The sequence below is a fragment of the Natrix helvetica genome (genome assembly GCF_964273705.1).
Source record: "Natrix helvetica genome assembly, chromosome: 1".
Lineage (NCBI taxonomy): Eukaryota > Metazoa > Chordata > Lepidosauria > Squamata > Natricidae > Natrix > Natrix helvetica.
The window spans coordinates 160160604-160304782 of record NC_138548.1 but is presented as its reverse complement, the minus strand read 5'-3'; the positions used below and the strand labels follow the sequence as shown (position 1 = coordinate 160304782).

The 144179-nt window shown below is 40.9% G+C and overlaps 1 protein-coding gene across 5 annotated transcripts; it reads right to left on the bottom strand.

The window, feature by feature from the left end:
* Positions 1–46842: 46842 nt before the first annotated feature.
* On the bottom strand, positions 46843–138356 carry LOC309383948 (sodium channel protein type 2 subunit alpha). 5 transcript variants are annotated; one of them, XM_081937035.1, is made up of 27 exons: positions 138244–138356; positions 107668–107989; positions 101104–101221; positions 97260–97350; positions 96016–96144; positions 95496–95587; positions 94080–94352; positions 91761–91824; positions 90909–91050; positions 88378–88584; positions 87020–87310; positions 85835–86182; positions 82904–83036; positions 81370–81608; positions 78651–78824; positions 77848–78204; positions 75939–76418; positions 63331–63451; positions 62398–62552; positions 61034–61207; positions 57537–57659; positions 56037–56318; positions 54286–54339; positions 52326–52463; positions 50698–50802; positions 48813–49083; positions 46843–48618 (listed from the first exon to the last, which is right to left on the bottom strand). In XM_081937035.1, exons 2-27 carry the CDS (start codon positions 107935–107937, stop codon positions 47429–47431), a joined length of 6021 nt encoding a protein of 2006 aa, XP_081793161.1. In that variant the 5' UTR covers positions 107938–107989; positions 138244–138356; the 3' UTR covers positions 46843–47428. The 5 variants fall into 5 exon arrangements, with proteins under 5 accessions (XP_081793161.1, XP_081793162.1, XP_081793164.1 ...); XM_081937036.1 differs by lacking the exon at positions 95496–95587 and adding an exon at positions 95309–95400; XM_081937038.1 differs by lacking the exons at positions 90909–91050; positions 94080–94352; positions 95496–95587; ... (3 more) ...; positions 107668–107989; positions 138244–138356 and having other exon boundaries at positions 91761–91964.
* Between the last annotated feature and the right edge of the window lie 5823 nt (positions 138357–144179).

The following is a 144179-nucleotide window of genomic DNA, read 5'->3' as shown; positions in this document are numbered from 1 at the left end:
TGATTTAACTTTGTTAGAGACCTCAAAGGTTCCTCGCAGAAGTGGAAAGGAATGGGCAAAGCCCATTAAATGTACCCAGAAATACTTAATGACCAAAGATTGCAATGTTAGGGGTACAGGTTTATTTTCAAGTAAGTAAATATACTTGTTTGGAAATTAATTATGTGTGTGTGTAAATTCATTAATGCACAGATTGTGCGTCTGTGTGAATATGATGTATGGATTTGTCATGTAGTAACAAATAGAATGTATATTTGATATGGTATCTTTAGTTATCTATTTGTATACAAATATATATTTGTATGCAACATAAAGCCTTATTGATTCGTTTAGCAAGTTATCTGTGCTCTAAGCACATCATCCGTGTATGAATATTGATTTATTACAAACAGACTGGAATTGTATTTTGTGCATTTTCAATAATATGTACATCCTTGCGTGTCAAATATAGGAAGTGTCTTGCTGAGGCTTAGCTATTATTATTTTTTATCCAAAGCCATTTCATAGAAGCTCCTTGCCCATTTGTAATTTCCATTGTCCTCTTGCAGGGCCTACTCCAAGTTCCTCACCTGACCCCCAGCTGAATTTGGAATCGTATTTGGTTGCAAATGTTATACATTGAATGTATATAGTTGTGTTAAGCCCTGCTAAAGTGAAACTAACCTTTAGATGACTCTAACAATTCACTCCAACTGTTTTGGAGGGAAACTTAGAACATTCATATTTGGGCGGGCTTTTTCAAGGATTATGATTGGTTAAGGCCCTGTGTATAAATTATGGGCAAAATTGCCTGCTGTTCCTCAGTTCCAGTTTTAAGTCAATAAATGCTGTTCTATCTATGCTGGTCTGTTTCTTGCCTCCTGAAGCTCACTATACAATAGCAGACATTACGGAAATATAAGTGGTAGTCGCTCCTGATACTGGATAGGAGAATCCCAAAGAAAACTTCATGAATACAAGTTCCCCTAAATTTGTTCCTTGAATATGGTACAAGAAAACCCCTGGTAGTAAATACTTCTTCCAGTCCTCTGATATTGAGACCAATATCCGTTTCTCAGCTGCCCCTAAATCTTTCTCAAGCTGTCCTAGTCCTTAAATTTACAGCAAGGTCTCTTTTGTGCTATAATTTCATTACTACTTGCAGTAGTGGCTAGGCACAGCAGGAGTTGAATGCTGGCTAATGATGTTGCTATTGTACGCCGGCTTCCCCTATTTTCAAGTTTTTCTGTGGAGCCTAGAAAATGAGAAGACATTGCTTGTTGTCTGCCACCAATAGGAATTCATATTTATCCTTGCGTTCTTGCAATTATGGTACTGATTAATGGTAAGTGCCCTGCTGTCTGCAATCTATTCCTTTGAGGGAACTACACTTTAGGTTCCAAAAATGTTTTCTACCTCTTAGTGATGCATTATTCTTCTTTTGCAGATCAAAGATCATGGTTGTCATGGAAACAGCAAAAAGTGGAAAGCCAGTCATGACATAGCAGTGGCATAATGGGGAAGATCTGCTGGGAAATCACTCACTAGCTGGGGGTTTTGTGTCAAAATTGCTTGGGTAAATTTGAGTGGAAAGCCAAGTCACTCTGAGATCTAAAAGCACTATAATACTAAAGGCATAATATCAATCACTACTATAAGGAACATGCTTAACAATATGAAGTCCTGATTTCCATCCCCCTCTCTCCAATAATAATAATAACAACAATAAAGAATTATAGGCTCTTTTTGATATTCTGCAAATAAAATAATAATTGTATAGACTTCAAAATCCTCCTGTCCCAAATAGGGGAACAAGAGTATCATCATCAGTCATGCAACCATCTGGTCCATATCAACAGAAAATATTGATCATGATGGCCGATAGCAATTCAGCAGGTTAACTTTGCACTACCTCTGTAGGGAAAAAAAGTGAGTTTTAATTGGCATAAGAATCTCGACAAGTCTTCAGTTTGGAAGAACTGAGTGACATAATATTTGGAGAGGCTGAGCCTAAACTCTGCTAACCGGAGTGATTATTTTCTCTGTTTTGATATTACGGGTTTCTTCACTGAGAAATAATAGGTGTTTGTTTTATATTAATAAAACTGTGCCCATTAGTAAACCGCATGGCTTGATTTAACTTAAAAAAACCCTTATTAGATGCCATTAAAACTTGCACATATTGACCTGGGTTGAGACTGTTTATATTAACTGCCTAATTAATTAAGTAGCTAAAAGCAAGACAAATAGATAATCATTCCCAACATGACATATTGACAAACTAAAACAAGGCTGATCTTTTATCATTGACATATCAACAAAATAGATGATTCAGAATCTGAATAGGGCTGGAAGGGACTCAGGGGTGAAATTCAGCAGGTTCTGACAGGTTCTGGAGAACCGGTAGCAGAAATTTTGAGTAGTTTGGAGAACTGGCAAATGCCACCTCTGGCTGGCCCCAGAGTGGGGTGGGAATGGAGATTTTGCAGTATCCTTCCCCTGCCACGCCCACCAAGCTACGCCCACAGAACCGGTAGTAAAAAAATTGAATTTCACCACTGAAGAGACCCTATACCATTTCAGATAAGTGGCTGTCCAGTCTCTTGCTAAAGACCTCCAGTGATGAAGCACCTACAATTTCTGAAGGTAAGCTCTTCCACTAGTTAATTGTTCTCACTGTTAGGAACTTTCTCCTTAATTCCAGGTTGCTTCTCTCCTTGATTAGTTCCCATCCATTGTTTCTCGTCTTCAGTCACAGCAGAATGGTCCCTAAAAGCCTTCTGAAGCTTTGGAAAATAAATCGGCCGCCTTCTTTGTGGCAGCCCCTCAAATATTGAAATATTGCTATCATGTCAACTCTAGTCCTTCTTTTCCCTAGTCTAGGTTGCCTTTGGAGGTTGTGAGAGCTTCATCACTTGAGACTTTCAACAAGAGATTGGACTGCTATTTGTCAGAAATGGTATAGGGTCTCCTGCTTGAGCAGGGGGGGAGGGGTTGGACTAGATGACCTATAAGGTCCCTTCCAACTCTGTTAATCTGTTAAATCCTGCAACTGTTCTTCGTGTTTTAGCCTTCTAGGCCTTTAATCATCTTAGTTGCTCTTCTCTGCATTTTTCCAAAGTCTCAACATCTTTTTTGGGGGGGTAATGTGATAACCAAAACTGAATGCAGTTGGATCTGCATGCAATCTGGATGCAAAACTGTCTGAAAGGAAAACAATATTCACGTGTGCAGGGTATGTTTGGACCCCTCTTTTTGGGGTTGTTGCAATTATGGGAAATTCATTATTATTATTATTATTATTATTATTATTATTATTATTATTATTATTATTATTATTATTATTGAAGGCTAAAGGTTGTTTATCCTACCCTGAGTTTTCAAACGCTATAACCAAAATGAAAACATTACACAGTACCAGTAATATCCCTTTGCTAAGGATATACAGTAAGTCCATCGTTCCTCTCACCTGCGGCTGTGCTTCTTATGAATCAAATGTTTGGAAGTGGGCAGATTAATATTCTCACCCTCAGCAGCACTTGTGCCACTAGATGCTTCATCATCTGATTCCCACACAGAGGAGAGGGATGGAGATGCCGAGACTCCCTCATTAACATTCTTCTCGCGGCTTCAGTATCATCACATGTACCTGTCAGAAGGACGGGAGAAATGAAGCTAAAACATTCGTCTGTCAAAGTTGCTGAAGTCACTGCTGCAGGGCTAAAGAGCTTTCACGTTTTGCTTTCTATAAATGCAACTTGCTGGTTTTTTTGTTTTTTTTCATCTAGTTAATGGTATTTTTCCAGATCAGCAATGGAGCCAGAATTAAAAATCAAGCTTGGCTTTTTAAAAAAATGCATGTCTTTAATATCTTGAATGAATGAATGTGTTATATGTATGTAGCAACACATATTTACACTTTCATTCGAGTGAATGAACGAATACACACACACAAACACAAACACATACACACATTACATAGTTGTTCTTCATGGGTGGGTTATAGCCATATATATATATATATATATATATATATATATATATATATATATATATATATATATATGTGTGTGTGTGTGTGTGTGTGTGTGTGTGTGTGTGTGTGTGTGTGTGTGTGTGTGTGTGTGTGTGTGTGTGTGTGTGTGTGTGTGTATCTATATCTATATATCTACATCTATATAGAGAGAGAGATATGTAAAGGTTCCCCTCTCACAAACGTGCTAGTTGTTCCCAACTCTAGGGGACGGTGCTCATCTCTGTTTCTAAGCCAAAGAGCCAGCGCTGTATGAAGATGTCTCCATTGTCATGTGGACGGTATGACTGAACGCCGAAGGCGCATGGAACTCTGTTACCTTCCCACCAAAGTGGTCCCTATTTTTCTACTTGCATTGTTTACGTGTTTTCGGATTGCTAGGTTGGCAGAATCTGGGACAAGTAATGGGAGCTCACTCCATTACGGGGGACTACGGATTCGAACTGTTTTGAGCCCAAAACCCAGCCTGAAGATGGCGAGTGAGACCTCGCTGAAACGTTGCCAAGACAATCTCAATCTTACTCGGAAAAGACCCAAATACAACAAAACCAGCATACCTACACCCGTGAAAATCTACATATCTATATATATGTTTACATATGTGTATATATACATACACACACACACATACAGCACATAATTTACACATTCATTCAAGTGAATGAATGAATATATTCACATATAGATATAGATATAGATAAAACCCATCCATGAAGAACAACTGTGTAATAGACAACTATTAGGAATAAATGACAGTAACAGTCAAGCATCCCCCATCCAACATCCAACGTTTACTGGGCAATTCTGGAAACAATCACGGTCTACATCCAGCAGGCTTATTGAAGTTTGGAATGCGTATTGAGGGGGAAACCTCAACCCAGTATGACATCCTGAGGTCACTAGGAAAGGAGGAGTATCAATGTAAAACAAAATAGCAGCATTTACAGCTCGCCGGTCGTGATGCTGATGAGGCACAGGATGCATGATTTTTTAACCAGTTATAAGAAGAATGTGGTGCTCCAAACAGCATGTCGGTAGATATCTTAAAGGACACAAAAAGTACCAGATAGACTTTTGACTAGTCAATAAATAAATACGGTACAGGTAGTCCTTGACTTACAACCACAATTGAGTCCAAAATATATATTACTAAGTGAGACATTTGTTAAGTGAGTTTTGCTCCATTTTACGATCTTTCTTGCCTCAATTCTTAAGAGTGAAACATCGTGGTTTTAGTAACACAGATGGCAAGCCCCATAGGAGAACCACTTCAGGTGGTTCAAGATGGCAGCACCATAGGAGAACCACTTCAAGATGGCAGCACCATAAGAGAACCACTTCAGGGGCCTGGCAGGCCTGGGTCGCTGCCGGTTCCAGTGACCCAGGCTGCCAAGTTACTACCGGTTTGGCCGAACCGGTCCGAAGCGGTAGGAACCCACCTCTACTACGTAGGATGACGTCACTCTTTGCACTGGCCAATCTTATGATCCTTGTCGGAGAGTGGATACAAGCAGAACTTCCAAAACTGATCTCCAAGATGCTTACCAACATATGTCCTCAACAGATACCACATGCAAATTCATAAATGCACAGAATTATGTATCATCTTATTTAGTTTGCCTCATGCTCTATTTTTAATTCCTGCTATAACACAGAAACCAGTCTTATGTTTTAAAGCTGATTCCCTCCCCTCTGAGATTTTGAAAGCTCGGCTCCCATAATATTTATTTTAACTAAGTCTGTTGCTCCACTTCCCACCAGCTTCCCACTTCTATTCCTGTGAATTTCTTATTGTGAATAGCGTTCACATCTGTCAGGAGGAAACGGGGTATAGGTGCATGAATAGTACATAACAAATGCGTTATGGATTTTAAACAATGGTACTGACCTCAAGGGTGGTGGCCATCTAGATCAGTGGTTACCAACTGGTGGTCCATGAGAAAATTTTGGTGGTCCGCAGAAAAAATATTTGCATTTTTTATATTGCACTAAATCAGGGGTCCTCAAACTACAGCCCCTGGGCCAGATATGTGCAATGAATACCCCCCCAGTCACATGACCACCTTGCCACCCCCCACCTAGCCGGTCATTAGGCAGATCATATTAGTGGTCCATGAGATTTAAAATTTAGTGGTCTCTGAGGTCTGAAAGGTTTTGACACCCCTCAGGGGTGTCAATCACATGGCATCATGGCGTCATCACGTGCCGTATTGCAACTCCCCCCCCTTTCGCTAAACCAGGTGTGGACGTGGCCAATGTGTGACACATCCGGCCCATGGGCCACGAGTTTGACACCCCTGATCTAGATGCTCACTGTTAGCCATGGGGTTCTGCAGCACATTTCTGAAACGTAGAAGATACTTAACCAAGCCACATTTTCCTGCTCCCTCATCCACAGCAGAGAATCTCAAGTATCACTGTTCTGATTCCTTCTTCGGGAACCCTCTACTCTAGTCTGCATCTCCTTCCCTGGCTATTCAAGCCTCAATTCATTGCTAGCCAAAGCCACAGAGCAATTTTCTGATTGGCTTCCAGCTTTTCATTGGCGGCCACTTGTGTCAAGCTGCCCACGGATGTGCTAGAAATGTTTCCATCTTGTGCAGCCTGCCCTCTCTCTTTGTGAGCAATCTGTCAGCAGATACACCTCTCCTGTACTAGTTCCAAATACCCACCATTCTTTTGCTTAGCTAGACCCAAAATTGTTTCTCCCACTTCCCCCATTAGCATCTTTTTCCTGCATTATTTAGAGAGTAGAACTGGTTAAAGTAGAACCCGGAACCAGCAGGTATTTATCTAACACTTAATTTTTTTTCCCCTAGGGCAGGGGTCCCCAGTCCTTGGCTCGCAGCCTATTACTGGGTCGTGGCCCATTCAGAACTGGGCCACATGAGAGGTGAACTGGTGTGTTCGTGCATTTCCACTTGCACGAACGGTACCCCAAAGGCTTCTCTTCTCTCTTGCATGAGTGGAGCTGCTCACACACATATGTGTGCTGGCCCGCCACTCATGTGGCCTGGTTCCTCTCTCCTCTCCCCAAGCCGGGCTGCCAAGCCACCTGCTCCGGAAGCTCCAAAAGCAGAGTGGTGAGAGCAGAGACTGAGTAGGATGAAAGCGCCCTGTTCAGCTTCGCTGACTCACCGAGGCTACCTACGCAGGACACCCGATCCGATTTTGGAGTGTCAGGCAGCCTCGGTGAGTCAGAAGGAGCACGAATCCATGCCCGTAAAGGCTACTCTTCTCAGCGCCAAAGCTTTTGCAAACAGACAGAGGGAGCGATCTCACACTGCTTCAGGCCTCCCATCCCTTTGCAAAGCTTTTGGCGCAGTAAAGCCTGAAGGAACACAAAAGCTTCTCTTCTCTCTTGAATGAAAGGAGGTGTGCGCGCATGTGCACCAGGCCCACTGCTTGCATCGCTGGTTCCCCTCTCCTCTCCCCCCAGTTGGGCCACCAAACTGCAGAGGTTGGGGACCGATGACTTAGGGCAGGGGTGTCAAACTCAAGGCCTGGGGGCCGGATCTGGTTAGAGGGTGCTTAGATCTGGCCCCCAGGGCTGGCCTGAAAACAGCCCACTGTGCTTCTTCCAGCAAAAATGGAGCTCAGGTGGCCTCCTAAGATCCGTTTTCATTGGCCGAGGGTTGCAGGAAGCTGTTGCAGCCGAAAACAGAGTTTGGGAGCCCGTTTTCGCTGGCAGAGTACTCGGGTCACCACAGGTACTCCCATCACGAGTGACATGGAGCTGGCCATGCCCACCCTGGCCCCCTGAGGTCAAACACAACCCTGATACGGCCATCAATGAAACTGACACCCCTGACTTGGGACCTATAATTAGCTGTCTAATTTTACAACTTCAACGTTTCCTGCCTTTCACCAACTTTATAGCAACCACTGAGCTGCCAATTTCTAAAGCAAGCCTTAGGCAGCTTTGGCACCTGCGTTCTCTTTGACTGCTTTCAGCCTGGCCCTTGGCAACAGCAAAAGCACAGAAGGCCAGTCAGGGAATTCATGCACCATCAGTTCCTGCAGCAGACTATAATGTAGGTGGGTGAAAGTACATGCACGCACGGATGTGTGTCTCTCTTTTTGGGGGGGGAAAGCAGAATTTTGTGAATGCTTGTCAGGGACTGATATTCCTCTACATATCAACAGGACAGATTCCTGTATGGGCTGACTTAGAGCCAATAGAATCAAACAATCAATCAACCACTGAAATTCTAGCACTCTAAATTAGGTAATTGCTTTAATTACTGATCTGACAGCTTCACAGAGGTCCGGCAATATGCAATGCCTCTAACTGTTACCTGTAAGTACGTATATATTTGAATATGGATCATTTGCAAACAATTGCCTCTTGAGACTATTTTGCTCTTAATGCCTCCTTTTAAGGTTCTCAGTAGGGGTAAAAGAGAGAGAAGACAGATTTTGCATCGCTCTACGATTAAAGCAAAGAATCTCATCACGGCAATTGTACAGCGGGGTGTAGTTGCTCCTGCTCCTTTTACAGGATATGTTTACTCAAAAACAACCCAACATATTTTCCTGGGAGTACATGCCTCACTATATTCAGAGGCATGTACTCCCAGGAAAATATGTATGTGGCCTCACACGGCCAACCACAGTCCAATAAAGCTGCCATCTTTCCACTTCAACACTGATTTAAGCATCGCCTAGTAATAGACTACCCAAGTGCTTATCAGGATTGTATTAATAAGACCAGCCACAGTTATTGAATCCTCTGAGATGGTTTGCCTTTTATATAAAAGCCTCAACGGAACGTATAAATTAAAAAAAAAAAAGGACATCACCCATGGAACAGTCATGGCTAACCTTTTTCTCTTCGCGTGCCGAAAGCATGCACGCACAAGCGAGAGCGCGTGTCCGCACCCATAATACAATGTGCACATGACACCCCACCCATGCATCCCCCTGCACATGTGCGCACGGTGGCCCCTGCACCCCTGAAGGCTCCTGGGTCCAAAAACGGGGCGCGGGTATGGGTGCGTGCTGTGCATGGCGGAGACCTGAAAATCAGCTGGCTGGTGGGAGGCGCGCATGTTTGCGTGGTGGAGCTGAGCTGGGTAGACGGCTCGTGTGCCCCCTCTGGCACACGTGACATAAGTTCGCCATCATAGCCATAGAAGCACACAAGTAACCTTACACATAAAGGAATAATTGCTTTCCTTTTGAAAAAGACTAAGCAATGCTTCTTAATGCAAATGATTGATTTCTAGCTGTGGCCAGTTGTTTTATGAAGTGGAGTCAAGATTGCTAATATTACCATAATGGGCTATTTCTCCAAACTCCACCCCTGCCCTTTATTCATATAAAGTCAGGGGATCAACCAGAATCCTTGCATGAGCCATTCACAGCACAGTCAATGCACAAGTAGCTATTCCTTCACTGCTTTCCAGCGTACAGGAAGAAATTATTTGACACCTTCCCTGAGTGCCACTTGTCAGTACTGTAGTTTTTGAGCCCTGCCGGCACAAAGCTAATTATAACCAAGCTGGTGTCTCTCGGCACCACATTCCCCAGATAAAATAATTGTACAGCACAGATGCAAGGGGAAAATGCTAATGGAGATGGCAAGCAAAAAAAAAAAAGTCTCTGCCTGCTTATACTGGTGGTAGCAAGGAGAGAAACGGCGTGATGATTTTGGTCTGAATGACTGAAGCAACCACGAAGCATCAGCCTGGCCTTGTATCAGCTATAGGAGTTGCCATGGTCACAGCAGAGAGCCAAAAACAGTGGAAGAAGAGAAAGAGGCTTGAGAGGAGGACAGACAATGAATGTCTGGTAGGGAATCCCCAAGGTTCAGAGAGATAGCCTATTTGGGGTATTCTTCTATATGCCATCATTAAACATATCCCACAGAAACAGGGCTTCTACTCTGAACGGTCAGTGGATGTAATGTGCATTTGCAAAAATCCCTGTTATTTCCATGGCAACCACTTGCGATCTCACCAAACCAAAGATTTGCTGTTTGATCCTAGGAACAAAACAACCCCGCTACAAGAGTCTAAAAAATAATAAAGCAATGCCAAACCAGAGAAATGGGGAAGCCCATGATCAAATAGGAACGCCTATGATCAAACGAGAATAGGTTTTGTCTCTGTACCCATTGGAAGGTGCCTTTGTTAAAAAGGACCAGGAAATGTGTTTTCAGGGAGTACAGGTGAGACCAGTAGAACCAGTACAAGACCTGCATCCACACTTGTCTGACCTCAGGAGGAGGAGATAATTACCAGGGGTGGGATTGAAAAATGTTAGCAACCAGTTCTTTGCCCGGTTGCTGGTTGGTGGGCATGACAATGGGGCATGGCCTACTCAGCATCCTGCACCACGGCCGTGTGTGTGTGTTTTCACCCTCCCCAGGCTCCAAAGGCTTTCCTCAAGCCTCTAGGTGGGCGAAAACGGTCTCCCCCGGACTCCGGAGGCTGCAAAACAGGCCCGTTTCCAGACTTCCAGAACTTCCAGGAGGCCTGTTTTTCACCCTCCCAGAGCCTCCGCACGGGCCCTGCACTTACTTCGCGTGATGAATGGGCTGCATGGAGACTCCTGGAAGGGGCGGGGAGGGTTGGGTGTGGCCAGCCAGTCCTACCAGTTCGGAGAACCAGATGCAAAATTAGCATCCAGTTTGCCCAATGTTTTGTGTACTGAGCGGCTGAGGCAAAGAAGCAGACCCAGGATTAATGCAACAACTTTATTTAACAACAACTAAGCGAATGAACCTTTGCCGCCTGACAGCTCTTTTATACCCGAGCTGTCAGGACGGTAGCCAATGAGAAACCTCCAATGTTCCCACCTGCTGGCTAACACATCGGGGCCAATAGCCTCGCGCCTCACTTGATTGGCAGTCTTGGCCGGAGGCGCGGGGACGTAGCACAAACCAGTCCGAGCCAGCTGAATCCCACCCCTGATAATAATGGTAAAAGTAAAAAGAGGAAAATACATGATAATTGCCCTTTCTATGTCAGTCTTCCAATGTAGACCAGACTAGAAAACCAAAGTTACACATGTTAGTACTGGTGTAATTAAAAGGTTATAGTAACAGAGTTTTGTAAGTCTGAAGGCACTTCGTACCTTCCCTAATCTCCTGGAAAGTAGATGATGCAGTTTCAGACCCGCAGGATTCTGTTATTATAACCTTACAATAAAGGTAGTGTTAGTAAAGGTAGTTCTCCACTGACGACCATAATTGTGCCCCAAATTTATGTTGTTAAGTGAGAAATTTGTTAAGTGAGTTTTGCCCCATTTTACAACTTTCCTTGCCACATTTGTTAAGTGAATCGCTTAAGTTGTTAGATTAGTAACATGGTTGTTAAGTGAATTTGGCTTTCCCATTGTCTTCCCTTGTCAGAAGTTTGCAGAAGGTGGTCACATGACCCCAGGACACTGCAGCCATCAAAAATGCGACTCCGTTGTCAAGCATCTGAATGTAAATCACGTGACCTTGAGGATGCAATAACAGTCAGAAGTATGAAAAATGGTCAACAATCACTTTTTTCAACGCCGTTGTAACTGTAAACAGTCTACTAAACGAATTGTTGTAAGTCAAAGACTCCCTTGTATTGATTTCTTGCTTGGACTCTCCCGAAGGGCTGACAAAAGCAGAGAGATGATTTCTCTGGAGTTTAGGAACTGGGATAAAATCAAATAAAATGATTTGCATATCCCTGCTTAGGCAGGAAACCCTACACCACTTCAGACAAATGGTTATCCAACCTATTCTTAAAAACTTCCAGTGTTGGAGAATTCACAACTTCTGGAGGCAAGGTGTTCCACTGATTAATTGTTCTAACTGTCAGGAAATTTCTCCTCAGTTCTAACTTGCTTCTCTCCTCGATCATGTTTGAATGCTGCTTTTTCTGAAGCAAACAATACCCAAGCAACATACTGACTTATTCCAGTAACATATAACTTAACAGAAACATGGTCAAGGAGAGGAGCAACTGAGAACTGAGGATAAATTTCCTGACAGAACAATTAATCAGCGGAACAGCTTGCCCCCAAAAGTTGTGAATGATCCAACACTGGAAGTCTTTAAGAAGATGTTGGATAGCCATTTGTCTGAAATGGTATAGGGTTTCCTGCATAAGCAGGGGGTTGGATTAGAAGACCCGCCAAGGTCCCTTCCAACTCTGTTATTTTATTATTCTATTCTTATGGCCACAAAAAAATCTTCATTCCACAAAATGATTCTAGAAATCTCCTTTCTTTTCTCTTGTCATTCATCATTCAATTATTCATAGACTATTTTTTTTACCTTTATTGCTCAGGAAAGGTGAAGAAACATGAAACCATGCCTAGCTATAGAGATAACCACCAATATACAGCCATACAACATTTACTACTGAAGCACAACATCTAGCATTCGTATGCTTCCCACCCCACCCCACCCCCACCCTCATTTCCCCAGGACAAATTAGGATGAGTTTGAATGTCATTTCTCCGCATCCCTCTATCCCTTGTGGATCTGATTTTCTCAGTGGTGCTGGGGAAGGTAATTTCCAATTCATCTCTTACGTCTCCCGGGGCACCTTTAAAATCTGCTGTGGAAGGCTAGAGGGCTTTCTAGGGCAGATGGGAACAGCTGATTGTGGTGGGCTGAAAACTCTGTCTCTCGATTTCTGTAACGTGGAGTGAATCACAGTGTGAGGTTTCAGCACGTCCTCAGATGCACCTACAGAGTGTATGCCATCCAAATAAATCTTTACAAACAGAAAGAATATCTTTGTTATGGAACATCATAGAGTCATGGGGCTGGAAAAGACCTCGGAGGTCTTCCATCCCAACCTAGGAGCACTATCCCAGCCAAATGGTTGTCCAGTCTATTTTTGAAAACTTCCAGTGATGGAGAATTCACAACCCCAAGAAGCATTGATAAATTCCTCTCACTGTCAGAAAAGTATGTACATTTATCATTGTACATAAATGGCGAGGAGGTGGAGAGGGTTGGTAGTTTTAAATTTCTGGCCATTTATATCTCGGCAGACTTCTCATAGTCTATGAATGCTAACATGCTTGCGAGGAAGGCACAGAAGAGTCTTTACCTCCTGAGAATGCTCAGGAAGATAAATCTATCTCAGCATCTACTTCTGTCCTACCATCGGAGCACCACTGAGAGTGTCCTGACATACGTCATTCTTGCATGGTATGGGAGCAGCTCTGCAGCAAACAAAAACGCTCTACAGAGAATCATTATAACTGCCCAGAATATCATCGGGCTCCAGCTACCGGCCTTGGACGATATCTTTGCATCTCGCTGTTTGAGGAAGTTGCACAACATTCTCAGAGACTCTTCCCATTCTGCTTACAATCTTTTTGGACTGTTGACTTTTGGCAGAACAATTAAAACTTGGACCACACGCCTCCTGAATAGTTTTTATCCCAGAGCTATAATTGCACTCAACGATGAACTAAAGGTCCACCATCAGTGAGCTGTTAGACAGCATTACTTGGTCTCTATGTGGATGCTTGGGTGGTTTAGAGGTGGGGAATTTTTGGTGGGCGGGGTGTTGGGGATTGTCATGTGTGTTGGGCCTGTCTCTGGGTGTTATGTGAATTTCATTGTATGGGTATAATTTGTACAATGACAATAAAGTATTATTATTATTATTATTATTATTATTATTATTATTATTATTATTATTATTATTATTATTATTATTATTAAAATGTCTCTGCTTTCAAAATTCAAGATTTCAATGAGCTATCTTCTAAACATTTCAGTTTTTAAAATCAAAATTTCTATGAGCTCTCTTAATAAATACTTCATACATAATGCTATAATATCTTAATAAATATGTATAAAAAGTCAAAATTTCAACGGGCAATAGTCCAAAACCTAACCTTAATGTTGGAAGAATGAGCAAGGTGTTTCTATCAAGCACCATCTTAGCTTCTGAATCTCACCACGATAAGAATCATTTTTTTATTAAATGGACTGTTAAGACATGGGATGAAGTAGCTTTCTATTGCTTTGAATCTTTGAAGACATTTATTATGTTTTTAGCCTTAAGAAACAGGACTTCAGGGTTTTTCCCCGCCAAACCATGTATGGTTATTTTTCCAATGAACATTAACTACTGCTATTGGCATCAGAGGTTGTATTCAGCTGGTTTGGACCGGTTCGCCTGAACCGGTAGTGGAAATCGCAGGAGCTCTATGCCGTCCTATTTAGGCATGTTTTCAAGCCGCGCGCATGTGTGCAAGCCGAAGGCACGATCAAAGCACTTGCATGGTAGGCTGAGCACATGCATGGATAGGGCACGCACTCACATTTGCGAACCGGTGGGGAAAGTGAGTGAATACCACCCCTGATTGGCATCCACTGCTTTTATTCATGCGTGGGTTCACTTCACTCTCAATAGTTGAAGTCTCTAAATCACACACAATCAGCAAAACAATCAACGAAAAGCACACCAAATAACATGGTGTGACTGTAAATGTAAGCATTCATGTAAAGCAAGGATTACAACAAAGAGATCTCCAAGTAGCATTTCCCCCAGAAACCGTGACTGTGTTCGGGATAAATGGATGTCGGTTTCTTGCTCTTTTTGATATTTATGAATATGTCACATTTGCTTTGTTAAACTTGAGAAGTGTTTTGCCAGACTAAAATTCGTATTATGTTGTACATTGGCCACGCAAGTACCTTCTGAAAAACCCTTGACTAATGAATACAGTGTCACAAATATTTTTTCCCCTAACATAATACACTTTCTTCCTTATTTTCATGAGTGTACATATGGAGATTTCCATAATATGCACGGTTATGGCCAAGGCCAAATCAGTTGGTTGTTCTGTATAAGGTAAGTAAAGGTAAAGTTTTCCCTCGCACATATGTGCTAGTCGTTCCCAACATATCCATTTCAAAGTCAAAGAGCCAGCACTGTCCGAAGACATCTCCGTGGTCATGTGGCTGACAGGACTAAATGGCGAAGGCGCATGGAACGCTGTTACCTTCCTATAGTAACAGTGGTTCCTATTTTTCTACTTGCATTTTTATGTGCTTTCAAACTGCTAGGTTGGCAGAAGCTGGGAGAAGGAACGGGAACTCACTCTGTTATGTGGCACTAGGGATTCAAACTGCCGAACTGCTGACCTTGCTGATTGACAAACTCAGTGTCTTAGCCACTGAGCCACTGCGTCCCTGAAAAAGGTAGGTGGACCTATTGTATTTTTTAAAAATCTCCAAATTGTATTGCAAAATTTTGGAAAACAATATGTTTTAATGAGTTGGATTTAAGTATTGTTTCCAAATATGATACTAATTGAATTTGTATTGAAATGCAAATTACACTAATCCCCACCACCACCCCACCCCATCTACAGACCAGGCTTGGGTTTTTTAAAAATCCCATATAATGTAGTTGGCATACTGCCAAATGATTCCATGTATTGTAATTAATGGTGCAGCGAGATAATCTTAGATTCTGGATTCAACAATTTTATGCTGGAGGAAAAAAGCTTTTGGGCAGCCACAGATATTACTTGAAAATAAAAGCACCATTTTGTGGCAGGAAAATCTATTTTTTTTTCTAAAGTAAAAAGCACGTAATGAGTTTCAGTGGTGAGAGGAATACTAAGCTAGCTACTGGATATGATTTCAAAAATAAGAACCCAAGGATGCAGTGGTAAACACTAACAGTGCTGCTATGCTTACAAGCCTGTTCTGACCCCCCCACACTTCTTCCCTCGCCCACACAGAACACGCTCCGGAACAATACTACTTTAACAGGGTTTATTGCACAGACAGACAGACAGATCCTTGGCAGTAAACCACCACAACAAGGCTCACAGACACGAGACACAAAAGCAGCTATCCAGCAGGCTATGTTTCCAAGACCAAACTTCTTGAAGAATTCCTTTGTTGACTACTGCAAAGGGCGTATGCTCAGTCAATCCTTTTATAGCCTGAGGGGGAGTCTACTTAGCAGCAGCTGAGAACAATTACCGCCGGTAACTGCGCCCTTGCTCCTTGCGCCTGTGGGCGTGGCGATAACGGGCATCTAGGAACTCCCTGCTTATTTCTGAGTCACTGTCCCGTGACTCCTCCCCACTGCTCCAAGGCATGGCATCCGGAGCCCCCCTCCTTTGGCTCTCACCGCTGCTCCATGCCTCAGGCGCCTCCTGGTGGCCGACCAGACTCTCCAATCCCTGCTCAGAGTCAGAACCCTGCCCTGGGTCCTCCAGAGCCGACTCATAGGGACCCTCGCTCTCGGAGTCTGGTGGCAGCTCCAACGGCTCCTGCTGGGCCACAACACAAGCCTATGTCAACTCAAATATTGCCAGCCCAACTGAGGGTTCCATCCAGAGGTGATATTCAGCAGGTTCTGACCAGTTCTGGAGAACTGGTAATGGAAATTTTGAGTAGTTCAGAGAACCAGTAAATAGCACTTCTTCTTTTTTTTATTAATAACATTTTTATTTTCAAACAAACAAACACACAAAACATATAACATAAAAAACCTCTTCAACTACATACAGTGTGTCGATTGGTTATAAAATCTTTCTCCGTCCTTTCCATAGTCATCACTTGAGCTTTATCAAAAATCACTTATTGTCAATCAAATATCTTTGTATACATTATTATTGTACTTCATTTGTTTAATTATCACTATTGTTTCGCCATTTTAAACAAGGTATTCTAAATATGTATCCATTTATATTATGATAATTCATTATATCATCCTCAATATATCCAATAATAAAGATTTTTTTGGTATCCTATTCTAAATCATTCTATTATTTTAGCATTAATAACATTCTCTAATAATTTTCAATTCCATGTTTTTTCCATTATTAGTATCATCAATCTAATATACATTTATACAAATTATTATAATTGTTAAGCTTCCATTGAGCATAGCTATTATTACATCATTTTTATATGAGGCATATTAAATTTGAAGTAAATTTATATTATGGCATTTCATTACATCATCCTGAAATCATCCAATGGTATTACATCTTTATATTCTATTCTATATAAAATTATTTATCTTTTATAAAAAGGCTTTTTAACATCATCTCCATCATCCTCACTTACAGTTTATATAAAATTTCATATTATCAATCTAATATACCATATATAAATGCTTTATTATAATTATTGATCATTTATTTGACTATAGCTATTATTACTTTATTTTATACATAATCGATCAAAGTTTAACTACTTTTAACTAAATTTTATTGTGACATTTCTTTTCATCATCCTGTATCCTTCCAGAAATAGTGCAGTCCAATATATCTTGCCATTTGTAGAATCTGTATTCTAAGTGTTTTCTTGATAAGTCTTATGTGGACTTCTCTTGACAACTTGTTGTTCATTGGATATCTTAAAAGAATTCGAAACCCTCCATCTGTTCTTTTCATCTGATTGACTTTTGTTATCACTGGTGCTTCTGCCGACATTACTCTCATTTTTTCTGCCACATTTTCTCCCCTATCTTCATCTATGTTTTGACATCTGAGATAGTTCCAGTTCATCTAGCTCTCCTTTCCATATTCTGCATTTATCATTTCCCTCCACACTCGATTTGCTGTCAATGTCAACAATTTTCTTATCACTTTCATATGTCTCTGTAATGATTTGAACTTTGTCCTTAAATTTCATCATTGTTTTAAAAGTATTCTCAACTCTTCCCTCCGTACTTTCTGTATTTTGATATTTTGTATTTTTATTTATAAATTCAAGACTCTTTTCAATTTTCTCTGTAGTTATTAAGAATTTTTGAATTTCTAACATACTTTTTTGCAATGTTAGTTCATTTTCTTCTTCATATAGTGCCTTTTTTCCAAGTTATAGACACTGCCACTAAAACATCCAAGGCTTTTGCTAGGTTTCAAACAAATTCAGTAAAGTTTTTCAGGTCAAAGCTTCCTCTTTCCTTCAAAGAAACACCTGTATAAACAAGATGTTTTCCACTGACCCTTTCCGTAAACAAAGCAAATAGCTTTGTGTTATCAGATGTTGCCAAGCCTCTAGCCCCTAGATGGCAGTGTTACATTTTTCCCTCTGTTTTTGGCTCTCTTTTCTAAACTCTGAACTCTGGAAAGGGTTTTTCTCCGGAAAGAGAAAAAAAAGTGTTTAAAGATTACGATCTGGCTGAGCCTTGCGAGGAAAGAGGCTTTTAATCCCCAAACACAAAAAATGGGAAAAGTATAGAGGAAGAAGGGGGGGGGGATCAGTCCAGTTTAAAAGAGGCATTTGTAAAAAGTCCGTCCATAAAAAACAAAAACAAAATTAAAGTGAAAAAGATAACACAATAGTTTTAAACCAGGGAAAATTCGCTGCTTGTTTCCTTCTGTCTTCAATTTTATTTTAACTCTGAGTCTTTTGGGTTTTCTCTTCTCTAATAATAAAGATTTTTCTCACCATTTTGACACACTGTCTCTCCTGTGCTGCTTCCATTTCAGGGGCTTGTCCCAACCTTCTGCAGCCATATTGGCTGCTTCTCTTGTAGCCGGCAAAAAGAGCTTTTTTCTGGATCAATCAGGGGCTTTGCGATGCCCATGAGATCAGCAGGATATGTCCGTCACTATCACCGTTCCTTCAGAACAGTTTAGATCCAAAAGGATTGTCCAGCAACAGAGATATCGCCAGCAATCCTGGAGCCCCAAGATTGCATGTCATGTCGTTGCGACATCAAGCACCGCCTTTCGGTAAATAGCACTTCTGACTGGCTCCGCCCCCATCTATTCTCTGCCTCCTGAGTCCCAGCTGATTGGAGGGAATGGGGATTTTGCAGTAATCTTCCCCTGGAATGGGGAGGGAATGGAGATTTTACAGTATCCTTCCCCTGCCACGCCCATCAAGCCATGCCCATAGAACCGGTAGTAAACATTTTTGAATCCCACCACTGGTTCCATCACACCATGTTCACCTGTGGCTATAGGTCTTCAAATGTGTCCTTGACATCCAATCCTAGCAACACTGCGGATTTCAACAATAAATGCAAATCTGGAACACATACATATCACAAACCTTATAGTGCTGCACAAAACTATATGTATTCTGGATAAGGAGTGGAGATATGTGCCACATCCTGACATTTGGATAAACTTTTACGATAAGGGAGAGAGAGAGAGAAATCGCAAGGATTTTCCACATCAAAGAACCAGGAAACTCCAAGCTGTACTGTGACTCACAAATGAAGGCGAATGTACCTGTCCCAGGTTAATGTTATAGGGATCCAATCTGGGTTGGCCACCGGTACGAGAAGTTTAGTCTTTTGAGCTTTAGGACTCGTGCTGAAGACCATCCTCAGGGAACTTCTCACACTGCTAGAGAGAAGTTCCCTGAAGATGGAATCCAGCATGAATCCGAAAGCTCAGAAGATAAAACCTCAGCGGATCAAAATTGGATCCTATACATGACTGTTTTGGTTTTTTAAGTTTGCTGAAATATGCTGCACCAAATAATCTGCTGGATTTTCTGCTCTGTAACGTACCGCTTTATTTATGGATTGAATTCCTAGACAAATGTACCAGAGTACAATAAAATCAGTTATATATGCCAAAATATTTACTCACCTGATAATATAAACGTAATGAAGTTCCTCAAACTGCTAGATGAGGGAGCATCCAAAATCGATAGTAATTGCAATGCATTTGGCAATTCTTCTGGAAATATCTAGAGACCTGTCAGCTAAAAGTGTAAGAGTTTTCTCTTCTTTGGAGATGCTCAGAGAATGGGGTGGGAAAAGTATCCTTCGATCAATTCACCCCATTGGGTGACAGCTGTTTCTATTTCTTCCAATAAGAAGAGGCAGAGTCATTTCTGTGCAGGGCAGTGATATTTTAAAAAATCAGTCCTGTAACTATGAGGGCAGCACAATGTGAAAACAAGGTGAGGAAAAACACTCTTCCATGAAATAGGTAGAAGACGTGTGTTAAATATTTAGCATGGCAGAAAAGTCTTCTAAGTAGGTTTGTTAATCCATGAATGGTACTCTATTGAGATCCTTCTGGATATCAATATTGAGGATCCTTCCTTTCAACGCAGAGCAGGTACAAGGGCAAAATGAAGCTCAATGGTGGGCTGGTAGCAGAGGTGGGTTGCTCCCAGTTCGGCCCAGATTGGGTGACCCGGTAATAGTGGTGGTGGGAGGCTCCACCCACCTGCCCAGACGCTTCTGTGCCTGTGCAGAAGTGTCCCGCGGGAGCACGCCCGAACTGGTAGTAAAAAAATTGGCAACCCACCACTGGCTGGTAGCTTATAATTCTGTACATCAGGGGGGGGGGCAACCCCTGAGCCATGGACCGGTACTGATCTGTGGCTTGTTAGAAACTGGCCACAGAATTGGAGGTGAGCGGTGGGCAAGCGAACAAAACCAAAACCATCCCACCTATACGGTTCATGGAAAAATTGTGTCAAAAAGGTTGGGGACCATTGCTGTTGATCTATGAAGGTATAAAATTATCCTGCAAGATCGGGGAAGCTATACATCATCAGAAATGTCCATTTAAGTTAATATTTGAGGTAGCAAATCAGATGATGGGTTATCAGAGAAATTAAGTCAGATTAGGGTCTCCACAAGGAATTGGATACTTGGTGAGCCTTCACAGCAGAGCTCTCTGCAACTCGATTGGGGTGAAGTCTCCATAGTAGCAAATCTGTGTGTAATAAACCAAGTGGCTGATTATCTTGGCTCTGAAAATATTTGTAGCAGCAGGGAAGTAGTTGTTGCCATTACAATTGGCAGGACACAAAATTGCTTTTGTGAGTTTCAGGGCCCTCGCCATGACTTCCCTTTGCTGATGGCTTCAGGTTGCCAAATCGTTGAAATGAATGCCCTAGTATCTCATGACCTTAATTCGATCAGTACTAGAACCATTAATTCTCCAGGAGTTGAGAAGAAAAATACATTGCTTTTATTATAGCCAATAACTAGATGCTCCTCATTGCAAAATTGGGCAAAAGCAGGAAGACCCTGTATCAGGCCACTTGAGAACTGCTGAGTCAGCAACATATAGAGTAGGGGTGTCAAACTCAATTTCATTGAGGGCCACATCAGGGCTGTGGTTGACTTTGGGGTGCCAGGCAGACATAGCTGACTGTGTGGGTGTAGCCAACTTGACGCCACTCCCCAAACTGCTGGCATGTTTCATCTTCGCATTGGGAAGACCAGCCAAAGCTACACTGGCCCGATGTTGCCTCTTTGCATTGGGTAGACCAGGCCAAAGCCATGCTGGCCCGATGCGTCTCTTCGCATTGAGTAAACCGGGCCAAAGCAACGCCGGTAGACTGGCTGAAGCGACATGGGCTGGCGCCTTACATTTTCCAGGATGGCCCCGCGGGCCAGATCTGACCACATTGCGGGCTGGATTCGCCCCACAGGCCTTGTGTTTGACACCCCTGATATAGAAGGATGAAGACAGATCTGCTCTTTAATATAGATGAGATGGAATGTGAGATTTGTCAGAGCAGGGGTATCAAATTCACATAATCACAGCGGCATCATGTAACATATCAGGACTTTTCCCCCTTTGCTAAACTAGGCCTGGCCAGCACATGACGCATCCAGCCCATGGGCTGGGCATTTGACAGCCCTGATCTAGAGTATTTGTAGCTAAGACAGATTGTCCCTCACATTCCTGGATCCTCTGCTGCTTTGTCTTTGACATGACTGATGGTACACTATTGCTCGGTGGGCATTCAGGTGTTCTCCATGGGTTCTCAATGTTTTTTAAGTCTCACCTGGAGTTGCTTCTCATTGAACCTGAGATCTTTTGCAGACAACTAAGCTACAGGTCTTCCCTTAAGATTAGTGGGCAAATAAATAAGCTGTCTAAAACCTGGCAGAAAAGACCCCAAGAAAAACCCTGCTGGATCAAGCCATCTTACTTCAGTGTTTGTTTCTGAATTGTGGCTAATTGATTGCATCTCAGATGCTCTCTAGCAAAAGTTGGGGATATAATCCTCTCCCATTATTGTTCCATTGCAGCTAACATTGTACATTTGCTGCTGCGACTGAAGACAAGAAACAATGGATGGAAACTAATCAAGGAGAGCATCAACCTGGAATTAAGGAGAAACTTCCCAACAGTGAGAATAATTAACCAATGGAACTTCTTGCCTTCAGAAGTTGTGGGTGCTTCATCACTGGAGGTTTTTAAGAAATGACTGGACAACTATCTATCTGAAATGATATAGGGTCAGCCTTATAGGGTGCTTGACAGAGGATTGGACTAGCTAGAAGACCAATAAAGTCGCTTCCAGCTCTATTCTGATTGATAGAATTTCCTCCCTATATTTATCAAATTCCCTTTTAAGTTTATCCCAGTTAGGGGCCATTGCTACCCCTTGTGGCAATTAAACAGTGTTGCCAGTTCTGAATATCAACAATTGTTTTAGTATCTACAAAAAAAAAAATCATCACAAATTACAGAGGAAGCACACAATTAAGTCTAGTCCATAAAAATAGATCTCCTATGCCCTCTATATTACTGAAGCACTCAAAACAGGGCACATTGCAGAGGTGGTAATCAGCAGGTTCTGACCAGTTCTGGAGAACCAGTTGTGGAAATTTTGAGTAGTTCAGAGAACTAGTAAATCCCACCTCTGACTGGCCCCGCCTGCATCTATTCTCTGCTGGGCCCCGCCCCATCTATTCTCTGCTCCCAAGTCCCAGCTGATCGGGAGGGAATAGAGATTTTATAGTATCCTTCCCCTGCCATGCCCACCAAGCCACGCCCACCAAGCCACGCCATGCCCACCATGCCACGCCTACAGAACCGGTAGTAAAGAAAATTGAATCCCACCACTAGCACATTGCTAAGATGCCACCAATGGCCCACCAAGATAGAGCAAATGGGTTGTCATGCAAACTATGAGCCAGTTTGGTCTAGTGGTGAAGGCAGCTGGCTAATAATGAGGAGAATGTGAGTTCTAGTCCCACCTTAGGCATGAAAGCACAACCGGGTGACTTTAAGCCAGTCACTCTCTTTCAGTTCAACCCATCTCATGGGTTTTTTGTTGTGGGGAAAATAAGAGAAAGGAATATTGTATGCATTTGCTGTCTTGTCTCAAATAATAATGGCAGTATATAAATAAAGATAGTCCTCGACTTACAACAGTTCATTTAGTGACCGTTCAAAGTTAAAATGGCACTGAAAAAAGTGATTTATGACCGTTTTTCACACTTACAACTGTTCCAGCATCCCCATGGTCACATGATCCAAATTCAGATGCTTGGCAACTGACTCATATTTATGACAGCTCCTAGGATCATGTGAGCAGCTTTTGCTACCTTCTGACAAGCAAACTCAAGTGGAAATCCAGATTCACTTAACAACCATGTTACTCACTTAACAAATGCAACAATTCACTTAAAAACCGTGGTAAGAAAAGTCGTAAAATGGGGCAAACTCACTTAATAAATGTGTCACTTAGCAACATAAATTTTGGGCTCAGTTGTGATCAAGAACTACCTGTGTATAAATGGCCCCATGTATACTGACATGTGCCATTGTGATGCAATCACAAAAAGGGCAGAGCTTGCATTGTGATGTGATAATGCACATCCCTTCATTTTGGCTTCATCATAATTACGAACAGGCACCTGTCAATTTCATGCAAATCCTTTGGACTTTAAACAGTTACTATTTAAATGTAGGCTCTGTATATTTATTGGTTTGTGAATTGGATTGGGGAAAAAAAGACTTATTTTTAATTGCCTTCATATTATTTCTGTTGCTATGCAATTTTTATTTTGAAGGAAGGTCTACTCTATTTGCTTATAAAGCTTTTTTTTAAAAAATAAACTAGCATATTGATTTTTACAATGCACCAATTTACTGCAAAGGATGATAGCTATAAGATAATCCATTTAAATAAAAAAAGAGGTAGGGGCATCAAATAATAAAACTGATTTACCTGTCCCTGTTCTCACTAAATCCAAAGTGAGTTCCCTATTTTAAGAATAAATTAGTTGGGAATAATCAATTTTCTTTTCAAATATATAAAGTATTGTTCTTCTTTGATACAAAGTGTTATGGCTGTTTAAAAAGGATACACTGATTACTTCAATTAGTCAAAACTATACTATGAAACCTTCCCTGAAAATATAGAAGAAATCAAAATGTTGCTGTCATTAAATAAAGTAGCTATTAATAAAGGATCCCTTGAAAATAATCTGTGACCAATAATTAATTGCAGAGGCAGAGCTGAAAATCTCATTGAAATTTTGTACACAAGTTGAAAACTCTGAATCTCCCCCTCTCCCCATTTTTCTATAGAAAAATACACTGACAGCAGTGAGATTTTTATTTATATGCTAAATTCTATGCTGTCCTCTTCTTTTTAATCAATAAAAAAATCAGTGTCTTTCACTTATAGGAAAGGAATAGGAAGCAGCAGTATCTTTCCAGAAAGTTCATCAAAGGGGGGTGGGGAGGCGGGGAAACCCAAGTAACCGTAATTAATCTCTAGACTTGCTAATATAAAGACTGTCATTTTTCTCTTCATTTTCTTCATTTTCTACTCCCTATCCAGAAATGCAGTATGAATGCTTTGCTCAAAAGGCAGACCTCAAATACAGCCATTTTTATGTTATCGGAATGATGGGCTTCAGCCATTACTTCTTTCTCCAAAAAGATAGCTCTAATCTCCCTCTCTCTCCCTCTCTCTCTCTCTCCCTCCCTCCCTCTCCCCCTCCCTCTCTCCCCCTCCCTCCCTCTTTCCCTCTGTCTATCCATCTGTCTATCTATCATCTAATCTTTCTTTCTCTATTCCTTTCTCTTTCCTTCTTTCTATCTCTTCTTCTTCTCCTTCTTCTTCATCACCATCATCAAATTTTAGTTCCTGATCAACACCTTTTCCATTCAAGACTATTGCACCAATAATTTAATCTACAGGTATAATCCAATATACACAGAACCGACCACCAGTTCAACCTATTGCCAAGCCAGGTTTAAGTTACTTATGTCACAGTTGCAACATGAGACTGACTTTTGAGGTTTTAACCTTCTTCCTCCATTCCAAATTATAACTGCTAATGAAGGCTTCTGGAGAAGACAACAGTTTGCAATGCAATTATGGATTTTGGATAATTATTTGAAGTTGCTAATCAAAAACATCTCCATAAAACCAAACTATTGTCTTTGTTGGAGATACCGTCCCTGTCTTCCAAACTGTTTCCTCCATGATGCTGATTAGAATAGGGCTGTCAAGCTCCTGGCCCATAGGTCGGATGTGTCACGCGCTGACCACACCCACGCCCAGTTTAGTGAAGGGGTAAAAGTCCATATACGTCACGTGATGCCGCTATGACGAAATGAGTTTGACACCCCTGAATTAGAAGAAGGATCACTTGGTGTCCTCTGTTCTGCTAATTGCGTACATAAGGATTAAAACTGGAATAACCCAAAGTTACTCCTCTTGGGACTGTCCTTGCTAATTGTATTGTTTATGGTAGAGTATTGTACCATAACAATACTGTACCATAAACAATAGTATTGTTTATGGGAAAATATTATGTGCATTTGATTTATATTATTTATAGATAATATAAATTCTTACTATTCATTTGTCTCTTTCTCTCTACTATATATAATGTTGATAACTGACCTGAGTGGCATGCATATTCATAGGGATTAACTGAGAGTGCGCTTGCGGCAAATTAAATTGGAAATCATCCACAATAGTTTCCAAACATGTTCATTAAATCCTTCATTTTAAAAAAATTCAATTGAGCGATCTACAGATATCTAAATATCTGCCCAATAGCAAATCAAACTGATGTAAAAATTAGAAAATTTATGCATATGAATCACTAACACACAGTCCATCATGCCAAAGAAATTAATTCCCTCTATGCAATTTAGGTAACTATGTTAAATAAGGCAATACCTCAAAATAAATGGAAATAGACTTAAAGAAGTTTTATTGCAATATTTTCATGAAAATCCTTTTTTAAACTGAAATGAGCTCACCTACACACTCTAAACTCGATTCCTCTTCCTTGTGAGGCTCCTCTTGGTGCATTTACGCTTGTGAATAGCATCTGGAATGTATCTCTGAAGCATCCAACAGTAGTCTGCCATCATTGTAATGCTCCATTTTCCCTGGTATCTCCTTTCCATCTCTTTAATGTCTTGGTGGAATCGCTCACCTTGTTCCTCACCCACAGCTCCCAAATTTTCAGGAAAGTAGTCAAGGCGGGACTGGAGGAAATGCACTTTCAAACTCATCAGGCAACCTAAAGCTTGAAATGCTTTCAGCATTCTTCCGACGATCTTTTTGTAGTGAGGATCTTTGTTATTGCCTAAAAATTTATGTATGACTTCTTTAACCTACAATTTTTTTAAAAAATGATCTTCCACCTAGTATACATTTGAAAGTTGTATCAGTCATTCTGAAATTAGCAGCAATTGTTATCTCATCTGAATCAGTATTGTGTTTTCAGCCTTCAATTTTTTGGGGGGGGGGGTTCAAGATTGAATAGATTTTTCACAAGGGAAGACCATTGCTAGATCTTCTTTAATGGTGGAAGACTCAATCAAACCAAGGGGGCTTCCACAGTGTCTACTATTCTTTCTACTCATTGATCCTTCACATGTAGATTGAAGCAATAATCCTCTCCGCCCGACCTGAAAACATGCAATGCTCCTTCCAGCAAAGAAGATGTGACCTTATCCAGCCACTAACATCTTGCTTCTACTTGTGTGCATTTGTTGGGTGGTCTGCAAAAGAACCAGAATAGTTGCTCAGAGGGAGAACTGCACAGCTGTAAAGGCCTGTTTGTCTGCATCATTTAAAAGACCTACAAGATGATCTTATGAAAACTGGATTTCTACAAAAAGGAAGAAAGGCTGCTTTTTAAACTGAGTAAGCCAGGAGTTCCTGCCAAAGCGCAAATATCTTTCTCAAAAGCTCAATAGATCTTCAGTGTTTCAAACAGGAAGATCCTCTTGGTGTGATTTCAAGCACACGGCTGCCAAACAAAATGAGTTGAGTGCCAAACACAGCTGACAACACAAAATCACACAGGTCTAGAGGTAATCCCAAACCAGAACAAAGACTCCACTCAAGTATAAACTTCCTAAGACAGCAAACCAAAACCACTAATAGATAAGATGAAATACTTGCTAAGAAAGCTTTCCAACTGAGAATAAGCAGAGCCCTATTTAGTAAATGGCAGCCAAAGATGACTTCCAACCTCTGCATTGGACTAGCTGAATTCTGAATGGAAAGGGAAAGGGATGCTGAAGTTAAGATAAATATTTTCTTGATCGCTCCCTTGCTTTCTATTGCTGTACAGTTGTAAAGCTGCAGTACTCCAATTCAAAATGAGATTCAGGATTGGAGCATTAGGGCCAGGGCAATCCAGATCCAGACTGAATATGAACTGTACTGCTCTTCCATCATCAAAGTTCCCCGAAGATCTGTCCAAATACCCTTCTTCATTCCCTGATCCCAGAATCAGAGGTGATATTCAACCAGTTCTTGCCAGTTCTGGAGAACTGGTAGTGGAATTTTTGAGTAGTTCAGAGAACCAGCACATAGGCTGCCCTCCAGCCTCCCAGCTGATTTTCTTTTGTTGCCCTGAACAGGAGAATGGGAGCTGGTTAGTGGGGCGGGGAGGGAATGGGGATTTTGCAGTATCCTTCCCCTGCCACACCCATCAAGCCATGATTACAAAGCCACGCCCACAGAACCAGTAGTAAAAAAGTTGAATCCCACCACTGAAATTATCCATACATAATGCTCCCCCCCCCCACCAAGGACTGACCTGTTCATTTTTCTTTTTCCTTCTTCCTAGCCGTATTAGAACAATCCAGGTGGCAGCTGGCAACCTGAAACCATTAAAACACAGACAAGGTTCCTTCCTCCTGTACTGCTTCTTGAGATTTTGGTCATGAAAACTTGATGATTTAAACATCATTAGTGTATCGTTTTTCCTCCTCCCTCCCCTCACCTCCAGCAAGCTTTCTGTAGCTGCTATTTTGTACCTTTTGAGCTATTAGAGCCAGACTGGAAAACCTGGATGCCCCATTTAGGTGACATCAAGGGTTGGGTTTCTGGCATCTCTTCAAGTAGTGCAGTAATGGAAAGTTTTGATCTTCTTGTGGATGAAGCAAGGTGAGATCCTTTTCATTTCCCTTAATTTTCAAGGACATTCAACAGGCTTCTGTGAGAAGTGAGTCCTAGACTTCTTACAGTACTTCTAAACGGAGAATACATTGTTTTTATAGCTCTTGTAGAGTCGGACAGCTTTGAAAGGTGCTTATGTGAGAGATTTTGGGTTCCCTGCACTGCTGTGAACCTCCCCCTAAGCCCATGTTTTTGGGCCTCCATCTGTATCTCTCGGCCCTCAGAATATAGATTGTATTAGCCGTGGTGGCTCAGTGGTTAGATTGCCATACTGCAGGCTACTTCTGCCGGCTGGCAGCAATTTGGCAGTTCGATTCTCACCAGGGTTGACTCAGCCTTCCATCCTTCCAAGGTCGATAAAATGAGGACCCAGATTGTTGGGGGCAAGAGGCTGACTCTAAACTGCTTAGAGAGAGCTGTAATGTGGTATATAAGTCAGGGGTGAAATTCAACAGGTTCTGACAGGTTCTGAAGTACCTATAGCGGAAATGTTGAGTAGTTCAGAGAACTGGCAAATACTACCTCTGGCTGGCCGAGGAGTTGGGAGGGAATGGAGATTTTGCAGTATCCTTCCCCTGCCACGCCCACCAAGCCACGCCCACAGAACCGGTGGTAAAAAAAAATGAATTTCACCTAAGTGCTATTGCTATCGCTATTGTGACCCTCTACACTAGAAGTATGCATTAACCTGCTTCAAGACTCTGTATGTGTCCAATATAGGTACAGCAACCAAGCATCCTTTACTATAAAGAACAGTCTTTTATTCAGACAGCGGCCCTTTAGATTTATTTAATTTATTATTATTATTATTTTGCTTTTGCTCTTGAGGGAGTTGTACAAAATGGTGCTTCTCCTGTCAGGTTCAATTGGCTCAGCCAATTTCCTGTGGGATCGCCTCTTTCCAAAAGGTTCTTCTCCTTAGTCCTCAAAGGCAACCAGATTCCCCCATTGGTCCTCAGCCGCTTTTCTTTCCCCTTTAATGAATGAGTGAGGAAACCACATAATTGATCCCCCCCAGAGGCAGAGACTCTTTGCTGAAGTGAATGCTCAACTATTTACCTACTTGATATAGTCAAAGGGCCTATGGAGAAAAGAAACCTGATCTACAGCTTGGTGATTGGCTGCCTTGCATGCGCTGGCTTTTGTCAGCCGCCAATCACAGACCTTGGGCTCAGGCAGATCAATTCAGGCTGTACCATTAGAACACATTTTTGAGGGGGGGGGAGGTCACTTGATTTCAGGCCACATGGTTTCCTGCAGGCACTAGTCTGGGATGAAATGTATAGCTATAGCGTGTTCAGATATCTGTACTGAAGATGCAAGAGCTGCTTTCAGAACACACACCTAAAGCTAGAATTTTGCTCATTGCTGCAAGGAAGAGCCCACTTTATTTGAGGGGGGAAGGGAAGAGGGGAAACCATTGCATTCTACAAAATGCTGCAATGTATTTTTTTCCCCTCCGGTCATCATCCGCTCTTTTAATCTCTTGTCTTCTCAAATAAATAGTTAATACATATATATTGATGAAAGCTCTCCAAAAGCACTGAAAGTTAATTGTGGATAAGAAACTCCAGGTCTGCTGTTCACACAGGCGACTTTGTTCCTATAGTAGTAGGGGAGGGAGGGAGGGAGGGAGGGAGGGAGGGAGGGAGGGAGGGAGAGAGAGAGAGAGAGAGAGAGAGAGAGAGAGAGAGAGAGAGAGAGAGAGAGAGAGAGAGAGAGAGAGAGAGAGATTCTCCCAACTGCTTTCTCCATTTCTCCATTCTTTGTTATTCTAAGAGGGGCCAGTTAGATATTTTTAGCCACAGAGAGGCAAATCCATCTGCAGCACAGGGTTTCCAAGGAAACAGAATAATTGAAATATGTGTTGAACTAAGATCTGTTCCTACCAATTTCTCTTGATTAGTGGAGCTGCCAGGCACCGTCTACCTTGGACTGCGCCCACACTGCGCTTATTAATTGTGACGGGGCTTGCCGGGGAACTGCGTTTGATAGTTGATTGGAGACGAGAAGAGAGGCAGGCGAAATGTTCATACCGCAGTAGCTAGATGCCAGGCTGGGTATCTCTAAAGCCATTCTCGCTTTAAGGAACCATTCTCGGCACGCTTGGTAAAGGAGAAAACAATATGAAAACCCTCTCCTGAATCACGAGAGCCTGCTGGGTGAGCTAAGATCGATACCAAGCAGTGACAGTGTTGTTGCTGTACATACACAGTCATCTGTAGGGTGGGGTCAAAATCCGCCAGGTGAGGACTCTGCCATACAATAGAAGCCCTGCCCTTTGGGTAAAGGTAAAGGTAAAGGTTCCCTCGCACATATTGTGCTAGTCATTCCCGGCTCTAGGGGGCGGTGCTCATCTCTGTTTCAAAGCTGAAGAGCCAGCGCTGTCCGGAGACGTCTCCGTGGCCATGTGGCCGGCATGACTCAATGCAGAAGGCGCACGGAACGCTGTTACCTTCCCACCAAAGGTGGTTCCTATTTTTCTACTTGCATTTTTACATGCTTTCGAATTGCTAGGTTGGCGGAACCTAGCAGAACCCTTTGGGTATGTGAGTCAGAAGTGGGTTGCTACCGGTTCAGACCAGTTCGGATGAGTAGGTATTAACTCGACCACCCACGCACCCGAACCGATTCTATTGTCAGCGGCGCCATCTTGATTTTTGGTTCTGCACATGCGCAGAACAATCTCCATTGCAGAAATGTAATTTCCCCCCTTTTCTAACATTCTGCGCATGCACGGACTTTTTGGGTGTAAATGTGCACATGGGTGGAACGCACGTTTGGCGTGTGTGCGAGCGTAGCGAGTAAGGCTGGTAGCAACCCGTCCCTGACATGGGTGCAATTTCAATGCACCTATTGAGTGAGATTGACAGGATAAAGGAAAATAATGGCAAAGCCGGAGATAACAAGGAGATGGGACTTCCCCGTGATTTTATTTCAAAGTTGTTTTTCTAAAGTTATTAATAACACTGATGTGCATGCTTTCTCCTGAAAAGGTTTTCCAATGTGATTTCTATAAAGGAGAATATAATATTTGTAGCCCAGGGTTGAAATGAGGGGTGCTTGGTGCTCTCTGAGCTTGGTTGTTTTCTTGCAGATGTTTCATGACCCAAACTAATGAGTCATTACCTAGTTTGGGTAATGAAATGAAATGTCTTCAGCAAAATGACCAAGTTCAGAGGTCATCAAGGACCCGTCTCCCAATGTCTTATCTGCTGCCTGCCTTTCTGTCTAGCTATGTAAGAATGACTTGAGTTTGGAAAAAAATCCAGTTTTGGCACAGATGTATCCTATTGATAACTTATTTATTCAGGCTTGGAAATCTGTGCCAATTCCAAAAGCTTAGAAAAAGGTACTTGCCTGAATGAAAATTTGGATTACTGAGTTTGAGACCTGTTATCATTCAGAATGCATTCACTAATCCATATATACTGAGATATTTACAGCCTAAAGAGTACAGTACTATAAAGCAATATATTTAATTTATTTATATTATAAGCTACATCAGATGCACAGCAATTTAAAATACACTAGTGACATCCTAAGAAATAGGAAGAGCTGGTGCCACTCAATGGAAACTTTACAAAATTCCTGCCCTGTGCCACCTACCCAGATGTCTTGGGACTACAATGACCTGAATCTCCAGCCAGAATGGGACTTTTATGTTCAATATATCAGGCGGTTGGAAAGAAGTTGGCTTTATCTTTTGTTAAATGAAAGCATGGAAAAGCAACTTCAGAACCTACAGATGTGGTTACTAGGCAAAAGACGCAAAGCAGACTGTTGAATGTTATCCATCTTTTGCAGCCCAGAACTGGTCACTCTGATTCTGTTCTCCATATAATAAATATTCATGAAAAACAATCAAAAATGGTAAAAGGAAGACCATATCATTTTGTATTGGCCTTTCTCAAAAGCTGGGCTTTTTTTTTTTTGCTGTAAATTTTATTTGGAGTTCCTTAGACTTACTTAAGAGCCACAAAATTTAGAATGCTCTTCAATTGTTGGGGCACATGGGGGGGATGTCATCTTATCCAAAATGATCCTTCATATCCTGTGAAGCCATGTGTAATATTTTACACAATGAGAGGTGGGAAGACTGTGAACTAGAAAGCAAAACTTTTCTATGACTGCTCCAACATTTAAGATAGATGATAGATGATAGATAGATAGATAGATAGATAGATAGATAGATAGATAGATAGACAGACAGACAGACAGACAGACAGACAGACAGACAGACAGACAGACAGACAGACAGACAGACAGACAGATAGATATAGGCAGGCAGGCAGGCAGGCAGATGATATAGATAGATGATACATTTGAGAGGGAGATGATAGATATAGATAGATACAGTAGATAGATGATAGATAGATGATAGATAGATAGATAGATAGATAGATAGATAGATAGATAGATAGACAGACAGACAGACAGACAGACAGACAGACAGACAGACAGACAGATGGTAGAGATAGATATATGATAGATTTGAGAAAGAGATGATAGATGGATAGATAGATAGATAGATAGATAGATAGATAGATAGATAGATAGATAGATAGATAGATAGATAGATGATAGATAGATAAATAGATAGATAGATAGATAGATAGATAGATAGATAGATAGATAGATAGATAGATAGATGATATATTTGAGAGAGAGAGATGATAGATATAGATGGATGGATGGATGGATGGATGGATGATAGAATTTTTGGAAGGCACTGAAGATGCATCTTTTTAAGAGGGCTTTTGATCCTTGATTCCGATAATGACTAGTGGTCATTTTTGGTTCTGTTCCCATGTTCTTTTTATGTTATATGTGATGATAGGTTGGCTTTGTAAGAAGGGCTTTTGATCTTTAAGTGATAGATGTTTTATAGCTTCATGTTGATTAGACTGTATACACCCAGACTTGTTCGGAGAAGATAATATGAAATGTTTGTAAAATAAATACTTAAAATTGGCTGACACAAAATGCTAAGATATGATTGCTCTTAGGCTGAGCCTAGGTGGATAAACCTAGCATGTTCCATAAGAGGGATTTGCTCATCTCCCTAAGCCAACCTTCCCTTCCCCACAGCCACGTTATACTTTGGTGTTATTGTGGGAACCAGCCATCAGTCTTATCTGTAGTAGAGAAAAAGCATACTGACCATTATCAGAACTATTTAAACTTAATCCAAGATGACATTTCAGATCTTGTTGCTGAATGTGACATCGCATAAACAACCAATAGGATTTAATCATTTTGAAAAATAGTGCTGTCTTCTGAACACAGAAAATAATACTGTGTATGTGTTTGTGTATGGTTAGTTTTCATTGAGAAAACAGACAAAGGAATTGTAATGGTATATGGGAATAACCTTGAGAGGCAAGAGGTAGACCCACAGACTGGGCAACTGTCAGGTAAAAGGTATCACAGTCCACAGGAGAAGGGGTGTGAGAAGTGTTTCAAAAGGGACTCTTATTTTTATATCATTATTTGCATTCCCTGAGTGAAATGTCTCGATTCAATCTCATCCTACTATTTTTACCCATTTGTGTACCCGAACAATGTCAATTTGCATTTTATTTCTGTTTTCTAGAGTATGACTAGGGGTGAAATCAGGGGTGGGTTCCTGCCAGTTCTAACCTCTTCTATAGAAGACGTTCCACAAATCTACAGTGCCGTTTAGAACTGGTTCCAGCTCCCTCCCCCCACCCATCCTCACATCATCAAGATGAAGAGTGAGAGGAGGAATTCTGGGAGTTGAAGTCCACAAGTCTTAAAGCTGTCAAGTTGGAACACCCCTGGGTTTTTTTTCTCTAAAGCTGATGGCTCTATCAGGATCTGCGCTGACTATAAGTCGACCATCAACCTTGCCCTCCAGGCAAATCCATATCCAGTTCCGGTTGTGCAGCACCAGCTCCACTCTTTGGGGCAGGGCTGCATATTCGCGAAACTGGATATGGCCCAGGCCTACCAGCAGCTCCCAGTGAATGATGAGGCCACCGCTGCCCGGATCATCATCACCCACCAGGGCACTTTCCACTGGCGCTGTTTACAATTTGGCGTCTCCATCTCCAGAGATCTTCCAGAGGCCCATAGAGCATTTGCTCCATGGGCTCCCTGGAGTGGTTCCTTACTTCGATTATGTTCTGATCGCTGCACGCAGTCGATCAGGGCTCATCAAAGTTTTTAGGAAGGTTCTCGACCGTTTTAGGGGGGCGGGCTTAAAATTGAAGCGCAGCAAATGCTCCTTTGCTGTGCCACAGGTGGAATTCCTGGGCTTCCTTGTGGATGCCCAGGGCATCCATCCCACTTCCTCCAAACTTGAAGCCATCAGGAACGCCCCCACTCCTACCTCCAAGGTAGAGCTGCAGGCATTTCTCGGCTTCTTGAATTTCTACGCGCCATTTTTGCCTCACAAAGCATCACTTGCCGAGTACAATATAATGCCAAGCTACCGCTGACGTTAGCATGTGATGCCTCTCCTTTCGGTGTGGTGGCTGTTCTGAGCCATGTTCTCCCAAATGGCTCAGAAGCCCCCATAGCTTTTTATTCCCAGACACTTTCCTCTGCCAAGAGGAATTACAGCCAGATCGGCAACGAGGCTCTGGCTGCTGTGTCAGGGATTTAAAAGTTCCATGTCTACCTTTATGGATGGTATTTTACTTTATTCACCGACCACAAGCCTCTCCTTGGGCTTCTGGCCAGTGACCGTCCTACCCCGCCCATTCTCTCTCCCCGCATGTCTCGCTGGAGGGAGTTCCTTGCGGCATATACTTATTCGCTGCAGTACCGTCTGGGAAAGCATATGGGGCATGCTGATGCCCTTAGCTGCTGCCCGCTTCCTGTCACTGACCCTACCTCTGTACCATCTTCCTCTGTCCTATCCATTGCTGAATTGAACCTGCCCCAGTCTTCCTCTGACATAGCTGCCCATTACCTTGCTGACCCCATGCTGTCCCAGGTGTTTACTTGGATACAGAGGGGGTGGCCTTTGGGAAGGGTTGGGGAGCCTTTCTGCCCTTTCAAGACCCACCAGCTGGAACTCTCCCTTCACAGCGGGTGCTTGCTTTGGCCACACCCATCCAGTCACATGACTGCCAAGCCACTCCCACCCGGTCACATGGCTGGCAAGCCACTCCCACAAAGCAGGCCACATCTACAGAAGAGTAGATTCAAATTTTTGAAACCCACCACTGATACATACATACATAGTATTTCCAGTGTTGGCCAAATTATATGGATGAACAATATCATTTGTAAATTGCTCCATATGTCTAGAAGATCAACATGAAAAATAATTAAACTGCTTAAAATATTTCCTGCGTAGAAACATCAAGTTTAAACTATTGCCTTTTATCTTGTTTACAATTGTTCTGTTAGGCTATTTGTCAGAGTCCTTCGTGAACACTCTTTGATTGAAGCGATAAACATACTTTGTAAAATAAATAAATGAGTAAGTACGATAGATGAATAAAAGATCCAGGTATATAAAATATTTTTTTAATGTTCAAATTGCAGGTTTATACATATATGTAGCATCTGGCAAGGTGGCAGAAGGACATCTAGTGGTCAGTTTAAGTAGGATTGAGTAGAATAGTAGTAATAGTTGTAAAGCCAATAGTTGGAAAACAATACAGGTAACCCTCAATTTACAATCACAATTGAGCCCAAATTTATTGAAACATTTATTAAGTGAACGTTGCCCCATTTTACGACCTTTCTTGCCACAGTTGTTAAGTGAATCACTGCAGTTGTTAAATTAGTAACATTGTTGAATCTGGCTTCCCCATTGACTTCGCTAGTAAGAAAGTCACAAAAGTGATCACATGACCCCCGGACATTGCAACAGTCATAAATATGAGTCAGTTGCCAAGCATCCAAATTTTGATCGTGTGACTGTGGGGATACTGCAATGGTCATAAGTGTGAAAAATGGTTATAAGGTACTTTCTCAGTGCTGTTGTAACTTTGAATGGTCACTAAATGAACTGTTGTAAGTTGAGGACTACCTACAGTTTGAAAAACAGTAGAAGACTGAAGTCAGGAATCTGCTAAATGTCTAGAAATTAAAACAAGCTGTCGTATGACTTTGGAATTGTCCTGAGTTCAAAAGGTCCCGTTTTAATCTGAGAACTTCTGGGATGGAAGCAGAACATCAGGATACTGTTCAAATGGAAATAGCCTACTTCACATTCAAGGCAGTCACTAATAAAGAAAAATATTTGTAGCTCAGGGTTAAAATGAGGGGGTCCTTGGTGTTTTCTGAGCTTGGCTTTTTTCTTGCAGACGTTTCATTACCCAAACTAGGTAACAACATCAGTGCTAGTCTGAGGCACTGATTATGTTACCCAGTTTGGGTAATGAAACATCTGCAAAAAAACCAACAACCAAGCTCAGAGAGTACCAAAGACCCCTCAAGGCATACCTCCAGAGAAACTATCTAGCTTCAGAGCTTCAGCCAGTTCAGACCGGTTAGAGCAAACCGGTAGCGGAGTTCCTGGCTCTATGCTGTCCTATTTAGCCACGGTTTTGAGGCCGGGCGCATGTGCGGAATGCCAGGTGCATGCGCAGAAGGTGCGCATGTACGAAACGAGCATGCGTGCGGGGGGCGAAGCAGTGGTAAAAATAAGTGAAACCCACTTGTTTTTTTTGTTTCCTCCATAAATTAAAATATATCAAAAACAAAACAAATCAATGAGAAGTTTTTGCGGGATTCAATCTGAGTCGGTTACAGAGACCAAAGGTTTTGTCTTCTGAGCGTTCAGACTTTTGCTGGAGCCCATCTTCAGAGAACTTCTCTCTAGATCAGTGGCTCTCAACCTGTGGGTCAGACCCTTTTGGGGGTCGAACGATCCTTTCACAGGGGTCGCCTCAGACCATCGGAAAACACATATTTTCGATGGTCTTAGGAACCGAGACACCAATTTTATGGTTGGGGGTCACCACAACATGAGGAACTGAATTAAAGGGTCGCGGCTTTGGGATGGTTGAGAACCACTGCTCTAGATAGCTAGAAGAGAGAAGAGTAGAGAGAAGTTTCCTGAAGATGGGCTCCAGCAAGTTTGAAAACTCAGAAGACAAAACCTCTAGTCCTGGTGACTGACACAGATTGGACCCTGCAACATATGTTCACCTTCATTCAAAAAAGTGTTTGATTCCTAAAGAGGGGACCTTTTTATCATCTATGGGGGGCATGTGATAAAGCAAAAGCTTTTGGGAGTATGATCCATATTTTAGTACAAAAAAATCTTGGAAATGGAGATAAAAATGAAACCAGAACATTTTCCTTTTGGGTTTAAAAGAACTAGAGAAAAAAAATGGAACTTTGTTATTATATATGTTGACAGCAGCAAGACTATTGTAGGCACAAAAAATGGAAGGACACTTCGATTCCTACTATGGATGAACAGTTGCAGAGTTGATGGAGTTGGCTGAAATGGCAAAATTGACCACTTCAATTAAAGAAAATCCCATAAGTACCTTTGTTTTCACATGGACCGCTTCTGAACTTCATGCTTTCTGTGGAGAAGAATGAAACTCTTTTCGTTTTACCGATTAGATAGATCTTTATAGAAATGGCTTGTTCGTTTTATTATGAAAAAGCAAAAAGCTGTGATTTGATGTCAATGCCTTATTTTACTGGAAGAGAGAGAGAGAGAGGGTCAGAAATCAATGCTTCTTTTTCTTGCCTTACCTTTCCTCACCTCTCCCACCCCTTTTCCTCCTCACTGCTTTCCTATTTACTTTGTCTTTTGTCTTTTACATTACTTTATAGTTCAATAAAAATGTTAGTGGAAAAGGTTTTTGATTCCATCTTTGGTATGAAGATCAAAACTCATCCCTGTGTGCAGTGTGTGTGTGTGTGTGTGTGTGTGTGTGTGTGTGTGGAGGGGAGTAGGCTTTACCTTTGCAAAAAAGGACAGTTTTGTTGTGTTGCCAATTTGCTTGCAGGGTAAAGCGATAGATAGGGGGTCACTAACCTGGTAGTGTTTTTAAAAAGGGAATGATAACGTGGCACCTCCTGGGATTGCTTTTGGTTTGAATGTCATGGCCCAAAGTTGCTCTGTGAGTGAGATGGGCGGTTTCTAAATTTGATATATAAATAAACTGGGCCGCTGGGTGGAAACCAAAGCTTCAATTTACAGAAGCAAAGGGTTTTTTTTTCTCTCTCTCTCTCCAATTTGAGAAGAGTGGGGATGGGGAGAGGGAACATTTTGTGCACGCATATTAAAAGCGATGTCTTTCCCCTCTCATTCCATGCATGAAAAGAGTTTGCGGTTTATATTCCTCCCGAGAGTGTATGATTTGCACACGTTGCAAGAGGAAGAATAATGCCACAAAACATCTGGCTGTAGATGTAGGTCAGTCCAACGGATTTTTTCAGAATTAAACTGAAAAAGAATTGCTTTTCAAAACAATGTAATGTTCTGTTTCCCGCCTACTTGCTTACCTGCATATAGTTTTGAAATTTGAATCAGTGGTGGGTTGCTCCCAGCTCGTCCCGGTCGAACCAGTAGTAGCGGCAGTGGGAGGCCCCGCCCACCCCGGACGCTTCTGCGCGTACGCAGAAGCTTCTGCACATGAGCAGAAGGATTGCATGTGCAGGAGTGCACCCGAACCGGTAGTAAAAATATTTGCAACCCACCACTGTTTTGAATGTATTCTATGTGTGTGTTTACCTCCTAACCCTTTGTTGGACTCATGATAGGCTGGCCATATGAAGAGGGCTAGATCCAAACTGTCCTAAGACGGTACATGCAGATGAGGTAAATTTCTGTCATTAGTATTGTTACCTGTCCTGCATCACCTCCAAACATGGCAAGATCTTCTTTGATGCTCGCCCAGGTTCCCTGCCTCATCAAAACATCCTGCAAGGCCAAGCGCCAGTTTATTGTTCTATCTTAACAGGTAGTCCTCAGCTTACAATAGTTTACATTTAGTTCACCATTACAATGGCTCTGGAAATAAGTGACTTATGACCATTTCCCCACTTAACGACCATTGCAGCATTCTCATGATCAAAATTCAGACGCTTGGCCACTTGCAGTATCCTGGGGTCACATGCTCCCATTTTGCGACCTTCTAACAAGCAAAATCAACGAGGAAGCCAGATTCACGTAACAATTGTGTTACTAAGTGAACAATTGCAGTGATTCACTTAACAACTGTGGCAAAAAAACCTTGTAAAATGGGGCAAAATGCCCTTAACTACTGTCTCACTTATCAATGGAAATTTTGGTCTCAATTGTGGTGTCAGTTGAGGACTACCTGTATCTACGATGACTCTCCTGCGTAAATTCAGAGATGGTTATACAAAATAAAACCAGTAGGAGATGCAATCTCCGTTCTCAAAAGTTGTGGTAGCCACCAGCATTGACGGCTTTAAAGGTTGTTAAAGGCTGCTAGCCATGGTAGTTGCATCTTACGTATCTGATAAGCTTTTCCACAATAAATGCCAGGCATTATTTTAATTTTGCAGTAGATGGTGAGTTACCTTGAAACATTTGAAATGCTTGTATGAGAAGATAAGTCATGATGGAATGGAGTCTTGGCTTAATCCAATAAAGCTCTTCCAGTATTCTTCTGTCTTGGAAATTTTCTGGAAATCATTGTGATTGAAATTAAGATCCTTAAAATAAGTTAGGCCAAGATGGATTTCATAGTCAGGCTCTTGTCCAATTGTATTTTAGACTTGTCTGTAAATGTTTATTTATACCAGTGTATTATTGTAATGCGAGTGCTAACATAATTATTAATGGCTCTAGTGGATATAAAGTAATTGCTGTGTGCCAACGTTTATTAGAGTGGCTGACAATAGGCAATCCTATTAGCAAAATACTTTTATTTAAATTTTAAAAAAGAGGAGAAAGCAAATTGACACAGTTTTAAGTAATATCAAAGGACGCAGTGGCTCAGTGGCTAAGAAGTTGAGCTTGTCGATCAGAAAGGTCGGCAGTTCGGCGGTTCGAATCCCTACCGCCGCGTAACGGAGTGAGCTCCCATTACTTGTCCCAGCTTCTGCCAACCTAGCAGTTTAAAAGCATGTAAACATGCACGTAGAAAAATAGGTACCAACTTTGGTGGGAAGGTAACAGCTTTCCGTGTGCCTTCAGTGTTTAGTCATGCCGGCCACATGACCACGGAGACCTCTCCGGACAGGACTGCCTCTTTGGCTTTGAAATGGAGATGAGCACCGCCCTCTAGAGTCAGGAATGACTAACACACATGTGCGAGGGGAACCTTCACCTTTACCTGTAAGTAACATCAATGCAGCAGTACAAATAAAACAGATAATACTTATGATTCCTAAAGACTAATCTCCATCTAAAATTGAAGCTCTCTGCCAAAACATGAAATGTTGTCTTGAAGCAAAGAAGCCACAATTTAGATTTGATCACCAAGAAGGCCCTTTCTCTTATTTTCTTGGGGCATCACAACTGGGTCATAGGGAAGAGCTCTTCAATAGATTATAGAATTTGTGCAAGATTTTGAGGGAGAATGAACATTCCTCAGATCTGCTATCATCATCATCCCAGGAAACAAACTGAAAGGGAGGGAGCAGCATAAGTGCCAGTTATGGCTTGTATAAGCATGATTGGATGGAGATGGAGTAGTCCAAACTTTGATGTCATTGGACATTGAACAACCAAAGAATTAATCTGAACCATTAACCATAGCAGAGCAATAAAAGCCAACAAGCAGAGCTGATTGGAGAAGATCTGAAAGTAATTGATCAATGAACACTTGAAAAGTAACACAGGCATGATAATGTAATAAGACAGTCATATCTGATGCATCACTTGCTAGTCCTTCAAATGATGACTTGAGCCAAAACTGATATTATAGATGATTTCATCAGATCTTCACTCATCTTCATAGTGCCACACTACTCTAATTTCATTTTAGCTTCGATGCAAATGAGTACACGGACCCTTTTAGTAATATTTGACCTGAATTTTTGAATTGCACTAAAAATACAGAGGAAAAATTTGGGAATAATTAAGCTTCAGCTGCATTGAAGTTGAATTTGGATATATCATCGTCACATTATTTCTGAATTGTTTGAAGATTTGTGTAACTAACTGAAAACCTTCTTTGAAATGTTCTGTGGTAATCGTGTACCTGTTTGGAAAAAGAAACATAGCTCAATATTTAAATTGCTGTAATTAATAATAAAAGAAAATTGCAGGCTCCTTAGTAATTTTCCTATCAACCAACATTTTTTTTTGCTTGTTGCAAAGAAAAGAATATTACATGTGACTTTATTTGTGGTTGATCAAAAATTATGGTTACCATAGGAACTGCAAAAAGTCAGTGATCATATCCCAATATTACAGTGCAATGGGTTTGCTATTAATGTTGCCTATATTTCTCAAAACAGAAATGCTTGGCTAATTTTTGCAAAGGGATTTCTCAGGGAGGAAACTCAATAGTCAATGCATTTAGATTAATTTCTACATGAGAAATGCAACATTTCTCTCATGGTTTTATTAGTGGTAGGGAAAAAAACAACATGTAGCCTCTAATGAATTGGCTGAAAAACCAAATTCTATCACTGATAAGTCTTTATTGCTCATTGCTGCAACACGTACAGGTAGGAAGCAGTTAATGCATTCCAGCTAAATATGGAATAAACCATATACATTTTTAAGAGTCAGAGGAGGTGGCCTGTCAAAAAAACCCTATCATTTGGAATCTAACTTGGAATCTAAGAAAAATGATAGACTAACATTTGAGTATGTTATTTTTACACCCCTGGTAAGATATTTTAGTCCTCAAATTGTGGGGGTAATGGTAGCCAGATAATGGTTTACCTCAAACAGTAGCACCTGACCAACCATGTTTGGGAAGTTAAGCAAGGTCACACACCTGATTAGTACTTGGCTGGGATTTTAAGATAGATTAGAACTATGAATTTGAGGGGGAAATTCCAGAATGTATTGTAGCAGAGAAAACAATATGGACATATCCATGAAGTCATGGGAAGTTTACCTAAAGGGAGCTGTTAATGTTTTTATATGGATATTCTCAGTCATTTAGTTGATAGTTGTCCCAAAGGTGTTTTGTCAAAAGGAACTTTCAGATTCGGGTTTTCCCCACCCAAATGAAAATTCAAGTCCCTGTCGAGCACCCACATGTCCATCATATGGTCCAATCAGGCACCATCCCAACTGGAGATGCCTCCCAGTGACACCACTCCAGGTGCAGGGCAAGTTGTCCTGGACTCTCTGAGAAAGGAATGTTATTTTGACTATATCTCTCTCACTCCATATAATCCCCCCTCCCAATTTCCCACAGCATTAAATGTGGCAGGTCTGAAGGCCCAATGCAAAAGATGGCTTCAAGGCCTGACAACTGGACTTCTTTTGTTTTTCCTTTAAGATGTTTTGTTTCTCATCCAAGAAGCTTCCTCAGTTTTCTTCTTCTGAGAAGCAAAACATCTTGAAGGTGGAAAAAAGAAAGTCCAGTTGCCTTTTGAAAAAGCACCTTTGGGTTTTTATGGGTGTTTAGATAATATAGGAAACCTTGCTACCTGACAGGATGGCTAAGGGAATGTACAATGTCAGGTGTTTTTACTTAAATTATGGTATTTGAAGCCCATACATATTAAATATAAGTTGCAAACTTGATGTCACATTGCATTAATAGTTATTCTATAATGCACATTTAATTTAGGTTCCTAAATAAAAACCCTTTGGAATAGTCTCCATTACATTTCATTACTATTTTTCTAACCTTTCAAGATATTTTCTTTATCCCATCCGCTTTTGTACCAACTGCAGCCTTGCTAAACCAGGGGTGTCAAACTCAAGGCCCGGGGCCCAAATCTGGTATGCGGGGTGCTCAAATCTGGCCCGCGTGGCCAGCCTGGAAATAGCAACGGTCTGGCCCACGGTGCCTCTGGAAGCCAAAACGGGGTGATGGAGATTGTGTGTGGCCACCATGTGCCCTTTTTCAGATTGGACTGCGTCCTGCAGCACTCTGCCAGCCAAAATGGGGAACAGGGGGGCACACACAGCTCCCCGTGCCCCATTTTCAGCCTAGGCAGTGTCCTGCAGAACTATGCTGGCCAAAACGGAGTGTGGAGGCCCCTGTGCCACATTTTGGCCAGCAGGGTACTGCAGGAGATGTCCATTGTATCTCCTCCCTGGCTGGCCCACGGAAGAAAGCTACAATGCTGATCCGGTCCTCGAAGAAATCCAGATTGACACTCCTGTGCTAAACATTCCCTCCATTTATTTATCCAAATAATTAATGATGCCCACAGCTAGGAGTTCGATCCTGACCAGCTCAAAGTTGACTCAACATTCTATCCTTCCAAGGTTGGTAAAAAGAGGACCCAGATTGTTGGGGGGGGGGGAATATGCTGACATTTCCAAATGGCTCTGTGAGTGCTGTAAAGCACTATGGAGTGGTATCTAAGTGCTATTGCTATTAATGATGGGTAGAGGACCCAGGACTGATATTTGTTGGACCATGTCTTGGGATCCTTTTAATTTGCTGATGAGCATTCAAGTATGACTTTCAAGGATTAGCCTCTTAATTGTCATGTCATCCCACCTATATTAACCAGCTTGCTAATCAGTATGCTCTGGGGTAGCTGTGAAAGAATAGTCAGAATAGATCATGTCTATGGCAATTTCAGAATCTATTAAGGAAGATACCCAATCAAAAATGTCTTGAAAGACTTGTTTTAACTAATTATTAAATTAATCAAGATACTAGCTGGAATAAGAAAATATGAATGTGGTCTCTATACATATAAAAATAATTAGTCATGTGAAAGATTTTTTTGCCCACTGTTATTTCATGTAGAATAATAATAAAAGTACTTAAGAGTATAAAAACTTGTGTCCACATACAAAAACATATGTTGTTCTTCCTTCCTCACCATTTTTTCCCACTTTAGTCAGCTGCTGGCAGGAATTTTGTTCTTCTTTATTCAGCTTATGGTTTGGGTAGCTTTTCAGCTAAAGTGATCAATAATGTTATAACATACAGATAAATTAACAAATTATGCGGCTAGGACTTTTGTACTACTGCAAAGCCAGTCCATCCCAATGAAATCAATTCATGAATCCCTTCCAAAGTCATCAAAGACCTCCCCCCCCCCCGATATTAGAACTACTAATGACCTCCGCTCCTTCCGACAGAAGCTTAAGACCCACCTGTTCCAATTAGCTGGCTTAGCCGATTTATAGCTCCATCTTTCACCTCCTGGCAAACATCTTATTGTGCAATTTTTAAGGGAATTTTAATTTTATTTGTATTTTTTAACTAAATATGGTACAGTATATTTTCTACTTCCTCCGTCTATGTCTATGTTTATGTATATTTATGCACATCTATTTTGATATGTGTATGGTTTTTAATAATGACTGTACACCGCCCCGAGTCCTGTTTAGGAAAGGGCGCGGTTTATAAATAAAAGTTTGATTGATTGATTGATTGATTGAAAGTCAAGTGATGAAACATTAGAATGTGGTCTATGTGTATGGTCCAACCTGGAGAGAAACATGAGGGTGTAATTTCTCAAAAGTGAAACTAACCTGTTCTCAAAGGTACTACTACTTTGGAGTTGATGGCAATATGATAAGTTATTCTATTCTTTATGACTGAGAAATGGATTCATGTTCAGGATCAATCCAGTGACAAATATGCTACAAGCCCCCGGAAATGTACTTACAATTGAAACATCAATTTGTTTTTATTTTTATTAAGTTTATGAGCACATATTTAAGGCCAGAAAGCACATAAAAATGACAGAATCGTGAAATAAAATAAAATAAAAAAGAAGTCTTTATTCTTTTGGCTCAACTGTAGTGTGGCTTACCGTTCTTTATGGTAATAGCATTTTCCCTGCATGCAGTTCACCAAGACACAAAGTCAACAGTTTCAGTAAAAGAAGGAATTAACATTTAATTTTTCTTTGTGGATGGAATACAAAAAAAATGTCCTGATGGGATCAAATATACAAGTTAGCTACTTAATTTTTTTTTTGAGGGGGGGGAATAATAATTGTGGAATCGCGTATAATATTTAAAAGACTTCTAGTGCAGCATGAATCAATAAGAAGAATAATAGTCTATGTAAACAAACACTGGAAAAGATTAAGGATGTTGAATAATAAGACTAACTGCTGATGCAGGCAGTGCTAGAATTTCAAACAAATCTTTTCCACCACATTTCGATTACAAGTTATAGCTATTTGGAAGCAAGTGCATTTTGGACTCAGTCTGGAAAAAATCACATTAAGATGTGTGCAAAAATATAGTACTAATAAAAAAAAAAGCAACCCAGAAACTTAACATTCTCCCCATACCTTTCTTTTGGTATTTTCCCACTTTGTGAAATTCTTCAATTAAAAAGTGCTGTAAATAAAAGAACCTTCTGCGACATTGACCTGAAAATCAGTTTTGTCGTTTATATACAAAATGCTGAAAAATAAAACTGAATGGAAATTTGTACACTATTTATAGTTTTCCCAAGAAAATGTTTAACCAGTTATTCTGAACAGATAATGCTGTTTGCAATATGAAGTGTACAGCTGGCTATGCACTGTAGAATACTCACATAAAATTCCAGAGAAGAATAAAAGAAATCAGGGCAGAGCAAAAAGCTTCCCTCCCTCCCTCCCTCCCAACCCCCCAACCCCACTAGCTGCAAACTATTGCTTGATGAAATGAGGAATGATGTCTGGTTGAACAATTTTGTTTCACTTTTACCACCAACATATGGCTTCCCATATTAGATTTCTGAACAAATCCAAGAAAAATACAGTAGCGAAGGCAAGATAAACAACATGCATCAGTGATAGCCTCCAAACTACTTATAATGGTACAGAATACATCATATTTTCCTGTTCAAGGTTTGCGAACTACACTTATTGTGGTACATATTTGATGCAATCAATATTGTGCACAGGTCATTTATTCCTTTGCTCAAACATGCACCACAGGGTTAAAGTAACTATTTACATAGACAGCTTTATCTCATTGACACATACAATGTCAACCTTGCTGAGAGCAGAAGATGGCTAAACAATACCGCAGGAGAAAGTAAAAACTAACTTACGGATGTCCGACTTCCCCCATCCCCTTATTGGACAGTACAGTGCTCCAGATTAATGTAAGGGATGCTCCAGGATTCTTAAGAAGATTCTTCCCATATCTCCACCCAATTTTACAATTAAGAGTACAATTTATATATGCTCTTCCTCTAAAGTATGGCCCCTGAATTCAGTGGGAATGATGGATCCAGTATCTACGCATGGATGTGCCCTATAGTCAATGTTCATGTCACCTTCATAATGGAATCGTTTGGAGGAGGAGGAGGAGGAGGACGAGGAGGAGGAGGAGGAGGAGGAGGAGGAGGAGGAGGAGGAGGGGAGGAGGAGAAGGAGTGGGGAGGAAAAACATCTGAGTTGAACAACTGTTGATTTTATGAGACTTACAGGCACATAAGAATTGTCAGGATGAGACATAAAGATCTATATTATTTTTAAGCACCTTGGAATTTGGAGCCATCCTGAAACACAGAAGTCTTCGAAACTCTTGTGCAAAGAAGTCCTACTTGTTTCCATGCATGGTCTACAAGTGCAGCATGCCTTCATGCAAATCACTTCTGCCTCTACATTACAAGAGAATCAAGACAGGACAGTTGGTCTTCCTATCCCCCACCCACCTTGATCCTGGAATCCCCCTCCCCACCCCCCACCCCCACAACATAAAACCCATTTACAAAAATAGTCACATATAATAGTAAACAACCTGTGGATTAAAAAAATGACAACTTCACCAACATGGGGTTTTGTTTTGTTTTTGTAAAAGTTATGGCAAACGTGTGGCAGTTGGAATGCAAACAGCAGATACAATTATTGTTTCTGAGTGTTTTATGATCAACACAGGTCAATTCTAGCTTTGCATCTCTTTTTTACTGATCCCTACAGTCTGGATAGCCATTTTTCTTTTCCTCTTCAGCAGTGTCAGCTGGGAATGCCAACAGGAGACGCCTGTCAAAAGTGCCATCCCTGTTTTACAGAGCAGCATTTGAATTGACAAGGGGTCACTATCTTGTTAATAGGCACTGACCTTAAGTATATAGCTAACATTTGTATGTGTGTGTATGTATACATATGTATATATGTATATACACATACATACATATATATTTATAGATATTTTTATGTGTGTATGTCTGTTTAAGTGTGCAAAAACAGTCAGTTTGGCATAAACCTCCTACAGGAGTCCTTTTGAAACAATACTTTACTTTCTCAAGCTGTAAACAATTTGTCATACAGGTATAATTCATTCATTTTTTATAGTCCCTGACATCTTTACCTCTATCTTCTTTTTCTGATTTGTCTTTCTCATATTTATCTTTGTCGGGCTTTGTAACGCTATCGTAGGAAGGTGGAGAGGTGGTGGAGGGGGTCATATCGTTTTTTTCAGGGGTAGAATTCTCATTTAGCTTATCAATGATCATATCTTCTTTGATAACTGTGCCTTCTTTAATTCTATCTTTGTTAAACATGCAGGAAACTTTTTTAACTTTTAGCCTTAAGAGGTAGCGCCTAAAGGCTCGCTGAATAATAACAGCGGATACTTCCTCTTGTTTTCGTTTCAATGTGGTGGTAATTGGTTCATAAGAGGCTTTGGAAGGGTTGGCAGCCATAAACCGGTCTTCCATTTGCACTCGGAGGGCGTCCATTTCATCGCTTTCGCCCAAGACACGTTTGGTGAAAGCAAATAAGATGTCAAGGCAGTGGATTCTATCACCACTCACCATGGGCAGGTCCATCGCAATAAGCTGAACTTTGTTTGGTTTTGGTATTAGAAGAGGAGGATCCAAAGAGGCTGCAAATTCAGAGAGTTTGGCAAATTCTATGAACTGGGTTGCATCTGGATCGAACTTTTCCCAGACCTCATAAAACATCTCAAAATCATCCTCGCTCAGAGGTTCAGCACTTTCTTCGGTAGCCACACTGAAGTTCTCCAAAATGACAGCAATGTACATGTTGACTACAACTAAAAATGAGATGATAATGTAGCTGACAAAGAAGAAAATCCCAACCGAAGGATTGCCACAGTCTCCCTTGACTGAGCTACCCGGATGGTCTATCTCAGGGTCACAATCTGGAGGCCCGCTGTTTAGGATGGGCGCTAGCAGGCCATCCCAGCCAGCAGAGGTGGTAATTTGGAAAAGGCAGATCATGCTGTTGCCAAAAGTTTCAAAGTTGAACATGTCATCAATGCCAACTTCTCTCTTCACATAGGCAAAGTTGGACATTCCAAATATGGCGTAGATGAACATGACCAGGAAAAGGAGGAGACCAATGTTGAACAAGGCAGGGAGAGACATCATCAAGGCAAAAAGCAGAGTGCGGATCCCCTTTGCCCCTTTGATTAGGCGCAGGATTCGACCTATCCTGGCAAGTCGAATTACTCGGAACAAGGTGGGGGACACAAAATATTTCTCAATGATCTCTGCGAGGAACATACCTATAAACAAACATTAGATGCCTATTAATCTGAAATGAAGATTTAAAACTTTAATTAGAATGTAATTGCAATCTTGTATGAAAACGTAAAGAATGAAACCTACTGGTATTTTACATATTAAAATCATCTGTTAATTTCTCACAGTTTTCATTTATAATAGGTTATATCTTTTACTACAATGCAATTTTTCTTACCTACAATAGATAAGATGACAACCACAAAATCAAAAATATTCCAGCCTATTGTAAAATAATAATAGCGGAGTGAAATCAGTTTCAAGACACATTCTCCAGTGAAAAGGACAATGAAGATAAAATTAATTCGATACAAAATAGTTTCCATTGCATCGGTTTGGTCATCAGTTTCTACCATCATGGTAACCATGTTAAGGCAGATAAGAATCATGATGCTGATGTCGAAGGCTTGTTTTGTTACAAAATCAAAGACCATGCCTTGAAATTTGTTCTGCAGTTAAAAAAAAAGAATTATTCATGTATCTCACCATCAGTTATAGACAATTATAATCTATATATTTATGATCTGAAACTTCTATAAACTCATTCTACGGTATACTAGTCAAACCGTACCGATAGAAGGTGCAACAAGAAAAGAATACCACTATATCCCCGGAAAGTCAGTTAACACTCCCTAAGTGTGAAGTTATGAAATATGAAGCATTATGAAGCATATCCATTAATAGCCTTCCTGTGGGACTTCACAGTCTCATTAAATAGCTGAATCAGATACCAAAAAATTTTCTCCGAAAATAAGACCTCCCCTGATAATAAGACCAATCAGGCTTTTGAGTGCATGTGCTAAAATATGCCGTCCCCTGAAAATAAGCTCTCCCCAAAAATATTGGAACACAGCAGCAGCCATGAGGTGACCACGCTCACCATCTCCTGCACCTCAAAAATAATAAGACCTCCCCAAAAATAAGTTCAAGTGCTTATTTCAGGGGTCAAAAGAAAATAAGACCCCGTCTTATTTTGGGGGAAACATGGTAGGAAGACCGTAACAATTACTGCTGTAACCCTGTTTAGATTTGTTAATGCTAGATTGGTTTGCTCAGCCCCAAACTCATTTAAATATAAAGGACATAGCCTTCAGAGCTCTTCCAATTATATTGCATAATTTTGGCGGCATAATTATTGAAAATCTGTAAGATGTTTTTTCCAATGTGTCTAATCTAGAAACCATTGAAAACTGTAGAGTAATCCAGAGGTCTCCAACCCCCAAACCGCAGCCTGCTATTGGGTCATGGCCTGTTGGGAAGCTTCATTTGCGCATGTATGGGATTAGGTTGAGCGCGCAAACCTGTGCCCTCCCCTCTGCTGCTGCCGCCGCCGTGCACCACCATTGCCAGTCCATGCAGCCAAAAAGGTTGGGGACTGCTGGCATAATCCCTAAATAGGTTTAACATAGTTTAAGAAAATAGGAAGCAACTCTCCAAAATGGAAAATAACCATATGATGTCATCTGCTGTCCATCTCAGTTACTTAAGAAAAGGCTTTGCTCATAAAAACATTACCGTATTTTTCGAAGTATAAGGCACACCCTTTTCTCTCAAAAAAGAGGGTGAAAATCTGGGTGCGTCTTATACACTGAACACAGCATTTTTAGCCTATCGAAACCCTGCCTCCTTTGCAAAAATAGGGGTGCAGTTTGGGAGGCTTGCAAAGTGCTCCTGAGGGCTGGGGAGGGCAAAAAAGAGCAAATACAGGCTGTTTTTGCCCTCCCCAGCCCCCAGGAGCACTCTACAAGCCCCCCAAAGCTTCTGAATGCCCCCCCCCTTTTTTTGCAAAGAACGAGGCATGCAGAGGAAGGGAGGCCTGCAGAGTGGGAAAAAATTTACATCTTCAAAATCATAGTGTCTCTTATACTCTGGTGCGTCTTATAGTCCTAAAAATATGGTAATTCTTTAAAGGTATATTATTTTTTCTGCACCCACCCCTTCCTCAGTTACTAGTTTAAAAAGATTTTGGGGGATTATAAGGTGTAAATTGCTTTCCAACTTTAGCACACATTTTCAAAAACAGTGAGTACAATGGGAAAAAAAACCCCACACATAACACTTACTGCTGGCCTGGGTATAGGTTTCTGTGGTTTCTTGGAGCCCAGTTTTTTCATTGCATTATAGTATTTTTTCTGTTCTTCTGTCATAAAGATGTCTTGACCTCCAAAGTAAAAAGGAGAAACAAATACTAGTTACAACCAGATATTTCCATTCTCTTTTTCTTTCTGTTTTTCTATGCATTGACTTTTATTTGATGGGCAATCTCTTTCCTTGGGCTGCCTATTAAAAAAGCAAAAGCCAAGCAAGTGGGGGAGGAGCAAATGATGGAAGCAGCCCCAAACGCAAGCCGGGCTCCTTTGTACCAGGGTTGATCTTGTATGCATAGATGTACAAGTGTGAAGAGTTTCAATCTGGAAGCACCCACCCACTCTTTTGCCCTTCCCTTCATTAAGGGTGGCTCCCTAATGGGTAGAGGACAGTGCATCCTTCTCCCATAGTTCAGGCAGGGTCAGGAATTTAATCTCAGCAAAGTTACAGCAGATTGAAAAAAAGTGTAGTGACTACAGTAGTCTCAGCACTGCCACCATCACTTCTGTCGCCGTCATTACCATCCTGTATTAAACGTTTGTCTAAATTTCCTGCACCTTACATCAAAATAAAATACCACAAAAAACATCCATCGTTGGATAAAACCTCAAAGATAGTAAAACATCCAGGCTAATAAATAAATAAATGAACAATTGAAAAAAAAAAAATACTCTTCAGCTCTCGTGATACAAGTACCTTCAACAGCTAAAAACCAAAACAGACCAAAACTCAAAGCCCATATTTAAAAACGAAAAGCATGATAAAAAAGATAAGTATGGAAAAGGATCATATCCCAAATGACTTCCAGAAGTGTTCATCTTTTTGTTAATTTCCAGAAAGTCATTACCAAGAGTAACTATTTATTATTTATCTAGAAAGAGTGCAAAGTAGAACAACAAAGATGATTAGGGGACTGGAGGCTAAAACATATGAGGAACGGTTGCAGGAACTGGGTATGTCTAGTTTAATGAAAAGAAAGACTAGGGGAGACATGATAGCAGTGTTCCAATATCTCAGGGGTTGCCACAAAGAAGAGGGAGTCAAACTATTCTCCAAGGCACCTGAGGGTAGAACAAGAAGCAATGGGTGGAAACTAATCAAGGAGAGAACCAACCTACACATAATGCCCCAACACTGGAAATCTTTAAGAACATGTTGGATAGCCATTTGTCTGAAACGGTATAGGGTTTCCTGCCTAGGCAGGGGGTTGGACTAGAAGACCTCCAAGGTCCCTTCCAACTCTGCTATTGTATTGTATTGTGTTGTGTTGTGTTGTATTGTATTTAGATTTACGAGATCTTTATGCATATTTATATAAAGTAGTGCATTATCTTACAATGTAATTGTATATGTCTCTGGCATTTAAAACTAACTCATGGTAGAAATCTTTCATTTCATGTATTGGTTTCAACACACTGTATGCTTCTTTTTTCCAGTGGCAATTTTAGAATTCATGTTTACACCTTATTTTTAGGTTGTACACATTGGAATAATAATTGATACTTGAAAGAAAGAAAAGTCAGAAGAATTACACAAAGCACAATGTTTTTGTTAAAACAAAACCTGTGATAATCTGCTGAAATTACAGTGATAGAATACTTATCTTCTTTTTTTGCTGATTGAAGTTATCTATGATGACACCAATAAATAAATTCAAAGTGAAGAAGGATCCAAAGATAATAAAGATGACAAAATAAAGATACATATAAAGGTTATCCTCATAATGTGGCTGCTGTTCCACCTGCAAGGGAAATAAATTTAGAAATAGAAAACTGTGTGGAAAAATATATTCAATTCTATAAAATGTATGGGTATTATTTTTATGAAGTATGAACCCTGGGTCAAGCCTTACCGTATTTAGTCTTTATATGATGCCATTATTAAGAATAGCCATAGAGAAGGGTTTGATCAATTTTTATTTTAACTTTATATAGAGTATTTATGTACAATTATTTTCTCAGTTATTACTCACTTTTCTCTATTGGCTCTCCTCGCTGAAATCCACTGATGTAGATTTCATGCTAGAGTACATGGCTTTTGCTAATAGACTATTGAGGTGTTTATATTCAAAGAAATAGCTAAAAAGAAGGACACATTCTGAGCTTAGGAGAAAGTGAGAAGAAACTGAATGGAAACGAATGAAACAGACTTTCTTGATGAGACAGAAGGCTGCCTATACAGTCTGCTAATTATGATGCTCACAATGTGCTGATGCATTTGAAAATGTTAGCTTTAAGCAGGTAGCCACAGTTTTTCATTGGGACCACCAATCATTAGGAAAGAGTTTTACTCTTTTCTTGGAAAAGAGTCATTTCAACAAAAGGAGATCTCCTATTAGGTTGTGTAATTTGTAACTATGGAACTGTAACTCACCTGGTTTCTTGAAACTGCTTACCTGCACTTACACATATATACAAAAATATAATTAAACAAAAAGTATATGTTGATGTATGTGTCTGTATGTTTTTGACATCTGATCCTTTTTTCTTCTCGGAAATAGGATAGTAAATTATTATAGAAAACCTTATCAGAAGGCATCTGAAATAGATTCTTTTTACTGATCTTAATAAGGCGCAAAGCAAATGTTTTAGATTTTATGTCTTAATTTCTATATTATCTATATCAGATTATATTGTAAATATTCTTGACCTATATTATTGTTACAGATGAATGCCGTAAATGTGCATTTATCTAGTTCCTATTCTGGGAATGCTTTGCATCAGTTACTCATTTACTGCAATGAAAAAATTAGAGTCTTCATTCTAATGAAAAAAATTGAGAATTATGTACGGCTAAGATAATCTGATTTTTTTAAACAGCAAAGTATGACAAGATTGAGTTATTTCTTTTCTTTTTTTTTACTTGCACTGGTTGACCATCAAACTGGGCCAAAAGATACATTGCTATTTTTACAGCTAGCATAGGGCAATATGTTCTCATTACTTCCAGTCATTATCCTTTGATAGGAAAGGACTCCTGTACTTCCTCTCGGGCTTTAGGCACACTGGAGTATTTGAGACCCATTTTTAAAAATCTTTGTTTACATTGAAGGAGTAGGACAAGTGTTGGAAGATTTAATAGCAAAATTCCCACTCCTGTTTTTCCTGTTTCTGGGGAGAGGTTATGACTCCATTCTTACCTCTTAAATTATCCCCTAAGGTAAAATACACTGGGAAACAAACAATCAAAAAAGCACACAGAAGTATCTTCCAGCCATAACCTGCTCGCTCCTATCTCTCATCCCAGCATCTTACCTGTCTTGCCTCCTTGAAAAAGGAAAGAAAGCAAACAAACACTATGATCAGTGGCAAGTTTGCTTTAATCCTACTTTAATTTGAAAAAGAATTGGAAATGCTTCTAAGGAAACACTTGCTGATCTGATGAGTAGCTATGGAGGATACGAATGCAAGTATCCATGTAGCAAACCCACCGCATTTGGGCTACCAGGCAATTGCAAGATGGTACCAAAAAAAGCAAATGTTATGTATCTCTTCTCTGCCGTCTTGTAGCCAATCATATTTTTGCAGTCCAATACTGGTTTCCCTACCCAATAGGATACTTACATTTCGTGAATCTACAGCTGCGTACATTATGTCCATCCAGCCTTTGAAGGTGGCCTGCAAGCAGAAGTCAGGCAATTACATTTTAAGCAAGGGACCAAAAGCATACAGTACATAATTCCTCAATGTTCATGTTGTGTAAATTGTAAATGTCTTTTAGAAGACTCCATGACCCCCCCTGCCAGCTACATTTCGTGAATCTACAGCTGCATACATGATGTCCATTCAGCCTTTCAACCCACATATATTCTATTCGGAAGAATTCTTGAGGAGTTGGTACCAGATTGTGTTACAAGAAATAAAAAAGACAAGTAATTTCCCATTGTGTTGAATTTCACTCAAAGTTGTGTTGTTTAGCCTCCATTGCTAGGCTAGTACAGCACTGAAAAATGGCCATCCTCTATATCCAAATGTCTCTTCTCTGGTTATGGATAATTTCCTTTATTAAATAGGGGTAAGTAAGATTGCTTGATGTGTAGTGAAATAAATAAACGACCTATAACAGGTGCATCTGCATTTTACTAATGATCATTTTGGTTCATGTATTAGATTTATATGGCACGCAAAAAGTTTACTAACAGGTGTACTTTAGAGAAGAGCTTAGAAGGAAAAGATTAAGGGATGCCACCTATGATGCAAATCAATCCACTTCAAATCCTGGCAGCTGAATCATTTGTAAAGTGACTGACAGTTCACATTGATGGAATTTTCTAATACCGTGTTTCCCCAAAAATACAACCTGTCCTGAAACTAAAGCCTTGCCACATTTTTTCACGTGGGCAAAAATATAAGCCCAGCCCCCAAAATAAGCCCCCTGGACAATCCCCCCCCTCCGGCCAGGCAGAGCACCGCTCGCCAACCTAGCAGTATCCCAAAGGCGCCAAGCCGTGGGAATGAGGTGGGGGCAAAGGCGCTCGCATTGCTTGGTGCTTTCGGGATACCGCTAGGTCGGTCAGCGGCGCTGTGCCCAGCTGAAGAGGGGAGGGGGTTGCCGGGCAGCTGCTCTCTAGCGTACAACCATAGAGCGTACTCCCAGAGCAGTATCCTACCTCCGTGCTTTGGAAGCCGCAACGGAGGATGGATGCCGCCCTGGGAGTATGCTCTATGGTTGTACGATCTGCAGCCCACAACTATAGAGCATACTTCCAGAGCAGTATCCATCCTCCGTGCTTTGAAAAAAAAAACCAAGCAGCAGGCGACGTCAGCAGCGGAGATGCCCTGGCTCTGCAGGTACTGTAGAGTTAGCCAAGGGTATCATGAGCCTGCGACTCGCGCGAGCGGGGAGCGGAAAAGCCGCTCATGCAACCCTCCTCTCCAGCCATGCAGAGCCCCATTCACTCACCTAGGGGCATTCCGAAGTCGCTGAGCCACGGGAGGCGGAGGGCGGCAAACAAGCGCTTGCGTTGCTTGGTGCCTTCCGGGTACCGCTAGTTTGGTCAGCTGTGCCCGGCTGGAAAGGGGGTTTGCCGGGCAGCTGCTCGTGAGCGTGGTCACCTCATGGCTGCTGTGTTGCTGCTGCGACAGCGCAACACAGCCATTCGACCCTGAGGCTGTGCCATGCTCTTGGGGAGCCCGTCAACCCAAAAATAATGAACCCTCCCCTTTAATAAGCCCAAGGTCATATTTTGTGGGTCAAAAAAATATAAGACCCTGTTGTATTTTGGGGGAAACACGGTAAAAGAAAAACCTGCTAAAGAGAGGAAATAAAACGGTTGTGTTGTTCAAATTTTAACATAGAAAGAATAACTACTTACTACTTGAAGCAGAGAGAGGTAGCCAAGCCCCACATTATCGAAATTGACTTTTACATTTTTCCATCTGGCTGTTTCATTTCTTTCGATGAGATTCTCACATTCAGTCTGATTGTCAACTTCATCAATGCTGAACATTTCCCCAGTTGTGGTGTTAACACAGTGGTAGAACTTGCCAGCAAACAGATTCACTCCCATAATGCTAAAGATTAGCCAGAATATAAGACATACAAGGAGCACATTCATGATAGATGGAATTGCTCCCAAGAGAGCATTCACCACTACCTGTAATACAAAAAAAATAAACACATGAAGCCAAAGAAGTGAAAACATATTTGCTAAAGTGAGACATGAAAAGGGGAATTTCTAATTCATAGTTTTGCTTCTTGGCCATTTTGTGCTACAATGTAATTTCAGCTGAAGGCAGTAATGATAATAGATTATGAGGTAAAAAAAGATCAGGATTCAGGTATAAACATTGGTTTGAACAAAGACAATTACAAATTTAGGGAAAGATTTGAGGAAGAAAGATTTCCCAAAATTTAGCTTCACAAAATTGAAGAGGAAGGACCATAACATATGGAAGAACATGTATTGAAGGTTTTATAACTCAAGTGTAGTACCATATCAATACTCTAACTCTAAAAATACTATTTTCTTACACATTTGGAGAACCAAATTGCAAGTCAGAGGAAAATGAATTCTAAGGAAATATTAGCATTTACATTTTAAATAACCCTCAATATGGTCATCATTACATTGCTCAATCATCTCCTCCTTATAGTCTCTGTAGCCAAGTGGCAAGGACAATCCAGGTGCCATAATGAAGCAACAAAAGCTTATGAAAAGTAATTTTCCAGTCAGTTAATATGTTACCTTGACAACACATCAAGAAAACAAGCAGAGAAGTTCCGAGCTAGCGTAGAAACATACTGCATATATATATCGGCTCTCCAAATGTTTCAGTTATTTTCTTTACTAGTAGCAAAAGCTCTAGATAGATCTGTGAAACTAGTCTGGAGCTAATTAGTTCATGGTTATTTCTCACATATATATCCTGGCTGGGATATGAACTCAAAGGATTTGGTTTGTCCATCAGCCATGGAGCAGGTCTCCACGCAATCTTTTGATTTTTCAAATCAAGGAGCTTCTTTAAATGATTTTTAAAAATCTGGGGCAAGGGTACAACAGACAAGATTAAATATGGCACAATTTTAGCTAGCCTTTTTTTGCTTGCCTTTTTTAGTTGGATAGCCACCATTTCAGAGCTGTGATTTAAATGAAAATAAATAATCTGACAATGGGGTAAATAACTTCAGACACTGCCTAGATATACTGGAATTATTTCTCTCATGTTGCCTAGAGGCTAAGGGAATAGAAGTAGCATGTTGCCCAGGGCCACTCTAAATAAAATTTAAACTAGTGGCTTTGAGATACACATTTGTAGTATACCTTTAAGAAAATAATTTGCTTCAAGCATATGTTATTTCATATTTTTCTTACCCTCATTCCTTCGAACCGTGACAAGGCTCTTAGAGGTCTTAAAGCTCTTAAAGTCCTAAGAGATTTAATTGCACCAAGTTCAGAGTAGCCCAAGGCATTTGCTGTTAAGCTAACGATAGAGACCTACACATGAATAAAAAGATAAAAGAAAGTAATTACTGTGTGAATAATAGTCAGCATGTCAAGAAATCTCTGGTAACACCACTTCTCCCCAGTCTGTCATCACAGCTGAAGATTATCTTACAAAATCAAACTAGTTCAGAGGAGTATAATGAGTGATATCAAAGAAAGACATGGCAAGAGAACGAACTAAAGAATCTTTGCTCCTACTCTGAAGTTTATAATTTTTTATATTTATTTATTTATTTATTTGTAGCCTGCCTTTATTATTTACAAATAATTCAAGGCAGCAAATATATTCAACACACTTTCTTCCTATTTTCCCCACAACAATGCTGCAGGTGAGTAAGGCTGAGACAAAATCACTGGCCCAAAGTGACCCAGCTGGTTTTCATGGCTAAACCAAAAACTAAAACTCACAGTCTCTGGCTTTCTAGCCTGGTAGACTTAGACAGGGGTGTCAAACTGGTGGCCCGCGGGCCGGATGCCTCACACACAGGCCATGCCCACCCCAGCTCTGTGAAGGGAAAAAACATCGTGATATGTCATGTGATGGCAACATGATGCTGGAGTTTGACACCCATGGACTAGACCAAACTGGTTCTCTATTTACTCCAAAGTTTAGTCCAAATTTTGCTCCAAAGTTACACTTCTCATAAAGTCAGTTGGAAGATCTGAATCAATTATAGGAAGATACAGCAATAATTTTTTTAAAACCAGATTTAATAATTTTCTGCTTTTCAGCCTTGTGCTCGTTTATGTCTTGTTGTCCTAAATGAGCAATTTGACCAATATCTCAATATTTTTAAAAAATCATCCTGGCCAAATTACCACAACTGAAGTTCAAAATGGATTTGTGCAGGAAACAGTTACAATGGACGGGTAGAAATTATTATTTTTGTTCATCTCGCACTGTTCTCTTATGGAATTAGACCATTTTATGTTGTTTATTTGTTTATAAAATTTACTGGCCACCCACCTTACCATAGGGTAACTCTGGGCGGCTTATGGTTATATAAAAGCTAAAACACAAAAAATAAAAAAAACAAACATTCAAACCAAAGATACACGGGGAGGGGGGGAGGGGAGGTTTCTGTTATTACTCAATAATCCATTTCTTATGGAAAGATGGAGGAGTCACCAACCCCTAAGTATTTCTGGCTCACTCCTTTCAGTTTTTGATACATTCCTGACTCCTGCTTGCAGGAACCAGAACTAAAATGTCATCACCAGGACATGTGAAGTGGAAAGTCCTCAATCCCTGAGGAGGTTACTTCTCTCTTCCAAATCCTTTGTTTTTTATACCACTTTTTCTGCCTATCTGCTTTAGCACAGCAGCTTTATCCCTTTGCTTCACCCAAGTGCATTGGATAGATAGGAATCCCATACTCCGTACTGGTATGGTTTGGTTTATTTGGATTTATATGCCGCCCTTCTCCAAAAGGACTCAGGTGGTAAATCTGTGGTAAATCACAGAAATGAGAGAATGATAAAGGCGAGCTAAAATCTGTAGTGCAGTCTTCTGTAACTAATATGAGCTTGAGACATGTGCTAGAGAAAAAGCCACCTGGGAGTCGAATCAATAAATCAAGTGTTAATTATAAGTTAAACTTAGTAGCAATCATAATCATTTATACTGGTAACCGTTTATCCCTCTCAACATTTTGTAAATCTCTGAAGGCTTGGCTATGTTATTAGGCCTGGAGATCCCAAGGGCTGAAGGAGTTTTTGCAATGGCTCTTGCGATAGCTCCCTTACTGCAGTTAGTATTACTCCTCCCCTGTTTTATGTGCTTAGTTTTTATGTGATTGTTTTAATTAATTAAGTGCTACCAGTGGCCCAGAGTCACTTTCATGTGAGATGGGCGGCTATATAAATATGGTAAACATTATTAGAAATATAAAACCTTTTCCTTTCACATTAATCAGCGTCCTGTGAAACGAGAGGCTGCTGGGGAAAATATTCCTAAAACAGGGCTGAAGTTACAGACAGGATGTTAAAAACATTCTACCTAAAAATAGTACAAAAGAAAAAATAAGATTGTATGGTCTGCTCTTGCTTGGAAGTATCTTGGGTAATAATGTTCCAAGATGCATTAAAAAAAAGGAGAATTATATACCGTATTTTTCAGAGTATAAGACACACCTCTCCCCCAAAAAAGAGGGCGAAAATCTGGGTGCGTCTTATACACTGAATACAGCATTTTGGGCCTCCTGAAACCCTGCCCCCTTCACAAAAATGGATGTGCAGAGGGTTTGGGAGGCCTGCAAAGTGCTCCTGGGGGTTGGAGAGGGCAAAAACGAGTGAAAAACGGGCCATTTTTGTGCATGTCCTGTTTTTTGCAAAAACGGGGCCATTTAAAAAAAAAACGGGCCATTTTTTGCTCCTTTTTGCCTCCTCCCAGCCCCCGGGAGCATTTTGCAGGCCTCTCAAACTCTCCTCATGCCCAGTTTTTCACAAAAAACAAGGTGTGCAGAGGGTTTGGGAGGCCTGCAGAGTGCAATTTTTTTTAAAAAAAAAAACCTCTTCAAAATCTTGGTGTGTCTTATAGTCCAAAAATACAGTAAATCAGAATCTGCACATTTGAAACTAGAAACAAAGTTACTTTGACTTTCCTTTAACTCAGGGATGTCAAACTCATGGCCCACGGGCCGGATGTGTCACGTGTTGGCCCTGTCAGGTTTAGCAAAGGGGGAAACAAGTCCCGATACATCACAGGATGCTGCCGTGACGCCACCGAATTTGACACCCCTGCTTTAACTGTTCTAGAGTGTGCTGTATTACTTTTTGCAGTTCATTGTTAAGGTCCACGTCTTTTACACTTCCCTCCAACACCATCTTGTTCTTATCATGCCTCTCTCCCTCTTTCTTTCTTTCTCTTCCCAAAGAGGATGAAGTAAAGTATCCCTGGGTCCTTGCACAACAGTGGACTTTTCTCCCTTGCCTGCCCACCTGTTCCTATCCACTGCTCATGTGCTTAGATGAAAAGTAATCAGATATCACTCTTGAGATAGCTGAAATGAGCAAATGTAGTGAAACAGGGAGCAATGTTTGGCTACTCTTTACATCCTTCCACAAGTATTATAAAGGAAATAGTAAAGTTTTAAATTTTGTGGATCTACATATGTCCTGCCACATCTCATTTCAAGCTTCCTGTTGATAGGGGCACCACACTTCTACCTCTCTGTAGATTTCTGGTTCCAGAGGTTGTGCTTCACCACGGGTACCCCGCTCAGTGGCAATTCTACTGAACGTCATTCACCCAGCTGAAAGCAGTTTCCCTTTTCTGAAAGTAGTGAGTTTATTGTATATGCAATGATTCTTATAAACATTCGTGTTACAATGCATTAATTGGTTAAAGAAAAAAAAATACCTACATCAACAATGAGGAAATCTAGCCAGCACCAGGCATTGGTGAAATATATTTGAAAGCCATAAGCCACCCACTTCAGAAGCATTTCTAAAATGAAGATGTAGGTGAAGACCTTGTCTGCGTATTCCAGGACGGTCTTGATAGTCTTGCGCTGCTCAATGTATATGTCTTCGAAAGCCTGGGGACAGAAGTTCCCCCCCAACCCCTGGTTTTAGTATGGCTTATTATTTATTGTTTGCTTTCCAATTCTAAAACTAAAAAACAGTCCTCCCCTCTTTCTATTAAAAGGCTCAAATGCTTCACTTTAATCAATATATTTATTAGAATATGATAAAAAATATCAATATATTTATTAGAATATGATAAAAAATATTAAACATTTTTTGATATTTATAGAGTCTACTTTATAGAGTTTACTGGTAGAAGCTATACCTTGGTAGCTGATGACATGTTTTATATGTAGTGCACTGCAGATTCAATCATTGGCATCTTTAATTAAATTAAGGTATCTCCTTGAGATTTCTATTCCCAAATTTCCCAAACTAAGCTAAATAAAGCTGTTTGATTATATGTAGCCCTTTATGTTTCTTCTGTTCCATTCCATAGAAAAATAAAGTTACAAAAAAAAAATTTTTTTTAAACGTGGGCAAAGCCAAATGTCATGCTTATCTTGATTTTAGACCCAAAGTCCTAAACCTAAAAAAGTCAGACTGATTATTTCCCTCTCTAATCCCTCACAGAGAAATAACAGTGGAGTTTAAAACATTGTTCCAGTATGAATCCAATATATAATTATGGATTGCTATCCCATTTGGAACAATTTAGAAATCTAATATTATTGTGACCATATTGCTTAACTGGCATATCATTTTAGAAGAAAAATCTTTAAATAAACGCATTCATCTGCCCTGTAAAGCTATTTGGGATTAAAAGAGCATCAAAAATCAACCCTCTTCTGTAGGAATATTATATGGAACAATTTAAAGGGAAAATGTGTATTGAAAACCACTTTGGTGCAGGAAGCCAGGTATTTAACTGGCACTGGGAAAACCCAGCTTCAAGTCTACCCTGTACTACATAAATTCATTGTGACTGTGACTAATTGCTCTGTCAGTCAAATATACTTGTGGAGGTATAATTGTGAGGAAACAATGGTAGGACAGAATGCTATGGGTAGTTCCTGACTGAAAGGTGGGATATAACTCTAACAATTAAGTAATAAAATCATGCTACTTTAGGGTTAGCTCTGACTCATAGAAAAGATAATCCCTACTAAAAATTCAGAGGTTTTCAGATAATTATGTGTCTGGGTTATTTCCTACGCTAAATCTCTATGATAATGAACGGTTTTCAAGTTCTAAAAATTACCAGAGCACCACTGCTAAGGAGAATCATGAAGACAATAAAAGTCTCAAACCAATTATGTTCTACGATTTTGTAACAAGTCTTCCGAAGATTCCACCACAGTTTTCCTTTCCCATCTTCTACACTGACTGTGCAGCACTTGAATTTCCGGATGCAGCCTGGCAAAATATGCAAAATGATATGGCCAATGAAAACAGAATAAAAATTATAGTACTACATGTCTTGAGCAGAATACACTCTTAAACCAGCAGGTGTTTTTGGAGCTCTTTCTCATTCTAAAATTAATTGGTCTACCTTTGAAATGACACTTTGGCAATCTACTATATTGTCAAAATCAGTTTTCATGGGACAGTTTCAATGAACCCCAAAGGAAATTATTTATCACAACTGAGACTTTGTATACAGGTATTTCAGTTGATTCAAGATTCTGTCCCAGTCCCTGGAGGTTTGGATGGGGAGGAACTATCTCTGACTCAATCCAGTGAATATGATATGGCTATGGATATTTGAACTGTTCAGATCTGGAAATATTCCATCTTGAATGGGGTTCCACCCAGAGGTGGCACTTTGCCAGTTCGCCCCGGTTCGAGTGAACCAGTAGCAGCAATGGCAGGAAGCTCCACCCACCCAGACCTCATCACGGATGCTCTGCGCATGCGCAGAAAGTTCTGCACATGTGCAGAAGCGCCATGCATGAGCACTCCCGGTTCCGAACCTGTAGCAAAGATAAGAGGAAACAATTACTGGTTCCACCTCTCTTTTCAAGGTTGGTACACAATATGGGTGTCTTCCTAGACTCACAGCTCTTGCTTGAAGAGTCAGCTGTGACTAGGAAGGCCTTTGCACAACTCCTTTTGTATGCCAGTTGTGTTCTTTGCTAGATCCGAGGCCCTCAAGAGAGTCACTGAAAGATTTGAAATGTTTTATATTATTCACCTTCTGTAAAACAGGCTTCTGGTTCAAGAGATTCTTCAGGTTCAGCTTCAGGTTGTTCTCCAACAAGAGGAACTCCAACATCAACTGTACTACCTTCAGATGAACTAGATGCATTTAGTTTCTGCAAATGAATAAAAAATTGTTAATGACAGTTTTGTTTGTTATGGCTTTGGATGTGCTTAGTACATTCCAGAATGCTCTCTTTTTTATTTAATAACTTTGAAATAAAAATTAAATTAGCCTACGCATATATTAACACCAATTTATTTTCTGAACATGAAGGCATAAGAAATTATATTCACATTGATTTCTCCATGACACATTGTTATATTCATACTAGGATTCACAATTTGGAACCAAATTTGTTAACACTGTAAGCCAAATTCAGAATTAAAAATTTAGAAATACTTTATTAGCATGAACCATAGCTAGCTGATTATTCAAATGAGGTAAAATAGAGAGCAGTATGAATTGTAGCATTTCCCCAAAATTATGACCAAACCAACCCAAAACTGAAAGCAGCATTTTCACGTCTGATGCAGATAGAATATGCATAAGCAGCAAACCATATTTAACCGGTTACTTCCCACTGACATGAAAACACAAATTATCAGTGTGTAAGTACTTCTAAGTTTCTGGAATTCAGAAAGGAAAGCAGCATATTAATTTCAGAGCAAGAGCCATTATTTTGCATTCTCTTTTGGCAATGCACTTGCACAAATGACTGTGCATTCTAAAACTACTTTTTATTCTTGCATGGTACACATATATGTCCTTTTGAGTACATAGTGAAACGTACATGTGTATTATTTGGTGTAGTATTTAAAATGCAAAGTTGACCTGTTTTGGAAGAAAGGCTTTACCCTCATGATGAGAAATGCTTTTGACCAAACTGTCAACTGGTTTCCTGATCCTATTCAGAGAAATGAATGTTGTGCCCCATGAAGATAATATGAGTACCATTGTGAATAAAAGTAGTGATCATGTCATTTTTAGCCTTGTACAATGTTATTAACTTGTATAACATTAACAAAATGACTGCACCGGTAAGTAACTAACTTTATGTGGGAATGATGTAAGCAGATGGTGAATTGTCACATACTTGTATTGGTCTTTTTTTAAAATCAGGTAAAGCTATAAGCATTTATTCATAGGCATCAAGCTGGTTTTGTGAACTCTAACTAGCTTAAATGTTAGTTTGATGAAGAAAGTACTTTACCATTTTTGTTTTGCTCCAGCTTGGGATGTTAATTGTATAAACAGCAGAAAGGTTTAGTTACCTTTTAAAACTTACTGAAAGCACTTTGGCTGATCCAAGCAGTTTTTGCCAATAAAAGCAGGTGTTTGTAGAGTCTCTTTCCATTTGTACCTAACCACAGCACAAATATCAGGCAACATCTTTTTTCACACAGTGTCCCCAGGATGATGCTTGCATCTTAACCCCAGCCCACTGAAAGAGACAGCTTAAGCCTTCCTTTGCTGTACCAGTGGTAAAGCAATATCCCCACCCTGTCCTTTATTGTCACACCATCCAAGGGTGTAAAATCTATTCCTCTGTGGCTCATGTCTTTTTAAGGTGATTTTAAAGTAAGGCAATAGGAGAGAATCATGATGAGGATGGAACATGTGTCAGTCTAGGTTTTTTTGCCACCTCAAGGATAATGGCTAGCATGTCAATTCTGTTATGGAAGAAAATGCCTGGCTTATTTCAGCCAGTTTGTGATTAAACATTTGTTTCTGAAAAATATTTAGAATTTCAGGTTGGTTATTGCAATCTATTTCTAGAAGGCTTCAAACAATTACACCCCGCAATAAACAACAGTTTATTTTTTACTTGAATTTTGAAATGCTACAGTAGGTAACAAACCAGAACTAGTCTGAATGCACTTTTCAAGCTCAATTCTCCTAGTTGTTATGTAAACCAATATTAGGAGATTAATTTTGTATTACAAAGAAAATCAACTTTGAAAATATTGCACTATCAGTAAATAATGTAGACATTATTGATTAGAGAACATGCTACTGTATTCATAACATGTATGAATTATAACTTTAAAAATAACTATATTAATGTCAAGTAGTAGAGATATAATGGAAATACAAACAATGCATATTCATTCATGATTATATATTTTTGAGAGTACAAATAATTATTCTATACTGACTGTATTAAAAATAATCATAATAAATTTTACAATGTTTTATACTTTCCACTGAGTTTTTAGTTATGAAAATCTAGAATTATACTTTAATTACCAGTAATAGTTTAACTAAAATTAACTAGAATATAACTTCTTGATCACATGGTCCAAGTAGGCTTCTGTAATCAACTGGCATATTATCAAAACAGGTCAAAATAATAACATTTCAAAAAATCATGTTACCCTGAGAGTCTGTTTCATTGTACATTTGTATTCAGGATTTTTTTCATATTTTATCGTACATCACCATTTGTGACGTACATGGTTAAAACAATTCTGTTTCTTTTTCTTCCAATTACATCCAAGAATAGGTTTTGCATAGGAATCATTTCCACATATTATACTCATGATGGCACATAAATAATAAATGCTAATCATAAATGACATATTCTCTACCATGCTTAGAAATTGGTCCTGAGTGAAATTTCTATAATATAAAGTTATACTGTATCATATTGAAATCAGTGTCTGGATTCTATGTAACGCTATACAATTATGCGTATGCATATCTCAAGCAACTCAAAAGCATTCAAGTGGACAGTGCACAACTTATGGAATAAGTATATACAGGAATTATAGCATTCATTACTTCATTCATTCTACTAGAAAAGTCCAATCTACTTCCATAGTAAATGCCAGATGCAATCTCTTATATAAAAACTGCAATAAATGGAGATTCTTCAGATGCACTAAATTTCTCTATTTAAATGAAAACTCTTATGCCCATGACCATTGTTGGACTGAAGCATAAATTCCAATCTGGTTTTATAATATTAGCTATGTATATTTTATGTTTAAACATCAAATCATCCTCTATTTAAAGATTTAGAACTGTGTAGCAGTTTGCTTGCATCATTTCATCCCTGTTTTATAGCACTATTGTTACAGCAATAGGAGCACAAAAGCCAAAATCAAAGTAAACAACAGGCATCTTTTTGCTTTCCAGAAAAAAAAGATAGTATAATTCACATATTCATTTCAATAAAGAGGTAAAATACTTTCTGTGTATTGTTTCATAAGCAACGAAGTAAAAGAAACCACAGATACAAATTTGACCATTTCTTTTCTTTTTTTTAATATCCTTCATCTGCAAGTCATTCATTATATTAGTATGTTGGGTATTTCATGTGCAAGCAAAAAGGTCAGGGAAAAATTAGAGAAACTGATATCATGCAAGTAAGTAATCTTACATCTAGCCTAGGAATTTACAATTAATTAATTGCAAATTTAGGCTTGTAAAAATTATTCTCAGTGGAAAAGATGGTGTTTTATAATTAGCACAACATCTGGATTAGATGCTGCATAGAACCCAAACCATTACGAAAATGAAAGACCCCAAACATTTGAGCTCTGCTCATGCTACTGACCGACAGAGATGGTTAAATTGGAGGGGTACCTCCATAGCCCTGCTGTAATCTCAGAAAGAGTACAAAGGAGAAGGGTGATCAACTACCCATCTTCAAACACTTCAGCTGGAGCTATGGACCAGGACAGCTATTAAGAAAATAAGATAACCAAGTCATAGCACAGGTGAACACAGTGCCATATATGTATACATACGTCTCACATTTTTCCTTGCAGAACGCAGAAAGGGTTAAGAAAGAGTAAGCCAAATGAATTAAAAACATGAAGTAAGAAAAAAGAAATATACACTATTCATTCTACCTTTCCGTACTTTCAATATTTGCAAGTGATCTTTGTATGATTTAAACATAGACTTTTGCTTGTTAAACTTGTCTCTCTTTCTTTTTGAAAATCGATCTAACCACAACTTTCTGTTTTCACTTGTCTTGACTCATTCATTCTTCCTTCATATATTGTAGTAATTAGAGCCGCCTTTGTTCTGTTTATATGACCAAGGCACCTCATCATGCTTCTTTCAGACTAATATTCAACTTCCTATTCATTCTACATTCATTCACCACTGGTTCAATCTTGACCCTTTCTTTTCTGTTCTTTTTACAACACATACTTTTTTTGTACTGCATTCAGCTTACTGTGATATTTCTCCTACTCTCATTTAATCCAACAAGTAGACAAGAACATACTTCACACACCGACTCTTGCTTCTTCTGACCAATATTTATTGTTCGCAACAAGCCATAAACAACCCACTACTTGCTGCCAGTATTTGCACATCTTAAAACATCTCCACTCATTTTTCTAACTTTATATAACTTGCAACCATTCTCTTAAGTTTTTCCCTCTTCAATATGACTGCCTTGGTATTTGAATAATTGACTGGCAGATTTATATTTCTTGATGCATTGTACAATCTCTTTCACTGCAAATCATTGGGCTTCTCTGCTAACAACATGTTATCTATCATCTGCATACAAAGGTACATTTGCATTTATGTTGCTAGGCAATACACCCTTGTTTTCACTACAAGCTTTCCTTATACATGTATTAAAGAACCAAAAAGACATTAGACTTCCTTGTTTTTTCCCCTTGTTCAAGTTTTGAACAATTCACCAAGCATTTCATTATTTTCTCATGCATGTTTACTTTCCTTATTGTCAAACTTCTCTCTAGATTGGAAACAATCCAAGTAAAAGCAAGTCTTTTAGAGTGCTGATTGGCAATACTTATTAGAAGGAAAATTAAAGTTACAGCATAAGATTTTTAATAAATGTTCTACTTTCAAATGAGAACCCTATATAAGCAGTCTTAAGAGGCAAAACTCTGGCTTGTTTTCTTGCTTGTTTTCAGTGCAAAGTGAAGGAGGTTTCCCTCTTTTGTGATATGGTGGATCAATCTTTTGATTGCATTGATTCTTAGTCATGTGAGAAATTGCTCTCACAACTGCATGCATTCAGCCTCCAATTTTCAATTTCACATTCACACAATCATTCTATGATTCAAGTCTATTCATTTTATTATATACTTTCTCCAATGCAACACACATTTTCTCACATTTGTACATTTCAGTAATCTAATGAACAGCAAAAATATGTTCTATATACTCCCTTGCACAGCAAAAAGAAACAATAAACCTCAAATTTTATCCATTGTCATCTCTTTACCTTCCCAATCAAAATTCTACCTACACCTTTGTAGGCAAACAGAGCAAACTAATCCCCCCTGTAGCTTTTATATTCATCAGTACTTTTTGCTAATATCTCCTTTAAAGAATAAGAATAATGACACTCTTTCAATTATCAAGCATCGACATATGTCTATGTCTTACATTACATATGTTGCAAGTCACCCCTTAAGCAAATTAAATAATACTTTAACATTTGTCTATGAATGCCATCTACATTTTAATCTTTTTTCAACATTTTTACACGCATTACGACTTCCTTGTCAACATTTTTTTTCTTGAACATTAATATTTGTACTAGTAAGAAAATAAATAGGAGATCCCAGTATAAGCTACCTTTAGTTTATTTCTTTATTAAATTTATATGCCATCCATCTTGAAATAACTGGAAAAAAATTGTTAAAAACAAAACAAAGAAATAATCATCTTCATTCTATTCCTAGCAGCCTCCACTTGCTCTTATCATATGTTCAGATTTTATTTATTTTGTTGAGAACAAACATTCCTGCCATAATTCTTTTTTATCTGACAGTTGTTTTAGTAGTAGCTCTTCGTCTTGTCCTTCAAGACCATTTCTTCTGCTCTATACTGCTAAGACTGCTTACTTATTCAGTATTCACATTCATCAGCAATTTAATTACCCCCAATAGTTAGAATTGCAAAAAGAATATCCGATAGCTGTAAATAATTTAAGATTATATTTAGGTTTCAGTCAAAGAACATGTGTTGCTTCTGACTTGGACTATGAATGGGGAGACCCAAATGTAGTCCCTTTTCATGGAAACTCATGCTCTCTCAGCCCAACCTACCTGACAGAATTGATGGGAGCAAAATAAATCTTTATTGAACTTAAATGTTAAGCATACACTAAAAAAGTATACTAATTATTTGTCTTTTGTGAGGAACACTCTCATTTATATAAAGACCCCAAAATACCAAGATGAAGTAAATTCAGCTTCATTAAACATACTTCAGTTCAATGGGACTTCATTAAGAATAAAAACATAGGATTGCATTGTTAACATTCCAAAGGCTGTCCTCCCCACCTTCTAATTTTAAAATAATTGTTAAAATAAGAATGTCAACCTCCACCATTCTTTATGAAACATGCCATGACTGGCATCTTACCCAAACAATTTACTATGGGAATTAGATCACACTAAAAATGTTTTTAAAGTTCAGAGTCTATGTAAATATTAAAATATTATTTCTTTTTACATAATAAATGCATCAGATTATACATTGCTAATTGTGTAATGGGTATATTCAGATATATTTTAATCGTTGCTTTAATTTTCAGAAATCTGTCATATACCAATAAAAGATACACAGATACCATTAGGAAATATTCTTGTTCAAATACACATCTAATTTGTTATCATGCTTTCATTCATTCAGCAAAATGACATTGCAAAAGGAAACCGCTTTTCAGTTTAGAGAAGCGAAGCTAATATCAGACTTAAGCATGATTGCCAGGGAATACTTTTTAAAAAGCAGCGAACCAGCCTAATTAAAGCGTTCTGAAAGTGCCCTTTTTATATAACAAAATAAAATCAACTACTGCTATGATTCCCATAGTTGTATTCATATTCATCACTTTGAAAGATTTTTTAAAAATAAGATTTTATGAAAAATGTTAAAAAGAACTCTTCATGTTATATTCTTTAATAAAATCAGACATTAGAGAAAGGGATTATTGGGAGAAAAGGCTAAATGGGGACTATAGCAGAATGATGGGAGTTAGAAGATGGCATGTAGAAACTGTTCAATTATTTATTGTTATCATGTATCTGGGGAGAAGAATCTAAACTTAAAGGAAATCATTCTTTCTTAAACCAGCTTGGGGGCAACACTTAGCCAATTTAGAAATCTGAGCAGGATCAACTCTGGATTGGAGTTGATATAGGAATCGTCTAGAAACACCCAGATTAGACTAGGAAATTGACAAAACATGAAGGCAATGTCCAGCTACTTGTATATCACACCAAGAAAGGTCAGGATTGCCATGTTATGATTAGTTTTTGTTGCAATCTAGAAAAATAAACATTATGTAAACTAGTGTTGATTTTCTTCCTCAGCATGAAAGGCGGCTAATGATTATAACACTACCAGGGAAGGAAAAATCTTCATTTGATTTGGAGCAATGGATTTTTTATACAGTATATCACACAGGGGCAAGCAATATAGTCAATAGATTTGAAGTTGTTCTATTTATAAAATAATTTAATAGTCCCCCTTTTTTCTTTTTAAATTATAGTGATTATAAACTATGACATCACATTATTTCATTACCTCTGGTGTATATAGGAAGACTTTTCTTTCAGTATAATAAAAATTATTTTAGCCAACATATCAAATTCTTAAAAACAAGCATAAAGAAGCAACTTTGTGCATCCCTTTTAGTTGCAGTATCTGCTTGTTATATTTCCACACATGAGAAAGAGGAATGCATTCCAGTATAAGGATAATGTCTCTGGAAGATTATGCGTTACTTCATATGGGACTGTGTGGAACCAGATTTGCAACGAATGCCTCTAAATGTGTTCACAGTTGCCCATTAATTTTGCCTAGAACTGACAGTTTTTGGATTGGTATACAAATCTCAGGGCCAAATTGTATCTTGTTAAATGTGACCTTTTTGCAGATATGTGCAGAGGAAAAAAAGTGAACTGTGGGACACAGAGATGAGTACATGTCCAAATCACCATTCCTATGAACAAGGAACGGAATGTTTACATTGGTGAATAAGTTTAAAACTTTAAAAATCTAACAGACGGAACCTGATGAAGGCCATCATGAGGCAATATCATTTGCGCTAGTTAATTAAAATTTCTCTGGCCCCCAAACCTGCCGTTTTATCACTTCCAAAGTCAGTGAGAGGAACTGTCACAATTGTGGGCCCGGTTGGCAATGTTACCACCTTGTCAACATGCTTTCATTGAAAAAAATTAGCATTGCTGAGGTGATTTCTCTTTTTTATAATGTAACTAAATGTCAGAAAATTGGTAATATGTGGCATTCAAATTTATTAAAATGATGATTCTCATTAAAAATAAAAAGCATGAAGATAATCCAACAATGGATAATTGTAAGTAGGATAAAGTTCACTCCAGTTTGATTTAAATAATGAATACTTTAGTTTGTCCAGAATTAAGCTAAACCAATGCTTTCAAAGTTGAATACATTGCATGCAGCTTGTTCGCATTGCTAAAATTGTATGGTAAAGAAACACAGGTGAATTAGAGTCTGAAATCCTACAAATGTTCTAGTTGCCAGTACTGCCTGACCATGCTGTGGTGTGAGTCATGTGACTCGGCGGGGGAGTAGCGGTGAGGTTTCTATAATACTGCAATGAATGGGGAAGGGAGATGGCAGAGTAGCATGCAGGCCAGTCAGTACCCATTTAAAAAAATATATCATACAGAGGTAGAACTTGCTTAAGTAACCTGTGCAATATTGGTGCTGTTCGTTGCTGTCTGACAAAAAAGCACCAGAGTTGCATTCTTGAATGATCCAGCTTGATTTTAATCCTGCGAGAAGTAAGAATGGTAGGAAATAAATTTGCATACAGTATATTGGCGTTTAACTCCGGGTAGGTAAGTATGATTTGACTTAACAATATGACTATTTTTTGTAAAATTATATTATATAAAAACAAGAAAATAACTGCTTATTTTTATGTGAAGAATGGCCAGATTGGCCTTAAAGCATGCACTGCTCAGTCTCCTTAGAATTCATCGTAAGGAGCCAAGACAAAATGGAAGTGAAATTTTAAGACAGAAACTATATTGACTTGTTGAATTGGAAAGTGTACTTGAAGACTTGCAATTTGTTTGAAAACCATGCACAAAGCAGGAATATTCATATATACTTTAAAGATCTAGCCTTACTGTTAGTATTCAACATAAAACATGAACTAGAGTTTCACAATAAAACTCAATAAACAAATGTCTTCCAGCCATCTTATATCACCCAAAATCTGAGTTGGATCTAGATTTAGATGTGTGCATTGGAGTTAATACAAATGGACCTCACTCTCTTCTTGCTCGTCAAAATAACTTACCCTGTGAGATGGGGGGAGGAGACTTTATAAATCATTTAAATAAACATTTTAAAAAATTAAGATCAAGAAATCAAGACAAGGGTTGACTTACGTAATGACAAATTAATTATGGAAAATTTTGCATAACTGAGCTTTCTAACAGCAGGCCACATATTTTATTGCCAGGGCTACTTGCCAAGGCAGTTCCAATTATTTGTTATTATTAACATGGGCTACGCAAATTAGCCATAGATGAATAGCTTACAGAATCACAAAGAGTCAGGCATGAGCCCGAAAAGTCAATTTTGATCCCTTTCTTTTTACTTGCATGAAAAAAAAGCTTCAGAACTAAATCTAATCAATATATGTATGAAGGGAAAGTTACATGTTTTCTCACTGATACCACTGTAAAATTTAAGCACGAGCTTAAGGGTTCATTGGATCTTCTGTGGATGAGGAACATATAAGGTCTTATTGTGGTTTCTCAAAGGATATTAAAATCCCACTAGGCTTTTCTTTTGATAAGAAGCCTGTTCACCACACAGCGTGCAACCCCAATCAGGAGTAAAAGGAAACACAATCCTTGATGAACCTCTACATCTCAAGAAGAGGAGTAATATTATGAGTTGAGTGGTAGCTCCATCTTTCCCAAATCTTTCATTGTTCACATAGAGAATTCCTGTAAAGAAACTGTAGCCTAAATCTCTCCTTTGGAAATCAAGGACAGATTTACAATCAACAATCTTCAGAATCAGAGGTGGGTTGCTACCGGTTCACACCGGTTGGGGCGAAATGGTAGTGGCATTTTGCCCTGGGTCCCAGAACCGGCAGTGACCCAGGCTGGCCACGCCCCTGAACTGGTTCCACATGTTTTTAGTAATTTTTTTCATGTTCTGCGCATGCGCAGAACACTTTATAATCAATTGTGTGCGCAAAGTGCACACAAAGCGAACTGGCAGCAACGCCGGCACTAACCCATCCCTGTTCAGAATGGATAACTAATGTTATTACATTTTGTTTTTGAGAGACTCTGAATGGAGAGACCCAGTGGTAGTAAGTAGTAGTAGTAATAATTAGAAGAGAATGCACATATTCTCATTTTCTCATTTTTAGAGGTTCTCTTAAAAACAATAATGGGAGAAATAGTGAGGAAAGATGGGAGAATTAAAATGGTGAATGGAAACTTCCTAATTTCTCATAAAGTATTGATTGAAAGTATTTGTGTGGAAACATTGTTTTCTTTTTTTCCTGTCTCATTCAGCCGCCCAAGTACAAAGAAGAAGAAAAAACTGCTCCAGAAATTAAGTGAAAAGAGAGGCTGGGAACTCAGGATAAAAAAATCCTGAGTTATGAGGCGTTGGGTGGTATAAAATTACTGTATTGGAATGGATGAATGAACAAATAAATATTGCCCTTTTTTCTCACCTCTGGAGATGGCAGCAATTTCAAAAGTTTATCTAACAGATGTCCAGTATTTAGATGTTTAATATTTAGCAGAATTAAAATTTAATCCTTGAATAATTGCATTTATGAAATGATGGACAATTTATTTCCAAAGTAACTTAAAGCAACATCAAAATCTTAAATGCTATTATATCATATAACTTATATGTTAATAAACATTAATAGAAGATGGTTGATGGTGATAAAGAGCTCAAGAAGTTCAAACTTAAGGAATAGTAAATGGCTTTTTAAATATCATAATATAGTTAGTAAAATATTTATGGATTCTGATGAACCACGCATAAAAATCTCTGAATAAACCAAATAAGCCATGTTTAGAATCAATTAAAGTTTTTTGTTGCACAAATGTATGAAAACAAATCTGATCAAATCTTTATTATGGTCAGACTAGCATAAGGAAACTGGATATGGTCCTTAAAAAAGTATAAAGTGTAAAAAAGTATAAACATAATGACTAAAAATAAAAATTTAAATCTAAAGGAGAGATTTAAGCAACTATTCAATTCTTCGATGGAAATAGATGAGATTGGAAATTTAAATTTCTCTGGATTACAAACTAAAATATTAAAAGCTGAAAATATTATAACTTGTTTGATAAGAAAAATATCTCAATTTTATATTGCCTGAAATATAGTACTAGATTAAAGGAAAGGCATATAAGTCTTTTTGGCTTCAAGGACTTAGCTTTTCATCTGTAAATGACTAAAGTTTCTAAAACTATTTAAACTATTATTTTGTTGATTTTTTTCCATCTTGATTATTTTATTTTAATTACAATGTTCCATGGTTTTATACATTGCTATGGAAAATCTTTGCCAAGAAAGGTAAAATACAAGTTATATGAAATAGCTAATTAATTATCAAATTAGGTGTCATTTGGTATTTCTAAAAACTAGTGTAGCTAATCTAGCCCTTTACAAACCAATCATTAAATTATAAATGGCTTCTGTGAATACAAAATGGCTCAGTTTTTCCTAGCCCAAGGAGTATTTTATTTCATCCCTCAGGAATGAAAAAGATATCTATCCATTACCTAAAGAATTAAAAAAGATTTCATAAATAACCAGGTTCTAATAATAACCAGGTTCTAAATTTGGCTTTAATGAAACAAACTGAAATTTCTCTTCAAAGTAATACCATAAATGCAATTGAAACTACAATGGCAATGGCAGACATACTTCACCAAGAAAAATTGGGAAAAAGAAAAATGGCTTTATAGCTGAGTTAAGACTGTGCAATACTTTGATCCTTCATTAAAAAAACTTCAACCTCAAATGATTTACAAAATAATACATAGAAAACAAACCAAGTTAAATTAGTGCACCCACTTTTTGCGTGCATGCTAGTTAGTATGAGTGTGCAGAATTCTGCAATTTTCATCAAATATAAGTCCTCATTAGCTCATTTATAAAGTATAAAATTAATACTGAGAACAAGATTGATTTACATTTAATGCTGCAAGTGTATTTCCATCCCATTTGAGCCAATTTCTAAATGCCGAAGAACAGAATGGCTCTTGAGTAATATAAGTTAAAGATCTGTACAGCATCTTCTAGTATTTCCTAAAATTGTGCTATGAATAACAAACAGTTAATTGCAATCCTGTATAAATTAGAAAAATAAAAATGTTAATGACATTGATGTTAATTTTCTGAGAAAGGCCAACATATCTAGAATGATCTTAATGGATGATTGTAATACGTTGGCATTCATTTCGTACAATATTAAATAAGATACGTGGATTTATTTGAAAAGGTATGAAAACAGTACCTGTGAGTTTAACTTTTTAATAAGTGCAAATCATGTTTTGAAAAGAACACCACAATATTTGTGTGGCGTATTATATAGGACTTACCTCTTTGCTTTCTTCCAGATCTGACTCACTGCTAAACTCCTCTGTGTTTAAATTTTCAAAATCTGATTCTCCAACAGCAATGGGTACTGTCACAGTTACACTTGGGTTATTTATGAATGACATGTAATCACTTTCATCAATGATGTATTTTTCCACGCTGCTCCCTATGCCGCTGGTAGTCCCATTGCCATCTTTCAGATAGTTAAAATCTTTGGCAATATCTACTATCACATGATTAGAAATGCAACTGTCTTTCTTATTGTTTAGATCTTCAAGGGGCTTGATTTCATCCAAAGCCTTTTGTTTTCTCACGAACGCCTTTTGTACACATTCATGAGCTTTTCTTTTTATAAAATCTACTCCTTTCTGAATCCTAGCCACTGCAATTTGGAGGTTGTTCATTTCATTATCATCATCTGTAGCAGCAAGGTTGTCTGAACTGAAGGAGCTCAGGAGCAAGGCCAGAAAAAGATTCAAAACCTATTAGAAGAAAAACAGGGTCACTCAGTTTATCATGTTATTGGCCACAATGTTTGAATATTTTGATGTAAAATATTCAAACATCAAGTGTTGCTTCTTCTTGAATACTCCTATATCAGACTATTTTAATGTCTATGTTCTGCTTCCTAATCTGATATCTTTTTTGAACATAAGGAACCAACACTGAAATAAATCAGCAGTCTTATCAACCCACTTCTGTGTTAGGTTATATTCTCTACCAGAAGATGTATTAATGTGATTGTTTAAGATACTCTAACACTGTTACTGACTAAACATAATAATTCAGATTAACTAATCATGATTTGCACTTGTATCAATATATTAGCATCCTTCAGAGCCAAAAAATGTTCTCTACATGTAGCATAGACATCATAGACTTAATTAGATCAGTGATCTGATTTCATATAAAGTAAGGTCCCTGAGTTTCCCTGAAAAAAAGGATAGGTCTATCACAATTATAACAGAAGTACCCTTAAAAAGTACTCTCCTGCCCACTTAACAGTTTAAAAGCATGCAAAGGTGAGTAGATTAATAGGTACCACTTCGGTGGGAAGGTAACAGTGTTTCATTGGCATATAGTAATGCTGACCACATGACCTCAGAAAATGTCTTTGGACAATGTTGGCATCCTTGGCCAAGAAACAGAGATAAGTATCACAACCTTAAGTAGGACACAACCTTTTACTCTTCGAAAAAACAGCACCACCCTACTATTTTTGAATGTTGAAATGGAAATGTTTTTCTACATATACAGAAAGGCAGGGATATCACATATATATATATATATATATATATATATATATATATATATATATATATATATATATATATATATATATATGTGTGTATGTATGTATGTATGTATGTATGTAGGTAGGTAGGTAGGTAGGTAGGTAGGTAGGTAGGTAGGTAGATCAATCGATGATAGATATAGATAGTGTGTGTGTGTGTGTATTTATTTCACGGGTGTAGGTATGCTGGTCTTGTTGTATTTGGGTCTTTTCCCATGTAAGATTGAGAGTGTCTTGGCAATGTTTCGGCGAGGTCCCACTCGCCATCTTCAGGCCAGTATTTTCAGCTTCATGCTCGCACAAAGACGAAAACACCGGCCTGAAGATGGCGAGTAGGACCTCGCCAAAATGTTGCCAAGGCAATCTCAATCTTACACAGGGAAAGACTCGAATACAATAAGACCAGCATTTATGTATGTATGTATGTATGTATGCATGCATGTAGGTAGGTAGGTAGGTAGTATCTGCACAACCTTCTGACTAGAATAGAAAAAAAATTTTTTTTTAATCAAAACTGGTTTAAATTTTAAATTTATGCCATTTTTTCAATGTCAATATTTAAAGAATCCAGTTGTAATGCTCTACTTGCCTTAAGTGGACATTTGTTTAATACATACCACTAAATTGCCAATCACCATGACCATCATGAAGACAGTAAGGCACATGGGCTGTCCAGCAACCTCCATACAATCCCACATAGTCTCTATCCATTCTCCACAAAGAACTCGAAAGACAATCAAGAAAGAATGAAAAAAATCATTCATGTGCCAGCGTGGGAGTTCACAGTCATTGGAAATCTTGCAGACACATTCCTTGTAGTTTTTGCCAAACAACTGCATTCCAACCACAGCAAAAATGAAGACAATGATAGCCAAAACCAAAGTCAAATTTCCCAAGGCACCGACTGAATTGCCAATAATCTTTATCAACATGTTTAATGTTGGCCAAGATTTTGCCAGTTTGAAAACTCGAAGCTAAAAAAATAAAAGCACAAAGGCATCAGTATCAGTGTTAATTACATTTGATTTTAATTACTTTTAATTCATAATAAAAAAGAGTTAACTTGTGCAGAAATTCTGCTCCTGAAAATGGACACTGGATTTAGAAATCCACGTGAGGGTTCTCCAGAGTATGTAAAGTAAATACATATTAGTAGCTTTAAGTAATTGTGTTTGAGACTCAAGATGTGTACAAACCTATTTTGAAAAAGATCTTACTAGTCTGGGTGAATTTAATACCTAAGAAAATATTGATCAATATTTAAATTCTGCTGTTATATTCTTCATGCTGTTAGTTTCTGACTTATTTTATTTTTGCATAACATTCAGGTATCAGAATACAGTATGTATATTCACAATTTGATTACTCTGAATACATAATACAATCAAAATGTTTCTTGAAACCTCCTACGGATATTTACCAATCTGAAGGATCTTAGAACAGACAACCCTTCCACATTTGCAAGACCCAACTCCATCAAACTCAGGCTGACTATGATGCCATCAAAAATATTCCAGCCTTCTTGGAAATAATAATAAGGATCCATGGCAATTATTTTGAGAAACATTTCTGCTGTGAAGATGCCAGTAAACACCTACATACAAACAAAAATCATTTGTTGTCAGTCCTAAATAACCGTGAACAGTCTATTCATAAAAATGTTGTTGAGAAAGATAAAGGAAAATGTAAAAAAGTATCTCCAATTGAACAGTTTGCTATTTTGAGAAATGGAAACATGTATTTTGATATGTGCATTTTTGTATATCTTTACCACTAGGCATAAGATTCAGTCTCACACACTCCCCATTCATAAGGGAGCTATCTCACAAGTTTTCCCCCCAGTATTCTTTATCTAGTAGAAGAGAGATCAGGATCTATAAGTAAATCTCTGGGCACCTATAATAAATTAGCTTACATTTCTGATTGATTTTCACTCCACTAGCAATAGCAACCATTAGAAAGGTCTATCAAAATGGAAATGGCTATTTGTGCAAAGAGAACTTTTGAATTTAGTTCCGATATTCATCACAAATTCCTGGACTAAATATATATAAAGTACTCAGATTTATTATGCACTTTATTCTTTTAACTATCTGTCTAGGCCAGTGATGGCGAACCTATGGCACGCGTGCCACAAGTGGCACGTGGAGCCATTTGTCAGGGCACGCGAGGCGCTGCCCTGTCACCTGGCCAGCGCGCATGCGTGCACTGGCCAGCTGAGTTCACCTTTTTAAAAGCTATTTTTACGCTTAAAACCACCCTCCAAGCAGACTTCCGGTTTGCTCGGAGGGTGGTTTTAAGCGTTCCGAAGGCTTCAGGGAAGCCTCCGGACGGTCCCTGAAGCCTCCGGAGGGCCTCCAGGGGGGGCGGGGGAGGCTCTTTTCGCCCTCCCCAGACTCCTATAAAGCCTCTGGAGCCTGGGGAGGGCGAAAAAAGCATGTAAAAATGGGGGGGGACGCACGTTGTGCGCGCATGCGCACCGGGGGATCGCGCGTTGCATTATGGGTGCGGCACGCCCGCACACAACCCCCCCGCGCTCCCCCCACTTGTGGCACGCGAGCCAAAAAAGGTTCGCCATCGCTGGTCTAGGCCATTAGTTTGCTTCTGAATTCTTTGCTGATTCTGATCTCTGCCCTCCTGCCAAAGACCCCAATCATAAAGTACGTATGTCCATTTCTTGTCTATTTTATATGGTTGTGCATCTCTAGAATTACTCACTACTTTTTCTTTTAAATGGGTGATTTCCTGGATTTAATATAAGCATGCAAAGCAAGGTCTTTATAATCAAGCTTTTTATGAAGAGGTGATTGTGAGCATTTATATTTCTAAAGAAGTTACAGTTTTACAACTCCAACTCACCACAATGTATTCAGTAATAAAAGAGTTAAAATCAAATTATGAGTTCACCTCCTTTACATTTTACCCACTGTAAAACTGGCTATAGAAAAACAATGTCTATCTGGATGATTTACAATTAAAAATATGTTGCTTCATTATTAGGGTTTCTTTCAGCATTTTGCCTCAAGAGAGGATTTGTGATGGACAGCTAAACGTCCATTGGATCTAGTTCCTCTTATTCTGCAGTGTTCATCATTTTTCCTCCTGACTCCCCTGTAGCTGCTGCTGGGAACAGCAGTGAAGAAAACATTTGATACCAATTCCTCTAGAACAGTGATGGCAAACCTTTTTTGGCTGCCGTGCCAAAAGCGGGGGCAGCAGAGGGGGATCGTGCGCTGGTATGCCACACATATAATGCTATGTGCCCTCCCCAGTGCGTGTGCGTGCGATCAGCAACAACCCCTCCCTGCTTTTGCCATGGTTTTTTCACCTTCCCCAGGCCCCAGAAGCTTTCTAGGAGCCTGAGGAGGGTGAAAACAGCCTCCCCCACCCCGGACGCCCTCTGGAGGCCTCAGGAGCTTCCCTGAAGCCTCCGGAGGGCAAAAAATGGCCCTACAGGGAACCCAGACATTCGGGAATGGTGATTTCTGGTTTGTCCGTAGGGCCGATTATCGACCTCCAGAGCCTTCAGGAGGCTTCCCTGAAGGCTCCGGAGGTTGAAAATCAGCCCTACGGACAAACCGGAAGTCACCATTCCCAAAGTTCTGGGTTCCCCATATGGGCGATTTTCGACCTTGGGAGCTTTCAGGGGCCTTTAGGAGGGCAAAAAATGGTCCTATGAGCAAACCGGAAGTCCATTCTCGAACTTCCGGTTTGCCTTGGAAACTTTGGAGGCTTCAGGGAAGCCTCCGGAGGGCAAAAAAAAGCCTCAAGAGAAGGCCAAAGTCAGCTGGCCAGCGTGTGCATGTGCACTGGCCAGCTGAAAGGGCATTGCCTCGCGTGCTCTGAGAAATGGCTCTGTGTGCCACCTGTGGCACGCGTGCCATAGATTCGTCATCACGGCTCTAGAAATTGCCAGATTTTGTAAGCAGCAGATCTCATGCCCTCCCTGCACTTCAGTTTCATATCTAGAATTAAAAATATTATTAGTATTAAAATCAATCGGATTTCAGTCTTGGTATATTGATTTGAATGGAACCCCATTGAATGACTTAAGCTAGATCTAAGCAGAGTCCAAACATTCAACAATCTGTCCAATAAATATAATTCTTTGCTCTCTTATGGGACTGCGGAAGACTTACCAAGTTTCCAACGGAGAGCACATTATTAAACTGTTGAGTCATCGGGTAATGTTCCATTGCCATAAACAAAGTATTTAAAACAATGCAGATGGTAATAGCAAGGTCCACAAACGGATCCATCACAATCAAATTAACAATATGCTTTATTTTCAGCCATGGAGCCCAGCAATCCCAGATTAAGCACATGTTAGCAAATTTGTACCAGCAGGGAGGGCACTTCTGTCTGGATTCCTCAAGTTCTAGAAAGAGTGAAAAGAAAGCATACGGAAAGAGAAACGTTCAAAAAGCTACCCAATTTTTCCATTCAACACATACATTAAGAAACCAGCACGAACGAGGATTCTAGGAACAGCTTCCCTATGGACCAAGGGCTCATTTTATTTTTTTACAAATGGCCAGAAAAATGCAAACAACTATTCTTTAGTAAACATGGATTGAAAGAAGAGGCATGTTAGCAATATTTTTCTTTGGTGTGCAGTGGGGACAAGGGATCTTCCTCTGTCTTCCTCTCTTCTGGTGGCCACATAACCATGACTTGCTTGAGTATAATTTAGGGTAGAGAGATGCCTTGTTTTGACAAAGTTCTGAGAGGAGAATCCATCCAAAGTTCTTTCATGAAACAGCTCCACCTTATTTGTAACAGTGCAGCAAAATGGCTGCATTACTTCTATAAAGTCCACCAGAAGATTTTTTTTCTACAGCTTCCTCCAGGACTCCTGCAACTTTCTCTGGCACTTTCAGACTATGAAAGAGGATTCTGTACATGGAAGTGTCAGAGGTGCTTTTATCTATCTATCCTGACCCCTCTTCTAGTTTTTGCAAGTGCAAGATGAGGCAAAGAGGAGGAAGAGGTAAAAAATTACACTGAAGTGATGAGGCAACAGGAACCCCCTTATCAAGGTAAATTGCATGCATCTTTGTTGAGACAAGACACATCATTTCTGGCAAAAGGCCAACTGTAGCTAAGATTTTCAATTGGCATTTAGGAAATAGGACTGCACTCTGATCTGACACCACATACCCAACCCATGGATGGTGTTATGCCTGAATCTGTGTCAAATCACAGAAATAGTTGAAGCTGCTTTGCAAATCATATTTATATTCGCGTTAACCTGTGCTTTGCTGTTACGTTTGCATTTGAACATTATGAAAAACTGGAGTAGGCAAGATCTAATTAGAACCCTGTTTTATCTGAAGAAATTGTTGCAGCATGAAAATCAGAGTTAAACAGAGAAAACTGAAAGCAGAAAAGAAGCACTGTTCTGCTCCATTTGAGTGGCTCTTTGAACTAAACAATCCAAAAGATTAGAATATTTAAAATTATCTCCTAGAAGAACAAATCTGGTGTCTTTATTAGATTTTTTTTAGGTCTTAACATTATGCTGTACTGGTAATAAAGAAAGAGTTTATATTGGGAAAACAAAAATCAACAGCCACCAACAAATTAATAACATTTAAATTAATGAATATGAAAATGTTTGTTTCAGCTTTTGCCCTCTGAATTTTAGAAGCGTTGTTTACATGGGATGCTTACCTTCCATTGTGTTGGTAAGTATGCTAGCTATACTCATTGCTCTTTGCCTTGCAGTAGGATCCGAGAGAAAATCCATTGACATGTGATAGGAACTGGAGCGTCTTTTTCTTAGTTCTGTTTCTGTGGTGGTACCCTGAAAGTATAGGATTTATGAATTGGAAGACTATAGTTATTTTTTGACTTGTAGAAATAGACTACTAAACAGAACCGAACAGAATACTAAAGGTGGCAATATTCAATTATTGGATACATTTTCCGCACATAAAAAGTGAGTCAGAGATAATTTGGCTTGAACAATCATTTCTATTATCAAGCTTGGTGTCTTGGCTCAGTTCTTGTTTGCAAAAGTTTCCCCAGAAGTAGTTACCGAAAATATTAACTCTCTGTAGCCATCTGTCATCTGGATTCCTTCAGCTCAAGTATTCCTAATTAAGGAAGCAATCCATTTAAAGATGCCTTAAGGATTTATCTAAGGACTTTAAGGGTTTAGTTAATTATATTTGCATACAAATAAAAAGTTACATCAACATCCATTTATAATGCTCAAATTTATTGTGCACTAGGCTTATAATTTCCCCCCTTTCATGTCTCCATCCTGTTTTTATAGCATGAAAATGAGGAGAGGCTTTTTTCAGAGCAGAAAAACAAAAGTCTGGTATGAAGCTCATTGGTCAGCATCATTATCCTTTCTAGCAACTGTTGCTAATGCCTAGAGCTACTACCCGGTAGATCTACTTTGTATAAATCTGCACAATCTGGACATGGCAGCAAAGGGTCCCTTTTCTGCATTTTTGCTGCCATTTAGTGGCCATTTGAATTTGTGCAGCCTGGATTTTCATTTTTTTTTTAAAAAAACAGAAGCAGTTGGAATGACACTTTATGAAGAAGCCACATTGCTCTGACACTGCCCTTGAGTTAAATACAGTATTCTCAGCCTAATTTTCTGTCTTTAGGAACATTTTTTTTAAAAAATGAGAACATTCCCATCAGAGCAATGCATCATCATCATCAACAACAACAGGGATGTTCTTCTGGATTAAAAACAAAGATGGCTACTGACTGGTATCCTTTAGGGAGAAATATGGAATGTCTTAATCTCACTTCAAGAGAGTTCTAGTTCTCCGTTGCCCTTACATGTGAATGTTTCTTTGATTTAGTTACATGACAAACTGCTGAAGCACTGCTCATGTTAACACAGTGTCCCAAGTTGTGCTTACAACGGGTTGAAAAATTGAACAGGAACACAATGGAACAAAATTCCTCTATTTAAACTACATGCTTTCAATCTCCTCAGTCTATATGCCCAGTCAGATGGCCACATTAAGGAACTAATCACCAGCCTCTGAGTTGCCAGAAAAGTTACACCTGAATAAAATTTGCTGTCTCAATTGTCAAGCTCTATTTTGGCAAAGTAAAATGGCTGGTGATAAATGTTGCTCTTACTGTTTTGATGAATTTAGGAAAGCAATTGGTCAATTTCCCAACCTTCATTTCCCATCCTACCAAACACTGTTTTCCAGTACAGAAGCTATCAGCAACCATTCCCCCTAAAGTGGAGCAGGGCAGGATTAAGGAGGGGCCTGGAAAAGGACATTGAGCTACCAATCAAATTGCCTAATAGTTTGCAGCTGCTCTGGGCTTGGCTTTGTCACTTGGGCTATTTCTGAATGTGAATCTGGCAGTCCTCTGAAAAAGCATTAAACCCTGAGTGTGGGGGGATGTTAGACACGGAGATTGATAACAACCTCCAGGTAAACTAGGACTGCAAGAAAATGGCAGTATTGACAAATTAAGTCCTGTCCTTAGAGATGGCAACACCCAGAATGAAAGAGGAGGTGGAATGCAGAGGTGGGTTGCTGCCGGTTTGGCCTGGTTTGGCCAAACCAGTAGTGGTATTCAGGCCTGGGTCGCAGAACCGGCAGCGGCCCAGGTCTGCCACGCCCCCAAACCAGTTCCCTCGCTGCTACTTGGCTGCTGCCATTTTGGATTTTAGTGACTGCACATGCGCAGTTCACTGTACATTGTTTTGCACATAACAATTTACATTGAAGAGTGCACATGCGCACAGCGCACATCTGGCGCATGCATGCACATGTGGCACATGTGTTGCGAACCGGAAGTAAGGTTGGCAGCAACCCACTCCTGGCGGAATATAATAGGCAAACAGTATTCCTTTTCCCCAAAGTAATAAAAACAGTAGAAGTATATCCACACAAAACCTCATTGGCAGAAGCAGAACACCTGTAACCACCCAGTGTTGACAGAACACAGCTGGAATTACCTGGGATGATATGACTCTTTTCAAAAAGCTGAAAGAAAATTCTCTGAGTTCTGTACTATACTCTGCTAGTATAGCAGCCAAGTGCATTTCTAGTTATGCTATGATGCCAAAGTACATGTAGATCTGAATTTAAGTTTCAAATCAATGCTGTTTTGTCCATTGCAGAAATCTACCACCAACCCTTTTGGGATTTCTGATCCCTTTTCTGCTTTTTTGCAGGCTTGGAGGAATTTAGCAATAGCAATAGCACTTAGACTTACATACCGCTTCATAGTGTTTTTACAGCCCTCTCTAACTGGTTTACAGAGGCAGCCTATTTCCCCCAACACTCTGGGTCCTCATTTTACCCACCTCGAACGGATGGAAGGCTGAGTCAACCTTGAGCCTGGTGAGATGTGAACTGCTGAACTGCAGCTAGCAGTCAGCTGAAGTAGCCTGCAGTACTGCACTCTAACCACTGCGCCACCTCGGCTCTTTAATTTAACAGACCAAATGAATGCCTTAAGCATTGCTGGTACATAAAGAACCCATTCCATCCCTTAAAATTCCCGAAAGCACCTCCCTGTCAAAATTAGCCGAACTTCTTCACATGCTAGGCAAAGTTTGGCACAGTCCTTGAGCCAATGATAGTTGTTCAGATCTCTTATTACCTCAGGAAGAAGCTGCCCAGTGGGTGACATAAGAGGAGGAGGCCCACCGACTAAGGAAACCACCCCATTGCAGTCCACAGTGCTGTGCATCTTCCCATTTGCTGGAAGGATAGGCATCACCCTAGATGATCGGCTGGCCTGACTGATGGTACTGTTGCGACGCTCACTGTGCCGGTGAGGAACAAAGAGGGAATCTCTCCTACTCTCGTTGTCTTCAAAAGTGCTGTGCTCATCGTCAGCAAAATCATTCTCTGATCCAAGATCCTTTGCTCGGCCTCTGAAGCTGAAGAGGCTCGTTTTGCTGCTGCGCCTGGGGGAAAACAGCGATCCGCGGATGCTCAGCAAAGACTGTAAGGGAATGCAAGATCAGAAACATCCATAAACAGGTTAAAAGACGATGGGAAAATTAAAGATCCTTCTTTAAGTATAAGGAAATGAATGAACACAGATATTTTGGGGACTTTCAAGAGTACAGGAACAACATCCATTTTTATTTTTTAAATATCAAATAAATATTTATTAAATATTTTCTAAATTAGTGCCACTATTTCTCTTGGCTTTACATTCTATATATAATAAATCATAATGGATCCTTCTTTGAGGGAGATGGGCGGTTCAGAAATGTGAAAAATAAAATTAGTAAAACCCTGACTTATCCTTGCTTGCCTCTTCTTGGCATTTGCTTTATTGTGCAAACCAATGGTTGGTATTTTGTTGAACCAGCCAAGCCCCCCACCCCTTTTAAGAGGCCACTGGTCATTCCTGGAGCTCTCTAGCATTCACTGTTCCTTCTCTTTGCAGCTGCTGTCTTGCTATTCTCTTCTTTTAAACAAGCAGGAAATAAGGCTAGAGGAACACGAACAAGAATGGCAAAAATTGACAGGAGATTGAGGCATATTCTTCTCACTTAAGACGTACCTCAAAGAATTGCTTTACAATTTACTCAGTAAGTTTTTTTTTTTCTTGAGGCTTGCACAGAGATTGATATAAAACATAGAAATGAATTCTAATTCTGCACAATTACCTACCAAAAAGTAACCAACTAAGAAGACCCATGAGAAGAAAAAGGGAAATAAGAAACCTAGGATTTAATTGAGGCTTAGCCCATAAAGTGATCAAACTCCTACAGTAGTGAAATGTGTGTTGAGCTTTCAGATTTACTTAGCCCACATATAATCTCCATACCTGGTGTGGGGAAGAAAACCTTTTTTCGTAGGTTAATCTGTTCCCTTCAATAGAGAACCGAAAGCCTTTTCTGCGGATGCTGTCCTCTGATTCTGATTTGTGAAATTCATCGTCTCTTTCATCTCCTTCAGACTGTTCTCTCTGTTTTCTCTTTTTCCGCCTGTTCTTCCTCTCCTTAGCACTTTTGGAACTCAACTTTGATGTTGCTGAAGAACTCTCCGAGAACCCACCTACACCACCAACTTCACTAAATTCTCTCGATTCACCGGCGGCGGCGGCTAAAGCGGCTGCCTGAAAGTTAAGTACATTTAAGATAAATCATACCAATATGTTAATTGATAGGTTTTTTTTAAAAAAAAACAGGTGACTGATGCTTATTATAGTAAGCCTACATTTCAAGGAAAAAGGAACTTGTCAAATAACACGACATGTTTAAATGAATATGAAGCCTTGATCTCATTAAATTTACCTCAGTATGTCAGGCTAAATCTTTTTCCATCAAGGGCGCTGCTCTGAACCCCCCAAGAGATCTACAATTTAGAAAGCCTTGTGGAAAACTTGAAATGCCAGTCTTTGCTTTCATCCACTACCTCTCAATTGAGAGATAGTTGTTCAGTTCGCTGTATCATCTTTGCTATAGTGAGAAGTATAGTATTGAGCACAAAGGACTGGGGAATCATTAAAAATACAGCCTTCCTGGGCAAAGAGTTGAATAAAAAGCATGGGTGAATAACCTCTGGTTGAAGGGATGCATGCAATTCTCTTGCTCCAAGATTTCTGTGTATTCCAGCTTCCTCCCTGGTTGTGGCTAAATTTCATTAACTATGTTAAAATTAACTATATTTTATTTCTGATGGAGGGATATTTTATTCATTCTGAAACTATAGGAAGAACAGAGTTTCATTTAGCTTTATTAGTTGAAATTTTGCCTCAAGACAGAAGTGCCTTTTTAAGGAGAAGGCACCAGTAATATTTAGGGTCCAATGCTTTTCTTTTTTGGAAGAACAATTTTTGAGGACAAGGAGTTTAAATTTTTGTATAGGTACATTTCTATTGGAGACTTGATGCACCATGTTTTTAGTTTCCTGTCCTCAAATCATTCAATATTGCAGGACACAAAAGAAGGAAGACACATGGTAACTTTTTTCCTACTTCGATGGTCATCAGTACACATCTTTGAATATATGTATACTCATGCCTACTAGATGTTGACATCTTGAAATGTTCTAGTTCCCCATAACCCTGGAGTCAAACAGCTGGAAGTCACAAAATTTGATATAATAAACCCATGACTTTACATATAATCTTTTGTATGTACAGGACAAAACATAAAAGTTGTGTTCCACTCATTAAGTAACCTGAGCCTCTTCTTGCTGTTTTTTCAGCTGTTCCAGCATCTGCTGGAACTCTGCCTCTTTCTGCTCCGCTTCTTCCATGGTGGCTTGATTCTGCTCTTCATAAGCCATGGCAACAACAGCCAGGATCAAGTTGATCAGGTAGAAAGAACCCAAGAAAATCACCAGGACAAAAAAGATCATGTACGTTTTGCCAGCAGCACGTAGAGTCTATAAAAGAAAATAAAGAAGCAATAGTTTTAAAACAATCCTCCCAAATATATTAGCCTCCTTTTTTCTTATAGTCTAGGGCAGTGTTTCTCAAACTTGGCGACTTTAAGTCCTGTGGACTTCAACTCCCAGAATCCCCCAGCCAGCATAGCTGGCTGGGGAATTCTGGGAGTTGAAGTCCACAGGACTTAAAGTCACCAAGTTTGAGAAACACTGGTCTAGGGAGTGAACGTAAGACAAACAGTGTTCTAATCTTATGAGACTTTATTGGTTAAATGTGTGAGTTTATGTACAAGATTGCATGTTAATCTACAAATAAACCTAGTTGCTGTAACTATCATAGATAAGACACATTTGGGCTACTGAGCTAGTACAGCTGGAATTCACCTCCCTTCATCACTGAGACAGAGGTACTTCCGCTATCTTAAACATAAAGAAGTGATTAAGGAAAACTGGGACATTCCACTTGAGGCTTTTCCAATTCTGTCAACACGCACAATAAGACAGCAGGGAAGAATGTATGGCCCTACAGGCATTACTTAATTCCAACTCTTACCATCAGTAGCTAGGGTGACCAATGATGGGAACAATAAAAATTGAAGTTCAGTAATATCTGGAATGGAAGTATAGATTATCAACCTTTGCTTCACTCAGCTGTCTTTCAAGCTAACATCAAAAATTACTGGCTGGGGACCAAATTAGGAAGGGTGTGTTAACTTGCTTCGCCTTATAACCAAATTGCTAAGCCACAATGAAGATGAACACTAACCAAACTCAGCATGTCCTTCAAGCGAGTGCATTTGCTACCTGACCCTGCCAAGGATGTTGCATAAATATAGCCCATCTGTTACTTCTGTACTTGCGCAATATTATGGTTGCTTCTAATGTACCTGTTTGGCATTTTGCGGACTACACTGAGCAGTATGGTGAGTAGGAGCATAGGCAATACACTGAAACTACCAGAAAAACTATGTTTTGTAGAGAGCAGTGGGATGCTGGCCAACGTTCTCTATTTCACTTCCTCTTACTCACTTAAGAGCTTTTCTTCCCATTTCCTTTAAAAAAAAGCTATCCATGAGATGCTGTCTGAAGATTATGGAGTTCATCTGGAGGACGTTTAACTGGGCAGGGAATAGGATCTTGCCCCTTCACTTTTATCTGATTTGTGAAATGAATTCTTTATAGGGCCAATGTAGGAATAGATGACATGGTGCCCTGCAGATAGCCAAGTTACCTTGCTCTTATGAGAGCTATAAGAATTATGAGAGCTATTAGGGCTTATGAGAACATTTGAAGTTTTCAAGTTGCTGACCCTGAAAGTAATGTCTTTTGGGTGGAAAAACCAACAGGAAGGCTCCCACAATCCAGTAATAGCTCCTGGTATCAGGTAAGGGACTGCAGCACTCCATGACATTGTGGGTTCGTTTCCTTGGTATTTCCTGGTAAGAGAATCCCTATCTCAACAATCTTTATGGCTATAGGGGTTAATAACATGAAGTTCCATGAGCCGTGGTGGTGCAGTGGTTAGAGTGCAGTACTGCAGGCTATTTCTGCTGACTGACTGCTGACTGCAATTTGGCTGTTCAAATCTCATCAGGTTCAAGGTTGACTCAGCCTTCCATCCTTCTGAGGTGGGTAAAATGAGGACCCAAATTGTTGGGGGCACTGACTCTGTAAACCGCCTAGAGAGGGCTGGAAAGCATTGTGAAGCGGTATATAAGTCTAAGTGCTATTGCTATTCCTTTGAGAAAGGGAAGTTGGAATGGTTCTCTGTTACCCAAGAGCTCCAATGTTCATGCCAAAATGATTACCAAAGTTGGATACCAGTGATGCAAAAAGTGCTGGCTGCATGTAACCTATCATTATTCCTTTTCTGACCAGCAGGTCATTCACAGAGGATAGAGACAGGTATTGGGTACTTGTTTACATTGTGGAGAATTTGGACATCAAAAGAGAAAAAATGCCTCAAGATTGCAGACCCCTTGTCTCCCATACTCTTCAACCTCTCAAAATGATCACCAATTTGGAGTCCCACCTATTTTGGAACGCAGGCCTCAGTATGCCAAGTAAAGCCTAGATGGCTCTCATGTGATGAAAATTAAGACCTTGTTGTATACATTTAACTCTCAATGAAATAAGGAGACTTTGAAGTTCTTTATTTGAGCATTTGAATATACAACTGTTATGCTTCAGAAACAGTTCATAGTGGCATAACAGTTGTAAACTTTTGTTTGCAATTCATTCAGGTGCTCATATTAAAATGCTGCTTTACACAGTCAGCCTCAGTGCTACTACTGGTACTTCCTGCTTACAAAGACCCTCACCAGTTGGTAAAGATTTTCCCAGAAGTCCTGAGTCATCAGCCGAAATAGTGACAAGAAGGCCCAGCTGAAGGTATCAAAACTTGTATAGCCATAGTTGGGGTTTCTACCAGCTTTTACACACATATATCCTTCTGGGCATTGACTAGAAAAAGGAAAAAATTGCCATTTTTAAAGATTATCCTAATCAATGTATGCTTTACTACAGACTGAGGCTTGAGCAAGCAGCCTGTTAATTTTCCATAGAATGAAAATTATACTCACTTGAAAATGTATTATGAAATCATCCAAAAATACCAATTACACACAAAGACTGACCACAATTTGATGCCCTCCAAAATGATGGATTTTAATTTGGCAATGTGGGATGAAGGATTAAACTAGTTAAAATGCAAAACATTGGAGGACACCAAGTTAAGAAAGGCTGGTCTGTTTTTAATATTAACTAGGGAAAATTACTGATTGATTAAGCTACACCCTTAAGGCAGTATCATAAGATGCAGTCCTGCCAGAACAGTATCTCTTTAAATAACAGTTAAAGACCAGAAACCAAGGAAGAGGCTTATTTTGACATTAGAAATGTTTCCAAGTTTCAAGATAAATAAAGTTAGACTGATAAAGAGAAGTGAAGAAATGGTTCATAGCTCCTTCCATCTCCAATATTTACAGCTTAATGTTAGCTGCAAATATTTCAGCAGCAAAGGCCCCACCCTTATATTATCAAATTTGAAACACTTCAGAGAGTTTTTAAAAAGTTAAATTGTTTACCCTTACCATCATTTCAGTTCACAATTTCCAAACAAATAATTTATTATATAAATAACAATATATATATATAACAGATTATCCTCTTACCCTGCATCTGAACCATTGCCACACAGCAAAGCATCATTTTGTCCTTCCAAGAAGTAAAAGTGACCTATTTGGAAAGAGAATTGGCTATATTTACTTACACTAAAAGTCACTGTTAGCACAAATAAGCTAAACAGACTTGTGTAATCCTAAAGACTAACAAATACATTACAACAATGTTATAGGAGAAATACTGAGCAAGTCTATTAGTTAAAAAAATGAAGTCTGGTAGGTTAGCTGTTTCAAGCTAAAATGCTAACACATTTTATTAAAAGGCACAAGCTGCAATGCTCTTCATGAGATGCGTAGGGTGATTAAACTGATGTAAGATTGGAATAAGCAAGACTCAAGGGAGAGGAGAAGAGTGGTTATACAGATGCAGACTGTATGTGCAACAGATTACAGTTAAGAATTGTAATGCATTAAACACTCATTTGTTTGCAAATACTTTGTGCAACAGCCTGACATATGGGAATTCAGCAGCCTCTCATTCTATGGAGAATCATTTCTTTGCTCCAAAATAGCAACCTTGAGATCGATAATCAATATCCTGGGAGTTTAATATGCTCTGAGATTACTTTCTCCTTGTTTTGAGTCCTGTTGTCAAACCTGTGTCCATTAATTTCTATGTGCCTAAAGTCTGATCTGTTTGTTCAATGCAGAACCCACTAATGCTACAACTGCCAGCAATGTCTAAAAAGGTCACACCGGAGCCTTTTTCATTTTTGCATCTGCTGGACTTGGTGTCCATCTACATGTCAGAACAAATCTGTAAATCTTTAGATATTTTTCAATTGCATCTAATTATGCCAATTTTCCCCCCCTGGCAACCTTTTTTCCTCCCTGTGTATAATGATGCCTTCAAGACATTGGTAGCTGATGAGTGTTTGCAGTAGCTGCATAAATGTTTTCCTGTATTCTGATGTCATCCAAGGATAACCTTAACGTGTACAAAAACCATTAGGCTTTGCCACCCTTAATTTTCAGAGAAATGAACAGACTGGAAGTGGCCTCCCACATGCCCTCCTCATCCTCATATCAAAGTGGCCTACTCATTATCTGTATTCAGTGCTAGATGGTCATAGAGGCCAGTTAAAGCCAGATCAAATTTGTTTTTATCACTGGAAAAATGGAACAAGCCCTCATATGAAGAAACATCCTGGGTCCTAAGGGAAGCCGGTGACCTTCAATTGGCTCATTGAAGGATGTCCTCCTCGCCCCCCCATCTCCAATCTCAACATTTCGCTTTTGGCTGGATGTCAGAGTGAGTAGAAGTTTTCTAGCAATTAGATTTTCCCCCTTGGAGAGACAGTGGTTTCCCAACTCACGTGGTTTCTTCCCATTTTGGGAGGAAGATCTAATTGACTGGGAGCAGAAGCAAGAGAAGCACAATAGCCATGATGTCAGGAATATCATGCTGGCATCACTTATTGCACATCGAAGAATGGCTGGATAGTATTTCAGCAAAATCAGCAAAAAGGAAAGGCCTTTTAAAGGCTCCCAAATCACACTTTTGTGTTTATGCTTTATTAAACTCATATGGCAATCTTTCTGGAATGTCTCCCTATTTTTTTTTAAGTCATCCACAATATAAGAAGATACAAAATGCAATTTGTCACAATTTAAACCACAATTTAACATATTTTCTTAATATTCTCACTAATACAGGTAGTCCTCAACTTAAAACAGTTCAATTAGTGACTGCTTGAAGTTACAACGGCACTGAAAAAAGTGACTTATGACCGCTTTCACACGTATAACGGTTGCAGCATCTCCACGGTGACATGATCAGAATTCAGACGCTTGGCAACTGACTCATATATATGATGGTTGGGATCATATGATCACTTTTTGCAACTTTTTCACAAGCCATGGAGACCAGCAATGGAGAAGCCAGATTTACTTAACAACTATTTACTAACTTAACAATTGCAGTGATTCACCTAACAAGTGTGCCAAGAAAGGTCGTAAAATGGGACAGAATTCATTTAACAAATGTCTCGCTTAGCAACAGAAATTTTGAGCTCAATTGTGGTCATAAGTCTACCTGTAGTAGAAAAGAGCAAAACCAATATTCCTTGGGTTGGAAACAGAATTAACATAACAAACCAACTATAGCATTTGCTTACAATGCACCATTTCTGCTAAGGAAAACTTTTGGAAGAGAGGTTAAAACATAAAGAATATGTAAGTTTTAAGGTTTGGTTTTAACATTCTATTTTTTAACTAAGATGTAACTGTAAGCTGCCCAGCATTACCCTATTGGTAAGATGGGCGGCCAATAAATTTTATAAATAAATAAAATAAATCTCTAGTTCTTACTGTCATCACGGACATATTCTTCCCAGTTAAAAGTGGTCACTGTCGTATTTACAAAGGTACCGTTTTCTCCCATTGAGCTATTGAAATAGGAAACGATGTTTATTGTAAAAGTAGAATTGTCCGGTGGCCAAAGCAGGCATTTATGCCTCAGGTTCCCCATGAAAAGTTGGAGCCCTATTAGTGCAAATACACTCAGACAAAACACGGTCAAGATCATGACATCTGAGAGCTTCTTCACAGATTGAATGAGGGCCCCTACAATTGTCTTCAGGCCTGCAAGCCAAGAAAAAAAAAAAAGCAGTTTTGATATAGTTTTCAAGACTTCTTAAGAATGCATTGATTCAAGTAATTTTTCATGCAGTATGGCAATATAATGAATTGTCTTTGTGACTAGTTTCATGAAAAGCCTGATTGCCTATGAACATGAATGAGAAGCTGTTAAGTATATGCTGATCTCAAATTTTATATACAAATAAAATAGATTTATATTTATAGATAAATATACATTGTACGTAATCAGAGGAACACTTGGCCTAAGCAAAAAATATGATTTTGCTATCCATGCTATATCTCTATGGAAAAGCACATTATTTTCACTTGCTGTGTTTCTTGCCCAAACCATTATTGTGAGATCACTTTATAAAGGATTCAACAATGTGCCTCAGTTTCTGTTTATTCATAAATGCGTATGATATGGTAGGCTATTTGAATGATACTGGATTAAATCTTATAGTATAAAACAGGTGATGGTTTGGAAAAGACAGACAACTTCTAGGAAATCCCCATGCATGGCCCATGCTATATTTCGTGTTCTGCATATTTAACACATTGCATTTTTTAAAAAAAGTATATAAACAACAGATTGCAAGATTGTCTCAAGTGCCTGCAAAAAATGATAACATTTGCATCAACATGAAAGCCTCACTAAATTGGCCTTTGATTTAAAAGTGGAAAGCTTGATGTCATAAGATGCAAATTGTATAGCCACCTACTGCAAATGTCTCATGCAAGAATGTGTTAAAACACAAAGGCTGGACTGGAAACAAAACTTAAAGCTGTAATATTTAAAAAGCAAAGAATCACATTAGACTGAAAGCAATGTTTTCGATTCTTGCTTTTTATTTTTGCTTCTACTGTGCAGTGAGCAACATGGCTTATGCCTAAAAAGGTGATTTTTATCTTCCATGGAGTTCTAAAAAGTCAGCCTCTGGTTTTAACCTAGCTCTCACCTGGAATGACTGATATTGTTTTCAATGCCCGGAGAACTCTGAATGTTCTCAACGCTGAGACATTACCCAGGTCCACAAACTCTGTCACATATCTGTAATAGGGGAGTTCACACACAAACACAATGACAGCACACAAAAAACAGCTGGAAATACCAGGGGCCTGGCACTTCGTCAAGCCACTCCTTACCTGGAATTACAGAAATAGTTTTCAAAGCTCTCAATACTCTGAAAGTTCGAAGAGCTGAAACATTGCCTAGGTTTACAAATTCTGTTACATACCTGTAGAATTAAACCACAGTTATTCAGAATTGAGGCAGAGCTTAGGCTACTTGCTGGGGGGTTCTTTAATTAACACCTTGTCTCTCTTTGTTGCAATTGCCTTGTATTTACTAATATGCTTTCCTGACCTTCAAATTAAATAAGTCAATGCACCAATCACATTATATTTTATTTGTGAAAATTAATTTGGGAATTTCAGAAGTGTATTCATTTATTATAAGCAAGTGGCCAAACATGCTACTTTGCCTCTATAATCCAGACTGCTTCTGACATGCTAAAAAAATAAATAACATGAATAAGAGAGATTAGATTTATTGTTACAGAAACCTTTCAAAATACTTTTCCTTCTTGGATAAACCTTTCTCCTGAGATCACTCCCTATTAAATTCTTCAAAAGAGAAATAATCAGAACACAATGAAACACTTACGCGAATGTTATAACTGTGAAATCCAACCAATTCCAGGGATCCCGGAGGAATGTGAAACCTTCTAAACAGAAGCCCCTTGCAAGAATTTTTATTAGTGATTCAAAGGTATAAATCCCAGTGAACGTGTATCTGAGGAAAATTTTAGCACAAGAATTAAAGGAAAACCATTGTTAATTATAACAATTATATATACAACACTTTCAAAGGTACCAATAAAAAATTAAAATGGAGACAATGCCAGAAATTTAAAATAGCAAACAATTCTGTTCCTGGGAATAAAGGAATGGCTTGGTGATAATTCAAAAGGGAAAAAAGCAGATGGGAGCAACAGTTCCATTTTATGTTACATTTCAAACCAGAAGGAAGTTGCGAGGAATTAAAATCCAATTTTCAAGGATATATATAAAAGCTATAGGGAAGTAAATATAAACTTGCAGATTATAGAAAATACATATATCTCCACTGGTGAGAATTATGCCAATGGAAGTACTTGAAATGAAGGTAGTGCGCTGTAATTCACTGTATAGAACGGAGTACCAAACTGGCAGGCTGTGGGCCGGATGCGTCACGCCCACCCCAGCTTCGTGAAGGAAATAAACATTGTGAAATGTCATGTGACGCAACATGACACAGCGAGTTTGACACGCGTGGATTAGAACAGGGGTGTCAAACTCAAGGCCCAGGGGCCAGATCCAGTCCGTGGGGTACTTAGATATGGCCCACAGGGCCACCCTGGAAACAAGACTGGCCAGCAGTGCTCTGCCAGCGAAAATGGAGCTCAGGAGGGCCGCATATCCCGAGTTCTGTTTTCGATGGCAGAGGGTTGCAGGAGGCCGTGGCAGTCGAAAACAACTCGGGAGCTCATTTTCACTGGCAGAGCGCCCAGGCCACCACAGGTGCCCCCAACAGAAGAGATGTTGAGCGGGCCACACCCACCCTGGCCACTCCCACCCCCAAGGTCAAACACAACCCTGATATGGCCCTCAATGAAATTGACTTTGACACTCCTGGTATAGAACATTGGTCTTGGTTTCAGGCCCAGTTTACATCACATTTTCCATGCCTAATCTTAAAGGGCACTAAATACTGTAATCTAGGACAGTTGGCATAATTTGTAAAAAACAATGTTATGAAACTCATTATTGAAGTTTGCTTGCCATTAGAATAAGTCACTTGATTACTGCATATAAAAACACGGTTTCTGGCTTTGTTAACATGTTGAATGGAAATAAAATTTGACTTACTCTACATTCTTCGTCCATTCTGGAGGATTACTCATGGTCATAAATACACAGTTGGTTAAAATAGTGCACATAATAAGCATGCTGAATAATGTATTAATAGTTAAGGAAAACATACTGGAAAACACTTCATGAAAATTATCACATCCGCAATGTATTTTGGCTTTATATATGGATTTTTACAGAAATGAAAGATGGAAACAAGTTGTTACCTCTTTTATTAAAAGTAAAGTCAAGTAGTTGCAGCAAAATGTTGGTGGCCAGTATAACACCAGAATGCAAATAAGTTGACCAGGCCAGAAACAAAAAGGACAGGCAACCAGGGAAGAACATTTCGATATGGAGGAAAAATCGTATTCAGTTCAATATTCACTGGATTTTTATAGAGCTACCTATGCTCTGTAAGACATTAATTAGTGAGCACTAATAATTCTGCACCATTAATGTTTCAAGGCTCAAATACAGTCTGATATTCGATATTCTTCTATAAACTGATTTAAAGTTACATTTTATACTTTCCAACGGCAACTTCATAGTAGCCCCACCCCTTTAAGGTAGTCCTGGTGGAATAATCAGATCAATTTTTTTTTGTTCTTTTAGGGTGGAATGCAACTAACATTTGGCTGGCTTCAAAACAGCTTTATGCTTATTAATGGAAGGCAGGGGTGGGTTCCGGCAGTCGCTATTGCCGGTTTGCTCATGGCCATACGCTGAGCGTGCATGCGCAGTGCAAGAAAAATTGCTCTGTGAATGCACAGAAGCAAAAAACAAGATGGCACCGCCTATGATGCTGCCGGGAGAACTGGTTCAAGGGTGTGGCAGGCCTGGGTCACTGCCGATTCTAGAGACCCAGGCCGCCAAATCACTACCGGTTCGGCTGAACCGGTCTGAAGTGGTAGGAACCCGCCACTGATGGAAGGGCTTAAGAAAGTGGTGCTGTGGCCATGAGGGCTGTTTGCTTAAAAACCTTGCTCAAAGGGAAGAAGAACAGTAATTCCAGGAGTATTTGCAAAGGATCAAAAAAAGTAAAAAATAAAGTGGCCACAGACAAACACCATATTTTTCGGAGTATAAGACACACCTTTTTCCCTCAAAAAAGAGGCTGAAAATCTGGATGCATCTTATACACTGAATACAGCATTTTTTGCCTCCTGAAACCCCACCCCCTTCACCAAAATGGCCATGCAGAGCCATTAGGAGGCTTATAGAGTGCTCCTGGGGGCTGGGGAGGACAGAAATGAGTGAAAAATGGACTGGTTTTTGCTCAATTTTGCTCCCCCCCCAGCCCCCAGGAGCACTCTATAAACCTCCTAAAGGCTATGCATGCCCTTTTTGTTTACAAAAAAAGAGTCCGTTTTTGCGAAAAACATTTTTTGCTTGTTTTTTTTTGGGGGGGTGGGGGCACTGCCCAGGAGCACTCTACAAGCCTCCTAAAGGCTATTCATGATCTTTAAAAAAAAACAAAAAACCGAAAAATGGGCCATTTTTGGGAGGTCTGCAGAGTGCAAAAACTTTTTTAAAAAACTTGACTCTTCAAAATCTTGGTGCGTCTTATACTCCGAAAAATATGGGTAATTAAAGCCCTACCTTCTTTTTTTATTGTCCGTTGTGTCACGTGCAAAAAAAAGGTTAGGATACTGATGGCTTGGCCATCATCTTGACTTTTTTGCTTTCCTTCTTGGGGTAATGGCTGAGTCATGCAAAGAATAATTCAAGGTTTGCGTTAGAATTCTTCCCTGTCACCATCTTACTAGGAAACGTTTTCTTGTATATGAGGCATTAAATGGCCACATGATGGCAGCATGAAACAAAACATGTTGAGAGCTGCTTTATTTGAAGGGGTGGGTAATATTACATGTGCGCTTCACCTCAGAACTGTATACAAGGGATTATTGGGGTGAACTGCCGAATGAGCATGCACAATTTCTATTCAGATTTTGGTAAAGGTTTCGAGCGGGTTGATTCTTAGGATGAAAGGAGGCTTCTGCCAAGGAGTGTTCAAGAACCAGAGACCGTTCCTGACAATTCATGTAAAGAGTGGAACAGGAGCCCTCCTTCTTCTAATAAGAATCTTAACCTTCAGTTTTTTTAATAAATGTTTCCCTTTTAAGTCTGTTTCATTCCACACCCAGGTTCAACCAAGTTGTTCATTAAGAATTTTCTAAAATGTAGGCTTTGAGGACCAGAATGTGGCAGTAAGGCTCAAAAGAATATTTGTGAAAAAGAGCTCTCAAAAATCATAAAAATATGAATTCACCTGGAATTGTATACATATTTTTATACACTGAGAATAAGTAACACGGAATACATGAGATGTTTTAAAATAGATATGTGTTTGATTGTGCTGAAACAATGGAATCTACTCATTCTCTGGAGCTGGTCCAGTGTATCACATGTTCAAATAGTAAAAAAAATGACATACATAAATCAATAAAACTTGACTTTATGGATTTGATGTGCATATGATTCCACTGTAAAGTACTGAGATTAAGAGTATAGAAACTGCAAAAACTTGAAGGCCATGCTGCTTGATATGAGCATTTGCTGTTCATTAATATTTTGTGTGGCCTAAAATTGGAGAGAAACTGCCTTGCACAACATCTTACAAACTTCACAGATGAATGGAGTAGTATAATTTTATTCTCCACATCACATTTGCCCTAATTTATCTAAGAACCAGTATTCAGAGTTCCCTTGTGATTTTCAAAATCAACTGAAATATAGATTCAGAATAATTATACCATATTAAAATTACATGAAAACATACCAGTGCTTTCTACCTGAAAAGGAATATTTTTAATTCTATATAAAAAGGAAAAAGATTTACTATTTGGACTTAAGTTTGTACTGAATGCTTGTACAAACTTTGTGCACACACACATATATATACATATACATATACATAAAGCAAACTTCAACTATATATTTTTTTCATAGAAAAAGTCAAGCTGTAGTTGATAGCCTTGAGTCACAATGCAACGCTTTGAGAGACATTAGAATATACAGAACAAAACAACATGGAGCATCCTAGAACATCTATTGAATGTTCGTCATTTATGCAGTGGATAACAAGGACACAGCCTCATGATTTATTGAATGAATACAGAATGCAGCATCTTACAAGTTATAGATGAGTTTCAATAGGCATAACTTCTAGACTGCTCCAAATTTATATTTTTAACTGTCTGAAAATAACTGTGAACTATCTAATAAATCAATTTATATATAGTATGGATCCCGAGAATTTAGTAGAAAATGCAGGGATATTTTTCAAAAGGCACAACTCAGTTCACATGGAAATTTGATTTGTCTTGATATGTCTAATTAGAGCCCCAGGAATTTGAAATGGCTCTTCCAATATAAGCCAAATCTCCCATTTATCTCACTGCAGGGAAAGAATGATTGGCAGATGAATTAATTTTTAAAAAAGGTGTATATCCTTATTGATTTTACTGAGGAGCGTCTGATAACCATCTAAAAATCATGAGGTCAAGTGTCCAAATCATTGGTGTTTGGTCTAATAAAGCACAATTCAAAAACAGGATAAGAAAAATAGAGGCCGCAGACAAGAAATCATGGGGAAAAACAGAAGAAGAAAAAGGAAGGCTTTTTAACCTTTATTTTTTAAAGCTCCACATTTCATGAATGGGTGGAGGGCAACATTGGCAGAAATGGGTAAATACATAAAATAAAAAATAAAGAAATGGGTAAGAGGCAAAAAGAGAAGATGAACAGGGCAAAGCAGAAAGTAAACAAACAAAAACTCCATGCTTTAAATAGTCAACTTACTGAAAATAGAAATAGCATTATTTCAATCATTATGAGCTAAGAACCCGAAAAGGATATGAATGTACCAAAATCTTGATAGCTATTTTTCTAAGAGGATTGAAAGGAGTTAACAGGTACACAGCAGACGTGGCACTGAATCGGAAAATTGCCTTCCCTCTATTCAATACTATAAATGTCTAGAAAAAAAGCAATAGAATTAATGGAGAAAATTGGATTCAGAACCTGCAAAATGGGTTCTGCATTGGTCTATCTATCATATATACAAAAGACATTATTAAAGTAGCAGTTACAAATATAGAAGGTAATTTATCTGTCCCCCCTATATAATTCTGTTCATTCATATCTATGATCAAAGCAGATACTAAGCAGATACATTTTTTTAACATGGAACCAGAGTTATGCAAGCAGATAAAAATCTAAATATTGTAGAATAAATTCAGGAGCAAAACCTAGATTTTGACAGCCTGAATAAAGCTCTTTCCTTCTATTGTAGACTAGTTTCTCACCAGCTTCAGCATCAGTAACCCAGCAGTTTCCTCCCCCACCTCAACATCTTAATCTATTGAGATCAATGGATTAGACAAGTCCAGTAATGCTGCAGAGTTCTTCACTGCCCAATAAGGAAAGCTCATTAAAAAATTTTTTTAATGAGGACATGAGTCTCAACAACTAAAAGGTACTGTATGCGTTCTTGTGAAGCTGCACTTGGTGCAATATGTATGTATGTATGTATGTATGTATGTATGTATGTATGTATGTTGTATTTGTGATGATAAATAAATAAAGGGAGACTAGTATAGATCTATTTCAAGCTATTTAGCTCTCATCAGCTAGCCATACCCTTACTGGGATTCGAACCTGGGCTGTATTACATATTAGGCAGATGTATTAGCCACTAAGCCACAGGCTCTCCTCCTTATCAGCTGAGCCAGGGAAATAGGTATGTATTTGTGTTACAACCCCTGGTATGCCCAAATATGGGAGGGAACTCACTGCTCCCCCTTTCAGTCTTTCGGCTAGCTGATGAGAGCTAAATAGCTTGAATATGGTTTTCTGCCTGGATGGTCTTTGCAGTGAGCCGAAAGACAGAAAGGGGGAGCAGTGAGTTCCCTCCCATATTTGGGCATACCAGGGGTTGTAACTTCAAGATGGCAGGTGAGATCCTGCCGAAACGTTGCAAAGACAATCTCAACCTTACACGGGAAAAGACCCGAATACAACAAAACCAGCATACCTACACCCGTGAAAATCTACGAAAACAAATATATATATATATATATATATATATATATGTGTGTGTGTGTGTGTGTGTGTGTGTGTGTGTGTGTGTGTGTGTGTGTGTGTGCGTGCGCGCGCGTGTGTGTGTGTGTGTGCGTGTGTGTGTGCGTGTGTGTTACAACCCCTGGTATGCCCAAATATGGGAGGGAGCTCACTCCTCCCTCTTTCTGTCCTTCGGCTCATCACAGAAAACCATGCAGGCAGAAACCCATATTTTTATTTTTAATGTTGCCTTTATTTATCAGCACAAATACAACACAAATATATATATGTGCTGGTTTTGTTGTATTCGGGTCTTTTCCCATGTAGGATTGAGACCCTCTTGGTGGGAGGGGATGGGGTGCTGGCTTTGTTTCAGTAAGTGGAATGATTGGTTGTGTGGTTGTATCATGATTGGTAGATTGGTGCTGATTGGTGCTGGCTGTGTGTGCATTGTTTTGTATTGTAACGGCTTGGGTGGTGGGTGGTGTTCGTTTATTGGCTAGGGCTGATTATACTTTTTTAAAATTGTTATGCTTCCAAAAATCTCTGTAAAAATGTACTCATGCAATATGTGGAGTGTTCTGTAAATCCAATATGCAGATAGGCCCTCTAATTTTACTAGAGTTTGGGAAAAATTGTAGTGAACATATTCTGCTTTCCATTTCAGATTCCCACCAAATTCCACCAATCTCAGGACATACTCTATATTTTGTAAGCAAAATGATAGGGGAACTGTGATTGTGTTCTCCATTGAAAGAAGTGAAGAAAAACTGTATATAACCTCTTCAGAGATGTATTATTTGTTGTGTAGAATTGATAAATTGAGGCATGTAACAGATACAGCGTTGGCTTAATCTTCAGGAAGTCACCTGGTAGCTCTCATCCATGAACTAAAACCCTGAATTTAAAGTTACAATTATCCTACTAAGAAATAGACAGATGGTAAGTTCGGTATCATCTGCATATTGATAGTATCTTACTCCCAATGAATCAATGACCTCTCCTCATAGTCTCCTGTATATAATGAACAGCACCAGAGGAAGGATATTCACCAGTGACTACCTGATGGCTTGATTTATATTCCCCATCCATCACAGATTGGACCTGCTCCCTCAGAAAATAAAAGGCAGCACATTTAACTCCCAGTCCTAGTCTAGACAGTCTAGCAGGATAACTAATAGTATTAAATGCCCCTGTGAGATATAAGAATTCCAGAATGGATACATTCCCTCAAAGTGTTGAAGGTCACCCACCAGAATAAAATGCATTTTCATTCCATAACTGTATCCAAACTGAGGGTATGAGCACCCTATTCGCTTCATCAGAGCTCACAGATCAAAAGGAGTCCTAGATAATATCGCTGGTGGTGCCTCAGGCACACACTTCTGATTGAATGATCAAGATTACAGAGAATGTGAGCAATGTTAACAGCAAAATCTTGTACTAATAAGTCACAAGACTTTCTCCTGCTCTTAGTTCTCCATCTAGAAGCAGTCAGGCTTAAACAAGTTCCTCCCCACACTTAAAGTCACAGGAGGTAGGCTTGACTATACAGGTATTCCTTGACTTACGACCATTCATTTAATAAAAATTCAAAGTTGTGAGAGTACTTAAAAAATGTTAAGATTGATTCTTGCATTTATGACTGCCACAGCATCCCTCTGGTCATGTGATCAGAATTGGCAACTGACATGTATTTAAAATGGTTGCAACATCCTAGAGCAGTGTTGGCTAATCTTTTCAGCACCAAGTACTGATACACTTGGTGTTCCGGTTTCTGGCATGCGTGCATGCCAGAAGACCAATCGGCCTGCTGTATGCGTGCGCTGGAAACCAGAAGCTCAGCTTCCTGGCGCACACATGAGCATCGGGTAGCTGCTCTTCCAGTTTCCAGTGCTCTCATGTGCACGAAGACCAGCTGGCCAGCATGCATGTGCGTGCTAGAAACCAGAAGAGCAATGGGCAATGGCTGGTGTGCCTGGAGAGATGGTTCTGCGTGACACTTCCAGCATGCATGCCATAGGTTCACCATCATGGTCCTAGAGCAGTGGTTCCCAAACTTTTTCAGTCCACCGCCCCCTTGGTGCTACAAACTGATCCTCAGTGTCCCTCACCCAGTGGTGGAATTCAATTTTTTTTACTACTGGTTCTGTGGGCGTGGCTGGGGGGTCATGTGACTGGGCGGTTTGCACGACGGAAGGGAGAAGTAACAGTAAAATTCAAAACTGTAACAATTAATTGCACATTTATTCAAAATCCAATTTAGTTAATGTTAATTCAACAAAATTACTGAACATGATCCAGTGATAGCAGGTTTTCAAAGTCTGATAGTCATTTATCAAGAACCTTAGTGACTAGTAACTTAGTAAACTCAGTAAAATTTAGTAACTACTTCACTGTTCAGTAAATTCTTAATGTGATGGATCGGCTTGATGAAGTGATACCAATTTCCCAATGTCTGGTTTTAAGTCACTTAGCAGAATCGATTTCTTTGCTTGGAGAGAAGTTGGATGACCACCCTGAAGCCACATTCCACCAAATATGATGTTGGAAATACAACTATCTCCTTCCCACACTCCTTTCTTATTCTCCTCTCTCTCCATCTTTTTCCCTCTCACTTTCTTTCTCCCTCCTCCCCTCTCTCACTTCTTTCCTCTTTCCCTCTCACTTCCTTCCTCTTTTTCTTCCTCTCTCTCTCCCTTCATCTCTCTTTTTCTTTCTCTCCCTCCCTCTCTGCCTTCCTCCCTCCCTCTCTCCTCCTCTCCTTGTGAAAAAAGAAATAGCTTGGCAAAAAGAAGAAACTTTTTTCTCTCCTCCTGGCTGCTCTGTTGCCTCCCCTCCCTCACCCTGGATTTTAAACTAAATGCTAGGCTCAGCTCTGCAAGGGAGAGCCCAGATGGAGGGAAATAGTTTGGGAAAAGAATTAATACCTTGGCTGGGGCATGGGGGAGGTAGCTTGAACAGAAGCAAAGGAAGACTCATTGGGCAGAGATCTGCTGGACTGTGTGGTTGAGATAAACAAGGGAACCAGGGAGCAGCAGCAGCACCACCACCTGTGCCTCTAGGCAGGCGAGGTACGAAAAGGAGTACGAAAAGCCTCTTAGCACCCCCCTGCTGCCCCCCTTGCCTCTTAGTGCCCCCCTAAGTCATCCCACCGCCCCCCAGAGGGTGGTACCACCCACTTTGGGAACCAGTGTCCTAGAGTCATGTGATCACCATTTGTGACCTACCAAAGGGTCTTCCAACAAGTAAAGGTAATGGGAGAAGCAGATTTGTTTAACAACTGTGGTGATTCATTTAATAACCATGGCAAATACTTAATAAGCACATCACTTAGGGACAGATGTTTTGGGTTCAGTTATGGTGAGAGCTACCTGTAGTTCATACTCAAGCTCAGTCGGATTATGGTACATTTTAGTCTACTTTCCCTTCACTGGCACTTCAACTGTTGCACGTCTTGTCCCATAAGTCCTAGTAAAACAAAGAACACCTGCAACTCCAATCCCAGTATAGAAAGAGGATGCTTGAGAAGAATCATACTAAGCATCCCAATTATCACCTCATGCCAGACGTCCACCAGGCACTCAGTGGAACAGCCTAGCACAGTGGTTCTCAACCTGTGGGTCGGGACCCCTTTGGGGGTCAAATGACCCTTTCACCAGAGTCGCCTAAGTCCATCGGAAAACACGTATTTTCGATGGTCTTAGGAACCGAGACACCAATTTTATGGTTGGGGGTCACCACAACATGAGGAACTGTATTAAAGGGTCACGACATTGGGAAGGTTGAGAACCACTGGCCTAGCAGATGATATGAAATTCACCAGAAACCTTCCAGAATCAATCACAATCCATTAGATCTTCAGGAAGACCTTTTTCATGGGCCCATTTACCCTGTAGTGGGTATGAGCAGTGAAAATGTCATCTGGACCAGGAAGTGATTTGACTATGTTAAAGGACTCAGTCTAATGTCATCCATATCCATAGTAATTATTCTAAGTTAAAAATGGGGTCCAATGTCTGCTGGAGTGATTATGTGCCTGGTTAAATGCTAAAAAACTCCCTCTACTTCTTCTATTCAGTGGAGTTAAAAATATTAAATCCAGTCTTTTGGAATAAAAATAAAACATCCTGCTAACTGAGTTGTATAATAAGAAAGCTTATTTTACTTTTACTTTTTGTTTAGCTCTTAGCAAAAGGGCTCTAGAATAAAGAAGTGGAATGAAGTTTTGGAAGCTACTCATTGAGCAGGATTTGATATGCATCCTCTGAGGATATAAAAACATGTATCTTACTGCTCTTGTATATTTTCTCATAGAAGAAATTAGAAGGAAAAATAATGTTCTGCTTTAAGGCTTACAATGGCCTTCTCCAAATGCTGTGTTAACATATAGGATTCCTAGAAAACGTGACCTTCCCCTTTCTGGCTATGAATTCTGGGAGATGAGCATGTGAAGGATACCAGGCTGGAGATGACCAGGCCAAAGAATTATTTTAATTTTAGTTCAATTGAAAGCAGGATTTTCTGCCTTCAAGAATTTCTTTTCTTTTCTTTTTTATAGCAGAGTCAGAATCAGGTGGCTCTAAGGCTACAGATCAAAGAGCCACCCAGATAGCTGTAGGATAGTACAGAAACCAAATCAAACATTTACATCCTTACTGGTATGAAAAGAACTAAACCGGAGGGCAATTGCTAAACAGATTCAATCATTTAAAAACACTGATTCTATAAAATGAAGATTTGTTGCAAATGTCATGTAATTTTTGTTAAATATTTTTTCCCCAATTGTTTTCCTTCAGTTGTGCAAATACAAAAGATATAATAAAACTGCTTCACAATAATGGGGCGGGGGTATGGAATAACGTGTTTACAGTATTGTAGTATTTTCTCCAAGTAATGCTTTAGTTCAGTGGTGGGATTCAAAAATGTTTACTACCGGTTCTGTGGTTTGGTGGGTGTGGCATGGCTTGGTGGGCATGGCAGGGGAAGGATACTGCAAAATCTCCATTCCCTCCCCACTCCAGGGGAAGGTTACTGCAAAATCCCCATTCCCTCCCGATCAGCTGGGACTTGGAGGCAGAGAATAGATGGACCAGAGCCAGTCAGAGGTGTCTTTTACCGGTTCTCCAAACTACACAAAATTTCCACTAGCGGTTCTCCAGAACTGGTCAGAACCTCCTGAATACCACCTGTGCTTTAGTTGTGAGCATAAATGAAGAAAAGTAGTAATCCATATTTAGGAGATAATAATCTGAGGTATAGAAGTTGTCCTCCAATATACTGATTAAAAAGGACTCTGCAGAATTCCACCCACCCACCCCACTTCCCAAATTTTGAGTTAAAATCCCAACAGAGGACTCACTTTTTTGTTAATGTAATATGGGTCCAGGTCCTCCAATGGCTCAGACACCATCCCCGGAGGTATGTCTCCATATATAAAGGGCAGGGATTTGCCAGCTTCCAAATCGCTATTCGGTTTTGGTCCATTTTCATCATCATCGACGTCTTTGCGCTCTTGCTTGGACTTCTTCGCCTTTTCCTCGGCAATGCGTTGTTCGATAGCTGCCAGTGACTCTTTCGTAAAATAGTGGAAGCTGTCAGGTCCTGGTGGTACCAGCACTGACTGTGCCATCTTTTCATCCTGCAGCTCTTAATTACAAATGTGCCCCATGCATAAAAAAATGCTAGGATACAGAAAAACATAATGCAAAAAATTAGTGTCATGCTCTCCGGATCAACACAGAAATGCTTGCTTATTATTTTCTTCCGGGACGGCTAGGTTACAAATGGGAGAATAGGCTTTCTTGTCCATTTATTTATTGATTTTCTTAGCAATCATTTTCCTTCCTCTTTCTTATATCTTTTAAACGAATCAAATCCATTCTCGGGAAAATCAGCTTTCTTATGAACAGCAATACATTGGCAATGATGTAAGGAATGTTCTGCACCGAACACATTATTTTCCTTTTTAAAAAAAAATAATAATAGTGTACAACAGCATTGTTTGCAATGCAGAGCACAAGTGAGCAACCATATTTTAGTTTACAATGTTGTGTAAATACAGCCAGAGTATTTTATTAGGACATTTCTAAATGCCAGCATTTCTGTCTGTCTGAATTCAGTGTAAAATAGTGATCTATTTGGTGATTAGAACCTGACAAGCACAGCAGGGGTGGGTTCTGGCCGGCGTTACTGCCGGTTCGCTCGTTCATGTGCCGAATGCGAGCTGTACGTGCATGCACAGTTCAATAGAAATTGTTCTGTGCATGCGCAGAACTAAAAAAATGATGGCGGTGGCAACGACGGCAACCAGAGAACCAGTTCGGAGGAGTGTCCAGCCTGGGTCGCTGCTGGTTCTGCGACCCAGCCCGGCATGCCACTACCGGTTTGGCCGAACCGGGCTGAACCCATAGGAACCCACCTCTGAAGCACAGGCATATTTATATATCTGTACCTGCCAGAGTACAGCCAGCCAGTAACTGATCACAATAATTCCAGGATATTAAATGAGTATCTCATTTAACACCTTCCAGCCTAAGTCAAAACATATTTTCTGTACCCTTATAATAATTGCTGGTATTCCTTGGTTTATACCAGGGGTGTCCAAACTTGGGAACTTTAAGACTTGTGGACTTCAACTCCCAGAATTCCCCAGCCAGCCATGCTGGTTGGGGAATTCTGGGAGTTGAAGTCCACAAGTCTTAAAGTTCCCAAGTTTGGACACCCCTGGTTTATACAGTCCCCTCCCCATTGCAAACCTCTGTCGCCTTTAACATTTCTAATGCTGACATACCAGCAATTCTACATTTCCTTTGCTAACAATCATGATCAGATCCTGGAAGGTGGGAAGGTGGAGTGGATAAAAATCCCTCCAATTAGAACTCAGATAATCGTTATAGAAGTAAAGCAGTAATAACCATGGAATTTTGCAATTGATGTACTCTGGAAAACCTACTGCCTAATTTCAGCCAGTGGAAGTTAGAGTAAAAGGCAATATGTGATGGAAAAGTGAAGCGTAATAAAATATTTGATTAATTTGATATATCTGGATGATACCATAAATAGAAAACATTTAAGTTGGATCTAGTAGATCCACTGATTCCGATTGGTCTGCTCTGCAAATGTTTAAGTTAGATTCAAGTCACCTTTTGGTTGGCGATTCAATCGTAAGGGGTGTAAATTTAGGAAAGGATATGGAGGTTTTAAAAGAGGTCAGGTGTCTGCCAGGTGCTACTGCCAGCAGAGACAAGAGACGTATTCTTAAGATAGTCAAGAATGCAAGTAAGGACTGTGACGTTGATGCTATTATACATCTTGGCACAAATGATCTGTCCCAAAAAGATGTACTTTCTGTGAAGAATGATTTCGAGAGCTTGGGGTATGAACTTAGTAGTTTAGGTTGTAGGCTTATCTTTTCACAGGTTTTACCAGTATGTAAGGAACAAAAAGGGAAGGGCCAGCGTGTAGCAGAGTTTAATGTGTGGCTAAAGGAGTGGTGTAAAAGGGAAGGTTTTGGTTTTATTAGTCATGATGCCTGCAGCTGGTCCAATGAAAAACTGTACAAAAGAGATGGTTTGCACCCATCCAAGAAAGGGACTGAGTTACGTGGCATTAAATTCACAGAATTTCTGGATAAACATTTAAACTGAACAGCGGGGACAGATAATTAATTGATATAGAACATTTCTGTCTCCAGCAATCTAAAACTCATAGGGTTATCAGTGTATGTAACATAGATGTTTGTGCGGGTAAGATTATCACTCCTGCTGTCAAGCAAAACCAAGCATTTAATAGTGAGTGCCATGCCATGTGCATGAATCATACAAGTGGCAAGAAAATAGGGGCAGTCAGGCATAACACAGGTTATGTTAACAGTACACACAGGGTCAATCAAAATGGACTCAAATGTCTATACGCCAATGTACAGAGTATGAGGAATAAACAGGGTGAATTAGAAATTCAGGTAAATGAGGGCAGATATGATATTGTTGCCATTACAGAAACTTGGTGGGATGAAACCGACAAATGGAACATACAGCTAGAAGGATTTAAATTATTTAAAAGAAATAGACCAAATAAAAGAGGAGGTGGAGTTGAACTATATATAAGAAATAACTACATCTCTACAGAAATAGAGCACAACAATGATGAGAACTATCTTGAATGCATTTGGGTCAATATTAAAGGTTTGGGGGGAAATGACATTGCCATAGGTCTATACTACAGGCCACCCAACCAAGCAGAGGAAGTAGATGAACTTTTTGCTAGTCAGCTAACTAAGGTATGTAGGAAGCACACCACAATAGTAATGGGGGATTTTAACTACCCTGACATTAACTGGAAACAAACTCTGCACCAAGTGGAAGATCCAACAGGTTCCTAACGAACCTAGCAGACAACTTTGTTTCCCAAAAAGTAGAGGAGGCAAAAAGGGGATCGGCCATATTAGACTTAATTCTCACTAACAGAGAGGAAATGATAGAAGGTGTTGAAGCCATAGGAACCCTGGGGGCAAGTGACCATGCAATATTGGAATTCAATATTATGCAAACACAAGTAGTAGAACAAAGTCAAACTAGAGTATTGGACTTTAAGAGAGCTAATTTCAGTAAACATAGAGAGAGCTTGGGAAGAATTCCATGGATGAGAATCCTCAAGGGGAAAACAACTCAAGAAGCTTGGGAAATTTTGAAAAATGAGATTACAAAAGCTCAGTCTAGCACAATATCAATGAAGAAGAAAAATAACAGCTTCCAAAAGAAACCAGCATGGCTGCATAAAGAATTCTCTGAAAGACAAAAAAGTTAAGTATAAAAAGTGGAAAGAGGGGGGCATAACAAAAGCAGAATATCAGGAAATAGCCCGAGCCTGTAAAGATGAAGTAAGGAAAGCTAAGACTCACAATGAAGAAAGCTTGCCACAAAAGTAAAAAATAACAAAAAAAAAAAAGCTTCTTCCAACATGTTAAAAACAAGAAAAAGGTTAAGGAAACAATTGGTCCATTGCTGGGAGAAAGTGGCAAGAACGGAGAAAGCAGAACTATTTAACTCATTTTTTGTATCTGTCTTTACACAAATGGATAAAACAGTCCAACCTATCAAAAGCAGCACCACAAAAATCAGATTAGGAACACAAATTGAAATAGGGAAGAAAATGGTTAAGTGAGCACCTGTCTATCGTAGACGAGTTCAAATCACCAGGACCGGATGGATTACATGCCGGGGTTCTGAAGGAACTGGCAGATGAGATCTCAGAACCACTGAACTATATCTTTCAGAGATCCTGGAGCACCGGGGAACTGCCAGAGGACTGGAAAAGAGCTGATGTGGTTCCCATCTTCAAAAAAGGAAAAAAAAAAATGATCCAGGAAACTATAGACCTATCAGCCTGACCTCAATACCAGGAAAGATTCTGGAAAAGATAATCAGGCAACGAATTAGCGAACACCTAGAAGTAAACAAAGTAATAGCCAAAAGTCAATATGAGTTTGTCAAAAACAGATCATGCCAGACTAATCTTATTGCATTCTTTGACAAAGTGACAACATTAGTGGACCAGAGGAATGCTGTTGATATAGTTTACTTGGACTTCAGTAAGGCATTTGATAAGGTAGACCATAACCTACTACTAGATAAAGTAGAAGAATGTGGGTTGGACAGCATCACCACCAGATGACTGGCTGACCAACCGCAGTCAATGTGTAGTCCTCAATGGAACTGCATCTTCATGGAGGGAAGTATGCAGTGGAGTACTGTACCCCAAGGCTCTGTTTTAGGCCCAGTACTCTTCAACATCTTCATCAATGATTTGGATGAGGGAATAAATGGGGAACTCATCAAATTTGCAGATGACACCAAGCTGGCAGGAATAGCCAACACTCCAGAAGACGGGCTTAAGATGCAGAAGGATCTTGGTTTTAAAGAATTTTATTGGTTTTTAAAATTTATGGGAAAAGGGTGGGTGGATATAGAAAAAAAATTTTGGTAGCTCCATCGTGCTAGAGGTAGGAATCTCCCCAATTCTCACAACTTTTACAGAAAGGAAAAAAAAACCCAAAAGATAAAAGATAAGCAGAAACAGCATCTTATTATACATTGTATCAACCATGTGTTCAATCATCTCTTTTGCCACTTTCTAATATATCAACATTACAATGATATTCCAGATATATTTATTTTTGTGACCTGAGTCTTTCCATTATTGTTCCCTCCCCCCTGTCCCCAGGCGGAACCGCAGCCCCTCCCTCCTTCATGTCTTGTGTATTGTCGCCTTTTTCACTACTTCTTATATTTCTAGATGCAGAAGGATCTTGACAAACTTGAACATTGGGCACTATCTAATAAAATGAAATTCAATGGTGAAAAGAGTAAGGTTCTACATTTAGGCAACAAAAACAAAATGCATAGGTACAGTATAGGTGGTACCTTGCTCAATAGTAGTAACTGTGAAAGGGATCTTGGAGTCCTAGTGGACAACCATTTAAATATGACCCAGCAGTGTGCAGCAGCTGCCAAAAAAGCCAACACAGTTCTAGGCTACATAAACAGAGGGATAGAATCAAGATCACGTGAAGGGTTAATACCACTTTATAATGCCTGGGTAAGGCCACACTTGGAATACTGCATTCACTTTTGGTCGCCACGATATAGAAAAGACGTGAAGACTCTAGAAAGAGTGCAGAGAAGAGCAACAAAGATGATTAGGGGACTGGAGACTAAAACATATGAAGAACGGTTGCAGGAACTGGGTATGTCTAGTTTAATAGAAAGAAGGACTAGGGGAGACATGATAGCAGTGTTCCAACATCTCAGGGGTTGCCACAAAGAAGAGGGAGTCAAACTATTCTCCAAGGCACCTGAGGGTAGAACAAGAAGCAATGGGTAGAAACTAATCAAGGAGGGAAGCAACTTAGAACTGAGGAGAAACTTCCTGACAGTTAGAACAATTAATCAGTGGAACAGCTTGCCTCCAGAAGTTGTGAATACCCCAACACTGGAAGTCTTTAAAAAGATGTTGGATAGCCATTTGTCTGAAACGGTATAGGGCAGTGATGGCAAACCTTTTTTGGCTCGCGTGCCACAAGTAGGGGGAGCGCAGAGGGGTCGAGTGCGGGCGTGCCACACCCATAATGCAACGTGCGACCCCCCCAGTGCGCATGCGCACACAACACACAACACCCCCCCATTTTTACATTTTTTTACCCTCCCCAGGCTCCAGGGGCTTTATAGGAGCCTGGGGAGGGCGAAAAGAGCCTCCCCCGACCCCCCGAGGCCCTCCGAAGTCTTCAGGGAAGCCTCCGGAGTGCTTAAAACCACCTTCCGAGCAAACCGGAAGTTACTTCTGGGTTGCTCGGAGGGTCGTTTTAAGCGCTCCGAAGGCATCAGGGAAGCCTCGGATGGTCCCTGAAGCCTTCGGAGCGCTTAAAACCATCCTCCGAGCAAACCGGAAGTTACTTCCGGGTTGCTCGGAGGGTCGTTTTAAGCGCTCCGAAGGCATCAGGGAAGCCTCGGACGGTCCCTGAAGCCTTCGGAACACTTAAAACCACCCTCCGAGCAACAACTTCCGGTTTGCTCGGAGGGTGGTTTTAAGCACTCCGGAGGCATCAGGGAAGCCTCGGACGGTCCCTGAAGCCTTTGGAACACTTAAAACCACCCTCCGAGCAAACCGGAAGTGACTTCCGGGTTGCTTGGAGGGTGGTTTTAAGCGCTCCGAAGGCATCAGGAAAGTATCGGACGGTCCCTGAAGCCTTCGGAACGCTTAAAACCACCCTCCGAGCAAACCGGAAGTGACTTCCGGGTTGCTCGGAGGAGGTTTTAAGTGCTCCGAAGGCATCAGGGAACCCTCAGACGGTCCCTGAAGCCTTCGGAATGCTTAAAATGACCCTCCGAGCAAACTGGAAATGGGTTGCTAGGAGGGTCGTTTTAAGCGCTCCGAAGGCATCAGGGAAGCCTCGGACAGTCCCTGAAGCCTTCGGAACGCTTAAAACGACCCTCCGAGCAACCCGGAAGTCACTTCAGGGACCGTCCCTGAAGCCTCCCAGGGGGGCGGGGGAGGCTCTTTTCACCCTCCCCAGGCTCCTATAAAGCCTCTGGAGCCTGGGGAAGGCGAAAAATAGCTTTTAAAAAGGTGAACTCAGCTGGCCAGCGCGGGCATGTGCGCTGGCCAGCTGACAGGGCAGTGCCTCGCGTGCCCTGATAAATGGCTCCGCATGCCACTTGTGGCACGCGTGCCATAGGTTCGCCATCACGGGTATAGGGTTTACTGCCTAGGCTGGGGGTTGGACTAGGAGACCTCCAATGTCTCTTCCAACTCTATTGTATTGTATTATATTGTATCTTCTGTTTATTCCATTTTCTCCTTTGTATAACATATCACTCTATATACATATCTTGTTATGATAAGAATTATGATTTATTCAGGTTTAACTAACTGAGTTAAAACTGCTAAAATTCAAATACAGAACTCTACATTCACTCTACGTGCTTAACTGGTTACTAAATTGATTCATATATTGGTCTGAATAGTACACTGAACAAGTAATATTTCTGAATTTCTAGGCAGTTGGTGAGAGAACATTTTTTGTGCATAAGCAAATAAACCAATATTCAACTTTTATCCCTCTCACTTTCAAACAAAGTCTCATAATTTTAAGGCAGTAATATTACACCCCAAATACATCAGTTAATATGTCCACAGATCACACCCAATTAAACGTTTCTGTTTGTAGCATGTGCACTGATCTTAGTTGTTATTTAGGACATCTGGCCAGGTTTTAACTAGTATTAAAAGCTTCCTGACATAAATTGGCACATGCGGAATGATTAGTGTCCGATCATGAAAAAGTATAACTGACACAGGAAGAATACATCCCAAGAAATTGGGAATACCTAGCTAACATCTTACCAAGCAAATTGGTGAAGTGGTCTAGAGCAGTGGTTCTCAACCTGTGGGTTGGGACCCCTTTGGGGGTGGAACGACCCTTTCACAGGGGTCACCTAAGACCATCGGAAACACATATTTTCTGTTCTAGCTGGGAGAACGCGGGTGGACAAACGGAGGCGAGCCAGGACTTCAAGTTAACTAACAGTTTAATTCTAATAGGTTGCCAAACGCGGCACTTCACATTTCGTGCGTCTCAGCTAATTGGCAACAGCTGAGCCCTGTTTGACAGCTCTTTATATATGCCGGCTGTCAAATAGGTAACCAATCAGGGACGAATACAGCGCCCCCTAGTGAAACGGACCAGAGGGAAAACTATAGTACACAACACTCCTTCACACTTAGAATGCGCATGTGTAGTTTTCTAAGTAGCCCGGGCGGCGCCAGACCTGTCCTGATCTTCTTAGTACGCCGTCTGCCGCTGAAACTGGAGCTTTGCTCCCTGTGGCCTGTGGCCCAGCCACCTCGGACTCCGTCGATGCTGGAAACTCATGGGGAAGAACAGGTAAGACTAATGGTGGTTTTTCTATAGTCTTATTTGGCCGCTTGGGGGAAGTAGACCGGGAACTTGCCGCATGTTTCCCCTGGGTTAGGGCTGCTTGTCTATTGGGTAGGACCTGCGGCTCCGCCCTGTCTGAAGTTATTTGCCTATTTCTAAGTTGGTTGATATGGCGCCTCCAGACTCTGCCTTCCTCTACCTCTACCAGGTACGAGCACGGACCCATGACCCTCCTGACTATACCAGGGACCCATAGTGGGTGGCCAGAGTAATTCCTTGCGTATACTGGCATGTTTATTGTGAACCCCTTGAGCTGACTGTGTGAGTCCAACGGCCTATCCAGGGTATATTCTGGGTGTAACCTATCTAAGGTTGTCCTAATGCGCCGACCCATTAACAGTTCAGCCAGGCTTTTATTGGTTGCGGTGCATGGTGTGGCATGCTGCCACAAGATATATTTGTCTATGTCTTCTTGCCAATTCAGGGGCCCAAACCTCGCTAAGGCCTCTTTCGCCGAACGGACCGCGCGTTCAGCCACGCCATTGGCCGCTGGGTTGAAGGGGGCTACAGATGCATGCCTGACCCCCAACCGGGCAATGAAAGTGTCTAGTGCAGCTGCTGCAAACTGAGGCCCGTTGTCAGATACTACTAGGTCAGGTAAACCATGGGTAGCGAATACCCATCTTAACACCTTGATAATAGCAGGGGCAGTTGTGGCGGATAACAGGGAAATCTCGACCCATTTAGAAAAAGCATCAACAATAACAATAAACGTTTGGCCCTTAACTGGGCCCGCCAAGTCCATATGTATTCTGGACCATGGAGCTCTGGGCTGTTCCCAATTTTGGATTGGGGCTTTGGGACAGGCTGGCCTGGTTTCCTGGCACTGTGAACAGCCAGCAACCCACCGAGCAATGTCCTGGTCCATGACCAGCCACCACGCATAGCTCCGGCCCAGTGACTTCATCCGGACTATGCCCGGGTGGCCGTCGTGAAGTGTTCTCAGCACCACTTCTTGGAGGGAGCCTGGAATGACGACTCTGAAAATGTTATAAAAGTTCAAAAGACCCAGTAAGGCTTGTAGCTCGGCTTTTGTGGTAGGCGTTGGAGCTTGACTAATAGCCAGTACTTTCTCAGGGGTAGGATGAATTCCTCTCTTGTCAATTAAAAAACCCAAAAATTCGACGTGGCACTGCGATCTGACACTTGGTTGTTTTTAGTTTTAATCCAACCTCACGGAAACGCCGAAGTACGGTACGCAGGCGAGCCAGGAGGTTGGTCAGGGAACAGGCCGATACCACGACGTCATCAAAATAGGAGACGATGCCCGGTATCCCTTGTAGCAGCCTTTCCATTAAATTCTGGAAAAGTCCAGGTGCCACGCTGACTCCAAATTGGAGCCTGTTACACTTTAACGCACCCCTATGCGTTACAATAGTCTGGGCTTCAGCAGTTGCTTCATCGACAGGCAACTGCTGATAGGCCTGGGCTAAGTCTAGATTTGCAAATATAGTTCCCTGCCCCAGAGAGTGCAACAAATGCTGCACCACGGGCACCGGGTATGCGCTTTGCTGTAAGGTTCTATTCAAAGTACATTTAAAATCAGCGCAGATGCGCACAGAGCCGTCATTCTTAATCAGGGTCACAATAGGTGTTTCCCAACGGGCGTGGTCAATAGGCTCTAGTACCCCTTGGGCCAGTAACCTGTCTATTTCTGCGTCAACTTTAGGTTTTAATGCAAACGGTACCCTACGCGGCTTCAGCCACCGCGGCAGAACCTTGGGGTCTAGGTTAAATGAAATGGGGATACCGGTGTATTTCCCCAATTCTTCCCCGAAGACCTCGGGGAATTCCTTAATCAGCATGTCCAGATATGGAGTGCTTTGGATTTGATCAATCCCCGTTATGCCAAGCCCCAGGGCTTCAAACCATTCCAACCCTAGCAAACTTGGCCGGGGACCTTTTACCACAATAAGTGGCAGCCTTTTATTGTATCATTTAAAAGACACCCTACAGCAGTATTTCCCTAGTACTGGAATGGGATTTCCTTGGAAATCCCTCAATTTTAATGGGCACGGTTCCAACCTCGCTTGGGAGAGAGTAGGTATAATCCTTTTCATCACTGCCCACGATATTATTGACACAGCCGATCCCGTGTCTACCTCCATCTGACAGGGTCTGCCCTCCAATTTAACTGAGAGGAATATTTTTCCTCTCGGGCTATGGATAATCTGGTCTACTTCAACCTCATCTCTGTCCTCAGTGACAGCAAAACAGGAATCCCGTTTCCTAAAATTCAAGCCCCTGCCCAATCTGAATGGTTTTCTGTACCCCTGACTGCTGCTGGGCGAGTTTCCTTCAAGGGTAGTTGCACAGGGTGCAGCTGCCCTACAGACTCTTGCTAAATGGCCCCTTTCCCCACATCGGAGGCAGGTAGTGTTTTTGAAACGGCACTCTGCTTTCTCATGCCTACCTCCACACCCTGGGCAATTAGTTTGGGACATGGCCTTACCCTGCCGACCTCTGGTTTGCCCCGCCTTCAAGCGATGTACTTCATCGTTTCTGATGGGGCCGTTGTCATCAATAATGTCTTCGTGATGCACATCGGCAGTCTTGTCCGTCACTTGTAGTTTGGAGAATCTCTGGATTTCCTCCATAGATTTTGTTGACAGTTCTACAGCTCTGGCTTCATCCAGAGCCGTCTGTAAATCTAGTTCCGGTTTGGCCATCAAGCGGTGCTGTATACTGAGGTGTCTAACACTCCCCACAATCTGGTCTGTAAGCGCCTCATCTAAATCTTTGAACTTACAATGGACTGCTGTGGCTCGTAAAGCAGCCACATAATCGTTAATAGTCTCTCCCTCATGCTGGAGCCGTCTGTAGAATGCAAATCTACGCATCGTCCGGGACAGAGCTGGGGCGTAGTGATTTTTTAACTTCGTCATTAACACGTCCCAGTTCACAGTGTGGACGGAGTGCGGAGCTACTAGAGTTTCCGCAAGATTAAACATCTCCGTACTACACAAATTTAGGAAGCACGACTTTTTCCGCTGTTCAGTTAGGTCGGTAAAGCTGTTGGCTTCTAAAAAACACTCAAATTGAGAAATATATGCGTCCCAAGTTTCTGTGGCCGTGTTAAAAGCGGCTAAGGTATTCATAGAAGCCATTTCTGAGGTAACTTCTCTCTTTGTCGACTAATCAGAGGCAGTCTTTGTAGTTAGTGACTCTCTCGACCTCTCGTTGAGTGATCTCCCTGAGGAAATTCAGTTCTTAGTGACTCAGCTCGTAGATTAGTGACTTTTCACAGCTCTGCCTGGGCTCCGTCTGGAAATCCTACCTTCGTTGCCAATGTTCTAGCTGGGGGAACGCGGGTGGACAAACGGAGGTGAGCCAGGATTTCAAGTTAACTAACAGTTTAATTCTAACAGGTTGCCAAACGTGGCACTTCACATTTTGCGCATCTCAGCTAACTGGCGACAGCTGAGCCCTGTTTGACAGTTCTTTATATATGCCGGCTGTCAAACAGGTAACCAATTAGGGACGAGTACAGCACCCCCTAGTGAAACGGGCCAGAGGGAAAACTATAGTACACAACATTTTCAATGGTCTTAGGAACCGAGACACCAATTTTATGGTTGGGGGTCACTACAACATGAGGAACTGTATTAAAGAGTCGTGGAATTGGGAAGGTTGAGAACCACTGTTCTAGAGGGTGGAGACCCATGACTTCTAGTCCTGCTTGAGACACAAAACCAACTGGGGGACCTCAGGGCTAAGAGACAGTCACTGTCTCTTAGCCCTGAGAAGAAGGCAAGGGCAAACCACTTCTGAAATCTTGCTAAGAAAACTGAAGGGACTAGTCCAGACAGTCTCCAGGAGTCAAAACTGACTTGAAGGCACAAATACACATATCTATTTCACCAGTTGGCTGAATCAATCAATTAAGTCCAAAACTAAGGGAATTCACCTCCAGACTACTTTAGCACCACAACGACAGTCATCGAAGGCCTCTTAAAAGCCTCATTAATTTAGTGAGCTGGAGGCTGCTACTATCACCTAACAAACTCAGTTATGTGCTCTTCCCCAAGGAGCTGCAATAATATATAGTAACTGGAAATCTGGCCTGGATCCTTGAGATTCCCTGCTTCAATACACGACGTCATTTTTTTAAAAAAAATGATCCTTTATGAAATTAGGAGGTTGTCTGGTGGGAGGATAACCAAACCCTTTCTTATGACTAATATTTTTTGCTTACAAATGTATACATTTTATTTTTCAATTGGAAAAGATATTTTTTTCATGCTTCTTCATGCCCCTTTTGGCTGATTTTTTAAATATATTTTAATGCAAAAGACGTGTTAATTTTGCCATGTTGCTTTATTAGAAATTAGAATGAGCAAATAAGCAAAATAATTGTAAGCAATGAAATAGTTGCAAGGACAAAGACAAAAATGAAAAGAAAACAAGTTCTAGGTAGGACATTATTTGAAGGGACTAAAAGTTAAGATTGATAAATATAAAAAGAAGAATATAAAGTTAATCTTAACTTTTAATCCCTTCAAATAATGTCCTACCTAGAACTTGTTTTCTTTTCATTTTTGTCTTTGTCCTTGCAACTATTTCATTGCTTACAATTATTTTGCTTATTCTAATTTCTAATAAAGCAACATGACGAAGATTAATGCATCTTTTGGTCTTAATGGTCTCTGGTATCCCTAAACAGATTTTTGCTGACCAGGATTGAACAATGAAGCTTTAAGGATTTGTTTTTAGATAAGAGATGGGATATGGAAAGAAAAGAGAAACTGATAAGTTACTAAAATTGTTTATACTTGTTATGAGGAAAAACATTTCTTTATAAGTTTATTTCTTTTTCTTTATTATATTTTATCTTTTCTTCCTTTTCTATTTTTTTCTTTTCTCGACTTTCTGTTTTTCCTTTTATTGGTATGTATGAATTCTTATCCTTGAATTGTAATATTTAATAAAATTAGCATAAAAATAATCTTATCTGAGCATGGTGTGTAGTGACCAGCTCTCGCTAACACACCGCCATTGTGTGATGTGAGGGTGGCAAAAAGTCACCCTCACGGACCAGCATTGACCTTCTGTTCTGAGGTAACCACGCTTATGGATGATCAATGACTGGAAGATGAGATTCCCTCGATGCCATTCCCCATCCCCATCATTATAAATTGATTTCTCCCACCACGTCAGCATTCTGGGAGAACCCAGATTGAATGAAAGGAAAATCTTCACCCCACACGAGTCTGGCTAATTACAGAAAGGAAACCAAATAAGAAAGTCGGGTCATTAGCTCAGCCCAGCTGAGGTGGGTGATAGATGGCAACTGGCCAATTGAAACAAAAATCAACTTTATGAGATGCACCAAAAGAAACTTCTTCAGCTGAAGAAGCTTCTTGGATGAGAAGCTAAACATCTTCAAAGAAAAACCAGAAAGTCCAGTTACCTCTTGAGAAAGCACCTTTGGGACAACCATGACCAGGATGACTCAGAATCTCCATAGACACCAAAATAAAGTTTCCACTCATGTAACAGTTTAAATGCAAAACAACAACAACACCTAACATACTTCTAATTAAACTAATTTTCCACCTGGCTGGAGATCACCCCTCTCTCACCACGCATGGAACTCGTCCTACACCAAACTTGACAGAACCCCCTTCTTTTCTTCTATTAGCTCTCTGGGCATATGAGGCTGGCTTGTTCTTCAAAGGGTCAGCTGTACCCCACCACAGAGGAAGAAACCGCTGTGCAGCATCTCTTTAGCATGTCCCTGAAAAGGTGCACCAGTCCCTGCAACTGTATCTCTGGGGGCTTGATAATGTAGAGCAGTCAGAGAATGTGAGGTACAACCAATCAGTGGTGGGTTCGGACCAGTTCGGCTGAACCGGTAGTGGTTTGGTGCCTGGGTTGCTGGAACAGGCAGTGACCCAGGCCTACCATGCCCCCAAACGGGATCCCCGGTCGGCGCTGTTGGTGCATCCATCTTGTTTTTCAGTTCTGTGCATGCGCAGAACAATTGTAATTGTACTGTGCATGTGCGCACGTGCGCAAAGCACACACACAAGCGAACCAGCAGTAGTGCCAGCCCCTGCAACCAATCCTGAAAACTTTCCTTAGCAAAGTCTTCTTACTACACCCGCCAGGATTGCTGTGGGTCTAAATAACACCAACATACATTAACTGTGTAGGAACAGGAGCCAAGATTGCCACACACTCACAGCTACTGAAATAAGCTCCCAGCTTGCAACAGGCCTTATCACTTCTGGCTTAACCCGATGCCCCCAAAATGGCACCCAGAGATAAGAAAAGAACACGGACCAGCCCTAACAATGTTACTGTGGGAACCATAAGTCTAACACAGCAGAAAAACAGATGAGGATTGACTCTTCTCTCCTCATTGCAGATGTTATATTCCTTTCCTCCCCGACATACGACCAGGGATTCCCTCTGTTGACAGCTAGCAACAGCCATGCCACGCCTTAGCCAATCAGGCGCGGCATGGCTGAAGGCGGGCTGTTCTGCTATCCTGATTGGTTCCTCTGCCTGACAGCTCTTCGTATAAATAGCTGTCAGGCAGAGGGACGGGCGATTCTCTCCTGTATTTGTTCTTGCTGTTATATTGAATAAAATCGTGTTGGACGTTCCTCAGCGTGTCAAGCCTCGTCTTTCCCCACTCCTCTTCACTGGCGACGAAGGTGGGATACCTCTGAGGCGACGAACCTGAAGGAACCCGACCACCTCGATCTGCCGCTTGAGTTTCCGCTCTCCGAGCCGTACAACTCTGAGCTGCTATGGCATCGCTTCCCCCGTTCGCTCCCTTCGGGACAGACGGAGAAGGATGGACCGGCTTTTTAGAGCGCTTCGAGTGCTTCCTTAGGGCCAATGGGAAGCGGGGTATTCCGATGGAGGAGAAATGCAGTTTCTTCCTCAGTAGTTGCGGAACCCCAATGTTTAACGCCGCCCGGGCATTGGCAGCCCCTCTGCCAGTCCACAAACTTGACTGGGACACTTTAATGGCCAAACTGAAAGGGCATTACGCCCCAACCCCGTCAAAGATAGCGCGACGATACGCGTTCCGCCAGTGTGTCCAGAAACCGCACGAAGATGTCAGCCAGTTCCTCCAGTCCCTGAGGACGACGGCCATTCCTTGCGAGTTCCTGGACCTGGAGGACAACCTGGTGGAGCAGTTCGTCAGCGGGGTCAAGGACCTCCGGCTGAAGAGGCGCCTCCTGGTCCGGCCAGAAATCACCTTGGCCGAAGCGGTCGCTGAGGCGCGGGCGGTGGAGTTGTCTGAGCAATCCACCGCAGAAATGGACCGCCACCAGCTGCCGAGCTATCCAGCCCGCACTTGCCTCATTGATCAGCTGGCGCCTTTGCCTAGCCCGGCTGAAGAAGAGGAAGAGCTCGTGGCCCGACTAGCAGAGCTGCAGAGACGCCGCAATCCGCGACCACCGCGCCAGACTACGGCAGCCTGCCTTGGCTGCGGGGGCAGCCACGACCGGTCAGCCTGCCCATTCCGGGCGTCCGTCTGCCGCCGGTGCTCCAAAAAGGGGCACCTGGCCCAGGTCTGCCGGGCTGTGCTGCCACCACCTCCACTCCAAGGAGCCTCTGGCCAGCAGACGACCACAGGACCGCAGCAGTCCCGCCGCCCGCCGCGCACAAGAGCCAGCTGCTACGCCGTGGAGCCAGGACCAGCAGCTGCCCCTGCTGAGGCAATCTACCAGGCCTCCGCAGGTGCGGACAGAATCAAGGCGTCAGTCCTCATTGAGGGCGCGCCTTGCGTAATGGAGGTGGACTCCAGCTCGTCCCGCTCCATAATTTCATGGGCTGACTTTAACGCACTCTGCCCCGGCGTTCTAAAACGCCAATTGACTGCCAGCCCCGTGGCCCTCAGGGACTATCAGGGGTCACTTATCCCAACCCTGGTTAGCTATTCAGTCAGGGTTGAATATGGGGGGTTTTCGGGATGCCTGCCCGTTCTGGTGGTCGAAAAGCCCCTCCCCGCATTGCTGGGGCTGGACTGGTTCCCCGCCCTGGGTCTCTCCATGCAAGGGGTGTATTCCCTCTCAGACACACCCCCTGACGTGGCTGCCGTCATCTCCGCCTACGCGGATGTGTTTGACGGACAGCTTGGGCTGTATAAGGGTACCCCCATCTCTCTCAACCTAGGTTGCTCCCATTAGGCTGAAGGCCCGCAGGGTGCCTTTTGCCTTGAGGGCCAAAGTTGATGAGGAGATTGACCGCTTGCTGGCGCACGGCGTATTGGAGCCTGTTGACTACTCACGTTGGGAGACCCCAATAGTGGTCCCCGTGAAGGCCGACGGCTCCATACGTCTCTGCACCGACTTTAAATCCACCATCAATTTGGCCCTTCAGGCAAACCCCTATCCAGTCCCTGTTGTACAGCACCTGCTCCACTCCCTGGGGCAGGGCTGTATTTTCGCGAAACTGGATATGGCGCAGGCCTACCAGCAGCTCCCGGTGGATGACGAAGCGGCGGCTGCGCAGACTATCGTCACCCACCGAGGGGCTTTCCGTTGCCGCCGCCTCCAATTCGGCGTTTCCGTGGCCCCGGGGATCTTCCAGAGCCTTATGGAGCGATTGCTCAATGGGCTCCCTGGCGTTGTACCCTATTTTGACGATGTCCTGATCGCTGCTTCCTGCCGCTCAGGACTCCTCGAAATATTAGGGAAGGTCCTCGACCGTTTTAGGGGCGCGGGTCTCAAATTAAAACGCAGCAAATGTTCATTTGCTGAGCCTAAAGTGGACTTCCTGGGCTTCTCCATAGATGCCCACAGGATCCACCCCACCCCTGCTAAAGTCGCAGCCATTAAGAACGCCCCCACCCCCACCTCTAAGGCGGAGCTGCAGTCGTTCTTAGGGCTTTTAAACTTTTACGCGCCATTTTTGCCGCACAAGGCGTCACTAGCCGATCCGCTGCATCAGTTGCTCGACCGATCCGCGGCCTGGCACTGGGACAGCCGCGAAGCGCATGCGTTCGCGGCTGTCAAAGACATGCTGACGTCAGAGGCAGTCCTAGTCCAATATAGTGACAGGATGCCCCTGACTCTAGCGTGTGACGCCTCCCCCGTGGGTTTGGGGGCTGTCCTGAGCCATGTCCTCCCCAACGGCTCGGAAGCCCCCATAGCTTTTTATTCCCGGACACTCTCTCCAGCAGAGAGGAACTACAGCCAGATCGACAAGGAGGCTCTGGCTGCTGTGTCCGGGGTTAAAAAGTTCCACGAGTACCTGTACGGACGGCATTTCACACTCTTCACTGACCACAAGCCGCTCCTTGGGCTTCTGGCCGGTGACCGTCCGACCCCTCCCATCCTGTCTCCCTGAATGACCCGTTGGGTGGAGTTCCTAGCGGCATACTCGTATGCCCTGGTCTACCGCCCTGGCAAGCAGTTGGGGCACGCTGATGCCCTCAGCCGCTGCCCCTTGCCCATCTCCAACCCACAGACAGTGCCTTGCCTGTCTGTTTTGGCCATTGCGGATCTGGCCTTGCCGCTCTCTGCGAGCGATGTGGCTGCAGCGTCCCAGGCCGACCCCACCCTCTCCCAGGTGATGGCTTGGGTCCTGCGAGGATGGCCTGGGGGGCTGGTGTCCAACGACTACTGCCCCTACAAGGCCAGGCAGCTAGAGCTGTCTCTCCACAGTGGGTGCCTCCTGTGGGGGGACAGGGTGGTCATTCCACCCACCCTGCGCGAACAGGTGCTGTCTCGCCTCCATGAGGGCCACCCAGGCATAGCGTGCATGAAGGCGCTTGCGCGCAGCTATGTTTGGTGGCCCCGTCTGGACGACGAGATTGCTACCTGGGTTGCCAGGTGCTCGACCTGCCAAGTCTCCCGTCCAGCGCCTCCGGCGGCCCCGCCGCGGGAGTGGGAGATTCCTCGCAGCCCATGGTCACGCCTCCACCTGGATTTCGCTGGGCCTTTCCGAGGCCAGGTCTTCCTGGTCGTGGTGGACGCTTACTCGCGCTGGGTGGAGCTCATCCTCATGACCTCCACCACAGCCGAGGCCACTGTCCGTGCACTAACGTGCCTGTTCGCCACCCATGGCTTGCCAGACGTCGTTGTGTCGGACAATGGGCCCCAGTTTGCGTCCACTGTCTTTCAGGAATTCCTGGCCTCCCAGGGCATCTGGCACGCCCCGGTAGCCCCCTATCATCCGGCCAGCAATGGCCGGGCGGAACGCGCTGTCCGCTCGGCCAAGGACGCCCTTGGACGGATGGACAAGGGCGACTGGCCCACGAGAGTGGCTGCATACCTCTTGGTTCAGCATTCCACCCCGTGCCCCCTTTCCGGAAAAACCCCTGCTGAGCTGCTGATGGGCCGGCGCCTGCTGACCACCTTAGATAGGTTGCACCCAACCTATTCTGAGGCTCAGCCGAGCAACCTGGGGCCCCCTTCCCGTTCGTTCCTCGAGGGCGATCTGGTTTGGGCAAGGGCCTTCTCGGGGGACATGAAGTGGGTGCCTGCCACCGTCACCTCTGTAACCGGCCCCTGCTCTTACAGGGTCTGGACCGCCGACGGTGCAGACTGGCGCCGCCACGTGGATCAGTTAAGGCGTCGCATTCCACTGGATCCAACCAACAACCCTGCAGGGTCGGCCTCTGCCATTCAACCGCAGGCCCTCGGGTTGGCGCCGCAACCGATCCCTCCGCCGTGGCCGTTGCCCGCTCCGCAAGACCTGCCAGCCGAGACTGGGCCCCGCGCCTTCCGCTGGCCACAGCCCTCCATCAATCCAGCCCCCGTTGGGCAACCAGTTCCAGCGTTGCACCCCGCCTTGGCCTTCCCTCAATCAGGCCAGACCTACCCTTCAAGTATTTCAAAATTCCCTGACTCAAGCCCGCCAGCGGCCACGCCACCCCGGCCCTGCCTACCTGCTCCGGAGTCTCCGCCTCCTCCTGGGATAGGCCTCCAAGATGGCGCCCGGAGCTCCACTCCCTCCCGGGAGGAGCTCCCACGGGCACCACCTCCTCCTCCGATGGTCTGCCCAATTCTGAGGCGTTCTGGGCGTGTCCGACGCCGCCCTACGTATCTTCGCGACTACGCATGCTCCTCTGTCGCGCATGCGTCCTCGCTGGGGGGGAAGGAGTGTTATATTCCTTTCCTCCCCGACATATGACCGGGGATTCCCTCTGTTGACAGCTAGCAACAGCCATGCCGCGCCTTAGCCAATCAGGCGCGGCATGGCTGAAGGCGGGCTGTTCTGCTATCCTGATTGGTTCCTCTGCCTGACAGCTCTTCGTATAAATAGCTGTCAGGCAGAGGGACGGGCGATTCTCTCCTGTATTTGTTCTTGCTGTTATACTGAATAAAATCGTGTTGGACGTTCCTCAGCGTGTCAAGCCTCGTCTTTCCCCACTCCTCTTCAGCAGAGGCAACTAAAAGTGTAAGTAATGGATCCATGGTGCCAGAACACTCTTCTGGGGTGGTTTTAAGCGCTCCGAAGGCTTCAGGGACTGTCCGAGGCTTCCCTGATGCCTTCGGAGCGCTTAAAACCACCCTCCGAGCAACCTGGAAGTCACTTCCGGTTTGCTCGGAGAGTGGTTTTAAGCGCTCCGAAGGCTTCAGGGACCGTCCGAGGCTTCCGTGATGCATTCGGAGCGCTTAAAACGACCCTCCAAGCAACCCGGAAGTCACTTCCAGTTTGCTCGGAGGGTGGTTTTAAGCGCTCCGAAGGCTTCAGGGAAGCCTCCGGACAGTCCCTGAAGCCTCCGGAGAGCCTCCGGGGGGTCGGGGGAGGCTCTTTTCGTGCGTTGTGCGTGCATGCACACTGGTGGGTCGCGCGTTGCATTATGGGTGCGGCACGCCCGCACTCGACCCCCCTGCGCTGCCCCCACTTGTGGCACATGAGCCAAAAAAGGTTCGCCATCACTGGGCTACCTTGTCACTTCTCCAAAGACTTGCCAAACCATCCTCTCGAGCAAGGAGATTAACTGTGGGGTTAACTCCCCACTGAATCTAAGGCTTCTGCTCAAAAGTACACTAGCCCACATTTTGAAGTAGAAACATGAACAGAGAAATAAATATTAGTTAATTAGTTAGATTTTAACACCCCCCTTTATTACTTTATAAGTAACTCAAGTTGGCAAATATACATAATACTCCTTCCTTCTATTACCCCACAATAATCACCCTGTGGGGTGGGGTGGACTGAAATAAGACAGAGTAGCCCAAAATCACCCAGGTGGCTTTCATGCCTAAATCAGGACTAGGCATGTCTCCCACTTTCTAGCATAGCACCTTAAACACTACACCAAACTGATCAAGAGGCAAAAGTCTGTTTTTAGGTAATTCTTGGTGATTATTCTTCTTTATGGTAGAGATAATATGTTACCATTTGAGATGATAAAGGATGATTGGAACTTGTTCAATGACAGGAGAGTTTTCAACCTCTCCTCAGTCACATGGCAGGCTGGCTCAAAAAATGAGAATATGGATAATATAATATATTCTTTTATTTAATTTGTGCTATTTTCTAAAAAAAGCTGGCGTTCACTTTTCATTTGTTAATTAATAACGCAAGGAATACAGTGGCGGTGTTTAGTGATCATATGACGTTATTTAGAATATTTAGGAACCTAAGAGAGTCAGCAAAGAAAGCAAAAGGGGAGGGTGGGTATTAAAATAATAAATATTTTTTAATTATTAATTTAACAATGGTTCACTAATGAATATGGGAGTATGAAAAGCTTACTGCTTGTTCCATATTATTAAAATCTAGGGTTAAGGAAACAGCAGAGATGGATTCCTACCACTTCGGTGGAACCGATACTACTAGTGGTAACTGGGTCGCTGAACAGGTAGGGATAGCATACTCGCCATGCACCCGAACCGGTTCCCCAGTCACCGTGACAGCTTTTTTTGACCTTTTAAAATGTTCTGCGCATGCACAGACCTATTTAAAAGCAACTGCGCACGCACAAGCGAAGAGAGCGTGCAGGCGCAAAATTGCGCATGCACCAAACCGGCAGGAATGCCGGTAGAAACCCACCCCTGGGTTTCTACCGGCAAAGGACAAATTCAAGCAGTCAAATGGTCAAACTTGCTTCTCAAGCTTATCATGATAGTGAACAACTTTGATAGCTTTGTAACTCAGATGAATAGGAGATAAAACTTAACTAGTTCAATTCAGAGTGATCCTTGTTACTTCCATTGCAGAGTGCACTTGTAAACAGACTTTCAATTCAAGAACCAGCCCAAGACCTCCCAAAGTGACCACTTGCAGCTAACTAGTGATGGAGTACATAGCACTTATTAACATGGATAAAATATTTAATAAAGAGCCAAAAGCTAGCTAGCCAGCTGGGAGCATAATGATAGGAGCTCCATTTATTATTTTAGATCAGAAATGTATTAACTTTTCTACAATAAAGTTGTGTTTTGTTGTAGGATCATGTTGCAATGCAAGCAACTCAGTTTTATTTCTTACAGCCATACGGGTGCTACTAGGATATAAAACACAGAAATGTGCAAACTTACAACCTTTTTTCTCATTGGGGTTGGAAAACATTTTTTTTTAATTTTGCTGTAAGATCAAAATTGTAGACTCAACTGTAAAGAATTAGGGGGAAGAGATAAATTTTAGTGCTTCCTAATGAAAGTACTTTGCATAGCTTTCTAAAAGATGTCTCCTGAAGAGCATTAAGATTATAACATGAATAGTTAGGCATACTAATTTTTCAAGATCACAGATGATACGGCTCGGAATTCCAGAGGATGAGAAACATGAGCATACTTTGGGGGTTTTCTAGAGTGAGAATGAGAATGATGCTTTGGAATAATCCAGCAACACTGTTATGTTCCTTTATTTATTTCCTGTTGTATATATGCTATTTTCTTGATACTGGATCCCCCCCCCCCCCCTCTACATGGGAATTAAGTAGGATTTTGGACCAGTAAGTTATTATGAAGCAGTTCATAATATGGTATGTCTCTAGACTGGAGAAATGTATGTTACAAAACTGGATGCAGCCTGTTTTGTACATATAGCAATGGGTAAATAGCTTTTTTTTAAAGTAAATGGCAAGTTCAAAAGGATTTACAGACTTTGGGAGAGGAAGACTTTAATACCTTACATCCTGCTAGGTTTCTGATCAAGATTGAAGACACTACACCCTGCTATTGGAATTGAGGGCAGAGAGTATATATATATATACCTTCTTTTCTGAATACAAATAATGGGTCTGGCCAAAAAGACTGATCTGTAAATAGATCACAACAAGGGCAAAATACCACCATGTCAAGGTGGCAGATTAGATTGGTCCCCTTTGCTTCTAATTTATACATTAAAGAAACATTCACACATTTAGTATTGATATCAATGCCATACTTCCTAATTCAGGGGTTTAAAAAAGTGCAGAAGCAAAACGGTGATAGCTGAACAAGTAGTTTTGTAGAATGTTCCCCATTCAATCCTTAGCATCTTCACTTGGATCTAGGAAAAATCTAGACCTGAGACCTGGAGAAAGAATGCTACATAGATCACCTTAAATTAAATAGATCAGGGGCTAGACTCAGTTATAAGGCAAAAATCACTTTCCTACAGAAGTGCAATACCTGCAAGATTTAAAATCAGCATGGAGCCTGAAGTTCATCTTGAAGTCATCACTGTTAGATCCAGGAAGTAGATGTGATGCCACAACATGCCTCTGGAGCATACCAGTGTACAAAACAGCTTATTGATTGCTATCTGCACTTCCTTCAGCTTCTGGTTGGTTAGGGAACAAACTAGCATGCTTGTGTGCCTCTGTATAGCTCTGTTTCTTGTTGCTTTGACAACAAAGCACGGCAAGGGCAGAAGAAGGATAAGGATAAAGTGAGGCGACAAATGATGGCTTCCACAGCAGATCAGAAGTGGAATTTTATAGATCACAGTCAAAGGGGGAAGGACACCACTCTTGAAAAGAGGCTTCAATATTTGCATCTGCCGAAGCCCTTCTTCTCTGAGGTATCCAATTAGCATTCCAAGCTACGGAGCTGTTTTTGTCCATGGTAATCAATTTTCAAGAATTACATAGAAACAGCCAAGTTATTATTAATGTATGGACTGGTGTTTCTATGGGATTTGTGGTTGAGTCTTTTCATATATGCTTATTTCTGCATGGGTAATTTTAAAAGTGTTGGACAGCAATGTATTTGCACATAGGCATACTACTCCCTCCTAGCAAGAGAGGAAATATTGCCTGGATTTTCGTATGAGCAAACACATGCCCTGCTTTTTGAACAGTGGTCAAAGAAAGTAGAAGCCCAGCAGTAGTAAGGATGCTTTGGAAGATGAGAAACAATGAGGACTGGAGATGTTGCTGAATTACATCTTCCAGGAGGTCTACTCAGTATGGCCACAAATGAGGTTGCTTTCTAATTATCCAGCAATAGTTAGAAGTTCACCAGTTCCCCAATCTGGATAAAGAAGGCTAATTTGAATTTATGCTGGTTCCATCATTTGACTGTAAATTTTCATGGATTATGTTCTGGAACAATAAAATACAGGTTATGGCCTTCAGGATAATAATCTTTCAGATACTTGAAAAATGCTACTATCCTCCCCATCTTCACATAGTCATTTTCAACATTTTATAAATATCTACCATCCTTAATCTTTTATTGCAGAAGGTTGCCGCCAGTTCCCAGGTCATTTTTCTTGCCCCTCTCTGGACCTATGTGAGTCTGAATATTTTTCAAATGTGATACTCAGAATAAAGAACAGTATTCAAAGTAAGGTCTGATCCATGCAGAAAAGAATGAAACTGTTCTTATTCAACACAGGTGTCAAACTCGGCGTCACGTTGCAGTCACATGAAGTTTCATAACATTTCCCCATTCGTGGACCAGGGGTGGGCGTGGCCTATGTGTGACACATCCTGCCCATAGGTTGCTAATTTGACTCCCCTGCTATACATGATTCAGAAATTGATCAGATCCAGATATTGTGTTTGTTTGTTGGAATATCTACTTGTTATGGCAAAAGTTTTTCAACCACAACAGCTAGGGATGAGCAAGAAATACAGAGCTATTATTTGTTAAGAGCAGCCAAAGACTCAGTGTAGAACAAATCAGCAAGAATATTTACTGCTATGTATTAAATAATATCTTCATCCTGCCTGATCAGTATTGTCAAAAACCTAAAAACCACAGTCATATTTGTAGACCTGCTGTAGCTGCAGCACACAACGCAGTTTGGAAGTACAGTTGTTATACAGACTGTGCATATTAACTCTTGAAAAAAATCTGTTGACTAATTAATAACATGCTGAGTGATAGTCCTGTATAATGGGGGACAACATAAGTAAGGTAAGACAATTAAACAACAGCTTCCCACAAGGCTCTGTAACAGCAGATACATCCGTTTTTTTTTCCTTCGAGGAGCTGGGGTGGGCGTGGCCTACCCGTGACACATCAGGTCTGCATGCCATCAATTTGACACCTCTGACCTACACTATTCAATTTATACATATCAGCTATGCTGGCAACAAGAGAATGCAAATTTGGATATGCTGATGACTTGGCCACAGCAGCACAAGAAAAGCACATGGAGGTGGCAGACAGTCTCCTGTCCAAAGATCTTAAATCTTGGAGAAATTCTTCATTGACTGGAGGCTTACTCCTAGCACCAGCAAAATGGTATCTATGTGGTTCCACCTCAGTGATGGGTTTCAAAAAATTTTAGAACCTCTTCTGTAGGTGTGGCCTGTTTTGTGGGAGTGGCTTGGCAGTCATGTGACCAGGTGGGAGTGGCTTGGTGGTCATGTGACCAGGTGGGAGTGGCTTGGCAGTCATGTGACCGGGTGGGAGTGGCTTGCCAGCCATGTGACCGGGTGGGGGTGGCCAACTTGTAAAATGTGGTGAAACTCACTTAACAACGCTCTTGCTTAGCAACCAAAATGTTGGCTCAGAAACTCTGGCATTTGAAGCACGCAAGTTTTAAAGCTGTCAAGTTACAAGAGCCTTGCACCCCTAACCCTTTAGAAAAAAAAACCAGGGGTGTTCAAACTTGACAGCTTTAAGACTTGGGGACTTCAACTCCCAGAATTCCTCAACTAGCATGGCTGGTTGAGGAATTCTGGGAGTTGAAGTTTGTACATCTTAAAGTTGCCAAGGTTGAGAAACACTGCTCTAGAGGTAGCCACTTTAACTGTGAATGTTTGGAGATCGGAGGGATTAGGAGGGGTAACTCCTCTGCTAACCCCTCAATCTACTCTTACAAAAGCCTCCAGGTTAAGATAACCTTTGTTGTCATGTCTTTACGGTGAGCACACTGGCTGGCATCTATTAAGATGAAATGGTGTTATTTGCTCTCAAGAGAAAGTATACATCTACTTTGAAAGAGCCAAAACCAAGGTCATTTCCACGTTGCTTAAGAATGAACACACTAATTGTGGAGCCTGATGAAAGAAGCCACGCATGCAGGTAAACAAGAAAGAGAGGAGTTAATGAAGACAGGGAGAAGGCGCAGCCACCAGAACTGAGAAACGGGGAAGGTGGCGATGGATATAAACAAAAGAAAAGGATTTTAGTTGCAGTTCATCTTTTCTTCTGAGCCCTCAAGGGGCTTCCATCAAGCAACGCCAAGGGGGTGTCCTAAAGATAGGAAATCGACACTTTCTGCTTGACCCTCGTCATTCACACATCCACGCAGCCCGCGGTCACTTCCAGGAGGCTGTGCCCAAGCGAGCCAGAAGGAAAAGCCGCATCTACCCCTAGGCACCCTCAACTCCCACCCACCCCCATTCCCCCCGAGGTTTTTGTACCTGCCGCCCCAAGGAAAAACTTTCAGCTCCGGTGAAGCGGCAGCGGGGCTCTCTCCTGTCCAGGCTCTTCCCTCTTGCTCTTCATCTTGATGACATTGCCGCAGCTGCTGGACGCAGACAGACAGAGGTAGCCAGAAAGGCACCGAGTCGGTCTGGGCGGGCGAAAGAGTGAGCGAGCGATGGAGGATCAGGCAGCCTGATCCACCTTCGCTCACTTGCTCACCGGGAAGTGTGGAGAAGAGTGCGAAGTCCAGCGGAGGCAGGAAGGTTCTCGGCACTCTGAGAAGCCTGGGGAGTGCTGAGAACCTTCCTGCCTCTGCTGGACTTTGCACTCTTCTCCGTGCGCTCCTTACAACTGCAATAGATGTCTAGAAGCGGCTTTTGGGGCTTGGCTTCCAGCCTACAGTAGCTTCCCCCCGCCACCGCCATGCCCCTTTTGGCCACGTGGCATATGCCAGCCCACGGCTTTCGCTAGCCTCCCGCCACCACCCCGCCCCTTTTGGACACGGACTGGCGTACACTAGCTTCCCACTGCCACCGCCGCCCTTTCAGCCATGTGGCATGCGCCAGCCTGTGGCTTTTGCTAGTCTCCCGCTGCCGCGCCCCTTTCAGCTACGCAGCATATGCCAGCCTGCGGCCTGAAGACCTTCCCTCGCGCAAGCCGCTGGCTGGCGTACCCTAGCCTCCCACCGCTGGCCCCGCTCCCCCTCGTGCTAAGGTTGCTTCCCTGAGGAAAGCAGCAAGCTGCTGGAAGGCAAAACGAAGCAAAGGGAGGACCCGATCACCAAGTGTGATGTGACAGCTGCTCGGGAATGAGAAAGAGAAATGTTGACCGTTGGCGCCACGCTTTTACTGTAAGCGGGTGTTAGAGGCAGGTTGGTCGACTGCAGCCCGCTCACTGATTGGCTGGACTCCAGCCAATCAATGAGCCGCATGCTAGGCTAGTTTAGTGCGGACGGGCGGGGGAGCGAGCAAACTGCAATGGAACGGGCGGGGCGAGCGAACAGGCGACTTCCAGGTCTACTGGTGGAACCTCTTCTGACCGGTACAGTAGATTTGTGGAAGCTCTTCTACCGAACCGGTTAGAACTGACAGAAACCCACCCCTGTTCCACCTCAACAGCAAACTAGCATATGAAATCCCAAAGGTCTACTTAAACAACTTATTCCCCTATAAGCTCCATCCAAAGTACCTTGGAATAACAGTGGACCAAACTCTTTCCTATAAGATACATCCAGACAAAAATGGATACAAATGGCAAAAATCAATACAAGGAACAACATACTCCAGAAATTATGTGGAACTAAATGGGGAACCTCAGCTGCCACCCTCAGGGCATCAGCACTAGAGCTGCTCTACTTTGCAACACTGTGCCCCTGAATGGCTTAACAGCTGCCATACTAGTAAGTTAGATGTCAGACTTAACAATACCACTCCAACTTACTGACTTCCTGTTCTGCACCATACAACACCATCGGCTTTATGAAGGCAAGAGGCAGTAGTGACAATACAGAAAAATCACTCCTATCAATGCACACCGAGCTTCCTCATTTATCAGCCAGAAGACTCAAATCCCATTGGCACTTTCACAACATCTGCCGACAACTTTAACATCGACTTTCTATGGAAAGTCAAATGGGTCATTGAACACCCAGACATAGGGAGACATATAAATGACCCCACAAAAATTGCGCCAAGCTTAGAACGATCACACAAACAATGGACAATCCTGAATAGGAATCGCACCTCACACGGTTTCTGCCAGGACTCACTATATAAAGGGGCATAGTTTCCTCCCTTTAGGGTGACTGCAGGGTCCCGCATCAAACTGTAGATCACATCCTGACTAGATGTAAGCTGAGGGCATCAACTGGTCCAGTGTCTGATTTTTTTAATATATAAACAATGCTGCGCTTCAGATGCCTAGACATCGGTATTTGAACACAGATCTTTTTAACATTTATATTTTATTGTCTTTTATTAATCTAGATGAATTATTAATATATATATATATTGTTAGTCCATGTATGATATGCCATATGCTAAATCAATAAATATTGCCAAAATATATTTTTACTATTTTATTTACTTTTTTATTACAAAGAATTCCTTAAGACGACCAGTCTCAACTCTTCAAAATCCATTTTAAAACAGACATTGATCTTGGCTTTCTTGACTATTTTCTAATCTATTCCAGCTATGAGGGCAGGACTGACTGAACCAAAAGTGGTTTAGCAGAGGAATAGAGCTGAAAATCCTACCCCTCTTCTTCCTGCCATATTTGCTGCCTTGAAATGGCATTTTCCTACCCAAGGAAACAAGAGATTTCTTAGAAGCGCTTATAGTGTTCAGCTTGCATAAATCACCATCCTATGACTGATCCTGCATGACAACTCAAAGGGTAAATTTGTCGTGTATTCCTACCAATGAGAACTTACTTTGTTCTCCACAGGTATTCCTTGATTTACAACATTTCATTTAGTTACCGTTCAAAGTTACAACGGCACTGAAAAAAAAGTGAGTTATAACCATTTTTCAAACTTACGACTGCTGCGCCATCCTCACGGACATGTAAGCAAAATCTGGACCTTTGGCAACTGGTTCATATTTATGACAGTGGCACTACCCCAGGTCACATGATCACCTTTTGTGACATTCTGGCAAGTCAAGTCAAGGGGAAAACCAGATTCACTTAACAGCTGTGTCATTAACTTGCGGTAACAACTGCAGTGATTCACTTAACAACTGTGGCAAGAAAGGTGGTAAAAGGAGTCAAAATTCACTTAACTAATGTTTTGCTTAGCAACAGAAATTTTGGGCTCAATTGTGGTCGTAAGTCGACGACTACCTATATTCTATTATCATTTGCCAAGAGGCAGAAACAACACACTAAATCCAACAATGCAGACTGTGAATATTAGGAACAAGAGCAGCCTTGTATCTCAGAAATAGTCCAAAGAAACTATGCAACTTTTCATGCTGGGTTTGAATCTGGAACTTCTGTCCAAACCCTCTCTCCTGATGATGTGGGGAAGTGAGGGGCAAGGTGAGAATAGGTATCCGGCATAGGTGAGTTCCTACTGGTTTGGCTGAATAAGTAGTAACTTGGCCTGCCACGCCACCGAACTGGTTCTGTTGCCATCTTGTTTTTAGCTTCTGCGCATGCACAGAAGCGTTTTTTAGTATTGTGCATGAGCGTGCATAGCATGCATCAATGGCGTGCATAGCGCACATCAACCATGTGCACAGTGTGTCCCTGAGCGAACCAGCAGTAGAAGCAGCCGGAACCCACCCCTGACCCGCTTTCATTGGATTTCATTGGATTCTGGTACAGAACGAAGAATCAATGCTGTGGCAGGCAAATGTATCTTGAAAACAACATTTAAAATACTGTTTGACATGATACTGTACATTAAGTATTATTATTTGAATACCCCAAATGTTTTTTCCCCATTAACCAAAAGTAGTTGAAGTTAAATTTTGATGGGAAATCAATAAAATCTTCTATGTACTTTAAATGTTACACCCAGATCCATTTACAATATTAATTAAGACAATAATTCATTGGGATGCCTGCACTTTTTAAAATATACAGCTATTCACTAATGTGTCAATCTTAAAATGCCTTAAAGTGCCAAAATACATAAAATAAAAAGCACTCAAATGCAACCCCCTATCCAGTAATAGTTGTGGTTTTTTTGCATTACTTCTTGTATCTTAATAAAAGCTGGTGTACGCTACAACTAGCAGTTTTTGCATAGTTTACAATATTTACAATATAAACTATGCATCTTTGCTCAGTAAATACACCCCATTAAGTGCTCTGGAGTTTACAGTCAGGTGACTCTATAAAAGAGAATAGTTTTAGTAAGGCCAATCTAAATGACCCAAGAAAATAGGTTTTTTTTTTAAAAAGTAAAAATATGAAAAAATAGCTCAGATTTCTGAATCTCCTGACAAGGCAGTTTTTGCTTTTTCAGCTATTGTCAACAAACTGTGAAACAAGAGGAGAATAAAAAAGAAGGGAAAGACCAGCTGTGCCTAAGGCCTCCAGGTTGCTGTGTTAGCAATCGATTTATATTTATTCCCCACTAGTAATTTCCCTATAATTTAGCACTAATTTCTGTGAAAAATAAAAACATATGCAAGCAGAGGTGGGGTGCTTCAAATGAATAGCTCACCACTTAAAAGGCATCAGGCAGCAATTTGAACTTTTCGTCCTTAAAGGAATGTTGGTGAAATTCTAAACAGGCTTACAGAGGAGATGGGAAAGTTTTATGAGGAATATCAAACTGTTTGGGAGTGTCTCTCTCCAAATAAAGCGGGGTAGTTGTGCAACAAAAATTGATCTATAATATCCAGACTAGCCATTTGTCTAACATGCAGCAAAGAGCTTTAGGAATGGTTAAGATTTGGGCCAAGGCTGACCACTTTTTTTTAATGGACACAATGACTCTACACCTCTCCTTATGCAGTTTTCCACAAATACCTGCCTCATTTTCTGGAAATTGCCATTCTTCTCCACATTCCTCAGCACAGCAGCCTCAGCTAATGGTTCAGCTCCCAGGAAGGATTTATTTCGAGGCTGGGAGAAGGTACTTATTACAGATTCTGAAATACCCAACGTTAACTTAGTTCATTTACAATAGCTAAATGAACATTAGTGCTAGTTCTAAATGACTTTCAGTTGCCTGGCTCATTGCTTTACTCACCTTCAGTTCTCCATCAGACTCAGCCAAACTTACTTTTCCTGCACCTATCATCTGACTAGTAATATTTCATTACAGAAGAAGCTTTTCCAGTATAATAGCCAGGCTGTCTGACTGCTAAGAAATGACATCATCAAGAAATGACTGGCAGATTTTCTTAAAGAGTACTCAGGTATCCTAGAATGATTACCGGTCTTTTCTGGAGCTCACCAGCTGAGTAAAAGAGCACAAGATGGACTTCATGTCACCATTTTCCCTAAATGGATATCTGTGTATCAGTGGTGGGTTTCAATTTTGTTTACTACCGGTTCGCTCGTGCACACACTTGCACTAGCAATGCTTCTACGCATACACATGCATGGGCGGAGCCTCCCATCACAGGCACTACTAGTTCGCCCGATCCAGGCCGATCCAGGAGCAACCCACCACTGCTGTATATATGTAACGCCTCTACCATAGGACCTTGCAACAAAATATTTCCTATTTCTGATTTGAACTGCAGGAAGACCATGGTGCCTTCCAATGAATTCACTGAAATTCCTGTACTGCTTTTGGCATATTCCAGGTCCCTTCAGCTAGGGAGTGTTTTGTGATGGGGCCTCGAACAAGAGACTCATTTCTGTTGTGTCTTCCATTTTATGGAACAACAACTCTCTAGAGATCAGATTGGCCCTTTCTGTAAGGCCTTCAAGATGTATTTTACCATTCTGCATGGGAAACCAGGAGTGTGGTACAGCCTGCGCAATGGCTGTGTTGAGAGATGTGAGAATACCTTGGCTTATAGGTTCTGCAATATCGAGCTACATAAATTGAAATAAATAAATAACATCTGCAAGGGTACTTAGCAGAATATGAAATGCTGCTTGAGGAACGTATAATGGCATATATAATTTATGTCCCGTTTTCTCGCATGTGCCTTTTAGGTATAGCTTGTAGAGGAATATGTTGCTAGTGTTCAGAGTAGATAACATAAGGAAATACTTTGTGTTAATTTTTTTTTTAAAAAGTATTCACATACAGTACATATCTTCCCCATCCATGGGTTTATATCTATGGTCCCCTACCCCCGCACCCCATTTTGTCCCCAGTGCATATGTTTGCAATTTTTAATAGACAAGGAATTTTGGCAGCTTATCACTACCTCTTATTTAGCTGATACATTGCAGGTTGGAATTCAGCAGCTGCAAATTCTGATGAAGGATGCAGCCAGTCAGTATGTGCAAACTTTTCACATTACCAGTTAAGGTGCACCTGCACCTAAATTTCTGCCTGTAGTTCATTTGATAAAAACACAAGAATCTAAGTCATAAAGATATGGTAAGTCAAAACAAAAGTGGAAAGGGGGGGGGGTCTCTTCACAGAATCACTTTCAACGCATACTGATTGCATTTTAACTGTAGGGGAAATATTCCAAGAAATTTTTCAGCAAGAGTAACACAATACTCTATCATTCTTTTAGGTTAAAAATCAAAAGCAGTATACAGGTAGTCAACTCACAACAGTTCATTTTAGTGACCATATGTTACAACGTATGTGAAAAAAGTGACTTATGACCATTTTTCATACTTACAACTATTGCATCATCCCCAAGGTCATGTGATCAAAATTCAGATGCTTGGCAATTGATTCATATTTATGAGGGTTTCAATGTCCCGGGGTAATGTGATCAGCTTTTGCAACCTTCTGACAAACATAGTCAATGGGGAGCCAGATTTATTTAACAACCGTTAAGTGAATCGCTGCAAGTCAGCCTCTATTTCGCTGTTTGCTTTCGGCTGCCACTGAAACGGGGAGGGGGGGACTGATATTTGGGAGGGGAAGTTTTAGTACAGGAGAGATTGTAGAGTGGGAGTTTTGGTCTCACCGTTACTGCGCATGCTGGAGATTAGCGCTTGGTGTCGCTCAAGGCCAACTGTCCACATACCTACCTGATGATGCTCCTTGAAGATGGAACTCACATGACTCCTAAGGGATTTACAGATTGTACAGTGGGATGAGAGTAACCAGGGGGAGGGGGTTGGTCACATATTGATATGTATGATTTCGCGCGCTTTTGCCTCAGATCTTGCATTGCTTAGCTGCTATCTTTTCATAACCAGTAAAAGTACTCTTAATTCTGCAAAATGGAGTTAAGTGGTTTCTTTCTTGGTTACTGAGGGAGGCCAGCTTAACAACTGTGGGAAGAAAGGTCCTAAAATATGGCAAAACTCACTTAAGTGTCTCACTTCACAACAGAAATGTGGGGCTCAAATGTACCGTGGACTACCTGTATTTCTAATTGTGCACTTCTACTTGCAAGAAGTTGAACTTCAGAGTACAGAGACATTAACAGTGCTTAAAAAAAATAGCATGCCTAGTTTGAATACCTAATAGAAAGCAATGGATGACAAAGCAATATTGAATTGTTGCTCATTGATGCCATCAACTCTATTCTGGAGGAGTCTGGGTGATCTGCAGTGGTTGCCGAAAAACATCACAATTTCTTAAGAGACAAAACATAGCACTTTGTTCTTAAAAGTGGGATATTTGGAAGAAGTGCAAGCTGCCCTGGAAATATACTAATGTGCAAGTTAACAAAAAATATCCTGTGTGGAGTCAGAAAACAAATGTGCAACAAAGGAGAGGTTTTTTTCTGAGCAGAGTAAACCCTGCTAAATTTTGCTGTTTAGCTCTTGTTCTTTGCCCACCTACTTAGATTCACTTGCAGCCATCTAATTTAGGAGCTGCAGTGTGAAGAAAATTATTGCTGAATCCTGTCTGGTGGTCTTTGTGCTGTGCCACCTGAGAATTTTAAACCACAGCTCCAGATGGAATTACTCATTGCTAAAAATGCTGAGGAACAAATGTTTAGTACTAATGGTGCTGGAATTCCGAGTGAGGTGTTGCAGAAGGCTGGTGAGACAAGGGGGAAGAGCATTATTTTTTCATAGTCTCCAATCCTATCCCTTGGGGCACAATCTAAAGATGCCAATCAAGATGATGGCTTCTTGTGGTACGGCTGAATCCTGATTACAATGTACCCAGATGTCACATTACCAGAAAATGGATGAGAATTTTTCGCTTCCTAAAATATCTTTATGACTTTAAATGTGTATTTGTGCCTACCCCCCCATATATGTACCCATTATATGATAGCCAATTTCATCATTAAAGGTAAAGGTTCCCCTCGCACATATGTGCTAGTCGTTCCCAACTCTAGGGGGCGGTGCTCATCTCCGTTTCAAAGCTGAAAAGCCAGTGCTGTCTGAAGACATCCACGGTCATGTGGCCGGCACGACTAAATGTCGAAGGCGCATGAAACACTGTAACTCTCCCACCAAAGGTGGTCCCTATTTTTCTACTTGCATTTTTACATGCATTTCATCATTACTAAGTTTGAAAAATGCCACAAAATAAATGAATCTCATACAGGTAGTTCATCGATTCACAACATCAATTGAGCCCAACATTTCTATAGCTAAGTGAGACATTTGTTAAGTGAGTTTCGCCCTATTTTGTGACCTTTCTTGCCACGGTTGTTAAATGAATCACTGCAATTGTTAAGTTAGTAACACATGAGTCTGGCTTTACTTATCAGAAGGTCTCAAAAGGCAATCACATGGTCCTGGGACAGTGCAACCATCATACATATGAGTCAGTTGACGAGCATCTGAATTTTGATCACATGACTAAGGGGATGCTGCAATGATTGTTAGTGTGAAGAACAATCACAAGTCACTTTTTTCAGTGCCGTTGTTACAGTAACTAAATGAACTGTTGTATGTCGAGGACTACCTATACTATATTTCCAAAATGATTATTCACCTCCACCCATAACTTAAAATACTTTTTTTCTTCTAAATGGCAGAGGTTATAAACAAAATTTTAATATTGGTTCCTGCAGGTAGAAGTGTCTGTCTGATTTTGTCTGACCTTGGAAACTGATCAGACTAGGGATCCAGTTAGCACTTGGCCAGGAAATCAGAAATAAATGCCAGAGCTGGAGGCAACAGACAAAGCAAAAGTACTAAGGTATCTTGGAAAACATCAACAGCAAACTTCTTGGATGTCTTTGTCAAGTCAGGTCATTTCAAATCAAGTTTGACTCAAGTTTATGTTTATCATTGCAATTAACAATTATTTGAAGGAACTTCTCTCCCAGTTGTTTCTATCTGTCGGATCTGGTCAGGATCTGCATGTTTCCAATCCCATTGGCCAAAAAATGCCTGTTGGTGACGCCTAGAAGACATAGCTTTTCTGATAAAGCACTTGCCTTATGGAACATTGATCCTCTGGAGGTCAGGGTGGCTCCAACGCTGATGACCTTTTGTGTGACCCTAAAGACCTGGTTCTGTGCCCATATCTGGGAATCTGGCTGTCCATAGCAACTGGTTTCTCCATTAATTTAGTAATTATGAAGTGTGATTTATTCTCAGCTGTTGCATATGTTGTATTATTGTAATTGCTTTTATTTTTCAAAATGTTGCTTGGCACCAGTGGTGGGTTTCAATTTTTTTTAGAACCTCTTCTGTAGGTGTGGCCTGCTCTGTGGGAGTGGCTTGCCAGCCATGTGACTGGGTGGGAGTGGCTTGCCAGCCATGTGACTGGGTGGGCGTGGCCAACTTGTAAAATGTGGTGAAACTCAATTAACAACGCTCTTGCTTAGCAACCAAAACTCTGGCATTTGAAGCATGCAAGTCTTAAAGCTGTCAAGTTACAAGACCCTTGTACCCCTAACCCTTTAGGGGAAAAAACCTAGGGGTGTTCAAACTTGACAGCTTTAAAACTTGTGGACTTCAAGTCCCAGAATTCCTCCTCCAATCATGTTGGCTCAGGAACTCTGGCATCGAAGTGTGCAAGTCTTAAAGCTGTCAAGTTACAAGACCCTTGCGCCCCTAACCCTTTAGAAAAAAAACCCCAGGGGTGTTCAAACTTGACAGCTTTAAGACTGGGGGAGGGAGGGAACGGGAACCGGTTCTAAACGGCACTGTAGATTTGTGGAACCTATAGAAGAACCTATAGAAGAATCTATAGAAGAGGTTAGAACTGGCAGGAACCCACCCCTGCTTGGCACACAGAGTAACTTGATAAGATGGGCAGCTATACAAATGGAATAAATAATAACATAAAACAATATTGATTAAAGATAAATCTACATGAAATAAACTCATGAAACCCCTCTGCTATGTAACATGGATTGAGTGCCAGTTTGCTTCTGAATTCAATTTGAGGTGTTGGTTATCACTTTTAAAGCTCTTCGTGGCATGGGACTAGACTACTGATGAATTGGTCAAGCAGGGAGCGTATGTTGCAAATCTCATTAAAGAATTATAGTTGGTGTGATCTAGGAAGAGAATCTTCTTAGCTGTTTCTCCTGCCCTGTGCTAAGAGTATTAAGACCTTGCTCTGTCAATTGGCATAGGGAGGGGGGTGTCAAAGAGTGATATTCAGCTCTCTGGATGGCTGGTAAGGTGAGAGTGCCCCCTTCGCCTTTTTAAAACTTATTTTAACTTTGTTCTTAACTCCCTTTTAACTTTGTTTTGTTTATGCTTTTCTACCACTTTTTATATTTTGACTGTACGTAGGTGAGATGGCTAATGTAGAAATGTGATCAATCAATGAATTACAGTACAGTTTTGTCCACCACTTTTTTGACGGTAGCCCAGAAAAAGCAACTTATCCTTGGGTTGGATTTTGGAACATGGATATAAGTCAAAGTGAAAAACCAGATGCCATGGTTTAATTCCTAGGATTACTAGCTAGGTATATCAGTATGGACATAATGACCAGAATCCTGTCTCAACAGAGGTTGTCCTCAACTTACAACTACAATTGGGACTATAACTTCCATAATCAAGCAATGCTGTTAAGTGAATTACACCCAATTTTAAGACTTTTTTGTGCTATAGTTAAGTGAATACTGCAGTCATTAAGAGAATCACAGTTGTTAAGTGAATCCA

Excerpts from the sequence above, each read along its gene's own strand:
- LOC309383948 (XM_081937035.1), bottom strand. The coding sequence starts at position 107,937 with ATGGCACAGTCAGTGCTGGTACCACCAGGACCTGACAGCTTCCACTAT. Across the intron at positions 101,222-107,667 it reads CATATTACATTAACAAAAAA|ACATTTATAGTATTGAATAG; the intron begins GTGAGTCCTCTG and ends CTTTTTTTCTAG. Across the intron at positions 91,825-94,079 it reads AGAATATGTCCGTGATGACA|GTCACTTTTACTTCTTGGAA; the intron begins GTAAGAACTAGA and ends CTTTCCAAATAG.